Here is a 144,179-nt window from a genome sequence, read left to right on the forward strand (position 1 = left end):
TCATTGAGTTGCAGGCTTCAGTGAAAAATCACTGCTTGTGATGTCAGTGCTGAGTGGGTACGGCACTGCTAGTGACGCAACATGTGATTCCAGTGTCTTTCACCCCACCCCACGTTATTTTGTGAGCAATTAGCATCAGAATCAATCAGCTTGCATGATGCACTTATGAAGGGTAATTTCATGGGTGCCGATAAACATACTGCAGTGCTAATTTACAATGTAGTTTGTGGCTTTGGAGCACACTCATATTCAGTATGCCATGTGAACTGGAGGAGCATTTTCTGCCATAAACATTAGATGAGCGAAGACCCCAAAAAATGTAAGCACTGTTTACGTGCATTTGACAACCTGCATTTTTATTACTGAGAGGCTCTCTTCGTAGCTAGAGGGAAAGGGTGCTGGCAATGTGGCACATGTTCATAGGATGTAGAACCAGAGACACAGAACAAATTTGACAGCATATCATGATCTCAATCATGTCATTGTGTCTGTGTTTCTGTCTCCTGTTCTGCATTTGTTAATCTTTTTGTGTAGTTGCTGGATTTTAGCCCAACAGCAGGGGTCAGCAATTAGAGAACATCCAGAACATGCAAGGCATACATTTCTGCATTCCTCATTCAAGTAATGTTGAAGAAGTTGCTTGGTCCCTGGCCCAATCCAGCCCAGCAACGCTCTGCGCTCAAAGCTCTGTGTTGTCAAACATTAACTTCTTGCATTCAACATCAAGATGCCTATACCTATTCCATGTAAGCGACTCGTCTTTACACGGACACGTGGCACACCATTTTGGCACAAGGATTTGATATCCCTGCTTGTTGGACATATCAAGCAAATACTGTGCCAAAATTGTGTTACCTACATGGCATACTGCATCTGCTGAGATATGTTACGGGAGAAATACTCCTGAAGAGATTAAAGGAAGTGCATGTACGAGTACATATGCTTTGCAAAGTTGTTCCAAAGTTCAAAGTAGTTGTTACAAAGTATGTTCGTGTTGAATTGGCAAAGCATTAGTCATCTCATAAAAGAAACTAGTGAGAAATGCGAAGCCGCAGGCAGTGTTGCATGGCCATGTTCACAATGGGCAATGACGCTTTTCACTTTGCGTACCGCGGACTGACTATGCTCAATGAGTGGTTTGCAGTGTCTATGATTGATGTAGGCCATGGCAACTACCGATGAACTTTGCAGAGTGTGCAATGATATCTTTTGTGAACGAGACGAACCTCAATATATTCCCACGTAATTTTGATCCTACAATTAATTGAGTTGAGGGTTTCAGGTATTTAGGTGTGCACCTCTCTTCTGATATTTAGTGGAAATCACACAGTAGTTACGCATCCTCTAAGGCTCCTAAAAAAAATTGTCTTCTTGAAGTGGACACGAAAACTACCTTTCGCAGACAGTACGCTGCTGGCATACACAACCCTTGTACAAAGTGCCTTGCAAACAGTACAAATGACATCATACTGTTCAACAGAGCCACCAATTTGGTACAGCTGAGCTACGCTCAAAGCTAAGGGGGACGAGTTCGCATCAAAAAGGCACAGTCTTGAGGGGATTACGGTGGTCTCTGAGAGAGCACGCAACTTTCGGTCCTACCTTTCTTTCAAGAGGAGGCAGCGAACAAGTGCCCATTCGTGGATCCCAGCCCTCCCCTTCCGATTTGTTTCGGTATCAGTCTATCTACCAATGTCATGATGACATTTATATTCTGTTGAGTTTCTTACGTGCTGTCCGGGACATGTATGTAAGTAGGTATGCCAAGAATTTTTTTTATTATTAACCTTTTTTGTAGTTTGAATCCCCCGAAAAACCCTTGCACAGCACCAGAACACAAAGGCTACATAATGACCCAGTTTCACAAACCTTTTCAGCATCTGAACTGAGATGAACGGTCATTAAACTATCTGCTTCACTAAAGGAGTTATTACTGAAGTATTCACCACATCACCGATGGAAAAAAAGAAGTGTCTGTTAAGTTCAAGAATTGGCAAGCCTCGATACTGGTTCAGTTAACCAGAGTTGGGGAAACCGGGCCTATGGAAGTCACCGAAACATTGATCACCTCACAAAACAAAGTTTGTAAAAAGAATTGAGTGCTAGCATGAAGTTTTGGCAATTGTGAGGAGCATTTGAACTGCTACCTATGTAGCTGCTGCATAATTACGAGTAGTTCAGAAAAAGTTGTACAAAATTTGAGGGTGCTCTACTCTATCTTCCTCTGCATGGTTCTAAAAACTGTGATGATTCCAAGTGCTCATCCTCTTGGCCCAGATTCTGCAGCAGATTTGTCAGCCATTTGTGTTCCTATTTGTGGTATACTGTGGCAAACTAGCCACTCCACCCACATACCAGCATTCCTAGGTAGCACACATAACTTGTAGTTGAAGTGTATACGAAGAGGGGAGTCAAGTCCTGTAGATCACATAAACAACATACAGAAACCGACACTGAAGATTTTTGTTTAAGTTTAATTTGTACAAGCTTTCGCGTGGAGGTCCACGCTTTCTCAGGTAGGACCTGAGGAAGCGTGGACCTCTAAGCGAAAGCTTCTACAAATTAAACTTAAACAAAAATCTTTAGTGTCGGTTTCTGTATTTTGTTTATGTTACATGTAGTTATAAGAGTGGTTTAAACCACCTCGCAGAACGAGAGGATAGAGAGGTAGCAAGCGAGCTGGTGGTATAGATCTATAACTTAAAGACCCCGAGACTAGGGGACAAAAAAAAACATTGTCTGTGTTTGTCGTTTTTTTTTCGTCCCCTAGTCTCGGGTTTTTAAGTTATGGACCTCGCAGAAGTTGCAGATGTTGTTCATCAACTTTATTATGAGACGGACAAGGAGTTTCATTGCCTGGGGCAATACTCTACCCCATAGCTGCTTGTGGTGTGAGGAAGGAAATAATGTCCCATGGAGTCCAAAATTGCCAAAAGAGCTTTGAGAGCAGGCATTCGTGGGCTCGATTTAGCCATAAGCCAAGCAATTTTATCTGAAAATGGCAGTTTGGAAAGCTTGGTAGTGTGGGCAGTGGCACAAAATATACTCTAGGTCTTCTACAGCACTGCAGTGACAGTATCTGAGCCAGTCAACTTGCCTCAGATGGTAATGACACTTAGCTGTAAATGCCGCATTGAGTCACAGTGCACCATCTTGGCGAGAAGTGTTTTGTGGCATCCAAAAATCAAGCTCTGGGTTAACATTGCTCAGTATGGACGGGAGGAAAATGTCAGTTGTCCATTGACAGGAAGACTATATATACAATCCATTCATGTGTTGGTGAACGAGATCTGCTGTCTACATGACCACTAACAGTCCTTTGCTATCTTTCACTTAATTAAACGCGTCCCTCATGTGACGGTGTTCCCGGCACAGTTTTACCTTGCTGAACCACTTTTCGCGGCTCTTATCAAACATAACATTAGCGGTTCTCCGTAGGCTGAGGCCGAGCAACGCAAGAGACGTTTACATGATGTTTACGTGATTACCGTCGTGACAAATGGTCGACACAGCAGTTTTGCGGTACGTTTTATATGTTGCTCATCCTGGACATTTTTCGCTACCCGATTTCCTGTCCAAAACAGCTACGACTGCATCAATGTCACTTCACCCATGAACTCCTTCATGAGTTGCACGCGCGTGTTAGCACACCAAGTCGTTACACGTCTGAAAAATAAATACCTGACGAAATCGGCAGAAGAAACATATGCTTTATTAGAGCTTGCAGTGATTATCCTTTTTATGCAGCACATCCCGCAACACCACATGGCTCCGTCGTTACTCCATTTTCTCAAATAGCCTCGTCCTCAATGGTAGCCGAACCGCTGAAGCGTTGTTTTCCTAGTATTCATACGCGTAGCTATTTACGCCTGTAACTTAATTAAATTAATGAATAATTGAGAGATACATGCTGAATACGACACAGAATTGCATAAAGACTCGTTATTCTGGAGTGTGACCCTCTTAAACACTGATTTTCTCACGTAAAACCATGCTTAACACTGGACTGCATAGACCCATTGTGATTTATTTTGACAGCTTGGATTTCAAAGGATTGGAATTTGAAGGGTGGATTTCTTAGCGTGGATTTCAAAAGTTTTATTATTAAGAGTGGGTAACAGGGTACACCCTTCGAAAATAAGCTCGCGTCGGACATGATATATCGTTGGAGAGCATACTGTTATCGACGCGGTGCACGTGGTAAAATTTACCACACTTTTCCTCCCAGTACATGGGACCGACGGCTTTTTTCTCCCCAAAACGTTCCCCTTGCTACGACATGGTCGTGTTTCCCTTCGTTGTGACAGCCTCGATGTGCTCTTTCGAACAGCGTTGATCCCGTAGACGCGCGACGTTCCGTTCTCGCGATATCGGCTTAAGAGTATGACGAGGCGACCAGTCTGGCTAGCGCAACTCTGAAACGCTTCCCACTGGTCGGAGTCTCAACTCGCACACCCGACGTCCGATTTAGTCTAAATTTTCTGTGCATGTGCTCTGTTCGCTGCTCTACAACTTTCCCATTCAAACCACCCGTCCATTTCCAGCGGTTAAGGCGTCGTTCTCGAAATTCGTGACACCGACCACCATTTCCTGACTTTGTACCCGTTTCCAGGTTCCAAGCCCGCGGCGGATGCGAATTTCCTTATAATGGATAAACGCACTCGACATAGGCAACGCGTAGAAACTTGCGGCACCTTTCTATTCCTCTCCGTTCTCGAGTTAGGACACCGTGGCAACGGCGGCCCTCTTATACATAGGACCGGGCATTTTTCTCGATATCGGGTTTTTGTTGGCGTAGAAAGGCGATTGAGGTCTCTTTTTGACGGGGAAAGCGTCCTCTTTCCGACAGTATTAGTCCCGTCTTCGCGCGACTTTCTGTTCCCTTGCCATAGTCCGAGGAGCGCCTGAACAGCATGCATCTTCCTTCCCTTCCACCGCTGCCACCAGGCGGGGCTCTGGCGCTCTGGCGTCCATTTCGCTTGCAAAGTTCGTTGAGGTCGAGCGCGTTTGTTCTCGTATCTGGATTTTCGCGTTTCGTTGTGGCTCTGGACTTCTCTGGTGCACCGAACTGCTGTGGATGTGTTATTCTGCTCTACAGGTGATGCCTGGTCGTGCATTCTTGTGTGCGTGTTGGAAGATACGTCCAGAAGCCCTTATATTTGGTGAAGTAAAGGTTAGTTGCGTGCCAGTTGTGTCATGTTTTGTGATTTTTGTTCGGTATCCTTTCCAGCATGTGGGTTCCTCCTACTTTATGCTCGCAGTGTGAATATTACCCTTGTGATTCCTATTACCTTATGTCTATCTGTTAGCTCAGTGTCCCTATTGGTAAACCTGCAACGCTTATCAGGGTGAAGATGTCACATGTGATGATCCAGTGGCCCTGCTACTTACGACGAATTTGTTAATTTCAGATGCTTTTCACGGATCGATTTTCGTGAACAACGCAGATGATCCAGCACACACACGACGTGGGAAAATGAACAGATACGTCACGGAAATGTTGAAAGACATCAAGTAAGTCGCGTCAAAGTACGTTGCAGAGCTCTTCACTGATTTGTGTTTACACTGTTAAAACAGAACTTCACCACATAGCACGCTCATAGCCAACCATCATTCAGAATGATATCATTCTGTGCATTGATTTGTTGAAAATGAGAGGAGGCGCCTACCTGGGGCAGATTATCTTGTCCCAGATAGGCGCCTCCCCGCTGTTTCGAACAAATCATAACACAAAATGATATCATTGGGTATGATGGTTGGTTAGGAGCGTGCTATGTGGTGAAGTTCTGTTTTAACAGTGTACTGTGAAACAGATGAGGCATACGCCTCACCCATGCAACTCCGTCATCTGCTCCATGGCAGTGCAAGCCTTTACAGCTGTGTCCTTGAATGTAAAAAATTGTGAATGGTATTAATAAATAAAGAGAAGTAGATGGTATTTTGTTGTACTCGTCTCTTATTATTTTTGTTCATTGCGTGTATATGCATGTATCGCCACAGCCAAATTTCATACAGTGTCCCCATACACGCAGTGTACAGATCATATAGGAGACGCAGGTCCTACATCTCCTATAATACCTATATTGCTCCTATAAAACCTATAACTCCTGTGGTACCTACACCACTTATAGGTCCTATATCCAATAACATCATATGATGATCTACATATAGGATTTTTCAGTAGGGACCTTTCCCTTGCACAACTGAGATGGTGGCGTTCCCTTATAAATACTCATGCAATGATAGGTAACACAAAAAATTCTTGCGATTGGGTATGGCGGGCGAAGGTACAGCAACAAATTTTTGCATAAAACACTGGCAGGGAGATTCAGAAACAAGCGCAGTCGCATAGTTTTTTATTGGTACTCCCTAGGCTTTGCTGCTTTCTGCAGCAGGAATGGCGGCCCCGGAAGAGGCTCCGCACCACGTGATAGCAAAAGCCCAATGAAAGAGGTGATATGCAGTAGACCGCGTGAGAGAGGAGGAACCCTATTGAAAAATACTTCAGAATATCTTACAAAAGAAACCTCTCAGACTGCTGAAGGAATTTCTATGAGGTTATGAGACTAAATCTTACAAAATTTCTCTCAGAGTTTCTTACAGGGATCCTGTAGGATTCCAGGGAGGATTTCTTACAGGCAGTGGCAATGCAGCTTTCTTACAGGGCTTCTTACAGGGTGGCCTGTGAGGCTTTCTCACAGGATTTCTTACTGGCCCCGAAACCCGCAAGAAAGCCTGTGAGAAAGTGTAATGGGCCACCCTGCAAGAAACATCCTTTGAAAGCTGCACTGCTATGATAATTGAAGGATCCCATACTTACTTGCTGGGAAGTATTGAGAGTAAGTCGCATGTCGTCACTGTAAGGAATGTTGCAGAACATTTATGGCCCAGTCAATAAGTTCAGAAAGGCATGACCCAACGCATTGTACACGTACTTGAAATGTCCAATGCTTCGACCAAGAAATTTCTTCATGTGATTATGACAAGTTTATGTTTCGCACATTGGGAACGCGTTGGCTTTCTTGCGAAAAAGCATCATCCAACTTTCTCGAGACGAGAATGGGTTACGACCACCAACTCGGATCCAATGCGTTATGTTGAATTCCAATGGCAGAGTCGGAGCAAGTGGCAGACTCTGCAATGGAGCGGCTTGATCTGGCCAAGAGCAAGTCATCCGAATCTGCGACTGGAACACTTTCGCCCAACTTGGAGTTTAGCCCTGGCCAATCTCCCTTGGTGGATGACGGCCAGAGACGGAGGAAGAAGAAGGTACTCATGTTCCATTATAACGCCATGTTTTGCAACATCAAGGTCCTTCTAATCTCCTAACGTTGCCATTGAAATGTCTGACTTATCGCTCCGTTCATGAAACAAAATCGCCAACGTACAACGCGAAAGACTAGTCACGGCGAAGACGCATTGCGAAGCGGCCATGTTGGCAAAGCAGAGGCAGGAAATAGGAAACACAAGCGACAAGTGACACGTCACATAGAGTTCCGGTTGAATCTGCTTTCTGAATCTGAACTGAATCTGCGGTTGAAAACTTGCTCCGGAGGCGCTCCGAATCTGCCATTGGAATTCAACATTAATTCCCGCTGGCTGCCGCTTCTTCCGAGTTTAACCTAGAAGAAACAGCATTTTAAAAAGCACGGTTAAAACAACATGTGTGTGCGTGAGAGATAGGCATAGATATATGTAACATACCGTTTGCCCAAAGCACAGTTGCTATAACCATCTCACTGCATTCTACCTTCCGATCCACAGAATACGTGCGAACAGGGATAAAGACGCATAAAGAATGAGAATGCATAGTACGGACGATTATATACCACACACACACACGTGCTATATACCTCAAGAGCGACGAAAATCCTGAATTCCAGGCGATATTTGCTTGAGATGCGTAGCTGCGTCCATGCGCTTCATCTTTTCAAAGCAGACTAACTAACTTGCTGGCAGTTGGAATAAACGCGGTTTCTGAATCACGCTGTTTTCTCATAGAAATCACAAGGCCATACCCTGAATTATCCCACAGGATATTTTCACATTGGTGTGCCTGTGAGGACATGTATACGAATCTGCATCCTTTGTAGGAAATTCTGAGAGACGAAGACGCTTCTGTAAGAAATTCTGAAGGAATGCTATGTTTCTATGAGATTTTCTGAAGTATTTTTCAATAGGGAAAGCGGCGATCCTCAAAGGTATGCGCCACTTGTACGAAGTATAGGGGCATTAGGGCTCGGCCCAGCACCCGTCAAAGGAATATGTGGGTACCTTTACTACTACCTGTACATAGTAAGCATTCATTTGCAATATCGTCCAGAAACTGCGCGGATCCCTTTGCTCGTGCACAAAGAGCATTTCCGTCAGCCTGGCCCAAAACCTGCCCAATTGGCCTGGCATCTGGATACAACCTCTGCCCGACTTCTTACAAGTCATGCATGAATGTGCAGCAGTCTCCCACTACAAGAACCCCCAAAACTTTGCGGACTCCTGCGACCATGAAAAAGACTTCGGTGTCGCCGCCGCTTGCAACTTCTTCGGCACCTCCCACGAGAACGTATCTCTCAGGGGGATAGGCGAAACTGTAAAAAGGCTCGCCGCGATAGCCAGCTTGCAAAGGTCGCACGAAAATGAGATACTGTGTCCGTAGGATCTATTTCCCTGGGCTGAAGAACATCTGCATAACATGCACCAAATATAAGTGCCAAACGAGAAGTTTATTTTTTTCCCTACGAACAAACAAACAGACAAAGGTTTGCAAAAAGAAGAGATACACGGAGAAAGGTTTCGTCAAGCTGTCGTCACATTGCGCAGACAAACCTTACATGGAACATCACGGTCCCTATTACAACTGCCGCAATGTTCAACCGTTGTCGCAGACACACCTGCGGCCATCGTTTACATCAGCGTCCAACAAAGGCGATGTTTTCAGCGTCTTATGGTAATGTGTCAACTGAGTTGTTGTTCACTGTGAAATGCAAACTTCCAGTGGAACCTTCCACCGCTTTGCCAGCAAGCTAGAAATGCAATATTGATACATGCGATCCGCTGGTTGTTGTGCGTGTTGTGTCGACCTCTTAATCTGCATATGTTTACAATTTGATCGTGCACTCCCAGCCGAGGACAGCTGTTTCGCCCTACATAGGGCTCTTCAGCCCGGCGCTCCAAGTAGAGTGAAACCGCTGTGTTCGCTGAAATCGCTGTGCTCTGGGAGTGCACGATCAAATTGTAAACATATGCTGAGTATGCACCCACAGAGCTTCGGCTATTTCCCTTTGTATCTTAAGCTCCATGTTTTCCATGTCTTTAAAGAAGTATCTTGCCACTGGATATTTTGTTTATGCGTTTAACATTAAAGTGTATATAACACTCACCAATTAAGAGCTGTGGGGCGAAAACAGCGACAGACTCCGGAAACTTCACGTGCGGCATGGGTCCTACGCCGCTCTACTTAAAAAAATGTATGTTCCTAACAAGAAAAAAACATCCTCAAGATATTTTATTATTGCAAATTGGAGGCATTCAGCTACATTTTGATACCACGCTTGATGTTCTAGACTGTACGGCGGATAGTTTTTTGTCGTCTCTACTCGGGCATTTTTGTGAAAAAACTGAAATTTCCGATTTTTTATTTATGAAACGGCTGCACCTAGCGGCATGAAATTTCTTAACGTCATGTCCACATTGTGGGGATTAGGCGAAATAAAAATCACTTGGATATGAACGCGGCATTAAAAAAAAACATCAATATTGCAGGTTTTGTGGAACTGACGCAGTCATTCTCCTCTGTTGTCTTATGTTCAATATCGCTGGAAACACGCTCACCAGTAGTCATGCCCTTCTCCAAGCGCATCCCGTTAAGATTTTCGCGGCCCATTGAAGGGTTTTCAAGCAAAGAGCCCCGCATATATTTTAAATGAGGTGATAAAATTTCACAATTCACAATTCAATTCACAAAGGGAGCGAGGTTTCGCGTATTGCGGGAAAGTTTGCAGCCACCGGAGAAGCGGTTATCTTTGGGACCCAAGATGCACCCTACTAAAAGCGCTAAAATGACAACAAGAAGACGAAAACACACAGATAGGGCATCTCTGAGTTTTCGTCTTCTTGCCGTCTTTGTGTGAATAAACATATACCCCCCCCCCCCCGTCATTTTAGCACTTTTAGTGGGATGCAGTACCAAGAGTCCCATTGACATTTTACCAAAACGGGATACTTGTGCTTTTAAAGAGCATACGAAGAAAATCTGTTGTTGAGAGGCTTGAAATGTCGAAAAAGTATCGACACTTTTATGATTATGTAAAACGAATGGAATGCAAAGACACGCACACGTTATGACACTGCAACCGGCAGCACAATGACTTGGTCCATTGCCATTTCAGTACTCCCAATGCAGGATTCTATGCTTTTATATATTTTTATATACTTATCCTAGGACTTTATGTATGGCTACAAAGCATTTGTCAAGAATACTCTCTAAAGTTTTGCCAAAAAAGCAAGACACAGATACTAAACAGTGAAATGCAAAGTCATACAGATTAAATTGGCTATGTACTTGATGAGTACTTGAAGTACTCTCCCTACTACTTTGTACTTTACTTGAAGTACATTTGGAATTGGGTACTGTACTTGAAGTACTAATGATGCCAGGTACTTGGTACTTTACTTTAAGTATCATTTTGAGGTACTTTGCAAATCATTGGACTAAACATTGAATGTATTTTGCGAAATTCCTACTGTTTCGTCGTAATAGAGGGCTTCCCGAAATCATTATCACACCCAGATCGTAAAGGAGGGCAGGGATGCAGGCTAGCTGGTGTTAAGATGGACCAATGTTCACAATACTCACAATACCTGCATACTAATGAAACAAGGGAAACGGTGCAGGCAGACATGTGTGGATCCTGGTGTAGAACTTGGATCAAGTTCGTAAAGTTTATTTTTCCGAATTTGTTTTCTCGCGGACACCACATACGGACTAAACGTAAAAGACAAAAACGAAGAAGATGGAGAAGGGCCATTTCCTTTGTGGCTGAAGAAGAAGAAGAATGTGTTCAGGCTACTCAAGTCGGAGAAGATTTGTTTCCATTGCACTCAAGTAGAAATAATATGGCAGAAAATAAAGACGCCACCGCAGTTACAAGAGGTGAGTTGAGCAGAACAGTCAATTTTCAAAATCGGCATATTGGGGATCCATAGGAGCACTACGACAGAAAAGAAGCAGACACAACAGAGGCTTCAACGGGTGTAGTTCCGTATGGGGACCACTCGTTTTTAAAAATTTGTGAAAGCGTTAGGAAGGTGAATATTGCGTAGGAGTGGAAGAAGGTCATATACTGAGTCTACAAATGTAAGAATTAGAAAAATTCTGTGGACTAGAACTTTTTTATATGTATTTGAACAACCCCATCCGATTCACTTTTTAGCGCACGAGAAACACGAGAATGCTAAGCCTATCGGATTTGAAACGTGCCATCTTGCAAGTGGTAGGGTCGTTGAATTGGGCTAAATCACCTCACTTTATGAGGTTAGTCTATGTTAGGTTATACGGATAGGGGGGTCCGGGCATTCGCCGGAAGCTCCGGTTTACGCAGTGGTCCTGGGAAAATGAAGGGCGACAAACCACGTGATCGCCAGTAGCCGCTTACAGTGGCCCCGAGCAGCAGCGCGGGAAAAAAAGCTGGGACCCAGCGCGCATGCGCAGACCGACCTCCTTTCCCGACATCCTTCCCATTCTCTCCTCGGGTTTTTCGTCTCTCCTTTCGTCCCCCGTAGCCCCCAGCCTCGTCCGTTTGTCTTCGGCGCTTGCTGTAGAGCAACGATCATGCTGTCCCAAAGGAGACAATCAAAAAGCAATGCTGTATGACGAATCAAGTTTATTTGTCCTCGGGAACTGCCTCGAAAAAGCTGCAGTACATATCTTTTTACGTCTTGTAACAGGCTTCACTGGAACTGCTTCGACATGGAAGGGCAGTTCAGAAGCCAATGCTGAGCTATGTGCGTCGTTGTTGCCGAAGGCTGCGTGAGAACTAAATCAGAACAAAAAAATATATTGGTGATCCGTAACACTCCACGAAAATCACTGCTATGATAGGCAATCGATCTTGATTTCGTATTTGAACACCAAAGCGCACTTGTCACGAATGTTCGTAGGTCGCAGTGAATGAACGGCTGTGACGTACATGAGGGGTAACTAGCATAACCACACATAATTTGATTAGCGGCATATCAGAAACGTACAAGTTACGGCAACGCACTGCACAATGAAACACTGCTAACGTATCGAGTGACTCGTAAATGTTATACGTACTATACTTAACGTCATAAACCTGCATTAGTTCCTTCGGTCAGAAAAAGTAGTCAAACTTGTCTTACCGTTCACCTGCGGGCGGGACGTCGGAAAGTGTGCAGACTCCCTCTCTGACGATTTCTGTGTCCTTTGGAGGGGCAGGGAGTCCCTGTCATGTTCGTATTCCTGCTGTGGTGATGATCAGGTGGATGTGCCATTCCGTTCTCACATTAGCAGTTCGCCACAATCTAAATCTAAAGCATTAAAGGGACCGAAAAGTGAATGTAAACCTATCGAAACTTTGTGTTCAGCGAAAAGCTTGAACCTTCAAAAGTTCAAATATCAGAGAACTCCGCTGAAATCGCTGTAGTTTTTCTGTACTCGAATTTTCCATAATTGCACGTTCAGGGACCTAGTAGGAAACCGAACAGTCTGTCAACAATTGCATGACCACGCGCCATCTGTCGAGGACGCATGTAATATGCGCACTTCCGGGCGCTAATGCGGCGAAAACGAAAATGGCAGTGTGCATTTGTGACCACTTTCTACGTCGAGAATGTCGAGCCTCTTGAACATGAGTGCGCTGGAATTCCGCATTCGAGAACTGTCGCTCACACAGAACTGTTGTTCGTGCGTTACCGTGCTGGAAAGTGTGTTCTTCGCAGCAGACGATTCCTCGTGCAGAGATTAATCCGAGTCACATTCGTCCTCAGCAGCAGCTCATCGTACCGTGAACATGGACTGCTTTGTGAAATTTCCATGTATCAGGGAGAAGCACTTGTGTAAGCTGAAAACAAGCGCTGTTTTTTCGTCGTGCAAGTGTTCATGTGTGAAATGCAAACCGACGGATACTACGGAGGGATACTACGGTTTCTGCTCCTGAGGGGTAGGGAATGCGTGTGAAAAGCAGACAGACGATTGCATCAGTACTAACGAATATTTCGAAATACTGTGCCTTGACACCGAAGTACGGCAAGTGTCTTGTACATACGTCCGAGAATCCAAAGACCATGGCAACATACATGACAGCGCCGTGTGATGTTTAGCGCTACTTGAACGGCAAGCTGGACGGAAACCCCTTATTTCTGCAGGAAATTCCGTTTTACCACCTGTCTTCCATTCACAAGAAGGATATAGGGTGCTCCGAGAAAATACAATAGAAATTACTCCACTGGATCTCGATCTGCGTCATTCATGCAATTACGGATGCTTTCCCATCAGTGTGCATACTTTTAGAAATGTTGATGTCAGCATATTTTCATTTCGTGCTTGCTGCAAGTTACATTGCTTTTTCTTTGCTGTCACAGCATATTATAATTACTAGTTTGTTCCTGGAGGGTTAAGTAACCTGTGGGCGTAGATGTATTTGTAGGTTATACTCATGTCTCAATTGTATATGTGAGGAGTAAGATAATTTTAAACGGTGTCATTCAGCTGAACTGTGTTCATGACCTTTTAATATACTTCTTAGTGACCACGTTTCCACATGTCAATTAATATTTGAACCAAGATTGGCACTTAATTAACTCTTTTTTGCTAAACGGAGTACTTGTAACTGATTCAGTATCACCTCACCAACTAACATTTGTAAAGAAGGACTTGAGGGCTCACTTGAATTATTATTAACCCTTGATCTGGGTTCAAAGTTAACCATGCACCATTGGTGTGGATAGTACTCCAAAACGGCTAAATAGTTTATTGCATACGTTCTCTGTTACTGTAATTGAGATGTACTTTTCTAAAGTATTTTGACAGTCCTGCAAATTGAAACTGGCTTCAGTGTACACTACAAATGCATTGTAACATTTGATTGAAATGTAATATAAGGGCAGAAGCAACGTTTTGTAACAACTCAAACTATATCTTTCTTTTTTATTGTCCAGGGATTTAGGAAACAGAGTAGGACTTCCTGCCCTCTGATGTTTTGACGTACTTGATAGAGTTGTAAAACCCGCAACAAAATAAACAAGAGACGTATAAACAGTTTTGTCTTTTGCTTTTGAATTTAACAATCTAGTTATACTTTACCATTTGTTCACTTTTGCATTCTCTGTTGGTGAAAAGATTACAGGAACAATAATGCTGCAGATCGAACAATGACCTGTCATCTTGATGAAAATGAGAACATTTCTTCAGGCATGCTAAGTGAGACAAAAGAAATGTACAATGAAGGTTGTACAAAAACAGCAAATCTACGTCGACTAAAGCTTTAGATATCTGGATGTTACCACATCATGTAGTTTCCATTCAGAAGTAGGACTAGGCAAGGTTGTTTGCTAGTTGTTGGTAGGTTGTTGGCATGCTGATGTGCTATACCGTTATAGCACATCAATATAGATGCGGGGAGAACACAGTAGACAACGTGATGGCTGCAAACTCAAGTCAAGATTTATTCATCAGAACAAGAAACCGAAAGCATGAGTAGAGAAAGGCAGTGCCCATGCCGTGTATGGTGAACCACACTAATCTCTGAGAAGGTAGGATCGGAAGAGCAATAACGAGAAATGACAGTTGCGTCCGAGATAGGGGAACTCTGCAAACTTAGGACCAATATGATGTGGTAACCTTGCATGGCTCACTACAGCTCTGACACACATTGAACAATTCCAGTAGTGGGGCTTCAAAGACAATGAACGTTAGCTGTTTCATTGGGCATTCAAGTGTAGAGAATGTATCTCTAGAAAATTAATTAGCGTTCCTTAGTTATAAAGTCATAACTACACCTCAACAGGAAGTATTCTGTACCCTTCAAACAAGCTAGTAGTACTATCGGTTTCTTCTCCTATTGTTGACATCATACTGATGTTCTGTACCTGTTCAAAGACTCCAAAAAATGTCACAAAGTCTGCAACACGTAACAAATGTAGTGCTTCCATCTGTGGACTTTGCATACCTTCTTTCAGCTATTTCTGTCATGTCAACTTGAGTGCCTGGATCACACACACACGAAGCAGTCTTGCGCCACTTCAACACTGGAAGGCCCCTAAAATTAAAATTGTTGATGTTGACAATGTTGAGTACGGAACAAGTAGAATAACATAAGTTAAATGGAATACGTCATCGCTATATTATAATTTATACATGTGTGACGCCTGTACGTACCTAAGACGTTGTGTTGAACTCGTCACCTCGGTGAACCAAAATCACTGGGTACTGAGCATCAGTGTGTTTCGTTACGCCTTCGCAATTCGCCTTCTACGGCATATTCGTAGTCATCGGCAGCAAAATGAGCTCAGCACACACGACACGACTGCTATATCTAATAACCGAGTGTTTCAAACCACATTTGTTTTCGCGCACTCTCCTGTTGAATCTTTTGGTAGAAAACGTCCGCCGCCGATGGTGAACGAACATGATTTTTGCATCCCCCAACACCAAAACTACACCAGGCATATGTAGGTCTCTCTAATAATTGACACAACAGCCACGAACATGTCATTCACTTATACTTTCTGGTTCGCGCGACCAACGTGACCACCCACGACAGAAAAACAATAAACGCGATAACACAGATGGCCTTGCAGTAGTAGTAGCTGAATGCTTTATTAACGTAAAAGCTATGGAAGTGAGCGTCATTTTTATAATGGCGTTAAGCGGTAAAATAATGTGCGTCAGCTTTGTTCTCTACAAAATTAACTCTCACGTGGTAGGGGTTGACCAATCCCTGGGAGCCCTGGACCTGAAACCCAAGTTGCTCTTTTTCGCCGTTCGCTGGCAGCACCGTCCATGTTCCGGCAATCTTCAAAATATTTATACGTAAAAAATATGCCGAATTGAGAAGTAATGCTTTCTGTGTCTTATGTTGTGCACGACAGTGGGCAAAAATATGGGGGTTATTTTTCACTTTTCGGTCCCTTTAAAGCATCTAAAGCAGACTACGTGCTAGCGTCTACGTGCACAACGGTTGCAGTCCGAGAGAATAGGCGTGGCCGGACAGACGCGATGTCTCCTCTGTCGTTTTTCTTTCTCCTCCGTTCGACCGACCATTCGGATACTCGCGCCTCAATCAAATGACTTTCGTCCAATCAGCGCGAAGGAAACTGAGGAAGTCTCGGAGACCAATGAGCATCCAAATATACAGGGTGTCCCAGCTAACTGTACACTCTAAAAATGGTGACACTTTTGTGACGCGTTGCAAGCGTCACTTTTTTGCAAAAAAGTGACGCTTTGCTTAAGTGTCACTTCCAGACGCTTTTTGTTCCTTTTTTTCTTTTTGAAGCATGTGTCACGAGAGCTCCCACAACAAGTGTCACAAAAAGCGTCGCATACTCTAAAAACAGAGCTTCACCGCATAGCACGCCGAATGCCAACCATGGTACAGAATGATGCATTTATCACTGTTGGTTAGCTGAAAACAGGAGGCGCAAGCCTTTTTGGGACACTTATGCAGTTATGATAAGTGTCCGAAATGGCTTACCCTCGCGTTTTCAACAAACCAACAGTGATGAAGGCATCGATCTGTACAATGGTGGCTGTCGGCGTGCTATGCGATGAGCGGTGTGTTTAGAGTGCAGGTGGTGTCGTGGACAGGACTGTGCTGGTGGTGCTAGCGAAAGGGCTTGCGGTTGTCGGCCTCACAGAGTTGCCGGCTGTGCTGCTTGGGGTATTTCCTGGGTTTTACTCAGACACTTTGAGCCATATGATGTCAGCACAGGACGGACATTCCCCCACGGCGTCAGTCATGACGTTGCCCTCGTGGTCGCAACATCGCCTAGTTGCATAAAAGTTGAGTGTATTGTCTCAATCTCAATCTTGACAATCTTGGTAGTGCATTGAGTGCGCTCCCACGAGCCCACACGGGGAAGGAGTCAACGCGTCCGAGACAGCATGAGACAGAATATGAGACAGCTACTTAACTTTTATGCAGAAGACTCTCAGAATGTGGCTCTATAGACTTAAGAGATGGGTGGAACATGCAGCGGACACTGACACCTGATGTACTCGTATGTGGAAGGCACGCTCACATGCTAGGGGTCACGTGAAAAGAGAAACATTTTATTTCGGAATCGATACACTGCGAGGTGATCGCGCGGCAAGCACGGAGTTCAAGACCCTCCTGGTTGCTTGATTTCGTAGAACCCCGACTAAGATGGCAATCGTTGCTCGAACTGCATCTCAAATTACATGGGTGTCCTGGAAGGAAGCATGGTAACTGAATAATTAGCAAAAGAGCTTCATTTGCGTTTGCTTTGGCGACTCACACGCTGTTCTGAAATTTCCTGATAGGGGTTCTGCAGGTCCTAAACATAAGTGGTCAGTTTAGATCATGACACATTAAAAAAGATAAGTGAAGACAAACGAAATGCAGAACGTAATCGGAAGAAATGGCGCAATGAAGTATGAAGAAAAACAGGCCGCAATGCCTCAATTCTCGGGAGATACTCAAAAACCTTTGAATTTCTCTCCATCGCTGTAACTTGCGATTTCGTATGTCAAAGCAATATGGCGCACAGATGCACTGGTGAAGGACGCTCATAACGCGAATACGCGTCGTGCCCGTGGTGCAGACGCGCGGATGCGATTGTCCGCTTGGTAACAATTTCACATGCATAAAGTCAAGTATTTCCTAATGCTTTAGGGAAAGCAAGGTGGGGTTTCCGAAAGTGTGCCCGCGTTCGACAGGGGGCAGAGACACAGAGACAATGCGACACACTTTGCTCCAATTTATCCTCCAGCCTCCCTGTCTACTAAACTATCTTTGAGGCTATTAACGACAGCAATTATCACGGAACACACCCAAAACATTCACCTTCGCCCATGATCTCCGCCATCGCATCGACGATTTGGCGTTAGCCAAGCCACGGGCGCGGCTAAGCCAGGACGAAGCCGGGATTCGTCAGGGTTTGCCGACCACAGGACCGCCGTGCCAGGGAAATTTAAAAAAATGTTTTCTTTAAAACTACAAACAAATGGGTGAAAATTTTTCACATGTATGCTCACTGTGCGGAAACGAACGCACAGCCCAAGCATGGCTCCATTCTGTCGCAGTCGAAAATCGGCGGAGCTGAGCTTTAAACACTTCAAAAAGGATGTCTTGATTGAGAGTAAGCGACAGCGTCTCAGAAAGGGTGTCGTACCTTCAGTGTTTCCAGAATACCCATCCTACATGCAGCCCCAAACCTACGAAGGAGAGGACTACAGCAAGCGTCAGAAAGAAACCAGCTGCGCAGAACTCTAATGGCAAAGATGAGCCACCAAAGAAACAAATGCGGTGCTTCAAATCAACCGTGAAGACAGAGGGGCTAGCATCAAGAAGTATTGACTGTTGACTCAGGAGCGGTCAGCACAATAGTGGACATGCCATCTTGAAACAAGTCTTATGTGGAAGCAAGTATGTCTCGTGTCGAAGCAGATGTGTATGATAAAGATGTTCACGTAACAAGAGCAGACCAAGGAACACAAGCAGATGTAGGAATCTCAAGCCCGTTAGCAGCAGTGAGGGCAAAATGGAAACGAAAGGAAGGAGGACTTAAGAGGCAGCTGAAAAGTCATCGCGGGACAGTAGATCACTACAAAGTCGGACATAGAAGATGAAAAATGACTCTTATTTCGGAGATCTATCATACGTCAGAGAACAAGCAAATGAAAAGAACCTCTCTGCTGCATTCCTACGGGATCAGATAGTTAATTTCAAACGGAAGTCTTGGCTGGAAGTCGTCGAACGCCATTCTATAGTGCTGCGGCACTTGTCTGGAAAGGGATACGAGCACATGCGGAAAGAAATGCTTTTGAAGCTCCCAAGCACAAATACAGTGCAGAATTTCATCGGTGGCATTAGTGGAGAAACTGAGTTCAACAACCTTGTGCAAGCCCGGTTACTAACAGAGCTTGAAAAACTTGATGCGCCCCAGTCCAGGGGGTCTGTTCTCTTATCGTTGATGATATGCTGATTAAAGGGAAACTGCAATACAACAAACAGCAGGATGGTTTCGTTGGCCATGTGGACCTGGAAGTAGCTAATGAACTCTAAAGCAAGTGGGTCCTGGCAAACTCCTTACTGTGCTTCGTGATAAACGGACTCGCCACGTCCTACCTAATTCCAGTGTCAGACTTGTTTACCAAGGGACTAAATGGCGAACAGCTGTCAAAGTTAATTTACTATGTGATGAACAAAGTTGAGGAAGGTCAATGCAATGAAGGAAACCTGTGTAAGTGCATATAACAAACCCACCATACATAACATAAAAACCCCGAGACTAGGGAACACGAAGGGACAGACACAACACGAAGTCTCAATGTTTGAGACTTCGTGTTGTGTCTGTCCCTTCGTGTTCCCTAGTCTCGGGGGTTTTTACATTTTGCATCATCTTCACCAGCTCGCTTGCTTCCTAGCCATTTTTTCATTGTCAAACCGACCATGTTGTGTAACACATTTTGGTAGAGGCAAACGGGAGCATTTACCACACTATTCTGCTCCCGAACTTTGTCAGATTGGAGGAGACATATTTCATGATATATCGAGCGTTTCTTGCCTATACTGACCTAGACGGTAGCGCCATATGTTGTGAGAAACTTCCTCGATACCGGAAGGCATATAGCCGAGGAAGTCCAGCAAGGAGCATCATTTCGAGATGCCGTACTCGTATATTAAACTCGTGACCAGTTACTTCGGTGATTCACTGGGAAAGGACGAAAATGCAGGGCTGGTAAAAAAAGCTCGTCCCACGGAGAAGCGGGGGAAATCTTACTTCTTTGCCAACATCAAGCGGAGTGATCGAGTACAGTGTTACAGGACGCGGTGGAGGCTTCTTTGATCTTCAGTCGAGCCTTTTGCATCTTCAGTATAACATCATTCAAAATAGTGGAGATCCAGCCATAACTACAACAAGCACTTCAACAACACCTGATGCTTTCATACCTGTCCAAGCGTTTGGTTGATCGCTGTTTCAACACATGCATATCTACCTGAATTCAGCCTTGATTTCGAGTTTCCAACATTATGCTTACCGTTCCTACCTGGACATTATTACGAATGCCAACAATGTAACTCAGACACACACCCTTTCAGCAATCTTATACGAGCCCGACCCTTTCGGTACGAGTGAAGTATATGTTGCCACATCTGATGTAAAAGGAGTCTTCGCTCGTTGTACGCGAACCGAAGGTTCGGCACCATGTGAAATGTACAGCCCAATCTGACAGACATACCATTCAAGATTTGCGAAGAATGACACATAAACGCCGCCTTTTAGCTCATCCTAGCCCTAAACAGGCCTGTGGTCTCGAGTTCAATCGGTGCACGCCAATACAGGCGCGTCCTCTGCTGCCCAAACTGTTCTCGTAAGCCGGAGCTCTAAGGTGCCTGAACGCGTAATTTGAAAAATTTTGGAATTTCAGCAATAAATTGAAATGTATGAATTGCGAGTGTGTGTACCTATGCTTTCGTTTGAATTGAGCCATCCTGGCACAGTACAGTATCGTGGCATTTGTACTGAAAACAACAGATGCTGCGACCTGACAAGTCGCGCCTTCGATACTCCGCATACGCGGAGTCAGCCTGTTTTCCCTAGTCACGTGGAATTCCCAACGCATGACGTCAGGTGGACGAGGCTCGTTAGTAACCTGTCTGAAATGCGTTACGGAGTACTTCAATATCAGATGATATCTGTCCCCCAATTCAGGGCCAACTGCAACTGTTTCGTACTGAACGTCGGTCATCGCCACGTTTCAGTTAGCATAAATCTTCACGATCAAAGAACTGAGAGGAGATGATGCATCTGTGTTCACACAGCCAAACCCTATACATGATGGTATCTTGAAACACTGTGGTTATATTCAGGGTGTCGAAGCGCAAAAAATACGGATTGGGTTCAGGTTTGGGTTCGCGTTGCTTGGATTTCGTTCCGGTTCAGTTCCGGTTCAGCCACGCCAAAAACCGAACCGGTTCACAAACCGGTTCACAGTCCCGAAGGAAATTTCGTAAAGCAGGCTTCATCTCTTGCATGAAGGCATCGGGTGAAGCCCACTTTCGGGATGCGAACCGGTTCGCGAACCCCCGGTTCAACGCTTCCATTTTATATCTCCCATAAAACGGCTTTTATCGGGAAGTGCGTGGCTAATAGCTTACTGCTGTTGTCTGCATTGACGTTTTTAGTGGTCAGGTACTCCCTTTAGCGAAAAAGTAGAGGAATGAATGACCACTTTGAAATAACGTCCACGCTGATGAAGCAGTGTAGCCCTGCTACTTTCTGTTCCCAAAATCACTTTTTTCACACGCACAATGCCAGCGAGATACACTTAAAGGAAGGACAACTCAATGAATGACGATGGAATGACCATACCTTAGTGCATGTGGGTTAACATATGAGTGGGATGACGATGAAAAAGATTAGGCATGCACACACAAATGACACAGCCAAATGAGATATCACACACGCGGGTGCGTCCTAACTGATGGGGACACTAGTTCATCCGGTCGGCCACAGGAGATGTATGAAGTGAAGATCACATCTCCGCATTCATGACAAAAGCTCTTTAGTAAGAGGCGTTCAAGCTGGTTAGTAGACGTCAAGGACAGATAGAATGAGAGCAGACACTGACGGTGCTGCACAGGGTTATAACAAGGACCCAAGATTGCTGCAAGTCTGAGTGGCTTGTTGTTGATGTACGGGGCAGTTGGGACGGAAGCATTGCTCTCTCCGAACTCTACAGAGGGCAGTCGATGAGGACGTGTTGAATGCTTGCCACCATGCCGGAGTTGGAACACGAGCTGGTTGAAGCATACCCTAGCCTGCGTCTGAACTATGGGGTGAAGGCCACATTGGGACGAAGTCGATGCAGAAGAGAGGAGAGACAGCGGGGCAAACGGCCTGGGAGGGAAAACGACAAAGTTGGATCTACGGCGGCAACAAGGACCTGGCTGTAATGTCCCAGCGATATTGTTAAGACACCATTGGTTGGATCATCGCCGACAAGAATGCTCTCCTGTCACCACGGGGCAACATATTCGGGATTAGTTGCTGGCATTGTCTGGCAGCAGCAGCCACTTTGTCAGCCTCTTCATTTCCGCGTAGTCCTCAGTGACCGGGATGCACTGAAAAGTGATTGAGTGACCTACGTTGTCACAGACTCTGAACGCCGTTGAGGAAGTCCGTGACAATTGGAGCTAATGTATCTCGTGCACCCATACTTTCTATGCACTGCAGGACTGTCCTGGTGTCTACCGACATTCGGGGAGCCTGGCGCAAAGCATACCGCCGGGAGGACAAGATGCCGTAAAGCTCCGCGGACGTAGAGGGAGTGCAGTGTCCCAGGCGATACCCGTGAGAAACGTGGGCCGGGGGAATAACGAAGGCGACCGACGAACTTACAGGTGCAGAGGACCCGAAGTTTTAGACGGCGGTGTGCTCAGCGTATACGATTTATTTCCACAGTCTATAGAAATATTTTCTCCATAGACCTCTACCTGTTTGTAAACAAATGACGTCATAATGTCCGACAGCGCCACGAGTTTGGTAGAGTTGAACTACGTTCAAAGCTAGTGGCGAACAAGGTCGCGCCCGAAAGCCACGGTCTCGAGAGGATTACGATGGTCTCTGAAAAGGACGCAACCTTCGGTCCTACTTTTCTTTCAATAGGAGGCAGTGAACAATTGCCCATTCGTGGAACCCAGCTCTCCCCTTCCGATCTGTTTTGGTTTCGGTGTGTCTACCGACGTCATGATGACGTTACTCGGGTAGAGGTTTATTCAATGGACGCAATCTACTCTCTACTGACTGCTACATCCTATCTACTGAGTCTACAATGTTTGTATAGAAATTGTGTCTACATCTGATACTACCGAGGCTAAAACATGTGTATATAATTTTTGTCTACACTTTGTAGAATTTGTATTGTTTCATTCTAGCTATTTCCTAGAGATAAGTTGTATAGATATCCTATAGAAATGCTGTATATATATATATATATAGATAGGGGAGAAAAGACACCAGAGACTGAAGTAGGGAGTAGGGGAAAGTTATTAAGCTGGCATTTAAACTAAGGGTCTGGGGAAGTCTACGTTTCGGCGGAAGCTCCGCCTTCTTCGAGACTGAGAGGAAAATCTATGTACAAGGTCTTTTAAAAGGTTACAAAAGTGTCGTCACGGTTGGTACAATTCCACTGCGAGGCAGTCGTCAGTGAGTCATGTTCTGGAAGATTCCGGAAGGTTCCTGGGTCATCGGCCGGGGAGATTACGTGTCAGAGCCTTGGGTCGCGCTCGTTGAAAACCTGTTGTCCGGGGTGTTCTTAGAGTCATTGTGTCCAGCTGTGAAGAAAAGAATAAAAGAGGCAGCGGGCACTCCGAGGACATACAGAAAAAATGTTATCCGGATATGCTTCTTACAGTTGATAGCACTCCTTTATCCTCATTTATCAGAGATTGGAATTTGTAGATCAAGTACGATTCGCGTTGCTCTCTGCGGCGATCGGATGTGAAATTTGACTCTAGAATAAAAAGTGCGACGTTATTAATGGAATGACCGGGTCGACTAAAATGGCGAGAAACCGGGAGGCTACCTTTTTTCGAAACATCTGATCGGTGGTTATTGAATCGAATCCTAAATGAATTTTTACTTTGACCTACATATTGCGCGGAGCATGTTGTACAATGAATGATATAAATAATGTTACTGGAGTTACAGTCAAAGTCGCCATTGATTTTAAGGGAGAAGTCGGAGTTTGTGCTCTTGACCGCTGCCGTGCTTTGCATTGATTTGCATATTTGGCATCTTTTACCATTGCATGGATGGCGTCCCGCCGTAGGTGTTAATGGTTTGGGAACTTTGGAGTTGAGTAGTCTATCTTGGAGGTTGCGGGCACGTCTGTATAGGTAACTCGTGGCTTCTCGGCAAATATTTGTCGTGTCCGTTCAGATTGCAGAAGGATGCTATGGTGGCAGTGGAGGATACTGTTAATATTACCCGCGCCTGCACCAAAGGTAAGAACAAGGTTTACGCGGTCGCCCTTGGGTTCGTCGTTGCGTTTACCGAATAAGTTCCTCCGGTCTGTTTGTCGTGCTTTGGACAGGGCGTCTCTTACTAGGCTGGGTGGAAAATTACGATTAACGAAGGTCTGCTCTAATTCCGCGAGGTTTCGAAAAAAGGTAGCCTCCCGGTTTCTCGCCATTTTAGTCGACCCGGTCATTCCATTAATAACGTCGTACTTTTTATTTGAGAGTCAAATTTCACATCCGATCGCTGCTGAGAGCAACGCGAATCGTACTTGATCTACAAATTCCAATCTCTAATAAATGAGGATAAAAGAGTGCTATAAACTGTAAGAAGCATATCCGGATAACTTTTTTTCTGTATGTCCTCGGAGTGCCCGCTGCCTCTTTTCTTCTTTTCTTTACAGCTGGACACAATGACTCTAAGAACACCCCGGACAACAGGTTTTCAACAAGCGCGACCCAAGGCTCTGACACGTAATCTCCCCCGCCGATGACCCAGGAACCTTCCGGAATCTTCCAGAACATGACTCACTGACGACTGCCTCGAAGTGGTATTGTACAGTGCTGGACAAAAGTTTACGGAACGCGCGAGCCGCGTATTTTCGCTGGGCAGAGACACCATAGCGGCGAGCGGAAGCGGGCGAGTCCACTCGCTCAGAGGGGATGGAAGAGTGCGCTTGTGGCGACCCTCCGCGGTAGTAGTGGTAACTTGGATTTGAGTGTAACGAACGCCAAAATGGTTTCATTTTCGGCCTACTGCACCGAGCGCGAGTGCCTATCGCGGGGAGGAACTCTCTCCGCTATCGGAGAGATAACAGGGCGCTAAGATGAATTGAGGTGACAACGGGCTGCAGTGCTAGTATTTTTCTTTTTTTTATTAGGCAAAAACAGAAGAAAAGAGCGTGTACCCTTGAACACGCACACAAAGAGGCGGGGGAGGCGATAGTGTCTCAATTGTCGCCCCCCCCCCTTTCGCAGCAATAACTGAGGCCATGCGCACAGGAAGGGAAGCGTATAGTCGACGGACAAGGTCCACGTCTTCACGTACCAAGGACCACTCTGCTTCTATAAATTCGCAGAGTGCGTCCTCGCTCCTTGTAGGTGTCCGTGTCTTGCTCATCCTATTCTTCAGGATGCCCCAGACATTTTTGATTATGTTTAAGTCCGGGCTCTGCGCAGGCCATGTCAGCTGCATTACGCTGAGGTCGTCGAGAAGGCGTTGGACAGTTTTACTACGATGGACAGAGCTGCCATCATGCTGGTAATAGTAGCACCCATCCGGGAACGGCCCGTCCAGAGCATAGGGGAGCAGCGTCCTCTCGACGACCTCAGCGTAATGCAGCTGACATGGCCTGCGCAGAGCCCGGACTTAAACATCATCGAAAACGTCTGGGGCATCCTGAAGAATAGGATGAGCAAGAGACGAACGCCAGGAGCGAGGACGCACTCTGGAAATTTATAGCAGAGTGATCCTTGCTACGTGAAGACGTGGACCTTGTCCGTCGACTATATGCTTCCCTTCCTGTGCGCATGGCCTCAGTTATTGCTGCGAAAGGGGGGCCGACAAAGTATTGAGACAGTATTGTCTCCCCCGCCGCTTTTTTGTGTGTGTGTGTGTGTGTGCGTGTTCAAGGGTACACGCTCTTCTGTTTTTGTATAATAAAAAAATAAAAAAAGCTAGGCACGGCAGCCCGTTGTCACCTCAATTCATCTTAGCACCCTGTTATCTCTCCGATAGCGGAGAGACTTCCTTCCCGCGATAGCCAGTCTTGCTCGGTGCAGTAGACTGAAAACGAAACAATTTTGACGTTCGTTACACTCAAAAGCAAAGTTACCACTGCTAATACGGCGGGTCGCCACAAGCGCATTCTTCCATCCCTTTGAACGAGTGGACTTGCCCGCTTCCGCTCGCCGCTAGGGTGTCTCTGCCCAGAGAAAATACGCCGCTCGCGCGTTCCGTAAACTTTTGTCCAGCACTGTACCAACTGTGACGACACTTTTGTAACCTTTTAAAAGACCTTGTACATAGATTTTCCTCTCAGTCCCGAAGAAGGCGGAGCTTCCGCCGAAACGTAGACTTCCCCAGACCCTTAGTTTAAATGCCAGCGTAATAAATAACTTTCCCCTACTCCCTACTTCAGTCTCTGGTGTCTTTTCTCCCCTATCTATATTCAACATCCTGGTCGTTCGAACCTAAATTTTGTAGCGTATATATATATATCCTTTGCATGGTCATGAATGTATGTTGCCGATCATACAGTGCAGTTTTATTGAAATGGGAGCACGAATTTGATACAGTCCTTGTGGAAGGGCACAAAACAAGATCATCTCAGTGATCGCTTACATCCCCTTCATTTCGAAGTCTCATCTAAACGCAGAGAGATGCTATCCTCACGATTTGCTTGTCAGACAGCTGACAAGATAAAAAAAAAAAAAAGAAACTGCTCGAGATATCGTAAAATTTTTATAGCAAGTACATGACTTGAAAATATACACCTGTTGCTTCGTACTCCTCTTTATGTGGAATGCTTGGGAAAGGTAATAAACATGTAGGAATAACCAAACTACAAACTTTGCCAAAAAGCAACTTGAACAGGACATCATACTTTAGGGGTAACAGCAGGTACCGTAATTTCACGAGTATAAGCTGCACCGCAGATAAGCGGCAGGACGCGTTTTTAGGAACGTTTCGAAAATTTTCTGGAAAATAAGCCACACCCGCAGATAAGCTGCGGTCAATAGGATACGACTCATTTGTGCGACAAAGGAGACCACAGAGAAGGCCATAAACACTGTGGTCCATGCTACAGGATGAACATAGTGTACAACAAAGGTCAGTTCTAGAGTTCTACCAAGATCGGATTGTGCAAGTGTTGGGCGTTTTTCGTGGACTGATGGGTCAGTGGTCTTCCAGAAGGCGTGAATCACTGTCACAACTTTCGTTAAAGCTGCTTGGGGGAATGCACCAGGAAGATTAATCTACTCTAATGTGGACCCATCCCTGTTACGCACTGTTCGTGCATTGACAGGGCAGCGCTGTTCCAGAAACACTGTCGGCCCTTTCGTTAAAACCGGCATATGGGGAAAATACCACGAAAAATAATCATCTGCTAAGCCGGACCGCTGAATAAACCGCAGAGCGCCAGCGAGAAAAAAAAAGTCGCGCATAAGCCACGGCCAATACGCGTGAAATTACGGTACATCATCTTGGTTCAAACACAGGCACATCTAGTGCATTGCACAAATACAAGTGATTTTCAAATCTCAGAGACATACATTTCTTCAAACAAGATGCCTTAACTCTAGCTGTACGCTTTGTGTCACAAACTTCCAAGATGGGGGCAATTCCCAAGCTGTCGTCTACCACATCCATTAAAGTGCTCTTAACTGACAGCATTATCAAGTCAATGACTACTTCATTTTTGCATACGCTGCTCAATTTGGGCAAACACTAAGAATTTTTTCTATACGTCCAAATGTCTTGTTAGCTTGAACGTATATGTCCAATAAAATCTTTCGAATGACTGACGGTGGCACTTGCTTTTTTTTAACGTTGACTCCCGGAATGCCGTGGGAGATCGAGGGCAGTGACAGAGAGCATGGGGGAGACGAAGACACTGTTGGTTTTGCAACAAACCAGGGAATTTTAGGCTTTGATTTTGCAATGATTTTGTAGATGGTTTGCAATGGTTTTGTACATGTAGTGGCGTTGTTTAACTGTCATTCAATGGGCTATATGAGAACAGCAGCAGATGCTGAGAGTATGCCAAAATTAGGTCGTATCCACAAACACACACACAAAAAAAAAAACTAGCTGGACAAAAACGAAAGCCTACGCACCCTGGGCTTATATAACAGAATTATACATTATGGAACATATTTACATTAAAGAGTTTGAGCGAGCAGTGGCTTTCTTCCGCAGCAGTCCATTGCATTTTAACTTTCCGTGACCACTGTATCAAGGTCTGGACAAAAGTTTACGGAATATGCTTCAGTGTACTTTGTCCTTGGTGTGAACCCCATCTTCGAGCGGAAATGATGGTAGAAAAGTTTACTCGTTCAGTGGGGTGAGCTAGCGCGCTGGGAGCGACACACCGCGGTAGTTTCGGTTTCAGTATGGCCTGAATGCGCTTGAGTGGTGGTTTGAATTGGCGTCGCTGCCGGCGCACTCCGCCACACCTCTTAACCAATGCCCGCTTGCGCTTGCCGCTAGGGTGTCACACCGAGGTGAAAATACACAGCTCGCGTGTTCCCTAAACCTTTGTCGGAGCCTGTACCATTAAAATACACACGTACGAAAGCTGGATCCAACTCAAAAACAGTATTCGTGCGCTAGATGCGTGATAAAATGCTTTATGTTGGAGTGGGTGTCCGCTTTTATATTTTCCAATTTCTGATGATTTCAAGCGTCTCTCTTGTTTCTTCTCAACTTGTATTTTTCAGAGGCCTCTATGGAGCAATGGCAGACTGGCCTTAATCTTCTGGCAAAAGTAAAGGAAGTGAAACTGATTATGGAAGACGGTAAGTGGAAGTTGTTAACCCATTACTGTAATTCAAAGACATGTCGAAGCTGGTGAACATTTGATACGATGCAGGTTGTTGACATTAGGGTTTCTAATGGTTGAGTAACTCTTTGTGGAACTGAATGCCATCAACCCGCCATTTTAGAGCCCACTCTCATCATTCGTGAAACCTATGTTATAATTTCAGCGAATGTTTCATAACGTATGTGCAAGTTCTAAACAGTAGTGCATAACTAAGTGGTATAGCAACACCTTTGTCAGCGCACCGTGAGCTGCGGGCTTGAGCGGGTGGTCTTCAAGATGGCGAAAACTTGCAGGAGACGACACAATTTTTACACACGAAAGTAGTATACAGACATGCCATTGAACCTGTGGAGCTATATAACGGGCGACCACAATGTTTGAAGAACAGCAAGATGTTCTTAATGTTAGACCCATGCAAGTGGAAGTGGCTTCGTTTTCTCTCCATTGCTTTAGCTATGGCCACCACAAAACCTGATGCAGATTTGTGGTGGACAACATATTGTGGAGAAGAGCCAGAAATAAACGAGACGTGCTGTGCGATAAATTACATTTCGAGGGTTGCACCTGTTTCTCTCGCTTTGCAAACCGCAGTGTCATTTCATTTCATGTGAACCACAGAATATATGGTACCGTGGTTTAGTCTGGCTGTTACTCAATAACATACACGGCTAGAGCAAACGATGTACATTGAGGACATGCCAGAGTTTACTCTTGGGAAAACCATAATAATAATTCGGGGCTTTACGTTGCGAGACAACTGTGATCATGAGCGACGCCACAGTGGTCAGGTCTGCAGATTATTTTGCCCACCTGAGGGTCCGTTAACATGCGCCAAAACCTCGACAGAAGGCACACCATATTCAACGTCACCAGCTGACAACGGCGCGCATCTGCAACTTGTACCCTTCCACCAAATTGGCACTGTCGTCCGCTGGGTTTGAACTCGACGTCTTGTGATCAGAAGGCGGATACGCTACCGACTGAGCCACCGAGGCCGGCTCTATGGGGGAATGAGATAACGTCACTGCCTAAGAGACAATGAGGATGCTACCTTGACAATAGGAATGCCACGGCCGAGGGGGCGTTTCGTAGAGTTGCGAAGCCTTTCCTCCTGTGACCGTCGTACTTTCAATCTCCGCTGAGGGAACGACGTCACGCCGTCGGAAATACGCGACCACAGAAGTAACGCTAGTCCTTAAAATTCGTTTATTTGATACCTAACCACTTTTCAAACAAAAAGGCTGGGCAAGTTGTCGGCCGATACTGAACATATTGGAAAGTAGTAAGAACTGACCACTAGTTGACCGCAATGTGGCATAAAAACTGAACACACGAAAGACATTTAAATTTGGAATTAATTGGGCCCTCCAGCGAGTGTGATCAGCAACTGGAGGCATTCTGTAGGCAACTGATAGTCATAGAAAAAATGAAGTAGCTAAATACAAACAGGCTAATTAATTTATTAATGTTCATGGTAATTAATATTAGTTATTATTGACTAGCACAGGGCAAATTAATTTATTCTCAAATGAATAGGGTCACTCTGATGAAATCCGGTGCACTGGCCGACAGTGATCATCACCGTTCGTCCAGTCATCACCATGATAGTTGCAGAGATTCTCACCATGTTGCAACCCAGTTGCAAAGCAGCATACCAGGTGGCAACACCGTCATCGTCATGGCTGCTGTCGTGAAAGACAGGAAAAAGATAATAGTGGTGGGCAAGAATTTCAGCAAGACCAGACATTCTAAATTGTGTACATACACGGCTCATTGAAGAGGCCTAACCCGTAATTTTGAGAGCTATCCATTTGACTCTGTGCGTGTCACACGTAAGAAGATTTGCAGCTTTTGCCTGTAGTAATTATGCTATGATGCTGTATGATCCATGTATCATATGCGATCCAGCATTGACGTGATGCTCACCATCTCGAATAGCTGTCTTTTTTACCTTGTGCATGTCCCTCAAAAGACGATTTGTACTTTTTGTTCATATTATATATCCTGTGCTGATGTATACTGATTCTCTCTGTCAGTCGTCTTGGGAGCTGTGAACAGCTCAAGCTGCTTAATTTTTTTTTCTTCACAGCCCCCATTACAGCAATCTGTGTAAACAAATAAATAAAATATACTACATCGAACCTTTGATGTATACATAGTTCTGTACGAAGTTTTTATCTAAAGAAAGCAGAGTAATCTCTTCCTCTGTCAAGACAAATGTGGAAAGCAATATACGTAATTGCCTCATTTCCCCATGCAGAGTTTCCGAAATGGATTTATACTGTGCGAGACCTCGGAAATAGGGTTCTGTTCAGTGTTTACAATGGTACGTAAAGTTTATTACTTGAATATCTTTTTCATTTTAATATACTGACATGATTCTGACAACAGCCATATCAGACAAGTGATCAAGAATATATATTCTTTAATTTACATGAATAATTCACTAGTCCTGTTTTCGGCCACAAAGGTTTACATAATCCAGTAAACACATTGTCTGTTTGCTTTGATTGGCTGTGTAATTAGAAAACCAACGAGGGTGTAAGATACACAGAAAACCGTGCAATCCTTTCTGTCGATGTGAAGCTGCATTGCAGATTTTACAAGACAGGGGGAAATAGTGCGTAAACGAGCAGCACCGCGAATACCAAAATTCAAGAAGCTCTGATGTCATAGCAGTCGTCTCTGCTAGTGACGAACCGTGAATGAGGTCACATGTTTGCTATAACAAATACTAATAGACTGAGTGACTCAAGTTCTGATGTCAGAACTTGACGAGTAGGTGTGTTCATGGTTTATGCCCCCTTGCATTATTTTCTCAATTCCGGGAAAGACTTCATAATTAAAGCCATCATTTTCAGCCAGCTGATTGATGCTAATGATAATCACTAAAGCCTTTACAGGAAATAAAGCACTGACTCTTGTTGAAAAAAATATGTGAAACCTCGAACTGCATTGACTGGAAAACTTGTTACCCCATTTGCGTCATCGGTTATGAGCTTGCAGCCATTGGTTTTGCTTTCAGTGAAAACCGGAACTTGCTGTCCTTACTGGGATATGGGATACTTCAAACAATGTTATATTTGTACTATATACGAGGGGTGTTCAAGTCAAACTGGGACTTTTCATTGTTTGCAAAAGTAAAATGAATTTACAGGCGAGAAATTAGTTTTGTTTTTCAACGTAATCTCCAGCTGCAATAATGCACGTGGCAGCAACTCCCAGCCAAGTTTCTGCAAGGTGCGTGTCGTGAGACGCGCATTATGCGGGCGTACATTGTCGTGTAGGAGCAGGACTCCTTTGGTGACGAGGCCCGGCCGATTTTGCTTCAGCGCCTTACGCACATCCCTGAGAACCTGGGAGTTATATGCACTATTGATGGTGGTACCACTGGGCAGAAAATCAACATGAACCAGGGGCGGATCTAGGATTTTTCCGAGGGGGAGGGTCCGCTCTGGACAAGTGCCAGGTGCATGCTGGGATTGGTCCATTGAACCCTATGTTTGAGTCTGGAATTGAGGAGGGGTTCCGGACCCCTGGACCTCCCCCCCCCCTCAGATCTGCACCTGACATGAACAACGCCAGTCTTGTCCCAAACAAGCGTGGCCATAACCTTACCCATAGATCGGGTGCTTCAGAGCTTCTTGGGAGCTGGCGAGCCCAGATGCTTCCACAGTTTCGCCACGAAAACCACCGCCGCCCTTGACCACGTGATCATCCGTAACGAATCACGACACAGTAGCCACAGCCACGGGGCATGTGCGCCGCGTGCCCCCTCCACACCCTCTCACTCGAATTTTCTCCCCCCCCCCCCTGTTCCGAGCGCTTCGCCGGGCCATCTGCTAATATTATCGAGAAGCAGAAAATGAAGATCCAGAAGACGAAGGAATTCACATGTACAAATTTATTCACACGGTAAACATATAAACAAGAAGCTACATTTGAATGCAAGTAAATCTACACGATTATTACAGAATCCTGCAGAATAAATAAATAATAAATAGTGCCGAGCAACAGAAAGCGTGACTATCATATTATACAATCCTTAAAAGAACCTATTAGGTTTGGACAAAGTAGATATTATTACACACATACATAACACGTGATGAGTCGCAGAAGCCATCCGCTTCATCCCAGCACAACCGCAGGATTTTCAGGTGACAGGGGCCACATGCTCGCGGATCGCGAGGCAACGAACAGCTGTCGGCGTCTGAATGAAAGAAAAAAGAAAAGGAACCTGATAATGATATGGTAAACCCGAGCACAGCCAACGTTAAAGGGACTCTGACCAGAAGTTCAACAAATCTTTCGTTTGCATCTATTACGAAGGTACAATATGCCTCCAAGCTACACGCGAAATATTTTGGCTGTGCGCGGCGGCAAAGTTTGCCAAATGGGGAGCTGAAAACCCGCTTGGCTTTTCCTCCTCAACTCGCGCAATCGGCGCCGAAATCTAGCCTCTTTGTGGTGGATATCCGCCAATTTCCGTGTGCGTGACGAAAACATGAGGTTCATGTTTCATTGGCCGCCCGGACCGGAAGTTCTGCTGTTAGTTTGTGAGAGCGGCGGCATCCGGAAAGCGATCTTCAATATGGACGTCGAAGCAAGGAATGCGGAGTCTTCGAGCCCGGAACTTTTTTCTGACCTTTCTGCGATCGAGAAGGAAATTTTGTGTGCTGAACAGTTCGGAAGCCTCGCTTTCGAAACGTCGCCGATGCCGCAAATGCGAGCCGAAGTCAACGCTCTACGAACATCGGTCACAAATGAAGCAAACAGGATCAGTCGCCTGTCTTCGACAGACAGGTAAGCGATGAGCTTTTTAACGCACACTGTGATCAAACATGTAAACGTGTTCTCTGAAATTTTGTGTCCTCATATTTAATGCGTACTTCCTGTTTAAGGTGCCGGTGCGGCTGGTGTGTCATAATGCCGAAGGAGATCGAATATGCTTATGCTGCAAGGAGCTCGAAAGCGCAGCCGAATGACAGCAATATGAGTGCATTACAACCCACGAAGATTTGTAACTTCTATGCCTCAATACGACTGTCCTGAAGGTGGATACTGAATTCCGTGGGCAGCGCGAACGTATGAGCGACCATATTCACAAGTAAGTCACATTTGGCCCTGTCGAACGATGTTAAAATTTGGGCGCTCGAAATTGGTTTGGTCCTGCATTAAGGTCGCTAAAAACTCCAGTGCAGGGCGCACCACATAAAAGACGACATAATACAGAACTGTGAACTGGAGAAAAGCAGTATTAGGCAACTGTGTAATTGTCAAGGTGATATGTCCTAAATCACCTCTTTGTGTATTGCCCTGTGCTTATGTTTTTAGCGTAGGCTTTTAGCGATGTTGAGTGTTCCTACTTTCGATTCACTGAAGAGTAAAAAAATGTTAGTTTCTAAAAGAATACAGCATGTGTAGTAATATACAGGGCGTGTGCAGATAAATTGCAGTCGCTTTCAAGCAGGGGCAGATCTAGGATTTTTCCTGAAGGGGGGGGGGGGGGTCCGCTATGGACAAGTGCCAGGTGCATGCTGGGATTGCTGGGACCCCCCCCCCCAGATCCGCGCCTGCTTTCAAGTACATGTAGAAATGGCACGACACACACCCTGTACTGTGACCGGTTGCCTATTTGCCTAAACTATATTTTATGTACATCTGCGTATACGATATGGATGTACTGCATATCGCCAGTTCGCAACGTGTTTTTGCCACAAGCTTGGGAATAACAAGAACATCGTCATCCCAGCCTGTGCAGTGAACAGGATCTGGCGAGCCTTCCACACAGAAAGTGCCACAGGCTTCAAGTACCCAACATCCTAACTGGAGGAAGCTCTTCGCACAGCTCGTCTATCGCTTTTAAACTAATTCAGCATCTGTATTTAGGATTACTTATAGCTCTCAGGATGATGCATGGTTCATCAGTTCAGTATGTTGTGTCCTTTTTAATGAGTCTTGCGGAAGGGTAGATGAGCACTCCTTTCGTCGTGACATTGTGTACCGTTGCTACAATTTCTTGAGCAAAACTGATGAACAAATGAAAAGCAGCGTCTGTCTTTCAAATATGTATGTTCCTTGTAACTTCTGTATTTGTTAAGTGACCCATGTTGTCCCCCCTCATGTAATGCCCGCAAGGGCCTTTGAGGTATATTCATGAATAAATAAATACCAAAACCAGAAAAAGGTGTAACATCTATTGTAATACCTATCCTATCTGTGTGTACGATACATAAACATTCTCAGAAGGTTTGTTGTCACACTTTGCCTCATTGTGCCTAAAGCCTAATTCCACCTCTTACATCATCTCCACATCCGCAATCTCCAAAGCTGTACAAGGCTAAATCAGGTACTACATAAAAAAGGGGGAAGGAGGAAATTAAAAGCTGAATCCAAATCCAAAGAAACCTGGTGCTTTCTTGGGGCTACTCATGTCTCTGTCCTGGATGAGATCCACATAGAAAACAGCTTTTCTGAGCCTCAGTGATTGATTCCCTTGATTGCCCTGACTGTTAGGAAATACTCGTCGGCTTGGTGGCAAGTGGGCTTGTGTCTGATAGTGCGATTTGGAATAAAGGCATCAAGCAACATCTCTCTACGGTCTTAAGAAGGATATCAACATTACCTGTCAAGGCATAGCATTTCATATTGCTTTCAGTGAGTACAACACTGCTCGTAGACGTTGCAACCATTCATGTTGGGAAAGCATGCTGGAGTTCCCTCAGGCAGTGCATCCATAACAGGGAGTCAGGTTCATAGAGAGCACCTTATGAGATGAACAGCGACAGTGCCCAGCGAAGACACTCCAGAAATTTTGTGCAGGTTTAGGGGGTCACGCCTTTTAACAGTTTTGATGGAAAGCAGGGTGTGTGTAACACCGAGCTCTGGTGTATGAGTTCTTGTTATCTGCAATCCGGTACCCGTGTTCTAGTAATCTGGAAAAGCCTTAGCTCACTTGCAGGAAATTATTATGAATGTGAGTGTCTTCTGTGGAAACAGGTTGTCATTGTCTTTCTATCCACCCTTCTTAGTTGCCCTAGCAAAAGCAAATATGTAATGCTGCAGAATGTAATGCTGTAATGCTAATTCTAGCGCACTAGTTGCTTTGAGTGTTCTCAGGCTCCGGAAATGGAGCTACCTTGTGCGTACGCTGTGCCATGTTGGCAAGAACATAAATCAGATTGCCTTTGCTTTTGAAATTGGCCCTTCAGTGCTCCACGTGACTGCAAGAATGGTATCCCCTAAACAATAGGCAACAAGAATGATTTCTACAATGTAATGAGCTTTGTAAAACAACAACTTTATTTGAAAATATATTCCAAACGCCGGGTGACGACCTTATAATGTAGCATCCTTTACTGCAAACACCGCTTAACATAACGACTAAAAACGGAGCGTAAACGTTTTGCCGCCTATGTGGGTGGCATCATCAGTACAACAAGGGCCAAAGACAAGCATCTCAGCCTACTTATCTAAGAGCGCATCATACACATCCGAAAGGGGGCCACTGTTTGTATTACAGGCTGATGCATCACGTCCGATAAACCAGGACTCTAAGCACTTTCTAAGGCCACATCGCTAGTCATGTGCAAAGGTTACCGCACCATCAAAATTTAATACATGTTCATCAGGCCAACAATAGTAGACTAATTTGGTCCTGGTTTCAGTAGTATTAGAACCCTTGGGAACATCCCTTGTGTGCTCTTTTAGTCTTTTCCCACGTCTTTTGTCTGTCTTGCCAATGTAGGTTGTGTCACAGTCTGTGCACTTAACTTTATATGCACAGTCTTAATGCCTGACGGGCACAGTTCCCTTCAAATGGCCTATGAAACACCTTGGATGAAAGGAATGCACACCACTGATTTGACTCCGTCGATGTTGTTTGTGACTGTTCTCTGTTGTAGCGATGACGCCACCCGGATAGGCGACGAAACGTTCACTCTCTTTGTTCTCAATTGTTGTGTTAAGTCGATGTTTTCAGTAAAGGATTCTACATTACAAACTTTGTTTGAATGATGATTAGTGGCAAGCTTCATACCCTGGGCCACTACTGTAACAATTGTTTGCGTTAATGTGGTGAAATGGGGTAATCAGCCTTGTAAACAATTTACTTGGCAATATATTTATTTATCTGTCATGGGTTGAAGAACCGTGTGGTGTTAAATAACGGAGGGACGTGTAATTATACAAGACCGATCACCTAAAGGCCTTGCTTCACACTTGGTTAAAATGTGATGCATATGTAACCTCAGGAATGCTGCATGGTGGTGATATGATAGGTTCTCCTCACGAATTGTTGGCATGGTTGCGGTTAGTCAAGAAACTGCATATCCAGTTAAGTAGCAAGATCAAATTTTAATGGGGCTAGTTTGGCCAACAAGCAAGCATAAAACGCAGTGCCAAAAGCCCTCACAAAAAAAAAAAAAATACTGCATCTACGTGAACCCAGAAATCAAGACAGTTTAAAATGCTGTGACCGAATTATGTTACTTTTGTCTAAATACCCTTTTCTAAAGCCATGCTGGAATTTAAAAAAAGAAATTTATAGACTCAACGTGGCTAACAACGTGCTGGTATATGATGTGTTCCATTAGTTTATAGGGAACCCTAAAGTGGGGCAGGTTAGTAGATAGAAAGAGCATAGTTGACACCTCTTATGAGGACAGAAATTAGCTTGTGACCTATGGCCATGACTCAGACACATACAAAGCACCTTTCACACAGATTAACGCATCTTCGTTCCAGCACTTCCACCTTTCATCACTGTTGTTCATCACTGTTGAGTGGTCTGTCATTCTTGTAACACAGATCTTAATTGAAATGCAGGTGCACACTTGGTTAAAATGTGATGCATATGTAACCTGAGGAATGCTGCATGGTGGTGATATGATAGGTTCTCCTCACGAATTGTTGGCATGGTTGCGATTAGTCAAGAAATTGCATATCCAGTTAAGTAGCAAGATCAAATAATTTTAATGGGGCTAGTTTGGCCCCATTAACCAAATGGGGCCAAATTACATTTTGCTTGGAAGTTTGAAATGTAATATTTACATTTCAAACTTCCTTGAAAAAGGCAGTTCAGGCATGTCGGATTTGTTAGACTCGATGCAAAGCCAGTAAGCACAGTGTGGAATGACTAATTCATCTTTCGAAAGCAGAGGAGCAGACCCCACGACCTTTCGCCATCGCAATGCTTCAGAGCGGCATAGCCTAGTCAGGAGCCATCAGATGGGTCACATAAAGTATAACTGGGTTCCTGAAGCGGAGGGTTCTGTGGGATACGTATAAGAAAGCATACGTGTTACAGAACAGCTACGAGAATGATCGAATGCACTTGTATTGTTTTGAGTGCGTGGACTTGTAACTGAAAAATAAATGCGCTAACCTTGTTGAAACTGCTTTTCCGTCAGAACCACACGAGAGCACACTTTGTTTCTTTAGATTGTAGAGGAGGTGGTGTTCCCCTACATGAGTCCTGACCGGCGATGATGGAATGTCCCAGCGGGCAGATGGACGTGGCCTCACACTAGGACGGTGCCGGTAGAACTGCCGTGCCAGCGCCGTAGCGCGTGGCAGCAGAGGCGCGTCGTCGTCGTCTTCCACGGGCCGCCACATCACTCCCCCCCTCAGACGCGGAGCGGTGCCTGCGGTTGAGGTCCGCGTCGATACCATGAAGAGGAGAATGAGGACGACTCGTGGATGGTGGACGATTGGAGATACGGCTTGCGATTGTGGCTGTTGATGCAGCAGCGGGATGGCGGGAACAAGGGCGCTGCGGTCCGGGCGGGTTCCAGAGATGAGTTGTGAGTGCTGAGTGGTTGGGTGCTTGAGTGCGTTGTGTGGCGTTGAGTTGCTGCGTTGCTTGTTGCTGAGGGAGTGCGTTGAGTGATCGTTGTTGAGAGCTGTTTGTTGCTGATTGTGTTGAGTTGCTGAGTGGGCGACAGTACCGCGACCGGTACGACAGCGTGAATGCCGGTTGCCGCCAGAGAAGTGCCGGGGAGGACCATCATGAAGCAGGTGGAGGCCGGAAAGACAGCTTACTGTGGTCTCCCTGCGGGTCCCCGGTGGAACAGTGGTCCTGGTGCGCCTTACCTGCTAGAGGGTGGTTCGCTGCTGGTTTGCCGACGAAAAATTTAGGATGTTGAGTGGCCGAATTACGCCGAACATGGTGTTCGTTGTTCGGGTCACCAAATGTAGAGGAGGTGGTGTTCCCCTACATGAGTCCTGACCGGCGATGATGGAATGTCCCAGCGGGCAGATGGACGTGGCCTCACACTAGGACGGTACCGGTAGAACTGCCGTGCCAGGGCCGTAGCGCGTGGCAGCAGAGGCGCGTCGTCGTCTTCCACGGGCCGCCACAAGATGAAGGTTCAAAGAATTCAACTTCAGCATTTGCAGTACATCATCAGGTCCCGATGCTCCTTTGATATGCAGCAGACAGAATTTCGCTGAGGCGAGTGACTGTCGTGGCAGTTCGTTGCTTTGCAGCAGATCAAGAACAGTACGCCGCAATGATAGGTGAAACGTTCAGGTTATGGCAAACAACTCCAACACCAAATACAATGACCCGAAAAAGGTAGGATGAGCCGGGAATCACACAAGTTCGCAAGCTCGTCATATGGCAGCCATTACAGCTGAGCGGATACGGAACCATATGGAACGCAAGACAACACAACGCAGATTGAAAAAGCAATCGCAAAACCTACTGCATGTGTTAAATGCAAGGTATATTTTTCTTTTTGAGACTCTGTAACAAAACATATTAACATATAAATGACATTTCATAAAGGGAATTGACAGAGTATTGTGTCACCATGTGACGCGTTTGAGCCAATTGTGGGTGTTGCCAGTGGCCCTCATGTTGACGTCATGTTGATGGTGGGCCGTGGTGGATATTCTATATAAACGTATGTTTTCTCGGTTTGACGCTAGGCGTGCTCTAGTCGGATGAAGTCGAATGTTTAAAATTCGAGTTTGGAGAAACTGTGGGGTTTTAATGCGTGGATTTTCGCATGAAGAGTCCGTGTTGGGTGCTCTATCGACTGCAAGTACGAAAGAGCTCCCACAACTTCTGGTCAGAGTCCCTTTAATTGGTTGAATACGCTATGTATGACATGCTATCGTTACGCGCCTAATGTCGACTAATGACGAAATTCGAGGAGCCCGGCGTACACGATGCACGCTGTTTTCCTTTTCATGCACACCAGTGTATGAAACATCAGACACATTCAAATAGCGCAACAAAACCCAACAAGTAACGCCACGCATAATCATCTACCAGATCATGACTGATAACCGGCAGAAAGCGATGTCATACGGGACAAGGCGTACCTCCATGCACACAGTTAGGCGACAGTATTAAACGTCTGATCACTGACATGCATCATAGGTTTGTCTGCTTACCTCTCATTCAGGCGTTCGACCATGGCTCGAACATCTTCGGAATCCACGAAACGAAATCACCGTCTGCGCACATACGTAGACGCCAGCTACACAACGGCCAGACGGGTCGGCGCCTCCGAGAAACGAACGCGGGAGAATCCACCGGTTAAATGAGCCTCAGCCAATCATGATCGAGAAAGGTCACGTGGGAGACCGGAGCCAATGGAAAGTAAATAGCCGGAATTTGACGGGAAATGCCAGCGGCGACACTATTTTCGCGGCGGCGAAACCCGCTTACTGTGCCTCCTCTGCTTCCACTGTTTTCATACGCGTTTAGACTCAAGAGTGAAATGGTGCAGCGACGTTTCATCGCAGGTGGTGATTCGATGAAGTAACGGCTGTTCTTCAGTGTCGAAACAGTACCTTAGCTCTTGGGAGATTTCCAGTCTTCTCTGGTGGTCAAACACAGAGAGCCGACTCGGGACCCAACGGGCACTAACTTTGTGCTGTGATGTGTTGTATGTAGGTTGTAGTACAGCGTCAGAATACCGTAATTAGTGCTGTCATCTATATGTTATGAGTGTCAAGGTATGTACGTACTCTATTTTATTTGTTACATCTGAAATTTGCTTGTTGTATCTCCCCTTCCTGCTATGCATGTCGATTGGCAGCGCATGGAGTATGAATGAACTAAAAAATAAATAATAAAGTTTTCGAAACTGGAGATGTTCACGAATGATAGTCTTCAACGTTCCCACAGAAAGGTCCGTCTTTCGAGCCAGTCCGAGACATGTTATCCGTCGGACCTTGAGTTGGATGTTCTCAGGAACTCTGATACTGGGCTCTGAGCCACACTGGCCGGGGTCGTCCTGCATTTATGTACGGCCGTCTCGGAACCTTTTGCTGCAGCTCAATGTATCCTGGCCATGCTGAGCCTGAAGTCTTCTATGAATTTCTGTTCGATGTGCGCACTCACCTCGTTGTAAGCCATCTTGTCCAACATGTGTCTTTTGTTTTGCACAAACTTTGGACCACCACGTGGTGAACGCGGAGGCCTGTCGCGTGTGAAAATGGCGAAAAAGAAGAAGCGCGAGCCATTGTACAGTCAGGAGACAGAAAGTCCCGGTTTGACTTGAACATCCCTAGTAAAGTTGCGCTCTCAATCGCTTATCCCGGAAAGTGTCAACGAACTCCATCCATGGCATATCCGAATATCCGAAACAGTGCGTAGGCTCATCCGTTTTTGTAGTTTTGTGACGTACCGAATTTCATGCATATTAGCCGCGGCTTATACACGTTTTTTTTTCTCAGGGGCGCTCTGTGGCTTATCAATTGGTGAAGCTTATCTCATGACTATTTTTCCGTGGTATTTTTCCCAAAAGCTGGTTTTAACGAAACGTCACCCGTCGATGCATGACAAACACACAACAAGGGAACATTCCCCTCAACTGCATGTCTATCGCTGTACCAAGCTTACAACGTATAACAAAACTACGGTACATTTTTTGGACGATTACATTTACTGAGGAATTATGGGGTAGGTGATCAAGATAAATTACGTCACAATCTCATGATATGATGCAAACCAATGGAAGTTTTTATCAACGTAACTTGGTTTTGCGCTCTTTTTTTGTTTTTGTCGTGTTTCAGGAGGCATGAAAATTTTAAATATGAAAAACGAACATATGTGCATGATCCTTTCAGTATCACGCACTGTTATATCAGATTATATACAGGGCGTTTGATTTTAAGCGTTGCAGAATTTTTACAAAATGGCTATGAGAGTAGCATAGATGTGCACTCTTAGAAATGAACTTCATCGCATAGAACGCTCCTAGCCAAACGTAATCACGAATAATACCGCTATCTCTCCTGATTTGTTGAAAACGGGAGGCGTACGCCTTTTTTCTGACACTTATGCTGTTCATAATTGTCACAAAAAAGGCGTACGCCTCCCGTTTTCAACAAATCAGAACAGATAACGAGATCACTCGAGATGGTGGTTGGTTAGGAGCATGCTGTGCGGTGAAGTTCATTTTTAAGAGTGTGATTTTTTGCAAGAGTTATACGACGAGATGGCTATCCTCTGAAAGGGAGTATGTAATTACAAGATTTCTAATTGAGTACAATTCATTAGGTAAGTATTTAATTAGGGAATTTTGGGCAAAACCAAGATAGCAGAATGAGAGCAACCATCGTTCAAAGCCGCCCCCCGTATAAAAAATCCTGAAACTCGCGCGTGCGTTAAAATATCACTCCTCCAATTTTGATGTAAATGAGCGGAAACCGAACAAGCGCGTCACCCTCGCGCGCAAACCCTTATTTGTGACGGAAGCGGTTTATATGCCCGGCTGACCGACACCTCCTTAAACATCTCCATCTCTCCGAATTAAGTAGCCCACCGACGCGTCACTGCGGTTTCGCTTTGTATATGAAAATTTTATGAGATTTATATATTTTATGAGATATGATATTTAACGCACCTGCATTTTCAAGATCTTTTTAAACATGAAACGGCTTAATTTCAACGAGGCTGGCCTGCACTCTAAAAACAGAACTTCACCTCATAGCACGTTGTGCGCCAGTCATTGACACTATATGATAGAGTTATCGCTTCTGATTCGAAGAGAGAGGAGGGCGTACGCCTTTTTGTGGCAATTTGGATATATAAAAATTGCCACAAAAAGGCGTACGCGCTCCTCTCTCTTCGAATCAGAAGTGATAACCCTATCATACGCGGCAATGGTTGGCGCACAACGTGCGATGGGGTAACTTCGCCAATAATCCTGGCGGTTACCGTGGTACAGGGAGCTTCCCAATGAAGACTTCTGACCGGATTGAAAAAAACACCAGAATTATTATGTTGTTTCTCGGTGTTCCTGGCGTTAACACTAGACTCTTTTGGTGTTTCTAACGTGCACGTCAATATTGTCTGGTGCGACACCAGGGTGGATCTGGTGCTGTCGGATTCTCCTGATGTCAACACTAGAGTGGCCTACTACGACCCCAGAATGATTCTGGTGCCTTCTAGAATGCTTGGTGTGGGCACTAGACAGACGTGGTGTCTTAATGTGACCGTTAGAGCGGTCTGGTGTGGTTCGCAGACACCAGACCTACAGGCGCCAGAGTACGAGCCCTGCGCGTTGTTACCATGAAAACTGCAATTCCCAATTATCATGAGGTCGTTAGCGCAACTTTTTTTTCGAAATGAACGATAATTCGCTTCGCAAATAATTCCGTTGGGTGTAGAAATTGACCCGCTTTCGCGGCTTTCAGTCCAGTTTGAAAACGAAACTTTACGCTCTCCTTGTCACATAAGACAGCGACAGCGCCATCGGCATTAGTGTCTGTTTTGAACTCGCTGAGCTGGCCGATGTGGTTGAGGTTGGGTGTACCCTGTTACCCACTCTTAATAATCAAACTTTTGAATTCCACGCTAAGAAATCCACCCTTCAAATTCCAATCCTTTGAAATCCAAGCTGTCAAAATAAATCACAATGGGTCTATGCAGTCCAGTGTTTTACGTGAGAAAATCAGTGTTTAAGAGGGTCACACTCCAGAATAAGGAGTCTTTATGCAATTCTGTGTCGTATTCAGCATGCATTTCTCAATTATTCGTTAATTTAATTAAGTTACAGGCGTAAATAACTACGCGTATGAATACTAGGAAAACAACGCTTCAGCGGTTCGGCTACCATTGAGGACGAGGCTATTTGAGAAAATGGAGTAACGACGGAGCCGCATTGTGTTGCGGGATCGGCTGCATAAAAAGAATAATCACCGCAAGCTCTAATAAAGCATATGTTTCTTCTGCCGATTTCGTCAGGTATTTATTTTTCAGACGTGTAACGACTTGGTGTGCTAACACGCGCGTGCAACTCATGAAGGAATTCATGGGTGAAGTGACATTGATGCAGTCGTAGCTGTTTTGGACAGGAAATCGGGTAGCGAAAAATGTCCAGGATGAGCGACATATAAAACGTACCGCAAAACTGCTGTGTCGACCATTTGTCACGACGGTAATCACGTAACCATCATGTAAACGTCTCTTGCGTTCCTCAGCCGCAGCCTACGAAGAACCGGTAATATTACGTGTGATAAGAGCCGCGAAAAGTGGTTCAGCAAGGTAAAACGCGAGGTGTTTAATTAAATCACAGTGAAAGATAGTAAAGGACTGTTACTGGTCATGTAGACAGCAGATCTCGTTCACCAACACATCAATGGATCGTATAAATAGTCTTCCTGTCAATGGACAACTGACATTTTCCTCCGTCTATACTGAGCAGTGTTGACCCAGAGCTTGGTTTTTGGATGCCACAAAACACTTCTCGCCAAGATAGTGCACTGTGACTCATGGACTGTGACTCAATGGGGCATTTACAGCTCAGTGTCATTACCATCTGAGGCAAGTTGACTCTCTCAGATACTGTCACTGCAGTGCTGTAGAAGACCCAGAGTATATTCTGTGTCACTGCCCACACTACCAAGCTTTCCAAATTGCCATTTTCAGATAAAATTGCTTGGCTTATGGCTAATATGGCTAAATCAAGCCCACGAATGCCTACTCTCAAAGCTCTTTTGGCAATTTTGGACTCCATGGGACATTATTTCCGTCCTCACACGACAAGCAGCTATGGGGTAGAGTATCGCCCCAGGCAATGAAACTCCCTGTCCATCTCAAAATAAAGTTGATAAACAACAACTGCAACTTCTGCGAGGTGGTTTAAACCACTCTTATAACTACATGTTATATAAACAAAATACAGAAACCGACACTGAAGATTTTTGTTTAAATTTAATTTGTGGAAGCTTTCGCGTGGACCTCCACGCGAAAGCTTGTACAAATTAAACTTAAACAAAAATCTTCAGTGTCGGTTTCTGTATTTTGTTTATGTGACCTACAGGACTTGACTCCCCTCTTCGTATTCACTTCCTCTACATGTTATGTGTAACCTAAGAATGCTGGTATGTGGGTGGAGTGGCTAGTTTGCCACAGTACCACATATAGGAACACAAATGGCTGATAACTCTGCTGCAGAATCTGGGCCAAGGGGATGAGCACTTGGAATCATCACAGTTTTTAGTACCATGCAGAGGAGTAGACTACCCTCAAATTTTGTGCTACTTTTTCTGAATTACTCGTAAGTATGCTGCAGCTACATAGGTAGCAGTTCAAATACTACTCACAATTGCCAAAACTTCATGCTAGCACTCAATTCTTTTTACAAACTTTGGTTTGTGATGTGATAAATATTTCTGTGACTTCCATAGGCCCGGTTTCACCGACTCTGGTTAACTGAACCAATATCAAGGGTTGCCAATTCCTGAACTTAACAGACACTTCTTTTTTCCATCGGTGATGTGGTGAATACTTCAGTAATAACTCCTTTAGTGAAGCAGAATTTTAAGCAGCAGCTGAAGTTTAATGACTCTTCATCTTAGTTCAGACGCTGAAAAGGTTGGTGAAACTGGGTCATTCTGTAGCCTTTGTGTTCTGGTGATGTGCAATGGTTTTTCGAGGGATTCAAACTACACAAAAGGTTAATAATAAAAAAATGTCTTGGCATACCTACCTACATACATGTCCCGGACAGCACGTAAGAAACTCAACAGAATATAAATGTCATCATGACGTTGGTAGACAGACCAGTGGCGTATCTAGAGCTACCTGCGCCCATGGCAACATGGTTAACATGATGTCCTTGGGGATGCGTTTTCGTGTGGTCCGCACTAGGTTTCACACTACAACCTCCCTAATGGCGGGTGCTTTAGATCATTTATGAATGCGCCAGGCTGAGTGCCCGACCTGGCACATTCACACCCGACCACATAATGGCGCCCCTGTTCACCTGGCGCCCATGGCACCTGTCCACACCTGCCACACCCTAGTTACGCCACTGAGACAGACTGATAGCGAAACAAATCGGAAAGGGATCCACGAATGTGCACTTGTTCGTTGCCTCCTCTTGAAAGAAAAGTAGGACCGAAAGTCGCGTACTCTCTCAGAGACCACCGTAATCCCCTCAAGACCATGCCTTTTTGATGCGAGCTCGTCCCCACTAGCTTGGAGCGTAGCTCAGCTGTACCAAATTGGTGGCTCTATTGAACAGTGCAATGTCATTTGTTTTTATGATGAACAGTATGATGTCATTTGTACCCTTTCTGATGCATTTTGTACAAGGGCTTTGTACGCCAGCAGCGTACTGTCTCCGAAAGGTAGTTTTCGTGTCCACTTCAAGAAGACAATTTTTTTAGGAGCCTTAGAGGATGCGTAACTACTGTGTGATTTCCACTAAATATCGGAAGAGAGGTGCACACCTAAATACCTGAAACCCTCAACTCAATTAATTGTAGGATCAAAATTACGTGGTAATAAATTGAGGTTCGTCTCGTTCACAAAAGATATCATTGCACACTCTGCAAAGTTCATCGGTAGTTGCCATGGCCTACATCAATCATAGACACTGCAAACCACTCATTCAGCATAGTCAGTCCGCGGTACGGAAAGTGAAAAGCGTCATTGCCCATTGTGAACATGGCCATGCAACACTGCTTGCGGCTTCGCATTTCTCACTAGTTTCTTTTATGAGATGACTAATGCTTTGCCAATTCAACACGAACATACTTTGTAACAACTACTTGGAACTTTGGAACAACTTTGCAAAGCATATGTACTCGTATATGCACTTCCTTTAATCGCTTCAGGAGTATTTCTCCCGTAACATATCTCGGCAGATGCAGTATGCCATGTAGGTAACACAATTTTGGCACAGTATTTGCTCTATATGTCCAACAACCAGAGATATCAAATCTTTGTGCCAAAATGGTGTGTCACGTGTCCGTGTAAAGACGAGTCCCTTAGATGGAATAGGTATAGCATCTTGATGGTGAATGCAAGAAGTTAATGTTTGACAACATATATGTCATGGATTAAATAGAGAAGGTTATCATACACATCAGAAGAATGCCAACACTTCAGTGCTTTACCGTTACCTGTTATTCCAATTTTTCTTCTCCCTTCTATTGGCATTATGTATTTCAGAATCATTTTTTGGATTACTGAATTTTAATTTGGCAATCCTTTCACATGTCTTGTGATAGACAGGTTAGCAATGTAAGCAGTGTTTACGTGCCTCTCACAACCTGCATCTTTATGCAAAAATACTCCAAAAGCCGGGAGACGACATAGCTAGACAATGAAGTAGAGAACTCCGACTTAACATATCAGATGACGCACCCCGAAAGTCGCTGGAGAGGCGTGTTAGCTTAGCTCAATTGGTAGAGCCCTGGACCGGTAATCCAGAAGATGTGGGTTCGATCCCTACAGTTGGCTAACCTTTTCAGTGACTTTCATCTTTCATAACAAAATAACAGGGTTTACTCAGAGGTTTCATCCGTCATGCGACGGACATCATCGTGCCAAACTGAATGAGCGATGGCACAACCAGTCATTATTTAAGGAGATGGGAGTATTGTTCGGGGAGGGGCCACGGTTTTTGTTACAAACCAAGGGGTCACTGCGACTCTAGAAGCTTCCTGTGTCCCCATCTTTGTTCTCTCTTGTTATGTTAAGTTGGAGTTCTCTACTTTGTTAGTCTGCATTTTTATATCTGAGGGTGTTTTTGTGACAAGAGGGCAAGGGTGCCGGCAACATGGCACATGTTCACAAAAATGCAGAACCAGAGAGACACACACACAAAAAAAAAAGTATAGCATAGCACAGTCCCAATCATTTTGTCGTGTCCTTTTTAATGTGTCGTCTGTTCTACAGTTGTTGTTGTTGTTTTTTTTCGTGTGTAGTTTCTGGATTTTAAGCCCAGGAGCAGTTGCTGTAGAGAATGCTGAGAACATGTGAAGCATACATTTTCCAATTCTCACATTATGCTGTAAGCAGTGTGAAATACAACCCAAAAGGAATTTAATGAGAGACAACTTGTCACCAAGATCAGTGTGGGAACATTGCAAAGGAAAAATAATTCGAAACCATAATGGATTCCTATCCTATTTAATGGTACAGTATCAGATGAAAGTAATTCAAATTATATTGAAGAAGTAACCGTGCAAATTATCAGTCAAACAGTGAAGCTGACTGCAGTACACTACAATGTATCACATGTAACAATATCAGTGTTTCCAAAACTGACACATAAACCTTAGGGAGGCCGTAATAGTCAAAGCAGGGGTTACACCACTTGGCGAAAAGAAAAAGCAGATGAAGTGAACGCAATATGCGACAAAACCAAGGAAACTATCACGCTATAACTGCAATATATTGAAGTTGTTTTTAAAAAATAGAAGTTAGTTCAGCGCACAGATATCAGCTGTCGAACACACAGCCATCCCGAAAACTATGCCCATCTTCGTTGATGCACCCACGAATCCACAAGAGGACCGCCGAGGCTTTCCCACTCGGATTAAGTATCTGTACCTTGAACTGTGAACAGTTTGATGTGCACTCCAGAAAACGAGAGCAGCTGACTGCCGATTTCATGGGCGCGGCCATGAGAGCCGACAAGGACAGTTCAACAGAGGAGTAATTTGAACGTGAATGTGGCGCTAGTGGAAGGCGCAACAATTTGCACTTCAAACGACGTGAAATGACCAAAAAGTGAGCAGCGAGGATGCTTGCTTGCTCATTTGTCATTATTTGGGCCTGTAATCCACATCACGGTTCAGAAAGGCTGCTAAATGCCGATGACCGACACAAGAAAAACGTGTTTGCAATGTTTTTTGACCCGTTGCGGTTCAAGCGAATATACCTTTTTTGTGCTTCCTTCCTCTCTTTTTCTTTCTTGTTTTTCTTTTTTTATTGTTTTTTACTCTTGTCGGTTCGTTCCGGAGCCCTAGCTTGGAAAGCTGCTCCTGTTTAGTTTCGGTATCAATCGGAATGTAGGGGCAGGGGGAACAGTCCACAGCTCCTCGAGTTTTCACGGTGCTGGCTCTGCCCCCCCCCCCCCCGAATTTTCCCTCGGAGGACCTCTTTGAAAATGCCGTACTTCATAATCTCTAACTCCATGTCCCGCAGTGCTCTCCTTCAGGTTAGGTTAGGTTGGGTTAGGTTAGGGCTCGCTCCCCCTTGCCGACTTCCGAGTTATGAGCGAGGTATCTCCATAATGGAAAATCTGAAACGGTGCACTAAAAACAAATGTCACCTCTGTGGATAATAATTTGAAGCATATAGATGAAGGATTCATCTCATATCTAAACCGATTGCCAGCAATTCTGCTCTTTCTGTTTCTCGAAAAAAGAAAAACAACTTCATGAAAAAAACTTAAATACATCTTAGTGAATTATGGAAATTAGAATGCCAAAATACCTTGCAGATAAGGTTTTCCTCCACTCGCGTACGCGTAAGTGCGAAACTAATGTACACGTAGTCGTAGTTGTTTTATTTTAAAAAAAAATATCTATTAAAAATGGCAACGACCACGAAGTATGCGTTTGTGGCACCCCGTTTATTTTGTGTGTGTGTGTGAGTTTCAGCTTGGACAAAATTTTATAAAAAAGTCACGAGAGCACGTCATTTTCACAGTTGGGTTCTACGGGCGCGTGTCTTTTCCAAGAGAGACTATAATGACTAATAAGGATGACTAATCAATTAAATTCATTAATTAACTGTATAATAAGGACGTCTTGAACAAAAGCCAGATACCGATATGAGAGACTGTCCTAGTTAAAATCCACGTTTAAAATTTTTGAAACACGTACGTCTTATTAAAATATCAATCCCTGAATTTTGACAAGCAAATGGGCCAAAACCGAAACCGTGGCAACCACGTTTGGGGTGGTGGTCTTCACAGTACGGGACTTGTATGTCAATTGCGCTCGCCACTATATTGTCTTGGCTCAGAAACCGTATGTTTCTGGAACATAGAGAGGGAAAAAGGGATCACACAACACGAATATACTTCAGGCACTCTTCTCGAAGCGAGAGATTTATTGACTCTACGTTGCACTAGTGTCAGCGCGCTGAGCGGTTGAGCTGGAATTGGAATTAGAATTGGAAATGAATCAAAAATAATGATAAATAATACTTAAAGAAAAAGAACGAAGAAAGCGTTATCTGAGCTGATCGAGCTCGGTTCACTCTGGAAATTGTTGCACCGACGACTGCCGCCACGTTGGAACTTACCTAAAATTGCTCCTCTGTTGAACTGTCCTTCTCGGCTCGCATGGCCGCGCCCATGAAATCAGCAATCAGCTGTTCTCGTTTTGTGGAGTGTGCACCGAACTGTGTGTAGTTCAAGCTACAGGTACTTAATACGAGTGGGAGAGCTTCGGCAGCCTTCCTGTGGATTCGTGGGTGCATCAACAAAGATGGGCATAGCCTTCGGGATGTCTGTGTGTGTGACAGCCGGCGTCTTTCTCCGTCTGTTACGTCGCGAGACAACTGAGATCACCGTCTGTGCGCGCTCAGGAAGCTTGAAATCTGCCCTGATACATATACAGTAATATATACCTTCAATATGCGCTGATACATATACGGTCAATAAATTGGGTCTTGCTCGACGACAATCTTTCCCGGAGTTCACAAGAGACACTGTTTGTGGATTTATGCCTTACATTTAATCTGTCGCATGTCGTTGCACATCCTACCCGAATAACTCATGCCACGCAGTCAACCCTTGACTTGGTTTTAACCTCCCATCCTGAGCACATCACTTCTTTGCATGTCACTGATGGTCTCAGTGACCACAAGGCCATTTTCTAAGATATCTCTTCAGGTAGTCCAAATGTTCATAAATTCAACCATAAAATCATATACGACTATGCTCGAGCTAACTTCCAAGCCATCAACGAGGGTCTTGAAGCTCGGAATGAAAATTCCTTTCATGGCACCTTGCCTCACTCCATTGAGGATAACTAGTCCCTCTTTCGTGACAACATAAACTACCTTACCGAGTACAATGTTCCAAAGATAAGAGTGAAATCTTATTATCACAATCCTTGGTTCACGAAAAGTCTTAAAATCTTGCTAACCAAGAAAAAGCGTTTATTCAGGAAGGCAAAGCGTCTTGGCGACGACGTATCATGGGCTAAATCTCACTACTCTGAACGAGAATACAGGAGCTCGATCAAGGAAGTGACACATAAGGTCTTTACCATCGACCTCCCGTCTCTTTTGACAAATAAACCAAAACAATTTTGAAAAATTTTATCTCCACCAAAATCCCACGTTATCACTCTAACTGACACCCGCCGAAAACGACCTGCGCCAACGCTTTCGCTTCCTTGTTTTCATCCATTTTCAACACCGATAGCGGGTACACCCAAACTCCATCATCAGTAATCGCCTCCTCACCTATGGTCCCCATTCATATCAGCACACATGGCATTTGTAAAATCATTGTGTCACTTAAGCTGTCATCAAGTGCTTGTCCGGACTGGAAAACACTGAGGCATACTGTATATTGTTACATGTGACATGTTGTAGTGTACTGAAGCCAGCTTCACTGCTGTATTATTTCTTCGCATGGTTACTTCTTCAACGTTACTTGAATGAGGAATGCGGAGAATGAGGAAATGTATGCCTTGCATGTTCTGGATGTGCTCTAATATCTGACCCCTGCTGTTGGGCTAAAATCCAGCAACTACACAAAAAGATTAACAAACAGGAGACAGTAACACGGACACAATGACATGATTGAGACTATGATATGCTGCCAATCTTTTTCTATGTCTCTGGTTCTACATCTTATGAACATGCGCCACATTGCCAGCGCCCTTTTCCTCTAGATACGAAGAGGGCCTCTCAGTAATAAAAATGCAGGTTGTCAAATGCACGTAAACAGTGCTTACATTTTGGGGGGTCTTTGCTCATCTAATGTTAATGGTAGAAAATCCTCCTCTAGTTCACATGGCATACTGAATATGAGTGTGCTCCACAGCCACAAACTACATTGTAAGTCAGCACTGCAGTATGTTTATCGTCACACATGAAATTACCCTTCATAAGTGTATCATGCAAGCTCATTGATTCTGATGCTAATTGCTCACGAAATAACATGGGGTGGGGTGAAAGACACTGGAATCACATGTTGCATCACTAGCTGTGCCGTACTCACTCAGCAGCGACATCACAAGCAGTGATTTTTCACTGAAGCCTGCAACTCAACGATGAAATTCACATCTTGATTGTAGAAAAAGTAAGCACATGTTTGTTATTACTTGGTATGCAGTTGAAACTTGTTAATGTGATGACGGTCATTCTCGTGGATTTTGGCAATGAAACCATTTTAGGATAAAAAAACACCTGTCAAGGTGTAAGCTATGAAAAGTAGTGAATTGAGTGAGGCATTTTAAATTGCCTTTTTTCCTTTATATTTTCAATGCTGACATACATCAGCTTGTGTAACTGTCAATCTGGGCTATTCCAGCCAAAACCAGCCAGAGATGTAGCTTGCCTCTCTTAAATATCACTGGAAAAAATTGTGTGCATTTTTTAGACGATGCATGTATCGAATGTAACTCATCATTTTGTTTTCTTGAACAATGGGGGCGCATTGGACTGTGCCGAAATATGAAGTTGTCCCTTACGAGCTTCCTTCTGACATCTACATATACATCATTTGTGCGCTTTCCTTGCCTGGTGTTAGAGGGGAAGCACGGGTCTGCCATCCCAAAGGGCATGTAGAACGAGAATAAATCTGGTGACGTAGTGAGAACTCGAGAAAGGAGCACATTTGGGGTGAAGTTTACAATAAATTTCTGACAAATTAGCATTCTTGAAGGAGCCCCAGATTATTTATGCTTGTAACTGATTGCTTGTGATTACTTCACATAAAAATATCAAGCTGTTCTATATTCATTGTTTAACTATGTGTTTGAGAATATCAAGCACTTGCAAAAAATTACTTTTTTTTTTCAGATAGTATATTCACATATAGGTCGTCTAAATGAAATCTTCCCTTATTTGTATAACTAGTCCTCTAGTCCATAATAAGATTTTGAGAACCTACAGGTGTATTTGCTCTTACGCAAGAAAAATGTTTCGTCAGCTCATTCATATCCCATCTGTATGACGCTATAGCACACTTTGAACAAATTCTGCATTCAACCGTTCTGCCCAGTTCTACAAATTAATTGCAGTCGCTGCTTCATAACAGCTTTGTCAACATTTACGATTGTTTTCACATACCTGAAGTCATCTGGAAAGTGAACAAATCTCATCATTTCAAGGGCACACCCTCTCCTATAGCATGTTCAGAATCTGCTGGCATGTGTTTTCTGTAGGTCTTATAGCATCAGCTGACCATATTGGCTCAGATCATGTCAGAATGCGACGCAACAGCTTTTGGAAACAATTTATCATGATCCTGTGTGCCCTTCAACCACAACAGAAAAAAAGCCCACAGTCTTTCTTTCAGTGGAAATAGGTGTTTTTGGTGCATTAACAGAAGGTGACTCAAATTAATTGTACCTCCTTGTGGCCTGGGTGGAGCATGCTTCACTGTGCTTTATGTCCAGTAATTTCTTCTCCAACCGTATCTCTTTGGCAGTGAGCCACAACGTATGCAGTCGTCAAGCTTTCTTTCACCCGGAAGAACAGCTTACAGCTCTGCAGGCATCAGAATATCTGCACACAATAGGGGGCTACAATCTAGCCCTATAGGTGCCAACGTTTTAAATAGTACTGCGTCAATGGCACAGTCATAGTACCCTTTATCACGGCACAAAGCAATTGTGTCAAAGTTATGCTTGTGGAGGCAAAGTCACGCTTGCCAAAGCCAAAGAGGCAAAGTGATGCTTATGGAGGATTTTATTATGCCCTGCTGCTCAGTGTATGGCTTCTGTTTTTAGCTGGAACAAACCAATAGAAAAAAAATATCTCAGGAAAGAAATATGCCACCTTCAGTTGTCATCGACCAAGCAAACTAAGTCAATAATGGTGGTTGTTATTCACTCTGCTATGTGATTGTGTTCATGTTAATTCAACTGTTTTGTACTGTGGTACCAGCTAGCTTCCTTGTAGCGTAACATATATGTGACCATAGCTGGTCAAAAAGAAAATGTGGGCCATAGATCACATAAAACACAAATACCAGTATATTTTCAGCAAGCACAGGTTAATTTCTAGTACTACTACCGTATGCTGATTACAGAAAATTAGGGCACCTCTGCTGACTCAAGTTATTCGTCCGAGAGAAATTAGTTTTTTTCTTGCAAACAAACAAACCATTTCTTCACATTCATATGCAGCTTATTTGCAGAGACGCATTTCGAGAGTCTGTCTAGTACCTGTTCCCTGCGTTTATCAGAACGTACACTCTTAAAAATGAACTTCACCACATAGCACGCTCCTAGCCAACTACCATCCCGAATGACAACGTTCTCGCCCCTGATTTATTGAAAACGGGAGGAGGAGCCTATTTTGTGCCGTGCATAATGGGCACAAAATAGGCAAAATAGTCCGATCCCGTGAGGTACTTGGTTCTTCAGCACACTCACGAGGCTCCAAAAGCTGTGCGTAGTTGAGAACGCTCAAAGAAAAAACAAACAGGAGAGCACAAATTCCGTGTTCGTGCTGTGGTGCCACGCTTGTGCTGTCCTGTGTGTTTTTCTTTTCTCTCCGTCTCTGTCTGACGTCTTCAACTATGCACAGCTTTTTAGTGCCTCGTGAGGGTCCTGAGGAACCAAGTCGATCACGGGATTGAATGCATGAGACATCATAATGTTCAACAGTGGAGCATCACAAAAACACCAGGAATCCTGGTGTGCAACACCAACGCACACACATCAGGGATCCTGGTGAGGAACACCAGAGAAGAGGCACTAGGAACACCAGGGAATTCTGACGTTAACATCAGAGAAGAAAACACTAGGAATGTCCCAAATCACAGCCACTAAAAGCGCCAGAATGATTCAGGTGCTTTTTTCAATAGGGAGGGACGCTCACATGTTTTCTGTGGTGGGTAGTCCGGACTACCCAAATTCTAGAGCAAGTGGGTTAGTAGCACGCCCCTCCCTTTCTTGTGCCACCTTCATCTCTCTCCTCCCTCTTTCACCCTCCCCCTTCTCCCTCCCCTGGGTGCCGCCAGTTCAGAGGAAGCTGACCACACCTTCCCCCTACATCACTCCCCCCCCGCACAACGTGCTATGAAGGGAAGTCCTGTTTTTAGAGTGTAACGCCTGTCATTCTGCTATTTCTCGCTTTTGCCAGGAATTCCATAATTAAGCAGTTAATAAAGCAGTTAAGCCAGGTGTGGCTAGTAAATAATGGGACTGGGCATCTGGTAGGAAGTGTACCTCGCGGGACACGCACGCGCAGTTCAGTGACCTTGAACCTTCCATCACGAGCCAGGGCAAGCCGCGTTTTGCTGGCACTCGTTGTGTATCTGCTGCAGTCCGTTGCTGGGAGGAGTACAGAGTCGTGTTGCCGGAATCATGGCAACTGCCAAAGTGAAGCAGCGGCTAAACCTGAAATCTCTAGCGAAACTGAAGAAATTTCAGAGCGAGTGCTTGAGGCTGTTGCAAGAGGTGTATGGTGATAATGCGATGTCACGTACGCGAGTGTTTGAGTGGCATAAACCAAGGGACGGAAGGGTTTGCCAAGGGACGGGAAGACGTTGAAGATGATGAAAGGCCGAGTCGTCCCGTCAGAGCAACAACGGAAGAAAACGCTGAGAAAATTAATGCAATTGTTCGCAACGATCGCCACTGGAGAACACCGATGATAGCAGAAATGGTGAATGTTGACAAACAAACCGTACGACAAATTTTGCACAAACAGTTGAACATTCGCAAGGTCTGCACCAAACTCGTTCCCAGAAACCTCAATGCTCCAGCTCACAACGCTCTGTCGGTGAAGCAGTTTCTTGCCGAATAAAAGATCCCTGTGCTGGGCCGCCTGCTTTACTCGCCGGATTTAGCTACGTGTGACTTTTTCCTGTTTCCGAAGGTGAAATCCTCGTTGAAGGGAACACGTTTCCAAACTGTGGACGACCTGAAGGCTAGAACGGCAACGCTACTGAAGGGGCTAGCACCTGATGACTTCCAGCATTGTTTCCAACAACGGCAAACTCGTGCTGGACGTTGTATAGGTAGGGGAGGGGAGCATGCTGAAGGGGACACCAATTGAGTTCGAATATTTTTGTAATACACTTTTTCGCTCCAGTCCCGTTACTTAATAGCCACACCTCTTATTTTGGCATATTATGTCAACTGCATCCAAGAAAATAGGAACGCGCACATATGCAAAACATATCTTAGGAGACATAGCCAGCATCACAACGGAATTTGTGCTGCTCATACTTGTGTTTTGTTATTTTTATGCAGCAGTGCATGACTGTTGTCGGTGCTGTTGTAACTGCGTCTATGGGCCTGGAAGTGCACCTTTCACGGCATACATGAAGCAAAGCAATAATGTCGATGGTGTTGTCCTGATGAGCTTCGAACGCCCTCTGCGTCTTCAGAGCGGCCTTAAAGGACTTTTCTGCGGTTGCCTGGGACAGGTAAGCGCTTCAAGATTGATATTTCATTATCATCCGACCCGTTCTTCAATCCAACCAATTCATTGCCAATGTACTCAGTGAAGTGTTTAGCCAACTAAACGAGATTTAGAAAATGGAACCAATATTGCTTCCTATCAGCAGAAAAAAAAATGATACAAGTTATCTAAACTGCTAGTTCATCGCAGCTTTGGTTTCGGACCAATTGCATATTAAAATTCGGCGATTGATATTTCGATGCAAAGGCGTGCCTCATAATTTGTTAACAGGGGATGATTTTCAACGGAGATGATGCCCCATTCTGCTCTTTCGCTTTTGCCTTAAATCTCCTAATTGGAGAGGTAATTAACGCATTTTATATAATTAATAATTCTGCATTCACATTAGAGAGCATGTCGGTCGGGCCAAAAACTCATAACGACATCTATTCTGGTCTCATGGCTTTCTTCTATAAAAATCTTGAAGGGTTGAAGCGCCCTCTGTGATATGATGCGATATGCCGTACCCCGGTAAGCCACAGACACATTTCTCAACGTTTGTGGCAAACATTCGATTCTGTTGTGTCGTATTATTAGAGTGAACATTGTTTCATGTGGTTTGTGTGGATTCCTCCGGATTGATGAAATGTTGCTCCATCTGCATACTTCTTGTTGTATTGTTGTTGTGCACTTGTTGTTGCATCTTAGCCGCCCGGTTGTCCTTATAGCTGATACATATAAATGTCAATTTATAGAAGAGGCGATGCACGTAAAACAGTTTCATTAAACTTGCATCAGGGGTTGCGTGAAGAGTGAAGAGGTCAGTGGTTGTGTCCTTGTCCATCCCTTGCGCATCCACTGCATTACTTGACCTATGCATAACTAGATGTAGGTCACCCTGCTGGAAAAAGTAGACCCGATCTCATTAAGCGCCCGCATCAGTTTCAGTGAGTTTCAGTGAGAATTTATGCATCCAATGCATTTAATGTGAATATAGCAGGTATTTCGCATTGAAGTAATGAGAAGTGTTGCGGGAAAGCTGGCTTTACGTTTGAGCGCTCTAACGGATGTTGTAGAGAAGGAGTCTTCCAGGGAACCAGGATCTAATTTGTTTAATGAGAATCAATTACTTTCAATGAGAACTGAGACACGCAATTCATTTAATGTGACTAACGCTGGTACTTCTCACTGAAGTAATGAGAAGTGTTGAGGGAAAGATAACTTCATGTTTTAGAGCTCTAACAGGTGTTCTGGTGAAGAAATTCGTAGGAAATCAAGAACCAAATCAGGTAATTAGCTCACTGGGTGCCAATGAAAAACAGCGATTTCCAATTGGAGCAATCTGAACCGACGTGTTGTGCAATGAAGATCCCCTTCACAGAAGAACGACGAATTGAGCAATTGGTTTAGCATCGAATCATCATGATCACTGTGTCAACTGAATTAATGTTAGCAAACATGTTGTGCGGATAGGACTGCTCTATGTATAGATGAAAGGATGAAGATCCTGAAAGACACATTCGAGGGATAGAGCAAGTTGGTGAGCAACGTGAATACAGAAGTCAATCATTCTAATTTAAAATATCGTCTATTCGAAACGTGTTTGAATTCCTACACACTTCAATTGGCACAAACTACGCAACTGACCAGTTTTAAATTGCTTACATTAAAATCCATATATATATATATATATATTTTTGCACTGCATGAGAGTGAAAGCGAATATTCTTTTCCCCCCGGGAGCATGCATATAGAAATACGCAGGAGTGCCTCAAGTGAAGTATGCTCTCTACCCATGCATAGTTTTGCACATTGTGTTTGCAAGTGGTGAACAGACTTGTGTAAGCAATATATAGCAAAACAGATACAAATAATGTACGCTTGTGTGTGACAACTGTAAGTATACTCCAAACAAGAAAATATCAAAAACACGGTACATGACATCGTGTAAGAAAGATGATGGTTATAGCTTACGTTATCTCAGAAAAAAAAAAAAAAAACTGCTACAAAAGACATAAATGGTTATCTCAAGATTGTCGCACTACTAATACAATTAAAAACTTGAATGATACTTATGCAATGAAATAAATTTTACCAAGAAAGGAAAAACGGTTTTTCGCAACGGTAGTCATCACTTATATTCAATCTTGTTTGGCAACTTGGTCACCACAAACTGCTCATTTAGTGCCGTGCGCATACGTCTACATGCCAACACTACAAGTGAAGGTATTCTTACTCACTGCGAAACATAGCATATTGTTACGTGTGTTCCGAACACTGTTGTATTCCGAAAGTGTCAGTGAACTTACCATTTCCTGACCCTCTTGGCGAAAGCTAATGAGAATAATCTCGGCATATGACCCGCCGTCCAGAGAAACTATCTTGTTGTTTGTCCTCTGACATTTAATATGATCTGTAGTGACATTGTACACGACCCCTTTGGCGATCATTCGCTCGTAAGCGGTGGATAATGAAAGCAATACTGCCGTTGCATTTTTTAATGTGTTAATGGTCTCGAGCCCTACACCTTTCCCATGTGCCCGTGCAGACGAAAAACTTTAAAATCATGTTGCAGCAAATTGGTCTCAAACAGTTGCGCAGCATAATCAAAGCAGCTACTGAAATAGGGCACCGATAGGTCCAAAACTGAAAACGGTTGTTTTTGCAATGTGAGTCAAACAATCAAAACTGAAGGACACTGACTAATTGCAATTGAGAAGCTCTATTTCGCACGCGAACACAAGGATAAGCCTAAAAAAAAAAAAGAAAGAAGAAAAGACTGGCCGGGGCAGTTTCTATGCTGGGTCAGTGCAGGTTGAATTTCCATTCTGAAACCATCCAACTGCCATTCGAAAACCACGAGAGTTCAATGCTGGATTAGAACTGGAAATGGGATATTCCAGCGAGTACGCCAGATAGTGTTAGATTCCTGGCTGTAAAGATAAGCTGGGCTTATATAAAGCGAAAAAATAAGGAAAAAAGAAAAGAACTGTCGAAATTAATTGCACAACGTGTACATATTAAATTATGCTCAAATACAACAAAACATATTGATGAAATAATAAAATAAGCCAGATAAGAATAATAATTCTAATAATAAATAAATAAACAAGATAATAAAATAAATACAGACCGAAACGTGTGCAAAGTTATGCACACAACTCCGCGTTCCTGAGTAGGTTGCAAGAAACTGATTGTGCACTGCGACAGCTTTACTCTGCGACACTTCAGCTTTGCAAGTCTGTCAAAACGAAACCACAGCCATAATGCTCTCGCCGTCGTATGCGACCGAGCGCCATCGGCATCAATTCAGAACATGTTTTGAACTTGGAAACGTCTGTTAGCGTGTAGGATCTGAGATGCAGTCTGGTAAATTAGATGGTGCTTCCTTCGCTTCAGCTCCGCCGACCGTATAAAAATCTAAACGTCTTTACATTTGTGTAGTGAGGTGCTCCGTCACGCATTCTGTTCCTGAACCCGTGCACGAGCTCTGTTACCACAAAGGTAAGCGGTGTGTTTCGGACGCTTCATCCTCAACTCCCAAATGCGAACCAAGAGGTGTTCTAGTGACCCGATATTTATCCATAGTTCTCTGAACTGCCTTCATGATGTGCCATCATCCCGTTTGCACTAGACGGACTTACTTTGTCGGACAAATAAATGAGAAGGTGCTACTGGAGTGTCGTTCGTGATTTCGCATATGCATGTATCAGATTTTGCCTGCTTCAAATTGTCTCACACATTATCTCCTTATAGTGTTGTCACTGTTGCTGTATGTACACTGGATATTTGTAGTATATCTGTTTTCATACCTGTTAGTGTGGATTAACTTTGGATCCGAAATTAATAAAGCAGAGGGGCGTTTTCATTGTTTTAGCTTCCGTTTTCAGGCACTTTTCTTTCTTTTAAAGGAGTTCGCATCATTTGCAGCCAGTCTGTCTCACATTCTTATAATAAATCTTCCAATTTAGTGCTCATTGTCACTTCATAATTTTCTGGCATATTTCAGCCTTTTCAGCTTCCTCGTGCAACATTTTATCTTGAATCAGTTGCTTCAACGCGATCTGATGTAAGTTTTCAGTAAGGATACCCTATATGCATGGGTGAACTTAGAAAAGTAACCAACCTTTCCATTCTGAGGCCTTCCAAGAGCTATATTCTCTGAAGTTCCTTGGTGGTTTCGATGAAGAGCTTCGTTGGGTCATTATTCTTCTACTGGTGATAATTATTGTTCGTTTCTTGCAAACATACAGGGTGTTTGTTTTTATTCGCTACAACATTTTTATTAAAAGCTAGTAGAGCAAAATAGATGCCATTTTTCAGTTGGGTTATATGGCCAGGCGAACATTCGGTCGAAGAAAATCATGCAACTATATGATCATGAATTACCTAAAGTTCATTAGCTTTTTAATTAGGCAAAGGCGAAATAACAGAACGGTATCTATTCAGCGTTGAAAGTAAGTCATATTGAAAAACACACACACACACAAACGCGCACGTGCGTTGAAATATCTGTCGCGCAATTTCGCTATGCAAATGAGCCGGAACATGAACTAACCACGTTTCTGGCGCAGAAAGAGCGACATGCAACCCAAATGAGAGAGCCACGTAATTTGAAGCGATGAAACTGATTGATGTAGGAGACCAGATAGACCGCTCTTCCACCCGGATAAGGTGAAAGTCACATCGTTTCTGCGTTTGCAAACTGCGTATTTCTTGTTACGGCTCATTTGCAGAGCGAAATTTAGCGAAGAACATTTCAACACTGGTACGCTTTTCACACTTATTTCCACATGGAATAGCTTTCAACGAGGAATATATTCCGTCTTCTCGCTTTTATGCGAAATTCCATAATTAAAGAATTAATTAATCATTATTCGGTTATTACTGATCTTGTAGTTACATACTTTCTTCCGGAGAATGTTCACCTGTCCATATTACTCAACTGCAAAAAAACGACGTCTATTTTGCTCTGCTAGTTTCTAAATACAGTTTATGTGACGAATAAAAGTAAACACCCTGCAGAATACTTCGTTGGCTTCACACAGCCACGTACCTGTAGCAGTTCGTACAACGCCCAACAACACCGTGTGCAAATTCAAAATCTGGCATGTTTATTAGTGCAGCTGGTCCTTTAGATCCTTCAGATACTTTAGAAGTTGTCCTTTAATGACTGCTGAATCTCTGTCACTGCTGCTTCACCAGTCGATTCTCTTGGGGTGTTAGTGGTGATAGGGACCATGGCTGAGGCATAGTACTCTCCTTCATGGTAGCACCAACTACATCCACAGTACCCGTGAAACCCGACATTGTTTTGCATGGGGTGCAGAGATACGGAGTCGACACAGCATAGTCCAATAAATCTGCTTTTAACAATGCTTCCATGACTTTCATGACTTCAATGTCACGGCACTGAAAATATCATTTGCATCGTCTGCAGAGACGAGGAAGGTGTTCATGTCCAGCTTTCCTTTACCACAATATGCCTCACAGTTTGCGGCAGCTCATTTATCATCACGTGAATTGACCAAGCTGATTTTTGCTGATTTAACTTGTGCTACTTTTGCCCCATCGGTATTAAATGTATAAGAGAAGTTGTCAATTGATGACAAGACCTGACCGGGCTGGGATAATGCTTCATACTTTGCTCCGTCCAAGATACCTTCAAATTTTTTTGTCTCTTACTTCTGTACAGTGACTGCCGGCAACCTCTTCTCTAGTGTTTGGTTTACACCGCATTGTGGCGCATCATGTGGTGCTCCCCGGAGAAGAAGCAGGAGTGAAGGAGGTTGCGCCTTCAGCTATTGCTAAATATTAATTACATCTTTTAGATTTTCAATTTCTCACTATCTGATGCACGACAGGATTACTAGCCAAACATGGCGCATCTCTGAAGGCACACTGCGACTGAGAATATTACAACCAAGTTGAAATATGTGCGGTGATAGAATACAATATGTAGTGCATTGATCCAGTAAATTATCCAAATCACACTGAGTCTAATTAATTTTTGCGGGAATTCATTTATACTGATTGAAAAGCTCTACACATCTAATGTGACTATACCACAACAAACCTACTGGCGAATTGAAATTGAGAACCATTCCAATGAGAAATATCCTGCTGGGGCTCATTGGTTCAATGAGACATGACGGGGACATTCAATGAATTTGAAGCCACCACTTCTCATTACATCCCATTAACACTTTCTGTGGCTTCTCATTATATCTCATTAATACTTGCTCTGGTTTCGCATTACATCTCATTAACACTTACTGTGATTTCTCATTAAGACTCATTGAACATGGCACCATTTTCTATGTAATATTTGTCCCAAATTATCTATTGGGGATGAGAATTTTCGCAGTCACTGAATGAGATTTGTGTACATGATATCCAATAGCTATAATGAAATTTTCATAGGATTTGAAATGAGACAGCTTCCAGCAGGGCAGTTATGTCTAATGGGTTTCATGGTATCTGCTCACTAGACTTTTTCTGATTACTAGATTACTACGCGCTCCCATATATTTGGATCTGTAAGTACACTCTTAGAAATGAACTTCACCACATAGCACGCTCCTAGCCAACCATCACTCCGAATGACAACGTTCTCGCCTCTGATTTGTTGAAAACGGGAGGGGGAGCCTATTTTGTTCCATTATGCACGGCACAAAATAGGCTCCTCCTCCCGTTTTCAACAAATCTGGGGTGAGAACGTTGTCATTCGGGGTGATGGTTGGCTAGGAGAGTGCTATGTGGTGAAGTTCATTTTTAAGAGTGTATGTATGATCCCTAGAACAATGCGTGCTTCCCAGTATGCAAAAGGTGTCCAGTCCACTGTTAAAACAGAACTTCAGCACATAGCACGCCCCTAGCCAACAATAATTCCGAATGGACTTATGGAATGTAACTTATAGAAGGCATGCCCAGCCGTGCCCGCTGCACAGTGATTTCCGAGAAACACACGCGACAAATGTATTTCAACTTTTAAGGTTGAAAGCAATCCTTTATACGGTGCATTTTTCCATGGCAGGCGTGTACACTGAGCCCAACTGCTCACTGCTGTGATATACTGCGCGCTTGAGTTTTGGACATGCTCATCGTCATGGACAAGAAAGGATAATAAAGTGTGGAATGACGAACGAAGGTGTTGAACGCGTGATTTCAACGATACCACAGGCTAGCTAATTTGGCAACGATTGCAAAACTTCCCTGCATACTGACTTTCTGGTACAATTCTCTGGCACGCTTTTCGTTCTCCGTCTATAATGTCGGGATTACCGCCACCGCCGTTTCTTCTACCAAAGGCCTACGCAAGCCTACGATGACGTGGACATCGTGGAAGAAGGCATTTCAGAATTACTGCCTCATAGTTCTAGCTAGAGAGGACCCATAGGTTGGCAGGTCCACAAGAGCCTAATGGTCACTTCCACAGGTCTCTAGGGTTATAAACTGCCTCGCAACTGTTTATTGTTTGTCTGCACTATAAAGATGCTGAATACGATGATGGAAGCACATGATCAGTATCATCATAGTTGTTTAAGGCATCTTGCTCATTTTCATCACTATCGTCTGACAGATTGCTGAAATCGTCAGTTTTCACTCTCTTGAGTATGTCCCAATACGGAAAATTCCACATTAGATTTACGAGAAACTACGCACCTCGCTTCGCACTTGGCACCCCAATAGAACAAATGATTTCGACATCTATGATCAAGCAAAACCCATAATGTGTATGCAGTGCAGCTCATTTGTGAGAAAAGTTTGTATTCATCACATAATCAAGAAAACATGTGGTAGTGCTTTCCGGTAGAGTTTATGATCGTTTTTGACATAGATAGTATGCGTTTTCAGGTCTCCATCAAAAATGTTTGGAGTATTTATAAATCAGAGCGATGAAGAAAACTCACAGTGCTACGGTGTAGTGAAGCGATTTCATCGCCACCTTCAATGTCCGATGTATAAAAATAAAAGCTCACCCCGAGGTCAGAAGGAAGAAGCCCATGACCGCAAAAACTTTTCCCTGTTCCTTCTGGGACATACTTGGAAGAGCCAGTGCTGGCGAGTTGAGCAATCCGTCAGACGATAGTGACCATGTGCTTTCGTCGTCATGTTGAGCAATCATCATGGTGCGGTTCACTGTAAGAGAAATGACGGCTTTGTAGTTACAATGTGTTGTAAGGCGCTTTTGGAGGGTGGAGTCAGGTATGCCCTGCAGCAGATGTCAAGCAAGGAAATTTATTACACCTGATTGATAATTTTAACGTTTCTTTGATCATCTGCTTAATCAACATGCAATCACTTTTAATCGGGAAGGCGCAATGATCGTCGCAATCGCAGTAGCAATCGCAGTTGCAATCGCAAGTCTCGGATGTCGCAATTTATGGGCAAATTGTCTAGCCTACATGTTGAGAACCAAATTATGAGCTGTCCTGAACCAATGGGCGAGCATCCTATGTGATATACCAGCCTATGAGTGGGCTTCTAGTGGAGTAACCAATGATTGGGATTAACTAATAAGTAGTTAGGGCCTATGAGTGGACTTAGAAGTAAGTGGAATTGGCCAACTACTGTCTACACTGTAGCAGCACACTGTGTGCTAATAAACAGGGGTGCTCTATCAGGAGGCTTAGAAATCTGTAAATGAGTGGCTCAGTGACATAACTAGAACTGTGAGCCAATGGGTAGCGGCAGTCTATTGGACTGTGAGGCAGCTTATGCCTCGTCACACGGGCAGCGCTAACCATGGTTATGGTCCCATTTTCGACGCAGTCACACGGAACCAAACGTAACACGGCCAACCAAACAAAAGTTACTACATTAACTGTGGTTATGGGAAATCAAGCTTGGGTACCTCGGTTTTGAAAGGTAACCGAGACAAATGGCGGCGCCCCAAACATGCGTATCTGCTGAAACAAATTCACAAAAACGTGTCGCTTGGTCCCTCTCAGTGACTGAAGCCCCTATAAGGATATGGGAGGGCAATCTTACAGCATTCAGGTCAAACACACACCATGCTCGCATCAATACACATTAATCCGTCTCTCTGTCAATCTGTGTGACAACAACACTGCTCCGACATCATTCATTTCTAGAACCCTCCAGAAAACGTTTTGCTGACAACAACGTCGGAATGCTCAGGGAAGTCACAATGGCATATTTTGTCTCCCTACATTTTCCTCCGTGTTTGCTCAAAACGTGGAATTGGACCTGTTGGTACTGCATACCGGATTAAAAGCGCTAAAATCAGCCGAGGGCAACACACACGGAAGGCGCACTAACAACGACTTATTTGACATCAGGCGGACGACAAAAGATCACCCCAGATACGCGGTTCCAACAGAGCCGTGCTGTCCGCGTGCGGGCAACGCTTCCATCCTTGCCCAAAACACGGCGGACGCGCGCTGCCACAGCGTAGTTGGCTCGCCTTAAACTAGATGGCGCTGACTTATGAAAACCCCCTATTATAATATTTAAGCCTGATGTTCACATTATGCACTCGCACCACTGACGAAGCACGAAAGTAATCCTCAGCTAGCATTTCAGCTCGGCCGTTCTGTTGCGCACCTCAGGTGGTCGGCGAAGCAAGCCAGGTTTGCTAGGCTTACCTCTCTTAACCCATATAAAGAAAAAGGAAAAAAAAAAAAGAAGGAGCGACGGTAGGACGTCGATATCTCCGCCCTCATTTAGCGTCACAGAAAAACATGTTTCGCAATCTTTTTTTTTTTGTTTAACAGCTTTACGAATCATCACTGCATATCAGCGCTTATCGTACAGTGGAAAGGCAAGTGCTGTGTCAGTACGGAATGACTGATTCGGCAAGCGACTGCCAACACACGAATGAACGAAAGGAAGGAAAAAGATAAACAAAACAAAGGTCGTGGAAAATGCCGCGACAAGGGTTTGCCAACATCGCGTATGACGTTTTTTCTCAGAGTTAAGTAAGGGCGGAGATATCGACGTCACTGTTGCTCTTTCGGCGATCACTTTCTGTTTCCAGCGGATGCCGCGGTGAAATACTTACGCCTATTGCACGCATTGACTTTACTTTAGTGCTTCATCGGTGGTTCAAGCGGATCATGTGGTGATCGGGCTCTAATGTTGCAATTGCAATGCGCTCCGTAAAGTCAGGAGCCCCCTAATTGGGCAAAAAATTCCTAGTAGCAGCCCCATCGAGTAATCAATCCGCCCTAAGGCAACTCCCCTTTTTATGAAAATTTGTTGCACATAAAAGGAAACACCCTGTATATCTAATCTATATCTCTGTACGAGGCGGAAATATTTCTGTCGCCAATGAGCATGTTAGAGTAAAGACATTGCAGTCATAATATCAAGTTGGATGGAACGTCCGCGTTGACCTTCTGCCTTCGCTATACTCATAATCCTCAATCACGCTTTCTTCTATACGGAATCTTGCATTGTCTTTTGTGCGGTCTCCTCAATCCTTCTGTGTTCTTACCGTCAGGAGTTGAAGATCGAAGCCCCTCCTGGAAGAAGAATTGCCTCTATTTTAGAGGATTATAACACCTGGGGTACCTCTCTCACTATCTATGACGCCAAGGGAAAGCCCGCCTTAAAGGTTATTGGCCCCACACTGCCACCGTATTTCATGTGCGCGGAGCGTCCCACTGTCTTCAAGGTAAGTTTTCGCAGTAACAGAAATTCCCAACGAGGTAAGGATATTCCAGACATCTCTTGAAGTTCCCGAGTTCATGCAATCGATTCGACTCCAAACAACATGACCATAAATCAGCTCGGTTTTATATGAGCGTGATTTAAGTGGAAGCCATGAAAGTGTGGTCAAACCGATTGCCTGTCGGTTGGCTTCACTCTGCGATAGGATAAGGGAAAGGTAAGGAAGAATTTTATTGGTGCCGCGGTTCATGTGAAAGTAAGTTATCCCGATCTGTATAGATATTTGCACGTGGAGTGAACATTGTTTATTACGTTGGAAGGGTACTTTCGTTTTCGAAAATCGTTCGACATTTCTTCAGCGCATGCCGGAAAATCTTCTGCGTTAGAGCATATGCGTTTTAGACGTGTGAATTGACAAAAGGGGATGTTCCTGTTCTGAGCATTAGTATGGCAGCTGTCTAATTTGTCAGTGGTCTTCTTGTATAGATTCGTGACCAGCTTACCGGAGCGTATAGAGACAGTCACGTCTAGAAAATTCGCTGATGCATGAGAAAAGTTACACGTGAACTTGATGAATACGGAGTTAAAATGCTCGAAAAACGCAATGCTAAGGATGCTTCATCACCCGACTATACAATGAAAATGTCTTAAATGTACCTACGAAGACTAAAGGTTTCATCATGGAGGATGCTAACGTTTTTTTTTTTTTCCTACACCCGTTTCGACACATTTTAACCTTCCTAGACACGCTCTAGGTACAGACCTCAAAATCGTTATCCTTGAATCGTGTTATAACAATGAGACGAAGCTAAAAATCGCGAATCGTGGTTTGAACATCCACGCCGGCCCACTACAATTATTTAACCCGTAAATATCATTTATCACACAAAATAGAATGAAACAGAATACAATAATGATAAACACACAAAAAATGTAATCTCAATTTCTTTCAATCATCAGTCAGTAATCTCAATTTTCTTTTCATACCTCCTGCTTTTGTTTTTCTTCTGACGCCACTTCCATCTTCACGTTCCCACTGTCCACTGGTCGCCTTTGAACTCCGCAACTGTCTCCTCATTCCGTCGCTATAACCCACTTTTTATCCTTAATTCCTAGAAAGTCACCAACATGCGTTTCGCTTCTTTCGCACCGACGGATAACATGTCTCGAACTGGCTCGAAAGACGGATCTTTCTGTGGGAACGTTTAACACTACCATTCATGAACACCTCCAGTTCCTGAATGTTGGTGCCCGTTGGGTCCCGAGGCAGCTCTCCGTGTTTGACCGGCAGAGAAGACTGAAAATCTCCCAAGAGCTAAGGTACCGTTTCGACAGTGAAGGACAGTCGTTCATTGATCGGATCATCACGTGCGATGAAACATGGGCGTACCATTGCACTCCTGAGTCTAAACGCACTTCAAAACAATGGAAGCATCCGGGCTCGCCAGCTCCCGAGAAGTTCTGAAGCACCCCGTCTGCTGGTAATGTCATGGGCACGGTTTTCTAGGACAAGGCTGGCATCAATAGTGCATATTACTGCCAGGTTCTCAGGGATGTGCATAACGCGCTGAAGCAAAAGCGGCGGGCCTCATCACCAAAGGAGTCCGACTCCTCCTACAAGACAATGCACGCACGCAAACGCCGCATTTCACGACACGCACCTTAGAGGAACTTGGCTGGGAGTTGCTGCCACATCCCCTTTACAGTCCACAGCTCGACACCAGCGATTTCCATCTCTTCGGGCCACTGAAGGCGTTCCTTGGGGCCGCCACTTCAGCTGTGACGAAGAGGTCAAGAATGCGGTCCGATCATGGCTGCCACGCGCTGGTCAGGACTTCTACACTCCTGGCATCCAAGCTCTCGTAAAACGCTGACACAAGTGCATTAGTGCAGCTGGAGATTACGCTGAAAAATAAAACTAATTTATCGCCTGTAAGTTCATTTTACTTTTGCGAAAAACGAAAAGTCCCAGTTTGACTTGAATACCCCTCGTATTTGTATTTTCATTTTTATCTGCATTTCCATCCTTTCCATCACCCTGTTACCCTCTCATGTCAGAACACCCCCGTCAACTGTATATATTGTCACGGATGGAAATAGACGAGCGAGACGGCGAATAATCGTCGAACGCTTTATTCAGCTGCGTAACGCAAGAGCGATTGCTCTCAAACAGAAGTAAGGCAAAGAATGCTCCGGCTGGGAGCTCATAAGCTTTTATACACAGCGGTGAATGTTGTAGAAAACATGCGTCCATGGAGAAGAGGAAATACAGAAGCTTCTTCAAGTCGTCTATCTGTCCTTTCCTTGAGATTGGTTCGAGAGAAGGGACCGATGACTCAGGAGGGATCTCGCTAATCAGCGCGGTGTGTCGATTTCAGCCCGTTCGACGCCTCGTTGCCTGTTGTTGCAGTTCCGCGTGGTCGCTTCAAAGATGATGCGTGGCAGTATCTGCCTGTACCATGTTCATGTTTTTAGTAACCTGAAGAAGTGCAGCCTCGTGCACGAAAATCTTGTTTGCCACGTGTAAATAAATAAGATATCACTCTTGGATTAACTCACCACAGGCCACTTGACATCGCTTTCTTTTCTTTTTTTTTCTTTGTAATTTTAACTTCGTTAATTTTAACTACATTGTGAAGTTTCTTACCTTTGTTTGGTGCTGTATTGCCAAAGTTGTGTTTGCGGCACTAAAAGCTGAATCATCATCACACGGATTGTTCATCGGTGTCTATCGGCAAGAGAGTGGGTGCAAGTACTCTGTTCATGTGTCGATACTGACTCGGGTAGTTCTCTTTTTTTTCACGATGGAAACAAAACATTTTTGCACTTTGTCTTCTACAGCCAACTAATTCTGTACATATTCTATGCGTAGACAAAGTATGAAATAAGTTCAATTTCATATTTTTCCGGCTAATTTCGCATGGTTTATAAAATGCCTGGTGGGGGCATTCTGTAGAATGTCGGATTTAAAGGGGCCGTAAAAGGCCACCAAACATTTCTGAAATAATGATACCCCATGAAAGAACGCAGATCATAATACCCGAATATACATTTCGTTGGGCTCGTGCCAGCTCATTGACCCATATAAATGCTTTCAAAGATGAGTAACCAGCGAGCCTCTCTCCACCACGCATACGTCACATGGCTACGTAGCGTTTTGCCGTCCAATCGGGGGGCCGAGCTGCGCACATGACGTTTCAAATTACCAGCCAATAAACATACTACGTTATCAGCTGTGAGTCAGAGCGCTCAGTTTGTTTGTGAGAAACTACGTTTTGCGCTCCGTGGTTCCGAAATTCAATGTCATGACATCTTCAACATCTCCGGCTGGCGCAAACGTCAACAGTTGAGCTGCTATCACATGACGCGATTCGAACCCGGGTTCATCCCAGTCACGACGCGACATGGCCAGCACGCTATCCACTGGACCACGCGAGCTGGTGACGCGATGCCGCGTGACTCAAATCAGGTACGGCAGCCCAGTTGTCGGAACCATTCGAAGATGACGAACATGTTCCATCACGCACCTACTAACCTACCTAAGTGTCGTTTCACATGATGCATCTTTTGTTGCACGAAACTTGGTTTCACGAAACAGATGCTTCGTGTGGAATGGTCGAACAAAGATGCGCAACTCAGTTGCGCATCTTCGTTTGGGAATCGCTTCTCGTGCAATTCACCGGCATCTCCGACGAGCATCCTGTCAATCATCGACAGACGTCAGCGAAGTTTGTCCAATGACTGTACACGTCGCACCCACGTGACATTGAGGCGGAGACGCGGAGAGAGAAATTTGTCAAGAAAAAGAAAATGGCGGAAGGAGTAGCCGGCGAAGAAAACGCGGTGTCAACACAGGTAAGCGCTTGTCATTTATTCGTTGCAAGGTTGTCCTTATAACTTTATTAGTACTGTACATGCTAGAACACGCTTGCATTTCAAAAGCAGAACCTGCTACAAATCATACGTGCAAAGAAAGTCGTGCATTGTTGACGCTAGTTTAATTGCTTTCAGTTTCGCTGGACAACTGACAACCAGCGAATAATGTTGGAGTTCTACAAACAGCATCAGTTCCTATTCCAGCCGAAACATCCTGACTACAAGAAAAAGAGTCTGCGTAGCGACACATTAGCTGTATTGAGCGAGACGCTTGGCTGTCCGGGTGAGTCTGGTGCGTAGTTGAGACGCGTTTCGTGTCATGATCTTTTTACGCAGTACCGGAAATAAAGTCCAAATTCCACGCGCTAAGAACGTATTTCAATAAGGAGTACGCAAAAGTGAAGGCGTCGAAACCGTCAGGAGCATCTACCGACAACGTGTACACCCCAAAGTGGGAGCTCTATACGGATATGCTGTTTGTGAAAGGCGTTGGCGATCCGGGGCCATCTGTAGACTCACTCGACTGCACTGCACCCAATATGGTAGGCCCCGTGTTAGAAAATACACTGTCATGTATATAATGGAAAAATAGGTAGGGTATGAACAACTAAAATTGTATTATTAGTGCCCTTTTTGAATGCCCCAGACTATTACGTATATGTTTATGTCAGATGTTATCATAAATTGTTGCACTTGCAGGATTTCTATTCACAGGAGGGGGCAGAGGGTGAAAGCTCGCAACAGAGAGACTGTGCAAGTGACAGTGATGTGCAGGGAAACTCACCACCACAACCGCCACGACGTAAAAAAAAGAAGGCAGAGTCACAACCAATGAGGGAGCAAGTATTCCTGAGAGCCTTGCAGATTCTGAAGGATGGTGACGACGTAACTTCGGAAAGTGCGTTTGGTGCTACTGTAGTGGATGCCATGCAAGGCATCGACGAGGTGAGGAAGGACCTGCTAAAGTTGAAAATAATGGAACTGATCTTCCAGTTTAAGTATAATGCACAAGTCATACACAGCACTGACACCATGTAACATTTGTCTTTTGTTTCAAGTTTAATAATACACATGTAGAAAAATGTTAAATAAACTAATCTTGAAAAAAGCAACTGTCAGGCTTCCTTATTGCGTACAGTCAGCGTGTACTGAGGCGGTCGTCCTGCCATTCTGTGGCACCCTCTGCAGAAAAGTAGGCACGGAACTCTTCTTGTACCCTGCTGGCTGCGGCAGATGCGTGATAGCCCCTTTGTCTGAGCTGCATCACGGTACCACGTGCCCTACATTCACTTTCAGCTCTGACATCCCTGTCAGCCCCTCCACGCCTCAAAAAGTTGTGGAGAGCACAGCATGCGAGTACGATTGTTGTAGCATTATTTGGTGTTGCCTGTATTGGCTGGAGCAGGACCCTGAATCGCTGCGCAAGCACACCAAAGAAGCTCTCCACTAACCTGCGAGCACGAGAGTGTCTGCAAAACGTGAAGAAACAGTATGAAGCTTGGGGACTTTAGCAATACCTGATACATGCAATAACCTGAATCATGAATGATGCTATAAGAACTGTGTTTCAGCATCTCTACAGTTAATACCCATAATAGTATGTATTTAAATCGAGCAGCAGTGAGATATGAAATTTATGCACTGTATGCTATGGGCACTATCAGTTAGTACTTAGGTGATTATTATTACCTGTAGTTGTACCTCCTGCTTTCTATTGACATGTCGGAGCCTGGATACGGTCGCATGACATTTTCCTCCAATGAGAAGGCAGCGTCACCAATAAACACATACGGCTGGAGCTGTACCCTACCTATCAGTTCACATGATACACATCCAAAATTAGAAACTGTGTCGTCACAAAGAATTTTTAGTCTGAATACCTGGCAGTGGCTCAGGTGGGGGAAGGTTGAGCTCCCCTGCCTTCAGTTTCTTATAAAATTTTGTTTGTTTGAAAACTGTGGAGTCATGTACACGTCCATTCGTGCCTGCATTTACGTACAAGGCCTAGAAAGGACAACATATTTATGGAACTGTAAGTATTTCACGAATGTATAAGGGTTTAAATAGGCATGCAAGGATGACACCATGATGTATATATATAGGTACATACGTTCAGGTCAGCATCAACCACAGCGAATAGCACAATGCTGTGCTTCCCCTTATAGTTGAAGTATAGTGAGCCGCTGTTTGGTGGGCAGAACAACTCTACATGCTTCCCATCCATGGCTCCCAGGCAGTGTGGATATTGCCAGAGCATATCGAAGCGGTTCGCAACCTCATTCCATTCTTCTGAACAGGCCGGGAGTTTGACATATCTGAAGCACAAGGGTTGTATCTTCTAATTATGTCCATGACAAATAATTTGTGGAGTGGGCCATACCTGGGAGTGAGGCATTCAATAAGTGCAGCACACGTTCTATCCACAATGTTGTGTGCAGTGCTCACTCCAACCCTATATTGGAAGTGGAGGGACGACAGGGATTCACCTACAAGTGAAAAGTTGATTGATTGCCAAGTCATCATGCTCATGGAGATACTACATAAATGAAGGCGCTAACCTGTGGCAAGGCATCGTAATGTTATGTCCAACTGTTCCTCCACAGTAATAGCTTCCCTCATGATGGTATCCTGCCTTTGCAGCTTGGCCGTAACTATTTGTACCAGTTCCGCAAAAACGTCAGGTGTCATGCGCAAGTAGCGTCGGTGGGCGGTGGTGTCCGTGAGGAGGTCATTAAGCAGTGTATGATGCGCACCAGATTTCTTTCGCTTATCAATGTAATCTTTTACCCACACACTACGTTTTTTTGCTGGAGGGACGTCTTCAGCAAGCAACAAAATTATCAGTGCAGCCGCCGCGCGTTTCCTCCGCTGTTGGAACGCCATTCTTCAAGTTTGCCGCCGCTTTCGCGGTTGCTACGGCAACTAGGGACGCCCAAAGACACGGCTGATTGGTTAACTCGCTGTCAGCGCGCCCTCCTTTGTGCATCTTATGAGGCTGCATCCGGGGGCTTTGTGCCCTTCAGTTTCGTAGTGTGAATGCACGAGGTTGCGAGCAACTTGAGTTGCATGAAACCGTTGCATGCAAGAAAGATGCATCGTGTGAAACGACACTAAGATTCCGGAACTGTAGTCCCGGATATTCATTCACGCTCGTGGTGTGCTGCGTGCTACTGCCCAGAAAACTTAGTGCGCGTATGATACCTAAATTAAACGCATTTCTTTCTCAGTTTGAGGCTGTAACTGTTTAGATTTTGAATAGAAGAGGATTCACGTTCATCTAGTCCAATTCCGCATTTGAAATAAAATCATACGTGAAACACTCAATCGTAATTGGTGGGGAAAGCGCTACGTCAAAATGACGTAAAGTTAGAGCGCGGGGCGGCGCTAAAATGCGAAAGAGTGCAGTGAATATTTCATCCGTATGCCAGCGCCTTTTGTTGTTGAGCGTTAGAAATTGCAAGGAGTTTTCACTGACTAAGTTTCAATAATATAACACAAAGAAATGTGCACCTTTTGTACCCGTTTACGGCCCCTTTAACACTTTGCCGGTATCACGAAGAAGTGTCTGCTGTGTGCAACAATCAGTTCAACGCAATGGTTCTATTCCCTAGCACCCCACGTAGGCGCACTTGAAATTTCTTGAATATTGCGTAGTATACATGCCTCCGCTGCTTATGTCTGCTATTGCTACTGCTATTCAACTTTACACGTGTTTTGCCCGAGTGTACGGTTGAGCCTTTACGTTTTCCCATGTTCGTTTTTTTTTGGTTATATTTTTGCTCTCCTCCTACTCTTGCAGACACATGCGGCTGTATCATTCTCAATCTCAGGTTTCTTCGGCAACTTATACTGTGTGTCGTACTATTGAGCACAAAACAGTGAGATATTTCATAGACCGACCAGCGGCATGGCCGAGTGAGGCTAAGGCGCCCTCTCGTTGGTGGTAACCAAGGTCGTGCTGAAGACTGGGAGGTGGTGGGTTCGAATCCTACCACCTTCTGTGCTGTCTGAGGTTTTCCCTGGATTTTCCGAAGGCTTTCCAGACGAATGTCGGCACAGTTCCCCCTGAAGTCGGCCCAGGACGCATACTGACGTTCTATTTTAACAGTGTACCACGACTCTCGTAATTTCAATGTGGTCTCAGTGCACAGCACCGAATTAAAATGGCGATATGAAATTCACCCGTAACAGAACATGTAAACACCTAAACATTTGCCAATGTGGCAAGCGGCTTTATCCACACACATCTCACAAATAACGGCGTAACCGCTTTCTTGCATGTTGACGAGCACACTAAAAATAAAATTGTGCCTGTGCAGCTAAGGATATAGTGTGGGCAAGCTGGTACATCACGCATGGGGGAGAAAGAGCGCGAAAAACTGGACGGAGAAGAAGTCTGCAGTGGAGTTGCTTCATAGTAAAACACATATTTTGGACCGAAAATCAGAAGAAAAAAATGTAGCTGAAGTGACACGTCTCATCACTCAGCACAAAACGCACAAGACATGTGGAACTATTTTTTGCCGCGCTGTCACAAGGTTCATCCCGGTTCGGCCAAGTACTAAGACCAATGAAAGTTGAGAACTATTTTGCATAGCGAGTAACGATACCCCCGTTTGCTGCCATACCACTTCACTATACAGCGATCAATCAAATCGGGTAGATTCTGAACGATTCATGTGTAACGATACATTGTTAATGGTACATTTTTGGGAATTTATTGTTAGAGATGGATAGTTACGCGGTTTATTTTCAATCGTGGATTCTTAAGCGTATATTCCGGGCGTTTTATTCTTGACGGTGGATACTTACGCCATTATTCTTGAGCGTTTTATTTTAACGGTTTCAAGTAGACTCCCTGTGTAGCGAGATGTATTTAGCCTGCATGTACTGTCCTTCCTAGGCTCCGAAGCATATGCTTTCACTAGCTTCACTATTGGCCTGTCTACTGCTCTTTCATTCATTCTCGCATGTCATACTTTGCCACACTGTATGGAGTAACATATCAGTCGCACCTTTCCTACCTCAAGTAGCTCAGAATACCAGCATTCCGATAATGCTCTACATGAAACGAAACGAAAGTGTCCAATACATGTATTCATCCTTGAAAGTGCTATCACTTCGGTAACACATAACTTTCGCTCATGATACACTCACATACAGAATCCTGCAAAGGCAAATAATGATACTGAACAATGAACTTACACAAATGTTCACTGCCTCTCGCACTCGCACAAACTGTAAAGATTTAGTTGTGATTCCAACTTGGAGGACCAACTATGGTGTCCTCCGATTTCTTGACTCTTCCACCGAGACATGAAATGCATGAAAAAATGGCTAGGAAGCAAGCGAGCTGGTGAAGATGATGCATAATGTAAAAACCCCGAGACTAGGGAACACGAAGGGGCAGACACAACACGAAGTCTCAAACACAGCTGAAAATTTGACTTCACAAACAAGAAATATATACAAACAGAAGGGAAGGGAACACCGGTTGAGAACAAAATAGGAGGTCATTTCGGAGGAACGAGCAGTCTGTTCAAGGCCGGACCGAGGATTACAGAAGGTTTGCTGACACAGTTCCCACAAGAAGTTATGAAAAGGGTCTCTCTCAAAAGCCTTCTGTGAGGGTCCACTTCGGATGCCTTTACAATTGTTTCATCCCATCGAGGGAAGCAATCTGAGCATTCTTCCAAATGTTTTGCAATTTCAGAGTTTGAAGCTTTATTTTTTACTTTTAATGAATGCTCTTTCAAACGATCATTTAAAGTGACAGTCGCATCCGTTTTGAGCGACTACGTAACTTTAGTGTCATTTTATTCCTTATGGACTGCTGAACACGCCATCGAAAACCCCACACCACATAGTGGCGTTGTTCGGCTGTTATTCGATGGAATACATGACAAGAGCAGGCGACGGATGTTGTTGTATTCCGCTAATCCCCCTCTCAAAAAATGTGGAAACGTATTTATCTAAGAACCAATCAGGGCGCGGCCTCAAGAATCTCGACCGGGACGCTTTTGATCCGCCGTCGTCTGCAAGCTTTGCAGGGCATTTGGATGTCAACATGTCCGACGCGAGCGAATGTTACCTGTCGTCGCTATCCAGGGATTTCCTCGCGAGGACAGCAGCGATGCAGTAATAGAGGACAATGATCCTTATTCTACGAGTCCTTTGCAACGACACGAGAGATATCGAGACGAAAATGGTCGCTACGATCATACGCCGTCCGTCAGTTCGAGCAGCTTCTCGATTCAGTGCTTGACAGACGCCCACTTCAAAAACAACAGCCCAACAGCTGCCTCTGCGGGTTTTGCAATCAGAGGAGCCGAACGTCTACTGTGTTGCCGTGCAGTGCGGTAGCGACGCTCTGCACTAGCACATTGTTCTAGTGCATTACGGAGCATTCTCTTTTTCCCCGACCTATGCTACCGGCTGCAACTTCCTGCTCGAACAGACAACAGGTACAGTAACATGTTTTTTTTTTTTTTTTTTTCAATTTCTGTGAGGGGCACTGGTTATCACTTTCATACGATAGCTAGATAGCTAGAAATCTCGCAGCCATCGCTACAAAATCCGTATCAAATCTTGCGTCTATCTCTTCTTTTTGTGCTGTATTTCACATGATGCATGTTTCTCCACAACTTGCACCCCACTGTTTATCGCCTGAATTCGGAAGCGCATCTCATTAGAACCAGTCCCACCCTGCTTATTATATTACGTGAAACATCTTGTTGGGCATGTTGGACTACGATGTTAACTGTACAGGACAAACACTAAGAAGGGTCACACACACACACCAAACACACTTTAGTGGCATACTTTGTCTATATGTTGCTTCATGTTTATATCGGTTCCGGGACATTTGATCGAACGCCGTTTGGTCGAAAGCCGTTTGATCGAACGCAAGACATTTGGTCGAAAACCATTTGATCGAACGCCGTTTGATCGAAACGGCAGCGGTCGTTTGATCGATTTTTTTAATTGGTTCACTTGGAGTGTCGAAAATGACAAAAAAAGACAAGGAAAAAAAAAAGCTGCAGTTCTAAATGCAGTTATCCTAAGGATAACTGCATTAAGGACATTTAACTTTGTGTAGTCTGCTTCCCCGTAAACACATTCCTCATGCTAACCCACTTTTTCGTGTCCAAAAAGCAGTGCAAGGGCCAGGGTTGTTCACCCTTAACCCGTTGGACAACCGAATAGATTTTTCCGCTCTGACACATAGTGACTGAACATGCTGTACTTGTTAAACCCCCAACCCTTTGTCAAATAATAATTGATGTCAAGTATTAAACATTTTGGCAAAGAATTAAAAAATAAGTAAATGATATTTTTGATGATTTATCCCCGTCGAATGTGAACAAATTTTAACAGTGTATTATTGCTTGTAATCAACTGACCACTGTATAGGAGAAAGAGCAGTTTCAGTTTATTTACTTTTCACCTATGTGCAAGTGAACCTAAAGTTAGTTCTTGCAAAAGACATGCAACCGAAGAAGTCCTTCGAAACTTAGAGAAGATTATAAGGCAGCAGATCTTTGTAGTTTATCTATTTCTTCGGACAGCGTGCGTGTGTAGTGATTCGAGGCTGCAGATGCATACTCTAAGGTCGAACTAAGCTTTTACATGCTGTTAATTTAATACCTCTCGTTGTACCATGGCGAAATTTCGTTCTTAGCACCCACAGACTTCGAGCGGCTTTGCACATATGACTATCCCGTTTCAGACCGTTCCCTTTAAATATGTCGCCAGCAATAAGAAGGGTGCCCAAAACAAGAATAGACTATCGGCTGCTCTCAACCTGGGGCAGCTTTCTTCGATATGTGTCCTACTGATCTGTAAATGACAAACGCTGCAACTAACCAGTGGTCTCCCCTCTTCGGCTGCGAAAATCAAAAAGAAAAAAAAAGCAGAGGACACTGATTGCCTGCTCCGTATGCTCGAGTCAAAAGTTACATGAAATGTGGTGCGGACAACACAGTGCATGCAGCTTTGAATTCCTTTCGAACAAACTTCTTTCGAACAAACGGCGTCGATCAACCGGCTTTCGATCAAACGGCTTTCGACCAAGCGGCGTTCGATCAAACGCCTTCGATCAAACGGCGTTCGACCAAACGGCGTTCGACCAAATGGGCGGACACCGTTTATATCCTGTGTAGAGTTTAGCTTGGTTGTCTTTGATGGCACAAGGTATATTTCAGTGCTTTTACCCTTTTTAATTGACACAGCAGATTTAAGGATTTTTTTTTCTCACAGGTGTCTATGATTCACCAGCTGGATCTCCGGCTACCTGGATGTGCTGTTGCTCGTCCAGTCGCCATATGAGGGTGCTAACAGATTCAGAAGGATAACATATTTCATTTACATTTTATAACTTACCTTACTATGGATACCAATTTTCTTACAATGCAGTATATTGGTGACACTACTTTTGCTACTTGCCTGTATTCGGAGCAAACTTGCGAAGTGGAGTAGTTTGTACTGAGCGAGCATTCTCCAACAGGAAGAGACAGGGAACACGAACACGCACAGCAAGACAATCTGCTTTACTAGCAACTAAGTAAAAGATTACTAGAAGAAGCTGCCCACAGTTTTTCAAGAAGGGATCCCAGATTTTCCAGGCCTTGCGCCTGTGTTCTTAAATTTTTCTTCAAGTAAAAGTTATGTCTTTGTTGTATTCTGTCACGCAGTTGCTATAGTGAAGTAGATAGTGTTATTGTGCATGTTTGTGTCCCTGTCTCTTGCTGGTTGAAGATGACTGCCTCTATTCGTAGGACATGGAAATTATGTGAGTGTACATGTGTTCGCACACTTATTCCATTTTATGCAGGTTTCTTTCCTATAAATTGCTGCTCTTCGCATCATTTTGCTCCACAGCACTCCCGTGTTGTGAACTAACAAGCTACAAGTAAATCTTTCTGATCAGTCCAGTTGTAACTCATGTCAAGCAGCATAACATTGAGACCTATCTCATTCCTGCTGTCCATGTCTTGTTTCAGCTCTGTAATGTGGTGTATATGTACACTGAACTGCACAATAAAAGGATAACCAAAGCATGACAGAAATTTTGCTTTGTCCTGAAAACTTTACAGTTCAACGATAGAGCATGTCTGTTTGGACTTAACATATTGGAGAATGGACAGGGACAAGGAGAACAAACACAGAGTATGAAAGAACTGATGTTCTGAGGCTGGAACAACATAGAAGGGACAAATACATACAAAGCCTCAATTTGCCTAAGAAATTACGATGAAAGATGGAAGTCTGGCTAACCTTTTCAGTGACTTCCATCCAACATTCCAACAGATTTATTTGGTGTTTGTCCAAATAAACCAGATGCTAGTTGAACGCTGTGTGTGTACTCGTAGCTGTGGGTTCTCCACCATGTTCAACTTCGTAGTGATGTGTTCATGTGGAGGGCCCTGGGTCCCAATTTGCTTGTGGGATGGGTTAACGTACCAAGAGCTAGCAACCTAGCCAGGAGGTCCAAGGTGCGTAGGCATCAGATGTGCGCAGGGGAGGGTGAACTTAACGACCCTCCTGAGGGATCCCTGAAATGCAACGGCAGTACAAGTGAGAGGCAAATGAAACAGCAACTGACTCACACAAAACATGTCCGCAATAACAAGTAGTTTATGAAACACCTTCTCCCTGATGCAGCTTTGGACATCTTTGTCCATAAATGTAAACTGGTAAAAGAATACATCGAATTGGTTGGGAAATGTGAAGGAAAGTGCCTCTGGAGGACAGCTGCCAATATTTTGACTGTTGTTCTTCTGTGCACTGTCCTCATCATTACCACAGTATTTAAACAAATATGATGGGAGAATTAGAATTACGAGCCCTGTGCAGAATATGACAACACCTGAACAAAGGACACGTAATACAGCATCAAAGTTTCACCTCTCAGTGTGCTTAAGTCTTAATTACATGTAGGAAATAGAAACAGTTACGAGCATGAGACTTGTACTGTCCAAAGTTAAACCACATTAATGCACTCATGTCATTCAATAAGAATGCAAACGTATCAGTTTGCAACAGACATAAGTTCTTCTCATGCAATTCATTACGGACTAACTTAACAAGAGAGAGATTACGGTTTACGGGACGGTTGTTCGAACTCAGAGTGTGCGAAATGTGGTGTTTGTTGCAAACTGATAAGTCTGCAAAATTCGCTGTTCTACCTGAAAGTGTTTTTGCATCTAAGAGGTGGGCAGCTGTTGGAAACGTTTTGAAACCGTATAACCATGCTTTGGACAAGATCAAGAAGTCGATTTGTTCTATTCTTCTGGACAATGATCTGACTGCCCTATGCAACTTGTTGGGTTTGGAGATAGTGACTTATCTCGCGGCGGGTGCAGCCGCTTATCGTCCGTTGATATCGTACACGTGTAGTAGTAGGGGGCGCTGAAGACTGTCATCGATACCCTTAAAAAGGCGGGCGTGTTTGCATTGCGGCACTTCCCGGGGGATCCTCGAGCTGGTCACGGATCGTTGGCAGCGCAGGGTATGCAAGTATGGTAATAAATTGTTGTTTCTCTGCTATTTGAATGGCTGTTTCGTACTACCTCCGGCGAGGCGAACGGATGCGGAAGGCCCCGAGAGTGGGAGCCCTGTGCCCAGTTGGGCAGGGGCGGTAGTTTTCCCACAATGGCGCCCAACGTGGGGCCCGAGTCCGTTCGGTGGAGGGTTCCCGCTGCGACTCTGGAGCAAGACTCAGGCACTCGCAGTTCGCCGGCCCTGCTCTAGTAGGACGCCTGACTTGGTCGCAGTAGTACCCGCAGGGCTCGCGCGGCAGTCCGACGTATCGATGGCGTCTCATCCACGACTCCGCATAGGTTAGCGTCCGCAGTGCACGCGCTACCGCTACCTGACGCCGCGTCAGCTGCGCTGGCTGCACGCTCGGAGAGGCCGTTCGCGGGCATCATCCCATGACTCCCAGCACGGTTAATGAACGAATTTCTCCTGCCGGATTACGAACGCCGTTTTCCGAAAGGAGCTGCATAAGCGTACTCAGCTTTGCGACGAGAGCCATGTAGAATTCGTTCGGGCTTCACTTCGGCCGTTCAGTAGGGTTGTTTTCTCTGCGACTGAAGCGCGGAAGGTCGCATCGGCTATCCGTCAGTGCCACTCACGCGTTCGCCCAATTTTCGAGCCCGTCACTTCACCAGCCGGGAAAGATGGCGTAGGAGGTTCGTGCTATACCAGGCGACCTCTTAGCTGAACTCGAATACCATCCCCGCCTACGCCGGATCAGGCGTTAGAACCGCGTTGCACGTGTTCGACGGGGATTAATTTCGGTTGAGCGCCGACATGCAGACGGACTCACGACCGATACAGTACTGCCTACAGTATGCGACCTTACAGGCCGTGTAGGTGGCCACCGAAACGTCGGTCACTAGGACCTAGTGCTCCTGACTCGTCCTGGCATCCAGTTCGCTGTCATTCACACGACCGTGACTTCATAGTGATTAGAGGGTCCAACAACGCCTCTTCGCCAGGAGATTCCTTCTTGTCACTTTCCTGTATTACCTTTCCTTTTTTTTTTAGTCGACCCAGCAAACTCGGAATCCAGCAAGTTCCCGCCGCAGGAGGCCCCTACCTCCACGTTCTTCCACCGCGCCAGGACAGAAGCTGCCCGGGCTTCGAGGTTTCGAGATGCCGATCTGGTATCAGCCCTTGCGATCATCCAAAGACACAGACCGGAAATGTTACGGGACATGGAGCAGCAACCTGCAGAGCCGCCAAGAGGAAATGACGTCCTAATCGAGATTCCCGACGACGACATGGACGGCCTTCTCTGAAAATATGAACTGAATGGGTGTGTGTGATCGCGCCCTGGGACCTCTTTTGTTTTTCAGTGCCGTGACGGCACGTCGAGTTTTTTGGTCGGGGGAGTGTTGGGTTTGGAGATAGTGACTTATCTCGCGGCGGGTGCAGCCGCTTATCGTCCATTGATATCGTACACGTGTAGTAGTAGGGGGCGCTGAAGACTGGCATCGATACCCTTAAAAAGGCGGGCGTGTTTGCATTGCGGCACTTCCCGGGGGATCCTCGAGCTGGTCACGGATCGTTGGCATAGCAGGGATGGATGAACGTATGGTAATAAATTGTTATTTCTCTGCTATTTGAATGGCTGTTTCGTACTACCTCCGGCGAGGCGAACGGATGCGGAAGGCCCCGAGAGTGGGAGCCCTGTGCCCAGTTGGGCAGGGGCGGTAGTTTTCCCACAAACTGTATACGCTCTGTTTCTCGTGGAACTTTCGCTGTAAAGTTCTTGTTCAAGGATCATAAGGTGGACATGCCGCTTAGAATCGTAATCAATGAGAATCAAACCTGGCAAAAAATTGTTTCGATCTTTTTGCAAAATGGATTTTCCTCTATTTTTGTCCCTAGCGGTTTAACTTTGAAAAATTCTGAACAACTTATTTCTGATTTACAATTGTTTCATGGAAAGAAATGCTTTGCTTTTTCCTTAGACATCAACGATCTATACTATTCACTGCAAGAGAATGTGTTGTGGATTAGAGTACGCAGATTTCTTGAAGATAACTTGGTGCGCTTTCAATCGAAAGTTGATACATCTGTGTCTGAATTTTTGCGCTTACTAGAACTTTATCTGAGATCAACTGCCATAAGTATTGACGGGCATCTGTACACCCAAAAAACTGGTATCTGTATTGGCTCGAGCATCGCGCCTGTTCTTTCCGAGATTTACCTGAGTGTAATTGACAACACTGTATTGTTCTTTATATCCTCTCTGTCTTCAAATGATGTCATTGTAAAAAGGTTTGTAGATGATCTTGGTATCATTTCCACTAATGAGAGTGTTATTGATCAGTGTAAAAATGTAGTTGTGTCCGCGGCCCCAGAGCTTGTATTTGTGAGTTCCCCCAGTGAGTTCCCCACTGTTCGCGTGCTTCAGTTTCTTGATATCAGGCTCTTGTTACAACCCGCTCAAGCTAAACCCATTTTGCCCGCTTCAAGTTGTCATTCTAAAACTGTAAAACGGGGTTTGATCACAGGTATCCTATCAAATGCCGTAAAAAAATCTCCTCTCTCAAATCTCCGTTTGAATGATGCTGGTTACCCCCATCACATGTTACTTGGTGCTTTAAATGTTTTGTTAAACACCTTGCTTCCTGGTTCACCTGGAACTAAGCCCTCTGTTTGCAAAGGGGTGGTTTTACCTTTCTTTCACAAAGTGTCTCACAACTTGTTAGCCGTTGCGAAGAAGTTTCAAATCAACATAGTTTTCAAGAACAACTTCCGTCTTGACCGCCTCACGCCTTTCGCCAAACCTGAAGTTTTTTTGCAAGAATCACCGGAATAAATTTGTCCCCTGTTCTTCAAACGTTGTTTACCAGATCCCCTTAGCTTGTGGTTTCTGTTATATAGGCCAGACAAAACGTTGCTTAAGTGATCGTTTGAGAGAGCATTCATTAAAAGTAAAAAATAAAGCTTCCAACTCTGAAATTGCAAAACATTTTGAAGAATGCTCAGATTGCTTCCCTCTATAGGATGAAACAATTGTAAAGGCATCCAAAGTGGACCCTCACAGAAGGCTTTTGAGAGAGACCCTTTTCATAACTTCTTGTGGGAACTGTGTCAGCAAACCTTCCGTAATCCTCGGTCCGGCCTTGAACAGACTGCTCGTTCCCCCGAAATGACCTCCTATTTTGTTCTCAACTGGTGTTCCCTTCCCTTCTGTTTGTATATATTTCTTGTTTGTGAAGTAAAATTTTCAGCTGTGTTTGAGACTTCGTATTGTGTCTATCCCTTCGTGTTCCCTTGTCTCGGGGTTTGTTTACATTATGCATCATGAAATCTATTACCTTTTAATATCTCAAACGTACCCACGCTTACTTGCTTCAAATGTACCTTACTCAATTTTACCCATTCACAACAGTGATAACATGTAAGTAATAAACTCCAGGTTCATGTATGTGTAAAATTGTATATATTTATGTATTTCTCTATAGCTTTGTTTTCTGTTGCCTCTTTCAAAAGTTGAGTCGCTCATTTTTTTGTCAACTTTTTCGGGTCCCTTCTCCAGTCTTTAGGCTACGAGACCTCATCCTGTATATTACCTGCCTACTGTATTCTTCTTGAAACCAAACAAAGAAACACATTACAGGAGAGGTCAAAAGAGTCTAGTTTATTTAGTGGGTAATTTAACACAAAGCTTATAATACACTATGAGACGATTGAAAGAACGGCCGACATTTCGACAGTGGCACAGTCTCCGGCAGGACTAAAGTACTAGGAATGTAGCGCATGGCTTAAGCATGTGTCTTGAAGTAACGTAGAAGTTGGTAGAGTGCGCCACGTGGGAGTCATCAGATTCAGGAATTTCCTTCAAGGAGTGATGTCATCATCCGTGGGTCGTTGTCCGGCTGTCTGGGGAAATCCAGGGCAGGTTTGGTGCTGATCAGGAAGGGGCGACGCCTACGCCACAGGGCTTCATAATGTGGATAGTAGACCCGGATCTTCGTTGATTGTTGACTTTACCTTGTAAAACAGGTAAGACTCGCGTTGTTCCCTGCCCTTCTCTCAACTAAAGACAGAGGGCGATGTCATTTATTGTATCACCAGACTGTTTGAAATAGCGAGAAACAGGATGATTTGGCTTTTTGTTAAAGTCCGATCGGTGGTTGTTGAACCTCATCCGAAAGCTCGTCTTGGTTTGACCCACGTATTGTACTTGACACACGTTGCACTGAACGGGATGGATGGCGTTCGACGAATTATTGTAGAAGTCACCATCAATTTTGACGAAGACACCAGAGGTTGTGCTCTTAAGCACGTGGGCACCTTGCACTAGTTTACATATTTGGCACTTGCAGCCATTGCACGGATGGCCAGGGCCGGTGATAGTGTGTGTGTGTGGGGGGGGGGGAGTGTAAGGCGACCGCCTTAGCGGAGCCCTCAACCAAGAACTATACTTTTTTAAACTATCAAATGTGCACTTAATCATGTGAAAGAGGCCCGGCGATGTGCCTTTGCCTCAGGCCCCGCACACCCCTAGCACCGGCCCTGCGGATGGCAGCCTGTTGTCGGACTCGCAGGTCGGTCTTCCGCATCTGCGGGGAATGTCGCTCGTTCGAATACACGGAAAGAATGGTAAACCGTAGGAAACCCGCCAGATGGTTCGTGTCCAATGTGATACAGTGTTAAAGCCTGCTGTAGTTATGAATGTACTGCGTCGACTTTGGATGTAGTGTCACTTTTTTTTTATTTCCAAAGCGCACACAGCTTCGCTGACGCTGGGACGCTGATTAACTGTGGCTGGTGCTGCCGGGTCTAAACGGCATTCTACGGCTGGAGGAGTGTTTGTATGCTTGTGTGTTGTGCTCGGTCTTACGGTGGCCACAGAAACAGCTCAAACACTGAGAGGAAGAAGAAGTAGTTCAAGGGTAATGTCAGCGCTTTTCCGTTGCTTCGGAATCTGTTCGAAATCTATAAGCTTTAGGCTTATTTGGAGTCACCAGTTCTTGAAACGGGCAATCTAAAGTCTCACGGACTTCCCGCCGCAATCTGGACGGGACGTCCGATGCCTATATGACGCTTCTTCCAGGTCAACAGGTCCCCGCCTGACCACGACAACGGGTGGAGAACCCTTCCTCGGGTGATGCCGACAATCCGCAAGACATTAATGTTCCTGATAACGCCATGCACAATTCGTTATCGGTCGCTCCCCAACAGAGAGATGAGATGAACGATGCCAACACTCGCACATCTCTTCATGACCAGTTCACCGCTGTCACCCACATGAACAACCGAGCCGGTGTGTATTCCCATGCTGTTTCGGCCAGCATCTAGTGCCTACTCCTTCTGGAAAGGTCAATTCTAATGCAGTCGCTAGAGAGATACGCCTGCTAGCCCAACAACAGGTCACACACAACCGTTTCCACCGATATCGTTCTCTCTTCGACTCCGACCCGTCTGAAGCGGCTGCCCGCAACCTTTTGTCAGCTAAGTGCTTAGCTGGAATTCCTGTGTTACCATCAATGCCTCAATCGTAGGCCAGAAATATGGACATAATTTAGGCTGTACCTAAAGAGTACTCGAATGACGATCTGGTGCTCTTCCTGAAAGACGGAGGGGTTATATCTGGATGGCGACAGGTTCGACATTCCATGTTGCTTCCGTTTTGCTCGTAGGACGCGTGTGGCATAGGAGCGTCGCCATTTGTCAGCAGGTGATCATAATAGAAACTCACCGAAGTTTGATGGCGGTAATTTTCACGAAACAAAGAAAAGATGATCGTGGCATCACAAATCACCTACGAAACACAGAAGAGCATGATGGCCATGAATGTTTTTTTTCTTTTCCCTATGACTCTCCATGAATTTGCCCATTGAGGATTTATGTGGTGTGTGTTGATGATGGACAGTATACTTTCAAAACATGAAAGTGCTGAATCGAGTTTCTACTCTTGTTCTTAGCTATGTCTTGCTAGCGATTTTCAACTGCTTGGTGATTATTCGCAGTTACACAAAACATTTGAAATAACTTTCACCTTTATACATGCCGCTTGTGGTATTTCTACATCTGCTGTATTGCTATACTATATGTAAGAATAAATGTTCGCGCAGAAACGGCATCGAGTGTACTTTTTACAGCAAAAAACTTGTTGTAAACTTTCTGCTTGGGAAAATGCTTGCTCAGGCACATTGGGCCAATGGAAAAAGTAGACTGGCCTTCAATGGGTCCCAGGTGGAAAATATCTGCAAGTGGAACCACTTGCAAGTTGCTTATGAAACAAATATCCCTTTGAGTAATCACTTGGAAATTGTCCACTTTAAAGACTACTTGCAAGTTGTTCCCCTTTGGAAAGCACTTAGAAGCTTTTCCACCTTGGGACCCATTTGCAAGTGGTTCCACCTGCAGAACCACTTGCTAGTGAGTCCACTTCAGTTTCCAGCTTACACGCTATGCCCAGTAAGACTTACGTACCGCATGGACATGAAGTAGATAAAAAAAAAGAGAGAAGGACTCATCATTCCATGATTCAAGAGGTACGGCGAACGTGATTAAATGTAAGGTACCGCGCACCGTTTCGTGCATGAGGTACACCTGCGACAGGACGCGCCTTACACGTACGCACGTTCGAACGATATCAGACAAACGTCAAACATTGTCAGTCCTCATTCGCCAGTGCCATTTCAAGCTTCCAGCATGACGTGGACAAGGGAATAGTGCCTCAGTGAAGTTCAAATTGAAAGTGTTTCACACGTTCGGCGATGCACATAAAACACACACACACAATAAGGCATAGAGCAACACACTATTTTATTACGGAAATACATACCTTGAAAGTAGCATCCAGGTAGTCGCAATAAAGCATCTCACGCACACTGTCGGGAAGTGTTTCACAAGTAAGCGTGTTTCAATGTCGCAAGGTATCGCACAATGAACAGACAGTTATGACTGGCTGCAGTCCGCGTTTCAGGCGCGATCAGGCATTTGACAAGAAGACGGTTCTACTTCGAACCACTTTGCTGACCAAGTTCCCACCCAGTTCCCGCAGTGGCTCTTACCAACCCACTGGGACTTCCACTTTGGCAAGATAATGGTTCTATTTTAAACGATTTTGCTAACCAAGTGGTTCCACTTTAAACCACCTTGCTGACCAAGTGGTTCCACTTTGACCCACTTCGTTGTTCAAGTGGTTCCACTTTGACCCACTCCGTTGTTCAAGTGGTTCTACTATATCCCACCTGGAATTTCACTTTATTTTTGTCACCTGGGGTCCCAGTGTGCAAGATACATCCCTGTTACGGACTCAGGATATCGTGATTTGGATGTTAGGATATCCTGAGGACCAAGCGAGAGGCCCGCTTGCATCCAGAGGACATCCAGGTGACCAGGATTTTGGCACTACATACACGTCGCAGGAACGTCTCTGTGACATAACTTTTTTGGTATATGACGAATATGGGAGGTTATTCAACTGCCTTTTAGTCAACGATTAAATGCATTATTAGACCGCACATACAACTGCCACTGACCCATTTCAGCTACATGCACTCCTGGAAAGGCACAAATGACTCACAAAGTAAGCACCGATAGCCGATACATTCTATTTTCAGATTAAACAATTTTAGAATATATGTGAAGCATAAGACGGCAAGAATGCCAGCTTGCTTGACCATATCACATGACAAAAAAACACACACACACAAAAAAAACTGCCCTCACCCTAAAGAGGAAGAGATTGCAGGTGCTCATATGATCATATGATACAATCCCCCTCCCCGGCCCGCAGTCGTTGCGTAGTATAATCATTGGCACTTAGCGTTAGCCGTGTATACCAGCTACTATATGTATTGGCATCCTAGCGGAAGACCAGCCATACAGACTGGCTCCCTCTGACCGCACACCGGATGAACCATATATTGAAATACATTGTTTTGAGGGCGGGGGGGGGGGGACGCTGATTATGCGTAATAGGGTGTAGAGCGCGAAACATCTGCAACAGTGACGAGACTGCTTCTTTGCAATTAACGCCCTGTAGAGGACGATGGTGTTCCTCTACATGAGCCCCGACCGGCGATGATGATATGCCACGGAGAGGCGATGACGGTGGCCTATCTCCATGGCCGCGCCGGTGGAACTCATGTAGAGGAACACCATCGTCCTCTACATTTTGTGACCCGAACTATGAACACCACGTTCGGTGCCATTAGGCCCTTGACCATCCCAAATTTCTGACAACACCATCGACTAGCACTACCACGGCGCGGTCTCCCTGGAAGCCCCCGCCATTACTCGACTCATCACGACGACATCAAGACCGCATCTCGCCTCTCGATCAACACGCCGATCGCTCCCGTCCCGCATCCGTCCACGCTTCCGATCCGCTGCCGACCCGAACGACCGACCCGCAACGACCCACCGACCCGCACCGCTCGACCCGACCGACCACGCAACGACCCGACCGCTCACTGATCATCGCATCCGCCCACCGACCATTGATTCAGGGCTTCCAGGGACCGGTATCCACGGCCCCCGGCACACTCACCACCCTCTTCATTTCTGCATCTCAACTCGCACTCGCTGCCGGCCGCGACACCTGAGCAGCCGACGCCACGGCACGCATCAGCCGGCGTCTCGGCAGTCCTCACGGCCACGCAGCCTCGCTTCATGGGACCCTACGAGCTCTCGCTCCCGTGCCGGTCGCGGCACCCCAGGCCACGACTTCCACGCCAGACCACGACTTCGACGTTCATCTCTGGCCAACCTCATCGCTGCCGCTCCTGCCTCACTCATCGACCTCTGCCTGCAACGTGTGCTGTGCTGCCCGTGGACATGTCCAGCAGTGCGCGTCATCCACGGTCACTCTTGCTCTCTCCCTCCGGTACAGACGTGATTCTTCGATCTTTCTTATTACCGCTCCGCGTCTGAGGGGGGAGCACTGTAGTGGGCCGTGGACAACGACGAAGATGGCCACGCCGCCTGGAGCACCTGCCTCAGTTCCAACGGCGCGGCCATGGAGATAGACTGCCGTCATCGCCGGTCGGGACTCATGTAGAGGAACAGCCCCATTGTGTATATCCATGCAACATCCATGTGACGTACGAGATGTATGTGACGTATGCGGCACATCTGGGATGTCTCAGGGACATGCCGTGTCCACTGGGGTGTGACTAAAAGTTGTTCCTATTTCGGTCCTATTAACATTGAAACCCACTTCTTGTTGTTCCACATAATTCTTGTTGTTTTCAATATGGCATTTGTCTAAAATTGTCGATTCGGAAAAGGGTAAAATCGGTCACTTTCAATGCGATTTGTGAATACGATATCCACTTAAACCGAATGATGTTTCCTAGCTATTTTAAATTGTATTATTTCGAGCAGGGGTCATGGCTAAAGATGTGTGCGGTGCGGTATACCGCGTGTACCTGCGGATATGCGCAAAAGTTATTTAATTGTGGGTACACATTTACATATGATCGCCGGTTGCGGGTATAATGCGGGTGTAACCAAACACTGTCTCCTCGGATTGGCAGGGTACATGCACTACCCGGAGCCACAATTCGAGCGTGTCGGCTTTTGGTGTACGACCCGATTTACCGCGAACATTTTCGAAGACATTCCATATCCAGTCCATCCGTGGTGTGCCAGGTGGTGACAGCTGTGTCAGTTCCTGGCACCACTTTCTATGCATACTCTTTCAGAGAGACAGGGTGAGAGTCCAGCCAATTATGACACAGGAGGAGTGCGCGTCGGGATGGTTGGTAGTGGGGGCAATAAAGCATGGGGCAGAGTATCGGCCATTGCGGTGAAACACCCCGTTCATGATCTCAAAATGAAGTGGTAACTCTGCCGATATGTTTGCCACATAGTGATGATTGTCGCTATCTTCTGGCACGACGACTGGTACGCTTTGCGATAGTAAGCTGGCAACCATGACAGCTGTCGCCGCAGCATCTGACTGTTGGACAAAGTCGCTCGCTAACGGACAGTGTCCCCAGCATCAAAAATCATTTCGTGCTGCGACGACCATGTGGCATAACTGAAACATGCGTACGCATATCGGGTGCACCTGCGCGGGTACGCGGGTACCCGTCGGGATGTGCGGGTGTGGTTGCACCAGTGACATTGCTGCGACCCAAGGGTAAAATAGCGAAAGAAATCGGAAATAATTTGCTGCTTCATCCAGTGTATGCGTGTGTTATTTGTGTCACAAAATGAGTGATGTAACAGCCTTGTAGTTGTTATGAAAAGTAATAAAATATAGGCAGACTATTAACAGTGTGATTTGCTTTCCAGGTGTACACAATGACAGGTACTCTAGTGGGGCAGATTATATTTGAAGAACAATATGGGGAAATTGGAAGCCGTCTCAGCGTCTCATTTCCCGCCAACCTGGACGTCCTCATCAAAGGATCTGTCATCGGTTGCGCACTTTTAGTTGTAAGTAATTTTACTGGGCGTCCTTCTTTCCTGGACACTAATTCCAATGATTCATTTTAAAGAGCGCATAGTTACATTCTTGAAAACTGTGTTTCAGTAATTATTCGAGGAAGGTTAAATTTGATGAAGGACGTAAAGTGTACACTGGTTAACAAACGATGATTATTGAAAATTATTCAATCGAGGTTTCCAAAATTTACCAGGTCAGTCATGGCCGATAGCAATAGGCTACGTATTCGAAAGAATCAGAAATCAGAAGATCTCCCTGGATGTTTGATGACAGTATTTTGCATATACATGCATATATGCATATACATCACTCACAATGTAGAGGTCGATTTTAGCTGTATTTTTACAAATGTCTTCAGTAAAGCATGCATCGATACGTAACGCTCACCAATGTGGGTGAAAATATGACAGTTCACAGTGCACACAAACTATAAACTAAACTCAGTTATTAGAGCACACCGTTTTTGCATCTCCGATACGCTACCCGCTATGGCGTTCGTCTCGTTGCGCATGCGCGATGCTACCAAACCTACGTTAGGGTTAGGGTATCAAACCTACGTTAGGGTATCCTCCTCGAGGAATACGGACACGTGTTGTCGGAGGCGTCACACGGTTGCGGAATCTGCGACGCGCAAAAGACGACTACGCCCAGTACGCGAGAAATAATATGGCGGTGTAGACTCCCATAACGTGTTTAGGCTGCTCAAGGTGATCGCGAGTAGCCGTTCCGTAGATGCAAAAAAAGAAGAAAAAAAAAAGCGTTGTAATAAGGGAATTCCTGAATAGCGTAACATCAAAAGGCTTCGCGACTCGGGGTTCCCGATTTGCCATGCGGGAGAGCTACGACGTCATTAAACATACCTTCTCCTTCCACAGTGTACTAAACTAACACATCAACAGCGTCAGCCTTGCCTGTGGTGATATCATTTTGGATTATCATACCTTGTACAGCGCCCGGACGTTGCAAAGCGGTTTATTAAACCTCACTATTGTCTACAGCAATCAAACCCGCGTGTCAAATGCAAATAACCGAAAAGGAAATTGTACATAATCCATCGTGGATGCATCATTTATCGACAAAGTCGATCCTACAGAATCGGTTTGGAGCACATCACAATCTCCTGTCTTCCCCCACATTCCTTCCAGACAACATGTTGTAACGTTCGCATTATAGAGATGGTAACACGGTACGAGAGAATTGGTTATGATGTACTCGATGAGGATGTTAAACATGAATGGACATAGAACAACCTTTTCTATTTATCATTATAGATTACAGGAGAGAGAGAGAGAGAGAGTTAGCCTTCAGCTGTGGTTCCGTAGCCGGAAAAACAGCCCAAATTTGGACGAAGGCTCGAATATACCCAATGGCTGGGGTCCCTGGACCAGAGTCCACCAGAACTGCAGGTTTTCAGCTGATCGCCGATACGTAAAATGAACGTCTTCGGAGGAGGCTTGAAGGTTAGGGCCAGGGGCAGATCTCCCGTCAGTATCTATTCGTAATCTGCATAAATAGAACGGAGTGTGAGAAACACTTTATTTGAAACACAGACACGCACCGTCTTCACTCACAGAGTGACACTAACGGTCCACCTTCTCCATCTTCCTTTACGAGTCGAAGTCCTTCACAATGTTCTTCGAACGGTAGTGTCCGACAGCTGAGAAACGGGCATAATAATTAGTTTTGCTTTGAAAAAGGAAAGTAATCGGTTACAGGATGACTAAAAAAATGAAAGCAAAAGCGTACCTTTAGACCTAGCTCTTTGAGGGAAGCCACAAAGCATGACCTTGATGTGTTTTCTCCTCTTTCCCCACATTGTTGCCCTACATATCTGAAAAATTCAAATACATTATAGCGCCTCAGTGATCGCCACTGTGGATGTGGGTTGTGATCTGCGACGCAAATAGCCCCTGCACCGTGTGACGCTTACCCTAGCGGTGCCACTGTTCCTGTCGTTATACAGGGTGTTTCAAAAAACATGTGTTTCGGACTTTATAAAAAAATGGGGTGACGGAAAAATATGGGTTAAAAGGCATTTGTGTGGCAACTGAATTAGCCACCTTGCAAAATATTTTCATTTGATTTTAATTAAAAGAAATTGAATTTCTTTAATGAAACTCCAAAATTTCCCAAGTCAACCTCACGTTTTGTTTTCAGAATTAGAGAGCCCGTAGCGAACTTAGTCAAATCCACCAAGAAGTGCGGTCGATATTGCAAATGGAACTGCTCAAAAAAAGTCCCGAAATTGAGGCTTCAGAGTTTCGGGTATTCAACAGCGCACCAAATCAGTCGCAAAGATGCGCAAGGGCAGGACATGCTGGTGCCCACATGAAGCTAGAACGGTTTATCGTTGGACCGGCGTGCAGCACAAGACGCGCCGATAACAAGGCGGGTGACATTCCACCATACGTTGATAAGCGGGAAACAAAAATGATTCCGCCTCTTTTTTCCCGCCCTCTTTTTTTTTCGACCTTCTATCTTTCATGGGTGCAGGAGCATGTGCTGCTCTCTGCGCATCTTTGCGACTGATTCGGTGCGCCGTTGAATACCCGAAACTCTGAAGCCTCGATTTCGGGACTTTTTTCGGGCAGTTCCATTGTAATATCGAGCGGATTTCTTGGTGGATCTGACTAAAATAGCTACGGGCTCTCTAATTCTGTAAAAAAAAAATGTTAGCTTGACTTGGGAAATTTTGAAGTTCAATTAAAGAAATTCAATTTCTTTTAATTAAAATTAAATGAGAATAACTTTACAAGGTGGCAAATTCAGTTGCCACACAAATGCCGTTTACCCCGTATTTTTCCGTCGCCCCGTTTTCTTTATAAAATCTGAATGACACGTTTTTTGAAACACCCTATATGTTATACATACTATTACATAAGGCTTTGCTCACTAAGACAAATCAAACATTGGCATGGTTGGAGCATTCAGTTAGAAGTTCCAAGGCAATCTTTCACTTGAGCGTAGCTACTTACGCTGGCCCAGAAAACATAGGATCAACATGTACAACGACATCGGCCACCATAACAATAGCCAACAGTGAGTCACGACGGGGACGTACAAGCAGGGGCTGAAAATTGATTAAATTGGACACTCAACCCATATTTAATTTAGGATAGGTCCTAGCAAAAGCAGGATCGGTCTGTCAAATATGTGGAAGCTCTCGGTGTTCTGTATTCATCGTTCAGCATGTATGAACAATGATGCAATTTCCTCAGTTTCCATGACTTCCATTTCACTGAATTCATACAGCATTGATCTCGCTTAGCATGTCTTCAATCCTAAAACCCCCCACAGAACCATTAACCGCCCATCAACATCGAGCGAACGTCGGGTTGTGGATGCTGGGTACGTCTCACGAACGTACACATTTGCTCCCGGCTACGTTTTAACTACGCCCGTACTACCGTGCTAATCAAGAGAAAATTATGCGAAATGGACGGTCGTAGGACCGCCGATGCGGATCTTCCAGGGACCTGTGGAGGATCTCTATTCCGGCCTCATAGGTATCGCGTGCCTATGGAAATAATGTAATTTTAATCATGAGATAAGCACAACGACGCAAGTGTGCACCCAAAATACTTTATTTCTATGTAGACTTTATTTACATGTGCATTCGTACAGTAATTGCAGTAATGCATTCGAGCAGTACAAATAATGAAAGAACGTGACAAGGTGCTATATCTAGACCATTTCCGTTCATACAGATCGTGATCACTATATCGCCAAGTTATGTAAACAAGAAAAAAAAAAACATCCATGTTACTTGCCGTATAATTAGTTGAAATCTTGTATGGAATCGACGCAACTGTATCCTCACGCTCCTTCACGCCTTATGAATTGCTACCATGCAGTATCTTTATATTGTTCCTTTCTGTGTCTTCTGGCCTCTAGGATTCACTGGCCAAGTTCTGACGCCGAGGCACACAGATAAAAACGACAGATATAATACAGGCATCATCGGTCTCTGCCTATGGTACATACGCATACCAGTGTTTGACCATACGTCCCGTTTACCTAGCATTCTTACCTGTAACGCATAAGACAGTAAGTAATTTCAAGACTGCTCATAGAGAGAACATCCCACACTCCCTGGGAGACGCTGAAACGCACGCAGAAATGAATGGCCGATGCTGAGCGGTAGAGCCGTTTATGCCTGAAAGAACATCAAGAACACAGTGAGTGGACCACGAAATAAAAGTAGCACACACGTACTAATACGCCTATATTACAAGCTCAGCCAAGGTCGATTGCATTTTTTTTTCACTGGCCAGTGGGCTACAGCGACTTGAAGAATGATGGAGTCTAAAACGCGAGCGCTTACAAACAAAGGCACCACGGGCCGTTTACCTGTATTTCGGTCATAGGTAGTGGCCCCCGATGGAGAATCCGTTGCCTGCAAGGCATATGCACCTAACTCTTCACAAAATTCAAGCTGTACTGATGCTGTTCGCATTGAAAATTAACGTATTACTCCAAGTCATTGCAGACGCCGCCATGTTTCTCCAGCCTCTTGGACCATTCCCGCGAAACTCAGCTTGCATCTTTCCTTCACGATCTCTTTTCTAACGCTGACGTATCTGCACAAACTGACGCCGTATTTGTAGATTTTCGTAAGGCTTTGGAGAAAGTGCCTCCTAATTACCTTTTTACAGAAACTTCGTGCTACTAATATTGACTGTAAAACCTATTATTGGATACAAGGCCTCCCCACGAATCGCTCTTCCTTCGTAATATGCAATGATCATCGTTCCGATTATTTTGCTGTAACATCTGGTATCCCTCAGGGATCGGTGCTTGGTCCTCTTCTCTTTCTTATTTATATTAACGACCTCCCTAATAATATTTATTCCACCACACGGCTATTGGGCGATGACTGTGTTATCTATCGCAAGATTTCTTCCTTTTCTGATCAGGTTGCTCTACAACATGACTTCTCACTAGTTCACTCGTGGTGTTTCACCTGGCAGATGCCTCTTAACCTCAACAAATGTAATGTTCTTACTTTTGTCCGTCGCAATTACGGCCATTTTTCTCCACATCCATACTCATTAAACGACACTGCTCTTACTAAAGTAAGCTCTTACAAGTATCTTCGCCTCTTGGCCAAGACTTGACCGGACTCTTGGTTATATTCGACGTAACATGAAATTCACACCCCAGGAAATTAGGAAACTAGCATACTTATCACTAGTACGTTCAAAACTGGAGTATGCCTCTGCTTTGTGGGACCCTCCTCAACAGTACTTATTCTCCGCTCTTGAAGCCATCCAGAATAGAGCATCCCGTTTCATCGTTGGTGATTACTCATGTCATCCTTCAGTCTCTGTAATTAAACAACAACTTTAACTCCCTAACCTAGAAAGACGTCGATACATTGCAAGGTTTGTGTCTGTTTCACAAGTTCATTCATACTATTCCGCCTAGCATTTCCCCTATCACTCCTTCTTCCACAATCTTTCCCGCTTCGACCATTTGTAACTCGTTTCGTCTGCCACACTGACATCTTTGCTAAATCATTTTTTTGTCAGACTACTATTAACTGGAATGATCTTCCCTTAGTATTGCGGAACCCACTGATCACGCCACGTTTCATAGGAAGATATCATCTACCATTTAACCATTCACAAATAATCAACTGATTCCTTTCTTTTTGCACCCTTATTTGTCAAGCGCATTTAATGTTATACCTAATATCTGTACGACCCCCACTCCCCCATGGAATGCTCACAAGAGCCTTTGGAGTATTGTAAATAAATATGCCAATAAAAAAATGAATAAAGGAGGCTGTAACATCTGGCGATTTACGAATCAATCCGTTAAATGTGCTTGCCAATTTGTAAGTTGACAATGTTGCTGACTGTAAGGCTAATAAGCTTGCTGACTGGCACTTTATTTCCACTGCATCCAAAATGACCCTGGTGGAGGAGTATTTTTCTTTAAAGCCGGTGGACATCTCTTCCTCAACATGCTGCTTAGACATCCAGAAATGCAACTGAGCTAGCTAAGTAAATGCAAAACTCGTCCAGATCATGCAAACCGTGGAGATCGTAGCGGCTGATACACAGAACCTATCCCCAAGGTCTGCCTCAAAGAGTCCTGGTCTCATTCTGACAAGGAAAAGAAAAAACTCGTTGTCAACTGCGATGCTCCTCGGCCTACCAGTCTTAAGCAAGTCTGTCTATGTTCTCGACGAGGCTTTGACTTTCTCCTTAATCAGCGGGATTCAGAAATTTTAAAACACCTTTGAACACTGCATAGGATGGAAGGCTTGTATAGAAATGCACATCTTCATCACTTTACTTGAAACATTCTATACAGAACTGCCTCCCAATCTTCTTCTCTGTTTTCTTTTCCACCTGCTTGGATAAATCGAGCTTCCTGCTCACACACAAAAGAACATCTTCCGCGTGTTTCAGCTCGTGTTGTAGCCCTTTAATTTTCCGAACATCCAGTTCTAATCTCAGGGGCTTTTTTTGGCAGACTTCAGCTCTTCCCTTTTCTCCAGTAGCTCCTTTTGCAGTTCAGATTCATGAGTTATGGCATCCACCAATCCTGGGCTCCCTGTCATGCGTGTTGTGAATTTGGGCTCTACAGAAGAGTTACTAATCACAGCATATCCATCAGTGACTGTGGTTTGAAACATAGTCTGATTATTTTAATGTCAGGGCCTGCAGAACTGGCGACTTCCTGAGCAGCAGCTGGTGTTCGATTCTGTTGTTCTGCTGGCTGCTACATGTACACAGTGGCATTTGGCATGCTACGTTCTTTGTGTGGCCTTCTATGTGGCTTTGCATGATTTGCTAGAAGATTAGATCTACTTAGCATGACGAGGGATCACGTCTCAAGCTGTGATCTTGTTTACGGGCTTTCACTGACATCTCAGTTGTATGCCTGCCTTTAAACTGCATGGAACCGGCGAATATTACAGACGCCCAACTCCATACAATGTTAACAAATGTATAACGTTAATGAACACATGAACAATGTGCTATTTACAACTTTATGTCCTGCACCGAGCACCTGCTCTGAACACTAGTGCATAGTTCTTTAAGCTTTATGAGTACTTGAATCATGTGAATTGTTGCCACCGAACAGTTTCTGCACACGCCTGGTTTTCTGTGGCGTCTCTCATGCTGGCTGCAGAAAGGCACGCAACAACAGACTGCCATTACAAATGCAGATGGATGATCCACTCATGAAAGGAGTTTTGATGAGAAAGCAAAACAAGCCCCAGGTGACGCACCCCAGACACACAATTCAAACAAAGACGTATATTGTCAGCAGAGTGTAGTTGGCTCGCCCTAAGTTAGATGACGCGGCTTCTAAAAACAGTCTACTGCTGATCAACTGTTAATTTTGTGCCCAGACTGCTTGGTTTGTTGTGCACATCCAGCGGTCAGTGACTACTACTAATGCAGGGTATTCGAGTCTGCTCCACAAAATACTCGCTGCTAACATGCAGTGCACAGATTGGCATGTCGTGCATAGTTCTCTACCTTCGTTAGAACTGCCTGTACGTAGAGGGCCGATCTCTGGCAGAATTGAGCATGCCGACAGACACATGTCAGAGGGATTTTTTTTAATTACTCACAAAGCTTACATATTACCATACACCTGTTTCACTTCTTCCAGCAGGGGATGTTTGATGCGCTTACCTTTTCCCATGTGGCTGGCAGAATACCACTCCAGCATTAGTACTGGAACAGTCCAAGTGCTCAATCCACGACCTAATGATCTGTCATCTGAACGACTCGTTCTGAACGTGTTGCAGGCTCGGAACACTAACAAAAGCGGGCACTAAACAGGTTTCCTTCGTGGTTCGGGCACTAAATACGGGGTTCGGTCTTTTTTGTCCCTCACTCTCAGGTTCCAAGTATAAACCTTCTGTGGGCACGTGTAGTTCCATCTACTTGCCCGGCAAGCCAGTTCCCGTGGCGTAGTGGTTAAGGTGATCACCACGCCAAGACTGGGAGGCGACATGGGTTCGAACCCTGTCATCGGCTGTGCTGTCTGCGTTTTCCCTGGGATTTTGGAAGACTTTTCAGGCGAATCTTGGCACAGTTCCTCCTGAATAGGCCATTTGCAAAAGTTCCAGGTAGCAGCGCGCATGCCGGGAAATGCTGTGCAAAACAACAGCGACGGCGCATGCGCCAGTACGACGACGACGACGATCGGAGACGATAGCAAATCGCTGTCGTTTTGCACAGCATTTCCCGGCACGCGCGCTGCTCCCTGGAACTTTTTGAAAAGGCCTATTGGGCCCAGAACGCATAATAAGCACTCCTTCGTGCTGTAGCTCTCTCCATCTGTCTGTCCACGTCTTTTACGAAGCTCATAGCCACAGTTGCTTCGCGGCGCTAACACGGCATTTAAAAAAGAACTTGCCCACTAAGCCAATCCCCTTTGCAACTTTCACATGCAGCTCAGAAACCTGGAGAACAGATGTGCTATTGCAGGACAAGCATACGACCCCCAAAAGAGAAAGGCAGGAAAGGAAAGAAGAATGCATTTTCAAAAATCATTGCCTGTTTATCCCGTTAAAATACAATTTTAGGCAAAAATCCCAAGAGGAAATGAGGCTTTTGGCACTAACACCTTTGGACTACGAGTACTTACACGACAAGAGAATAAATACTGCTGGGTTCACTGAATTCGTGCCCTTGTACTAAAAGGCAGTATGACTACTGCCAACCCAGCAAACCACATATATCCAGAAAACATCTACGGGATATCCCATTTTGGACGTTGGAATATCCTACGGATTTTGCCACAGAGCTCATTTACATCCACAACACCTACTATGAACTAGCACTACTTAGTCATTTGTAGATCCTATGAATATCCCGAGGACGTCTTTTTAGGATATATGGACGTATGTGGGACATCGTGCGAGCATGTCCAAACTTGCGCTTACTTTTAGTTTATACATATCTCAGATGACAGCACCACTCTAATATGTATGTAAAGTACATAAGTATTTGCATATGTATTATGTGCCACTATACTTCTTACAGGTTTGTGATCATGTGTGTGTGTGTGTGCTCAAATAAATGCCTCGAACATCAACAAGAGGGCAAAAATTCAGGAAATGTAGTGCGCCCCCCCCCCAGTGTTCAGCCACACTCTGGCGCACGGTCCATCAATGCTGACCATGATACTGCATGTGCTTTACCCTAATAAGAAGAGCAGGCTCCCTTTTTGTCCCTCCACCACGAACGCGGATCTCAAGGGAGACCAGAGCATTCACAATGGTCTCTGTTGACGAAATGGCCAGAGCGTATACTGAGATACAGGCTGTTGAGCCACGTTGCTTATGTATATTGGGCCATGATACACCTATAAGGGGGGGGGGGGTGCTTGTTTGCAATTAACCCGTGTATCTGAAGAGCCATGGTATAACCGACGACGTTCCTCACATTCCTTCTAGCCAAATGCCGTGTTTTTAATTCAAGCTATTTTCTATAACGTGATTAGCTGCTGAATGGAGCTATAAAAGTGATCGAATTCCACTGTTGTTTGACGGACGTTACGCATAGAGATTATTACTTTCGCGGCTAGTAGACCAGCAAACCACTAATATCCCATGGATGTCCAGAATAGGTCGCGAACGTCACGAATATCGCAATGTTGTCCGCACGTCCAGTGGACATCCGTGATATGATTCCATATACGTCGCAGACCTTCTAAAATTTCAACATCCTGTGAACATCCCTTGGACATCCCTGACTGTTTTAATCATGAATAAGAATTGTTTATTTTGCATTACGTACAGTGAATTTCTTCCTTGATCCTAGTGTTATGCGTGAGTACATGTGCAGCAGTGGTGATAGAATTCTGTGTTGGAACATAGATATTTCTGGACTTGGTCGAGAAAGGGAATGTACAGCACACACTCTTCTGAGAATCGCTGATATATTCCTGATATCTTTTTCACACCAACTCTCTGATCGTTTTGTACACAAAATGACTGAAGATGGCCTCCGTAGTCCATTCTTCGATCGTAAAAGTCCCATATGCACTTAACCGCCAAAACCTTCGGTTCATTCGGGTTTGCTTGTGTACTATGAAGACGTCGATTGTGCCATATGCGTCGATTACGTGATCGCAAAATGTGTTGGTAAGTTTATGACATACGAGTACACATAAAGTTATCAGTTTCCACCGCTTACCTAACACTTTATTAGGCAAGGGGGCGCAAGCTACCGCCACCACAATCCACTCTACCGCTTTGGAGAGGGATGTACGATGTGCATACATTGGTGCTCGTGGTTGTGCTTCTCGAAGAATCCATTTCCGTTTGTGGCAAGCAAGAATGCATCCTGCAGCAAACAATGTAAATGTTCCTCTCCACGGTTGTGTGTGAAACGAACTAAGAATTGTGTGTGAGCTATGCAGATGAATTTTAATCCAAAACTTTAGGCCTAACGAACGTCCCCGCAATCCTACTTCCATATTTTCAAAATGCTTACGTGAAGCATTAGTGTGTTATTAGTTGTGTTATAGTTACGCTTTATTGCAACAAAAGTGGACGGGACCGGGAAGTGAATCGGGAACAGTGCAATATACCTCTACCTGTTTGTAAACAAATGACGACATAATGTTCGACAGCGCCACGAGTTTGGTAGAGTTGAACTACGTTGGATATGAATGGTTTACTGGGACAGTGATACAGGCGGTTGCCAAGGGATACACATGTGAAACAAGGTACACTCGCCAAAATAAGTTCACTTTGAATGCTTCCACAAAAATATCTGCTCTTCTAGGCGCACAACAAGCTTAGTGGCCATTAAACAACATACTCTTTCCACTTGCAGGCATTCATGTTTCACGAGGAGGGTTTTACGTATTACATGTTACAGCTGCTGTATGCTTTTCGCAATTCCTTTCGCAATGGAAGGTCATGAAAGGAAGTCAAGGAGGTCAAGGTCATGGATGTCATCATCGTGGGAATTGGCCACCACTGTATAGGGTTACAGCCTGTATGGTATTGAGAGACAAACATGGACGAAGTTTCTATTCAACTTGTGCAGAGCGAGTGATAAAAGTATCTGTCAATCCAGTGTGTAACAATACCTGTGTTCATCCATTCTAGGGCTGTATTCTGTGCAACATTGAAAAGGAGTAGGGATGGAATTTGTATAGGTGTGCCGAAAGATTTTCTGCAGCAGCAATGTGCTCCAAAACGAGCAGCTCAGGTTTTCCCTTCACATCACAGGTTGTGATTCAGGCGCTGAGTAATATAAAAGACAGCGGTAAACCTCCCAAACTCAAAATATGAAAGAAATCTGCAACATCAACGTTGCATTTGACAATGTAAAACACCAAATCATAAAATATCGGCGCAGACCCTACATAAAATTAATTACTTTAAAAATTTCTTTAAGCAGTTACCTTCTAGGAACTTTTGCCACCATTTAGGAAGGCTTTGGACAATTTTTAATCGATTATATTTTTTTTAAATTGAACTTATATTAATTAAAATTAAATTATTATACAAAAATATGAAGTCCTCTACGGATAACCACGGACCCAACAGAAACTATGCACAACATCGCAACAGAAATAGTCGAAAAAATAAGTGGAAATTACGCGTTAGCCCCGCCTGCTTGATTTTCACAAAGAAGCGCGCACGACATGTGCGTCTAGAGGAAGAAGTGTCCCCGCTTCTTGTTTTACGTTTCTTTCCCTTTCTCTCAATTCAACTCGCCTTCCTAAAGCCTTCCTAAATAGAGGTAAAAGTTCCCAGAAAGTAATTTCCGAAGATCCCTACAGTCAATCCTCCAGTGAGTACATCGACTTTTAGAATTTTTCATCACGTTAGGTGAAACACGCTGTATCGGACAGTGTGGGGCCTACAGGAAAGTAAAATACAGCAGTGTTGTTCTGTAGACGTGACAGTGCAGATAAATGAAGTAAATAAATATATTGTGATTGTCATCGTTTATTTTTGGAATATTGCCTTGCTGGCGCTTGTTCCCAAGTCATTAACTTCCTCAGCCAGCAGCCTGTTAGCTTTTTCAATGCTTCTGACATTTGTCTTTTCATTATTAGGCATTTAAGTTTGATCTCCACCGCAAATGAACAAAGGAAAAGCTATTTTCACTTCGTGCATCCCAGCTTATGGCGAATTCGTTTGGTCATTTCGTAGCAACTTTTTTTTTTTTGCCAGATCTCGAGCAATCATGTTCGCTCGGTCAAAATGAAGCAGTCTCGCATGTTCGTGCCGTTTTCCGAGCGCTCGGAATTTGCCAGCTAGCACTATTTTTACCAGGTCTCAAAACAATCGAGAAGCAGATTCCTCCACTATATCCGGTGTTGTCACATCCGCACTGCAACGGTCTTGCATGACAATGACGTGTGGTTCCCGGGACAAATATTGAGGGGTACAAGAGCAATCAGCATATACTGCATTCGTTGTTGTGTGACTTTCGCAACGTTGGATAAACGTGTAGTTTGACCATGGGGCTAACAAAACATAATCGCAACGTCAGTTCTGGCTCAGTTCCCAAAGCATACATATTTTGCACTGCTAATACCGTAGAGCAGACCTTCACCCGACTACTACACGTACATGCTACACGTACTACTACTACTACTACTACACGTACCCGACTACTACATATGCTATACACGTATGTGTATATGGGTATAGCTACGTACCTGTTTTCTACAGGTGCCGCGCCGGAACTGAGGCCTCCCGCCTCTCATCATAGTAACAACGGTGCCTCCGCAGTTTGCCATCTGGGGATTAAATCCCAACTGGCCGCATATGCCCCACACTGTCGAGGTAGGGGGACGTCGTCCAGTTCGTAAATCAGCGGCTACGTCCTGCGCTGGTGGCCTCTGTAGCAGACCATGCTCCAGACAGAACCCGTCGAGCCTTTCCAGGTTGACGCATATCGCCGTGATTTCGAAAATACTTGCATCTACCCGGGTAGCCATCCCTATAATTAAATATATACATGGGACGGCATTCGCTCGAATAAATTCAGTTGACATGACAACGTGCGAGAAAAGTGGTAACCAGAACAGTGAAACCTCTTCCGACATAATCGAACCGAACTCGAGATCTCTGGTCTGACTGACGGAGACCACATTCGAGGAAGAACGAAACATGTGCGGGGTGAAGTTGCCGGTGAATGTAAACTACCCGATGTCTAAGAGCATTTACATACCTCCCGTGCAGATAGATCACTTTCTTTGATGATCTACAATGGCGTGATTAAAACTCGATCCTGGTTCTGTGTAAGCGTAATAACTAGCGTGAGACAAAAAGAAGCGCGGTTTTCTTTTTGGCGCACTTTTCTGACACACAAAGTAATAATTAAAAAAAAAACAGCCAATGACCTCTCAGATGAACGCGCGATCCGCGCGTGCGAGCTGTCCGTCACCGCACTCTCCTTGTATTTTCACCCTCTCCTGTTCACTGCGCGTCGCGAAAGACAGAGAATAGATGAGGAATTCTACTAGGCGTTTTGCGGGCCAGCGCCTCATTAGGACTGAGCACAAAATAACAAAAGAAATACTTTGTACATACACTTGTACTTTGTAACATACTTTGTACGTATCGCTGGGAGAAGGGACCAATATGAATGAGGTTATTTTGTCCAACCATGCACTTTGGGTGTTTCTGGATCTACCCATAGTAGCCTCTGTAAGTCAGACCAGGGATGTCGAGTTCTGTTTAAATATGTCGGAAGGGGTTTCACTGTTCTGTTTACCGTTTTCCTTCATGTTGTCATGTGAAATGAATTCGCGCAAGCGAATGCCATCCTATGACGCGGGTCTACCCAGGTAGACCCGAGTGTGTTTGAGATATCGGCGGTGTGCGTCAACTCAGAAAGGCTCGACGCGTTTTGCCGGAACCGTGACTTGTTGCCGAGACCACCAGCGCAGGACGTAGCCGCTGAGTTTTGAACAGCACGACGTCCACCTACATCGACAGTGCGTAGCATATGCGGCAAATTGGGTTTTACTACCCAGAAGACCGATGCACCGTCGTCACTGTGATGAGGAACGGGAGGTTCCGGTACGGCACCTGTAGAAAACAGGTATAGTTACACTCATATATGCATAGCATGTAGGAACAGGGAGGGGCAAGATCTCGGACCCGGGCGCCACTGCACAGTACCCCGGGTGACGAAGTTCTACAGCTTACTCTTTCCCAATAACTCCGAGTACAATCAGTGACGTCAGTCATTAGGGCGTTACCGCTTGAGGCAAGTTGACTCTCCCACCTGCTGCCACTGTGGTGCTCTTGAGGATCTGGAGCACATTCTTCTTCATTGCCCTCACTACGAACCTTCCCGAACCACACTCTCCGAGTCTCTTCGTCAGCTGGACTCTCGCCCTTTCTCCCTATCGAAATTGCTTGGTCCCTGGCCCAATCCAGCCCAGCAACGCTCTGCGCTCAAAGCTCTTCTGACACTTCTGGACACCATCGGACTTCGATCGTTATTGTGAAGGGGCTCGTTATTTTATTCCCCCCATTCCATCCAGCAATGGGGTAGAGTATCGCCTGTGGCGATGAAACTCCCCACTCTCCAAGGTCGAAAATAAAGTTGTTGTTTGTCAGTCATTAGAACGCTCCCGCTACTGTCTGTACCTCTTGCAACTTGTTGGTGCCTGAGATGTTGCTATTCACCAAGACTAGTTACTATAACTTTTAGTTATCATTTTTAAAAATGCAGAGTCAAAAAAGAAAGAAAGAAAGGTCTGAGCAGGAGGGGAGGGAGGGGGATCTGAGATACAATAGTACAAGCCGCATAAGACAATGATACGGAAGTTCTCAAAGTTTAATATGCGCTTAATATGTACAAGATGGTGGACAGTGGTGGATAGTTAGGATTGTGGGCAATAATCGGTATCCTTGAGCTTGCCAAAATTCCTCAATGACATGGTCGTGGTTGGTTGGTTGCTGCTGAATCATTGAGGGGATCGACTTTCTATGATTATGAAGCATTTCATATCTGCCCGTCAAGCCCGTGCAGTGTACCAGTGAACATCCGGAGTAAAATTTCCCTAATATATTTTGTGTAGCTCTCACAGCTGTCTCAGCTGCTCTCACAGCTCTCAGCTGCCTTGTCGGCGCATCACCAGGATACATCAAGGTAGTTTTTCTTTTTCTTTCTTCTTTTTTTTTTGTGTGTTAAGTGGACCACAGCCCAAACGTGAAAATGTCCAGAGGCCATTTTCTGGCTATTGTATGCTACGGCCAAACGCATGGCCCTGCAGGGTATGGCAAAGAAATGTCTGCTTTGTGCAGCAGCGGCAGTTCAGCTCCGGGATAACGGAAGGGGGGGGGGCAGGACAGGAAGTAAAAGTAGACTAAACTTTGCTTCGTGGCAGGCGGAAAGCCAATAGTGCAAAGCCAATAGGAAAGGCAGGCGACAGCCTGCCCCGGTCGAGAAACTACGGGGACCGGGATGGACCGTGGCCCATGGGTTGTCGGGTTTGTGTCTTCAAGCACGGGCAAGCTTCGCATAAAAATCTTATAGCAAAGGGACGTAAGGACACTTGGCCCACTCATTCGGCGGAATGTTGCACTGCGAACAAAAGTAGCGACAGACGAATGGCGGGCCTACAGGTGCATACGATACCTCCGCGAGGTAAACGGGGCACACACAAATTTGGAGCACGCAACAGTGAACCACAGCGTGAATCTTGTGTGTCCCGTGACCGGCACCAGCACCCAGCGCATCGAAAGCCTCTGGGCGAAAGTGAAACTGGACGTCATACGGAAAGGAAAAGGGACGACGCGAGCGCTCTTGCAGGGGCACCTGGATTGTATGCGGTGGCAGTCGCTGAACGGCCATCGGTGTTGCTAGGACCCCTTCCTCTGCATGAATAATCTGATGGAGAAACATTATCCACAATAAGCAGCCATCATCGACACGAGACATCCCGGCGTACGCAACAACAGCTTTATTTTTAAGGTGGGGAATGGGGAGTTTCATCTTGCAGTTTCAGTTTCAGTTGCAACAGCGTTCGTGATGCATGCACAGTCTGACAGACTTGCTGGAAAGTAGCTGTCTTGAGGCTGGAACATACAGACGGACAAACAGAACGACCAGGCCCCGCGTGATCGCACCTGACCGGCAATCATGACGTACAGGCGCATGTCGCACTGTTTGCTTTCCTTTTTTATTTTTGCTTCCTGAATTTTTGTTGTTGTTGTTAATCGCTGCGACATTTCACGGATCCGAACCCAGCCCTCACATGCTCCTTCCCTTGAGGACCTTCACAGCGTGGTGTCACCGGTGGACTGTAGCTGGTGGACGTTGACCTCACGGAGACGAGGTCGCGTTCACGAGGTAAATAAATACCTTCTTTGATGACATTGTAAATAGTTAGTTTAATAAATGATTTCTGTAATTATACTTTTTTTTTTCACCATTATGACGCCATATCCTTCTGCTGTATATGTATTTCAACATTCATTCCTGCTTGGGCGTGTGTTAGCCTGCAGTATTTGAAAATAAAATAAGTAAAAATAAATAAACCACACCATATGAGCAAGTTCCACTACATTACATGCTACAAATTCAAGAGAAAAGACAAAAAGAAAGAGAAAGACAAAAACGAAGGTCCAAAACAAAAAAAGAGAAAGAAATCGTGCGAAATAAAAATGCAAATAACGTTACAAAAGATAGGAAGGGGAGAAAACGACACGAAGCAACACAAGCGGCTCCGTAAAATGGGCTTCACCTGATGCCAAATTGCTACATTTCGCCGTTCCCGGCAGAAACTCATGTACAGTCTGGCCACGTGGGTAGTTTTGTAAAGTGGGCTTCACCTAATGTAACCGTGCGCTAGGTGAAGCCGACTTGGGGAATGGTGACGCCTACCAAAACAATGCCGCCGTTGCGTTAAAATCATCCACCGATCCTCCATGGAAGTGCAAACTCCTTGACACTGAAATAACTACCTCCACTCTGTATATATCACGAGGACATACACTGTAGGCTAAAATACGTTGTGCAGCCAAGAAAGGTTTTGCTGAAAAAGGAAATTGACAACAACACGCTTCGCTTACGCCCGCCATAACCGCCCCAAACGAAAAACACAGCGACACGTAGCCCCCTAGGCGAAGTGCATCTTGCAGCGGGTAATTTTAAATATTATTTCCTACCTTTTTTTTTTTTTGGCTTTGCGGAGAGAATTAAGCATCATTTTTCTCAAAATGAATAACAGTGCCCCATAATATTCATCAGACCGCCATATGGTGACTGCCATCGCCATTCTCAGCCGGCAGTTAAGCTGTTTCGGTTTCTGTTTTATTGTTGTATTTTCGTGTTATGAAAACATCGTTCCGGGGAAAGTGGCGCGCCAATTATGTGCGTGTATCTGTTTGTGTAATTATACAGCGCTCACTTGAAGCCGTTGCGAATGACATGAAATTACAACAGGGATAACTCGTGATATCCCCTGAAAATGGCGCGGATGCACTTGTAACATGTCTTTCTTACTTAGCTGTTCTTATGGTGGCTGCAAGTTGCCTTGCAGTAAAGGTTACTGAAGGTGCCAGAATTAAATGAACAAGTTAATTTGCGCAGAATGCTCAGGCCCCAAAACGACAGTGTCCCAAAGTGGGCTTCGCCTCACATATAGTGCATGGCTGTGAAGCCGACTTGCGGGGTGCAGGATTTGTGCTGGGTTCCGCTCCGCAGCGCACGTGATGTCTCGGCGTCGGCGAGGTGAGGCAGCTAAAACATATTGGAGGAAACAAAACGTGTCTATACTTCCGGATGTGTCTGTCTCGGAAGCCGGGCGAGCCCAGCTTACGGGTTGCTCCGGGTGTCACCCGATTTGTATCGACGTATGTCGGAGGGCAAAAGGTTTTATCAGGTCTCACCCAGCATCAGAGGTCCTCATATATAACTGATGTGTCATTACTTAAATTTCACGAAATTGTAATTCAGGAGACATGGTATTACACCCTTTTCACACCGATGTTGAAATATAGGGTGTGGCAGGGGAGTTATGTGCAAGCTACACCCCCCTAACACCCAGCGCAAAAGGTTGTCTTCTCGGTGTTGGTGTAATTAGGGTGTACAAAATACAAGAAGACCCCAGGTACACCCCTGTTGCACCGAAAAGGGAGTTTGAATTTTAAGTGTCCAGAACTGATTACTACGCAAGATGAAAGCTACATGCTATAGTAATGGTAGTGCGCGCAAGTTTAAAGAATTGAGGTTATGCTTGCTATTTGCTATGGCAGCAGGGTGCATGTCTTTCACTTACTGTTAAAATATATGCAGAGTGTCAGATAGTGGTACAGTGAATGCTCTGAACATCATAGTGCAAGCAAGTTTTCCATACCGTGGTAGAAGGAGAACGTCTAATTTACATGTGCACGTTGCCCATTCTCCGCACCAGAGTGCCCATGTTAACCCATCCCAAATATCTGCCATGGGCATTGCAATCCCCTGCCTCAGTGTACCACACAAAATGAAATATAACAAAAAATGTTGCAATAGACATAACATGGATCATTCCGATAGATCCAAGTTCATGTTATTCAGCTGGTTCATGGACTGAACTGTTTAGAAATAACAGGTTTGAACCACTATAGTTGCCTTTTGTAGCCGGACCCTTATGATCAAGTTGGAACATACCTAACACTTTTTTTTTTTGTTGCTCCTACAGATCCCCATGGAATTGAGCAGATGATTAACAGCCATGGAAGTTCCGTCTTCCATGGCTGTTTCCGGGTCTCAAATGAAGTTGTCAGGCAGCTCTCACGACCTATGGCAACCCTTGTCAACGAAATCAGAGTCCAAAGGAGCAAACGTGTCACACCTATCTACAAAAAAAAAGGTTGTAAACAAGGGTTTCAGAACTACAGACCTATAGCTATTCTTCCGGAACTGAGCAAGACTGAGAAAATCCTAATCCTAAAGTGCATTTCCTTGATTATCGCAAGTTATTGACAGCTTTTCAGTTTGGTTTCTGTACAGTAAAATCAACCGAGTCAGCCCTTGTGAATGCAACAGAAGACATAAAACAAAACAATGATCAGAAGCTGCTGGCTATGGAAATATTTATTGACTTAAAAAAATACATTTGATCTATTTGATCTATGATTTGGCATACTAAGGAAGCTTCCCAGGTGTGGTGTATGTGGTGTCCTCTAGGGCTAACTTACCAGCAGATATCGGTATGTGCAGATTGGTGAAGCACAGTCACGTATGTTGCCATTAAACTTTGGCATTCCACAGGGAGCCCACACGATAAACAAGAAAGGATATTCTGTAATCTTATGCTGGGTGCCCAGCCACATTGGCATACAGGGCAATGAATTGGCAGACAAGGCTGCTGTAGCTGCAGCTTCTAGTGATGTTACCCCATTTGAATTACCCTTACAGGACATTGCATCTGCATTAATGAAATCAATTTATACAAACTGGCAAAGCTTCTGGGACACCCAGACGTATAACAAGCTCCATCTCATTAAACCGAACATCCAAAGACACAAAGAAGGTTCAGCAAATCGCCTGCTGAGTGTTGTACTATCAAGGCTACGCATAGGACATACATTCATCACTCATGAGTTTCTACTTCGTGGAGAGGAGCCTCATCAGTGCGAGCACTGTGGTGAACTTCTCTCTGTCATACACATACTCGTTTCATGTCCTCATTATGAGGCCCACGGTCAACATCACTTTAGAGGTTTTTATGCGCATCATTTGCCTCTTCACCCAGCCCTATGGCTAGGTGATCATATTGCTATCAACGTTTTGGCGCATTATGACCTTTGTTGTCGATGCGCCAGAAAAACTGGAATCATCATCATCATCATTCCACAGCGGTAAATTCTCGGCCCATTTCTCTTAATAGATGTAAACGACATAGTGAACTATGCGACATGTATATTATACGGGGATGACACCAATATATTTGTCGAGGGTAATGGTACACGCTGATTGTTTTCCAAAGCTAATGCAGTTCTGAGGTATTCAACGTGGTTACCTGCTGTATCCTCACAAGACAGTGACGTTATTTACATTATCTTTTTATCTAGAACTGCGTCATGGGTTTACTGTACAGTCCCATTCCCTACATATTTTCTTTTGTTTTGTATTGCTAATAAAGAAAGAAAGAAAAAAAAAGAACAACACATGTAAACAGGGAGAAAAAGCAAGAAAATATGTGGACGAGTGAATAGCGGTTAAAAGTAACTTGGAACTTAACGTAAGTTACTTGGGCAAAGGTACCTAAAAAAGAAACGAGTTTCTCTGAAGTTACCACTGTGCAAAAGTAGAGAGTTAAGTTACCAAAAAAAGGAACTTATTTATAGTAGCGAGATACTTGTAGCGAGTTAACTCGAACTCTGGCTTGAAGTACTGAAGCCGGGCAGTTGGTTTTTTAGTGTAACAAATGGAAATGCAGCAAGTGACACATCCACACGAAATGAAGAAGGGACAGAAACACTGCAGATTCTCGGCTGAAAAGTTATTGATAACACACACTCTAAAATACCAGTTTTGTTAAGGTGTCATCAGTAACGCATGGACATGAATTTTCGAGGACAAAAACATCTATTCTTGCTGATCACATGCGAACAAGAGCTCTTCTTTTTTAATCTCTATAGAAGAGATGCTCACACAGTTCTTCCTTTCATGTGTGTCACATGTTGCATTTACATTTGTTGCTATCAGATAGCCTTCCCAGTTTTCTTTCATTATGAAGCACTACCTCCAATGTTGAATAGGTGCTCTACACATGCAAACGAATGCTCTACAGAAATCACTGACTTCACTGTCGCTTTGCTATTCATTGTTGCTTAGTATCCTCATAACCAGTTTTTAGGGAATTTTAATACGGCAACGATACGATAAAAGAAGCTATCAAATTCAAGGTTAGCAATGTGCCGGTGTACTAAAACTCCCTATCAATATTTTACGTGGCCTCTCTTACATCTTATTCGGTACGGACCTTCTGTTCTGCCGTCGAGGTCTTAATGCTTTATTCACACAAGATCCCAAATCCAAGGTGCTGCACATTGCCCCTTGCCAAGAGAGATGTGGAAGTTCCATGATAGTGAAAAATTGATTCAGGAAAAAGTGTCCCGAAAAGAATGGCACCAAAGCAGTGGCATCGGTTGGCATGGGAGGAAAAAGTTGTCCCGTGTAAACTGATGGTGCTTCCAGGCTGCTTTATCGTAGCCTCGTTTTATGATGCCACACTTTAACGAGTTATGTTTTATGAGGAAAAGGCACATTTTAGTAGCTGCGGTTTAAATATAAGGGAGGGCGCCAAGAGCTGGTCTAAGTCGGCAATGTATGCCATTTGAAGTTGGGTCACTTTCTATTATCCGGGAAGATCTGCAAGTATTCTGCATCTCTAACTGCTTTCCTCAGAAACCTGAACCACAGTTTTGTGAGATGTGAAAGGCACGAAAGGGAGTATACTATTTGTCAATGCAAACATAAGTAGACCAAGTACCTCTGATTTAGTTAGAGAGTATGAGCACCAGGGCTTGACATTTATTAGTGGCCCACATTGTATAAAAATATTTAAATACACGTATATGTATCTATTTATGTTCCATACTTTTTAGATACAGCCTAAGCTTCACTTGTTTTTCTTTCTTTTTTGCTCGAATACTTCCCAAGTGCGGCAAAGTACAGAAGGCTGGTTGGGAGGCAGTAGTAGTGCCACCAACACTGTCCTGCATTTTGCCAAGCACCCAATGATCACCTTGACCCACTAGACTGTTGTTTCCGTCTTATCGTTTGTGTAACACGGGCAACTATTTGCTAGTCATCAAAGGTGTACGTAATATCGAAACTTAGAGAAACCTAAGCTTGGGCACTAGGAACAATGACAGACACTCACGTGGGGGAGCTCTTCAGCTCTCAGTATGTGTGTACTGCTCTTACAAGTGCTAAGGTTAGGTTTCTATGAGTATGGAATTTATCCACCAGCTTGCCTGCACTTATGCTGTATTAATATATATATATATATATATATATATATTCTACAACCATTGGTTCCCTTTCCTTGGATGCATGCGCACCATATGCACATTCGCAGAAATTATGAATATCATGAGTGTATAACTCATACTTGTTCACACCAAGAGCCATAACTCATGAACTGATCATGGCTGGGAAAGGCAGTACAGACAACAGATTTTAAAACTGAACGTTTATTTGAAAATGGAAGGAATGCACAAAGGAGGACACACATACACAGCCTCTATGCTGCTCATGTTTCCAGATGAAGAAAAGGTATTACGTGCTTACTCAGTTATTTGATCTTTACTTCCAAAGGGCATGCACCTAGTATGCACCATGCCGGTTGTGAGTCTCATTCCAAGTTTCATGTTTATTTTTGTAAAGTGTCCATGAACAACCCGTACAGGTCTACCTAACGGTGTACAATAATCTAAAACGAAATAATGAACGTTAGAGACATCATACAACAAACAGCTAACCAATAGGTTTTACACCACTACATGAAATAAACTACAGCCAATAAAAATGTCAACACCGTGTTGACGATAAAGGTGACTGAAATTAGTCATTAGGCATGTTAGTGGAGTATACTCACTGTGTTTAGCGGTGTAAAAAATAGGGGAATGATGTAGTACCTTTGATGGCACATTAAAAGAAAAAGAGGATAGAAGATAGGTAAAATCAAGAAGAGAACTAACCCAAGGTAATCAAGGCAAGGGAATTAACTACTCTGTTCAGGGATAAAATATCACGAAAAGCTCAACCATATAACAATGTTGTTGTACCAAATTTTCGTTGTAGGTGATGATAGTTGTAATAAGAAGAAATGCCAATGTGTCCATCATAGAGCAATCTGATGAAACGTTGTTGCACTTGTTGTCTTGCCAAGTCTAAAAGAATTCCATGCGGTACAAGCAAATTCTAGATGCGGTACAACGAAAGTGAGGAACAGACGGAAAAGGCAATAAAGGAAAGGATTAACTTCAAAATATGGGCAATAAGAGCAAGATTTTTCAGCGCTGCAGATGTTATTTCGTTGACATGGTGAACAAAAGATAAGGAATGGTCAAGATGAATGCTGAGTTCGCGTGTAACATCGACACATAGAATTGTTAAAACCGAAAGATAGTATTCTCAGGTAATCCAACTAGTTTTCCTTGCGAATGAAATCATGAATGTCTTACCATCATTAAGTGTGAGTAAGTTATTACAGAACGGCGTAAATGCAGGCTAGCTGGTGGATAAATTCCATGATAGGCAAGCTTGAGCGATGGGCAAGACACGTAAACAAACACAAACACGAAGGCTCAAATCAGCAAAACATTTCGCTGGTTTGAGCCTTCATGTTTGTGTTTGTTCACGTGTCTTGCCAATCGCTCAGGCTTGCCTATCATGGAAGTTATTACAGCACCCCTCAACAATAATAAGTAATATCATCCTGGAGCAATACACAATCTCTAAAGCACGAAATTTCTCTGAACAGCTTCAGGTCGCCTGCTTATTGAAGAATATTTGAATTTTTCACACAAGTTGGCAGGTCATTCACAAAGATGTTAAAAAGTAGGGGGCCAAGGTAAGACCACTGTGGTACACCCAAGGATACATTATAAGAGCATGAGTAAACATTGACATGAACAACATTCAATCTGTCAGAGAGATGAGAGGCAAACCATGAGCAAAGCGGATTACTAATAGCATAGTGCATATAATATCAATGGGTGACAAACCGAACCGAAGCCTTTCGAAAAATCAAAATAACTAGTGTTAACTTGTGAGAGCCTGATACTACTCTATGCCCCATATTATGGAGAGTGACCCGTCTCTACTAATCTACCAGTAGTAAAGTCATGCTGAATATTATCTTTTCGAAGGCCTTCGGAAAACGAGAGAGATATTATGGGCTTAATGGCACAAAGGCAACAACGGCCATAGAGTGCCAAAACTGTGGTGAGTGTGTGAGAAAACGAAAACAGAGATATTGGTTGATAGGTTGTCAAAGAATAGTGCGACCCAGATTTAAGTATCAAAACCACAATACATTTTTTCCATAACGATGGGAACACACATTGTGTAAGAGACAAATTAAATGTGGTTGCTAGTATGGGAGGAAACACTGAAGCACAACCTTTCACAATGAAGTTGGATATCATGTCGAAACCACAACTTGTGTTACCTTTCAGGCCTTTTATAGTAAAATGAACATCTGACCCAGTTATGAATGCAGGATGTACACTTTGCAAAATTGCAAGGTGAAGTTTTTCTTTGTTCAAACCATTTCAGCAAACTGCGTAGTAAATGCATTGGCAACTTCAACGGAGTGAGTCACAGGTACATTGCCTTCTAACGGACACATACAACATTTTGTTTTTAACGTATCTGCAGAACATTTTAGGATTTCTATTAAGCGAACCCTCTACAGAAATTTCATACTTGTGTAAATCCTGCCTATATAACTTTTTCATTTAACGACGAACAACTGAAAATTTACTGTGCCAGTAGGTACTGCCCATAGCGACACATAGAGCCATCTGCGCATGAGGCATCTTGAGAAAACCAGCAAGGGTACTTTCTCAATTTCACATTTTGGAATAGGTTTGCCCATGCCGTCAAGGACTAAGCCGGTAAGATTAGCTGTGGCAATATTAATGTCATCAGTGTTTGTTACTGGAGACCAGTCAGCATTGGCATAAAAACTGCACAGCTGTAAAGTAGTCACCTCTCCTGTACTCATAGCTATTTCTGACCTCTAGATATTGTCGATTAGTGGTAAGGGGAAAAATAGCGTTCAAGACTGGATTATAGTTGTCAGGCTCAACTAATGCGATGGAAGCGGTTATTATGTCCTTCATATGAAACATGGTAATTACCAAATCCAGCATGTTGGAGGAGCAGTTCGGAAATATATTTGGCTGGAGAAGGCCATGGTAATCGAGAAACTAAGGCGATAAGAGGCCTTGAGCCTTAGTTCACCAAATTTGCTGGTACAACTAGAATGAGCAATCGACACTGGGTAACTAAAATCACCAAACACTAAGAAATCAGAATAGCCTGACTGTCAGATATATCATCAAGAAACGAAGAGAAATCCTGAAAATCACATTTCAGCTAAAGTTAACAGCTGCAAATGATACGGTGATTATTATGAAGTGCTATTTTGACCCAAACAGACTTGTGATTACCAGTGCCTGGATTTTGAAGCAAAAAAGAAGTTCTTGATTTACGCGCCTGTAAAAGGCACTAAACATCCCCATTTGCGCACTAAAAATTACATTATAGGCAATATAGGCAAATTTGTGTATCTTTTTTTATCTGTAGCTCTAAAAGTGCAAGCACAAAAGTGAATAAATGAGTCACATCCACAGGAACTATATGATAAATGAGAGTTGACAATGGAAATTGAAGTTCTGAGACTGGAACAGAGAAAGAGTATACACAAAAAATCACAGCAACTTCCTTCTTTCATGAAACTTGGGACAATTTTTCTAACCTTTTTGCTGTACGAAATGCAAAACTGATCCATCCTACCGACGTCACGAGGCTCTTGTCATTGCCACCCATTTCACGACACTTATCAGAAGGGCTCGCAGGCAGCGTCACTATGCGAGATGGATTTGGAGCATCAAAGGCGTCTAACGTGCAAATTTCTTAGTCCTAGAACTTTTGAAGCATCACCTTCTAGATTTAGTTTTCAGCATAAAGACTTGCAATAGCAGGCAAACATAAGGGGTCAAGTCTGCTTACAGTAGACGTGGCGTGGCTTGCGCTCGTGTGAATATGGTGGACTAGATACTCCAATCTCGCCCTGACTGCCCACGAGGAGTGCAGCTTCCTCAGCTTGCCAAACTGGATCATACCATGCCCATGCTATGCCTGCCTTAGTTCGTCACGCCCCCTTGTCAGCATTTTGTCAAATTCGTTGTAAAAAAGAAAAAGCTTTGTGGACTCGTCTAAATATAAACGAACAATAGCTCTGCAACAACACCGTTCAAAACATGCCTATATTTTACAATTACGACATGCAAAACCACAAAAATGCTAGAGAAAGCACCAATGACTGCACCGATTAACCAATTTTCAATTATCAGCTTACATTTCAGCACCTTTGAGATATTCATGTTCGATCGATATAGCTTCAGAAGGACGTGGCCAATATCAATTTCACCTGGCCAACCAAGTTTCACCCCCGTCTTAGGGGTGTTATACGCATTTCCCAATATCTTTTGGTCACCAATGAGAAATGGGCTTCAGCATACCACACCTGTCCTTTTCGTCGGAATCTGCTAACACGTCGAAATGATTGCGTTACTGCTTCATTGATGACCTGCAGCTCAAATTTACAAACTGTACCTTTCTTTGTCATCACAAGATTACTATCGATGGCCAAGGTCATACACACACTGACACACATTTGTGGAGCTCATATCCCCTTTAGGAAGACAGAAATCTAGATTATAAACAGAGTTATGTTTTGCTGTCTCAGACGAAGAAACACACAAATCAGATATGATTTAAATGACTGGCACATGTAATGAGAGATTTGGAAAATCAAAACAAAGAAATTGTAAACGCAGCTAAAAGCTTATTGTTATGAAGGTTGCCGTGACGAATGCCATGGACTGTAGCATATTATCTTCAAGGTATTCGTCCTTAATGAAATGGTATGCAGCCACTCAGCGTATCGGCATTGGTCAAGGATTTTGTGTCTTGAAACTTGTGCACTGAGTCTCGTACAGTATGTTGTACACCGCACCGAGTTATGCACAAACTAAGCTGCTGCCTGTTCAAGTAAATAACATTCATCAACGGCAATATTTCCAGACTATATTCTACCTACCCGACTTGGACCTGCAACTGTCCTCGCAACTACTAAATTCCCCCTTGCTAGCACACATGTTAGCACACGCAACTGCTACAAGCGCATCCCTAGAAGCATTCGTGCAAGTTCAGAATCAGTGCCCCATCATGAATATCATTAATTCCTGTCAGAAATAATTATTATTTACTAACCTGAAAGAATTACATCTCGCTCTCAAATATTTTGTGAATATAATTGAAGTTTACGATCGCATTATATCGGCGGCGTGCCACGCGAAGCATACTTTGCAATTGCATGTATTTGCAGGAATTAAAGCATGCAGATAACCACACCACCTCAATAACTTTGTTGAAGTGGTTTTAAGATCCACAACTTCACAATACAGTTGTCCAACAGAGCTAGCAGCAGCCAAGCAGGTTGTAGTTGTTGAATGCACCTACTAAGCGCGCAAGCTGTCATTGCAGAACGCAGACTACTTCACACCACACATGTATACGCTATGGCTAACTTCGCCGGTTCTGCACGCAAGCATAGAGTTAATATAGGAAGGCAGAAGAAGACGAAGAAAGACACTCAGGCAACGATCAAATTATGGCGGGCTAGAAGGACTGGTGTGCCGAGCGCCTAATCTAATGCATGGGGAGCGCGTGGTCACGGCCGTGGACAAGATGGCGGCGAATTGCACGAGCTGTTGCGCTGTCGCTCGCAGCGCACCACGCGGAAAGGCACATTTTTGTGGGGCTCACAAACGCTCTTCTGTTGCGAGCCGACCACGTGCTGTTCCTGCAGCACAGATTCGCGCGGGCTGAAAAGCTTAAAGGGAGAATCCGCATAAGGTCCCTTCCGAGATTTTCGAATATTCGTCACCTTTAGCCATCAACGGCCATGCCTGTAAAATATCTCCTTCGAAAGCTGAATCAAACTTGATAAAAATGATTTTCTTCTATGACGCGCTCGGTGACAGGGTAGTGCGAGCCACGAGCGCTTTTTCGCAAGCAACACTGAGCGTGATGTAAGTCGCGAGGTATCCCGCGCCGTCCGCCTTGCTTTGCTGTGTGTTTCGGCAGTTTTGACGAAAAAAAATTTCCGTAGCAATTGTGTTCGTTACGTCGCACACTGACCTTACACCCACCAGGATGGCCGGTAAGACATGCTGTATAATCAGTTGTGGCAACAGGTCGGATACAACAACAGACGTAGCATATTCCCAGTTTCCGACGGAAAAACAACGTCGTTTGGAGTGGGAAATGGCGCTGCGCAAAATCAAGTGGAGGAAGACCAGCTCGAGAACGATATGTTCTCATCATTTTGAGCCAGGAATGTTCGACACGAAAAGACGGCTCATGCGGGAACTCAGAGTGGCACCTGCGGGCACCTGCGGGAGGCACCGACCGCACGTGCACCTGCAACATGTTTCATGTTACGCGTGCCCCCCGTGGCACATATACCGGGTGTCCCAGAAAACGTGTCATTGAATTATAATAAAAAAACTACGCCACCTAGAATCATGCGGTCAACAGCATTTGTTCTTATTAGGTTTTTGCCACCTCCTAATGTGAATGTCATGTACTCCAAGTTTAATTATGTAAATATTTGCGAACTGAACTCGGAAATTTGCTAAGTAAAGGTCACTTTTTTACCCCACCAATATGAAGAGCGTGCGGAATTCACTCAAAGTCATGATAATTCACAGTGATATTCACGAGCTATCCCATCGGAAAAAATAGCCGAATATCATGCTTTTCGGAGCACCGGTCTATAGCGCGCGATTACTTTTTGAGCGCAATCGCTCTCAGTGCGACGAAGAGGTTCCGAAGCCAGCCCACACAGTGATAGTAGAAAAAGTAACACTTCCTAAAGTTGGGAGAGGAAAAGCATTATCCCAGCGAAAGTCGAACGTGATAAGCCGTGCCTGTTTTATCTCTTTCTGCGATGTCGGTGAGGGCTGGGTTTCCAACCTCCTTTCGTCGGACTGACAAAGATTGCGCTGAAAAATTCATCGTGCGCTATTCTGTGCGACCTCCGTAGAGCATGATGTTCGGCTATTTTTTTCCGATGGGATAACTCCTGAATGTCCCTGTAAATTATCTTTAATTTGAGTAAATTACACACGCTCTTCACATTGGTGGGGTAAAAAAGTGACCTTTACTTGGCAAATTTCCCACTTAAACTCGCAAAAATTTACATAATTAAACTTACGTTACACGATATTGAGGAGGTGGCAAAGACCCAGTAAGAACAAATGCCATTGACCACATGACTCTAGGTGGTGTAGTTTTCTTATTATAATTCAATGACACGTTTTCTGGGACACCCTGTATATTGATGTCAGCAAATTTTTATTTCTTGCTTGCTGCAAGTTTTTCTCATTGCTTTTTCTTTGCAGTCACAGCATGTTATAATTCTTAGTTTGTTCCTGGAGGGTTAAGCAACGTGGGGGCATATCTGTATTTGTAGATTATACTCATGTCTTGTAGATATATGAGGAGTAAATAAGATAATTTTCATCAGTGTCACTCAGCTGAACTGTGTTGATAACCTTCTAATATACTTCTTTTTGACCAGATTTCCAAATGCCAAATAATATTTGAACCGAGATAGGGATTTAACACTTAATTAACTCTGTTTTGCTAAACGGAGTACTTGTAACTGATTCATTATCATGTCACCAACTAACATTCGTAAAGAAGGACTTCAGGGCTGCCTTCAAGTATTGCAACTCTTAATCCGGGTTCAAAGTTAACCGTGCAGGATTGGTGTGGGCAATAATACTGCAAATGACTAAATAATTTATTGTGTAAGTTCTCTGTTACTGTAATTGAGATGTACTTTTGTAAAGTACTTTTGACAGCCCTGCAAATTGAAAGTTGCTTCAGTGTACACGACAAACGCATCGTAACATTTAATTGAAATATAATGTAAGAGCAGAAGCAACATTTTGTCACAACGCAAACCATAGCCTTCTTTTTTTATTGTCCAGGGATTTAGGAAACAGAGCAGGACTTCCTGCCCTCCGATGTTTTGACATGCTTGATAGAGTTGTAAAACCTGCAACAAAATAAACAAGAGAAGTATAAACAGCTTTGTCTTTCTCTTTTAACAAGAAAGTTATATTTTACAATTTGTGCACTTTTGTATTCTGTGTTGATGAAGAGATTACAGGAACAATAGTGCTGCAGATAGATCCAACAATGACCTGTCATCTTGATGAAGATAACTTTTCTTCACGTGTGCTAAGTGAGAGAAAAGAAATGTACAATGAAAGTTGTACGAAAACAGCAAATCTACGTTGACTAAAATTGTATATATGTGGATGTCACCACATGTAGTTTCCATCCAAAAGTAGGACTAGCCAAGGTTGTTTGGTTGTTGTTGGTAGGTAGTTGGCATGTTGATGTGCTGTACCGTTATAGCACATCAATGTAGATGAGGGGCAAACACAGTAGACAAGCGTGATGGCTGTAAACTCTCAATTGAAGATTTATTCAACACAACAAGAAACTGAAAGCATGAGTAGAAGAAGGCAGTGCCAATGCAATGCATGGAGAACCACATTAATCTCTGAGAAGGTTGGACCGTGTGAGCAATAAAGAGAAGTGACAGTTGTGTTCGAGATAGGGGAACTCTGCAAATTTAGGACTAATATGATGCGGCAACCTTGCAGGGCTCAAAGACAACGAACTTCCGCTGTTTCACTGGGAATTCAAGTGTAGAGGATGCATCTCTAGAAAATAAATTAGTCTACCTCAACAGGTAGTATTCCTCTACCCGTCAAAGAATGTAGTAGTTCTCATCGGTTTCTTCTGTATACTGTTGACGTCATACTAATGTTCTGCACCTGTCCAAAAACTTCCATCTGTGCACTTTGCATACCTGTTTTCAGCTATTTCTGCCATGTCAAGTTGAGTTCCTGGATCACACACACACGAAGCAGTCTTGCGCCACTTCAACACTGGAAGGCCCCTAAAATTAAATTTGTTGATGTTGACAATGTTCAGACGAGACAAGTAGGATAACATAAGTTAAATGGAATACGTCATCGCTATATTATAATTCGTACGTGTGTGAAACCTGTACATACCTAAGACGTTGTGTTGAACTCGTCACCTCGGTTAAGGAAAACCACTGGTTACAGAACGGCAATTTGCTTCCGACGTCTTCGCAATTCGCCTTCTACGGCATCTTCCTAGTCATCGGCAGCAAAATGAGCTCAGTACACTCAACACGACTGCTGTATCTAATAGCCGAGTGCTTCGAACCACATTCGTTTTCGCTCACTGTCCTGAGGAATGTTGTGCTAGAACACGCCCGTCGTCGAGGATGAACGAAGATGATTTTTGCATCCCCGAACACCAAAACTACGCCAGGCATATGTAGGTCTCTCTAATACGTGACACAGCAGCCACAGACATGTCATTCACTTCCATTTTCTGCTTCGCGCGACCAACACGACCACCCACGAAGTAGACAATAAATGCGATAACAAACAGACGGCCTTGTATATGGCGCGGCAGATCGTAGCTCGTAGCGGAGAAGTAGCTGAATGCTTTGTCAATGTAGAAACTATGGAAGTGAGCGTCATTTTTAAAATGGCGTTTTGCTGTAAGATAATGTGCGTCAACTTTGTTCTCTACAAAATTAACTCTCACGTGGGAAGGGTTGACCAATCCCTGGGAGCCGTGAACCCGAAACCCAAGTTGCTCTTTTTCGCCGTTTGTTGGCAGCAAGTAGTACTTGATTAAGTCTACAGCCAGGAAATGACGTCAAACAGGAAATGACGTCATCAAGGACGTATGACGTCACTCCAGGCCGCAGCCGCTCCGCCCTCATATCAATGAGGTCAGTGGATAAGATAGTGTATCCACCGATTAACTATCAGTGACATCACATAGTTAATCTTAGTGATACGATATCAATGATAAGATTAAACAATAATGATGTCATGGTGAAACAAACTAGGAATCGAACTTGGGTCCTTTAGGTTGCCAGACGAGCAGCTCAAGCCACTGGACCATGGGCTCTACATGTTTACTTGCGTCGCTAATCAGGATAGAATTGTGTGGGGTGGAGACGTCGTTTGATTTCTTTTACGCCAGGTGGCGTCATGGGGAGTTGAGTTCGTTCATCTAGAGATGGCAGCACTTCCAGCAAATTTACCGCCGTTCAACAGATGGCGCTACCGATAGATATAGCACTTGGTAACAATGGGCCGCTCAGGTTACATGCGACACGCACACGCACGATAAGATAGCTCAGAAAACAATGGAAATCATGTATCGATAGTGCGAACAATGGGTTCCCAGGTTTCAATAACATGCGCCGCCAGGATAAGGTAACGGTTAACTCAGGTAAACAATGGGAACTCACGTGTCGATAGTGTTTGATAGGCACCTGGATGCACATTTAATGACACTTAATAACACGCAATGACGGTTAATAACAAGCAATGACATGTAATAACATGCAAATGACATGTAATAACACGCAAATGACATTTAATAACACGCAATAACATCCGATGACATTTAATAGCATTTTCCGATCGGGTTGACGTCCCGATCAGTCCGTCACCTAGGTTGGTTGCCGCGTCAGAACGCCAGGTAGGTTTCCGACCATGTGTAGTTTTGGTTTCGGTTTGAAATTCCCACCAAGCGCCCTCTAGTTTTCAAGCTTTGGCCGTCTGTAGTTTCAGTTTCGGTTTGAAAAAAACAAATGGACGTCGGGGCCCGCCACCTAGGTTGGTTGCCGCGCTAGAGCGCCAGCTAGGTTGGTTTCTGACCATGTGTAGTTTTGGTTTCGGTTTGAAATTCCCACCAAGCGCCCCTCTAATTTTCAAGCTTTGGCCGTCTGTAGTTTCGGTTTTAACAAAATGGATGTCGGGACCCGACGTCAAGGCTTGTTTCCCGTATAGTTTATGACCATGTGTAGTTTTGGTTTCGGTTTGGAATTCCTAGGTTTTGAATGGTTGCAGAAGCCACCTTGTTTCAAGCTTTTGACCGTCTGAAGTTTCGGTTTCGGTTTGAAAAATGCATGGCGCGTGACAGCATGATTTTTTTTCCCCCATGCCACTGTGATAAGTACACCCAAATAATGATGTATGTCGGAGACCAGACAACAGTGTATATATTCCTTTTTTATTTTAGCACATTATGTTTCTACTCTTTTATTTAACTACCGAAGGATATGTTACAAATTACCAGATTCTTGCTTGGCATCATCCTTGTACAAAAGCAATCTGGAAAACAAAGGAAAACGAAACATCCTGTGAATGCTTTTCTCAATCAGAAGAAAGTCTGGGACGGCTAAGATCTTGATCGGGTGCCACGCAACAACAACAAGCAGCATTATCAAAGAGTCGGCTAACGTTTCCACTTTCCGATATGTCTCTCATACTGTGTCGTGCATTTGCGTTGGAGTACGGCCTTTGGACATGCCACACGCTAAAGTAAATAACCCGCTGACAATACCCTCAACAATCACTATAAAGTAGAGGTGTTCTATAGACATGCATTTCCAAATTTGTGTTGCTCATTGTGACAACAGCAAACAACGAACCGAGAAACAGCGCATGACCGCGTATTGTGGTTACCAGCTGTGACGGTTTCGAAATAAAAATAACCAAAATGGCATAAGGGCGAGGGTATACTCACATCTTGCATGACGAACTAGCACTGGGAACGGGACAGAGAGAAGAGGGTCGTCCATGGAGGTTCGTTCACAATCACCGGACTCAGTCTTCGACAGCTAGCTTATAAGACCCGTGATTTTTGTTTTATTTCAAGGGAAGGAGGGATCACGTGAATGCATCGTGGACAGCTTCTCCTTTCGCAGGAGCAGCATGTGAAATGCGATACCCTCTTGCCGACACGCTCTTCTTTCTTCTTCTTTTTGTATGATAACACAAGCCGCGAAACACTGTGTCGGAGATACCCGTCTGGCTTTTTCCAAGCGCTCTTTGGGAACGCCAACCACACAAAAACATTATCGTCCTCGCAAGATGTATTTTCGACTGCCGCACAAAGTAAATAGAGTTATATATGTGACAGTTGAATGAAATCCGTGCTTGATAGTGTACGTCAATAAGACGCTGTCGCTTTGTAGCAAGTTGCATGATCTCGAAGCGAGTGGAATACTCAAACGGTTTCACTCATTCTTACGTGACCGTTAGATTAGTAAAACGAAGGATGTACCTTGAAACGAAAGAAAAAAAAGGAATCGACTGTATGGAACGCGGAATACATTTCCTTTGGAGATTCCCAGATGACTTGATTTCGACGATTATTCGCTAATCGCTAGAACTTCAAACAGCACAATATTCGTCTCAACTTGAAATGGTTCCATAAAATGTGTCCTCTTGACTGCTGTTAAACTAATTTTAATAGGTCCTTTCGAGCAAGGTATGCTTTCTGATTAGGCGGAGGTATCCAGTTTGGCTCTCACGTTTAACCATGACTTCTTCATTTTAATATCGAACACTTTTTCCTTGAAGTGCACGTAGCTTCTCGTAAGGAGAGCAGAATGGTATCAGCCGAAAATTGTCTAATGGTTCACGGCGCTTGATATGGTCATCGAGTTCAATGAATGTGGATACATGAGATGCTGAAACTCCCACAAAATGAATTTCTGCTCTTCAATCATCGTTGATCCAAACGATGCAAATCCTACCAGATATGAACACAAGGTGTCAAATAGAACTCTGTTAGCGTCCCGATATGTATGCGGCTGACATATGGGTGATAGTGAGTATAATAGGGAAAAAATGCTTAAACATATAACCAGACCGCGATCTGTAAATATATGATAGTCTACATTTCAGTAGGTTAGGTTTAGTAGGTTCTCTCCTCATCTCTATGTTGTCGATCTATAAGAAAGCATTCAATTATGGTCCAAATTACGATCTTTCAATTGATAGATTCGAAATGATAGCTTTCCAACTCAATGTCGAATAATTATGGATGATATAACATAAGGTATTGGTTGGCGTGCTTTATCCATCCTGGGGTGTGCTAGCTGTTCACTTCATCGATTTCTAATAGCATAGAATAATTGATTCCTTACACATACCTGCTTGCGAATCGTTCACATGTTGCTACATGTTGGTACATATAGCTACATTTGATTATCACGAATATGGAATACTTAATTCTCTTGTGAGTGTCTGTATAGCTTGAAATGGGATAGTATCTATTCTTTACATGTGTTGTCTAGAATGTCTTATAGAAATGGTTTGCCCGCGTGTGGATATTGAGTCTATCCACCATGTCGCCCTGTTAATGTATGATTTCTATCGTTTCTTGCATTAACTATTTACAATTATTGCTAAGATTGGTTGCAGGTGGATCTATCCCTGTCTCTCGAGAAAGGGATGGAGGTTACATATTTGAGTATCAGATGTCCTATAATTAAAAAAATGAATTTGATTTGATTGTCATCGTATGGATTGAAAACATCTTATTGAAGCTAAAAGCCGTGTCCCTGATGTAAAATAATTATCGCTAGCTTTGATTTCATTCTTCAGATAGAAACATAGTGGTGGTGGTTTGTCGTTTTCATAGACTGCTTGAGTCTCACTCCTCTGCCTCTGTCGATTTCTTGGTGACTGCCTAATATGTTGTGATAGACTTGTTCTGGGTGGTCGGTTTCTATCATAAAGAATAGTTATTTCTAGCATTGATTTTTTTTATTTTTTTAGATATTAAGTTGTGGTATAGAAAATTCAGTGATTAATTTGCTGGACCTCTGGGGATTGATTCCTTTGTCGTAGAATAATTACAGTTAGCTCTGATTTTATTCCCTAGATGTGACAAAAAAGTGTGGTGTAGATAACAAAATATTTTTACTCGTGTTTTACTTGTGCTTACCGTCATGTCATACGATGCCAAATAAAGTTTAACTTGATACATTCGAATTGGTAACTGAGTCTTAATAGTTAGCCTGGATGACCTGATACAACATCGAATCGACATTGTAAGGAATGGGAGTATGCAACGTACATAACTCTACGATTTCTATAATATCTAGGGAATATAATCAGAACTAACAACAATTGTTCTATATCAACCCTCCCAGCAATAGGCCATCCATCCAAACGCTCACTTTTCTATGTCACAACTATTTTTAATATCTGAGAAGGAAAATCAATGCTAGCACCAAGTATTCTTTATCATAGTAGCCGACCAGCTACAATCAATCTCTTGTAGCATATTATTTCAGTCATCAAGGAATCGACAGAGGTGAGACTCAAGCGGTCTATCAAACGAAGAACAACCACCACTATGTTGCTATCTGAGGAATAAAATCACAGCAAGGGATAATTGAGTCTCTGTATGCAATACGGGGATAACTCGAGAATCCCAAACCGAGAAAACTGCGAGTGAATATTTGGTAAAGTAGTTGCAGATAAGTTCCCTCGAATAACGCAAATGCAAAATGTGTAACATATATGCGTGTGTCTACTCTACGTGCATGTCCCGTTAGCGTCCTTTCTGAGTGTGTGATTTAGCAGAGATTGAACAAAATCCAGGAGCATGACATATCCCCTTTTTCTATATAACAAAGCACGCACAGGGCTTTCGTGCAGGAAAAAACACTTTTCATGAGTCGGACTTTCATGGTGACGGCAGGATGTCCGAAGTTACCTTTGTGCAGTGGAGCAGCCTAGATCGTGATTATCGTGCTGCTAAACGAGCATAATCTTGAAAATAATGTTCTGTATGACCAGCAAAACATTACTTATTAGTATAGTGAGCACGTTTTCCGATTAAAACGCTCAGTAGCACTGCTGACACTGTTACGTGAGGTAGGAAGAACATGTTTTTCGAGCGGAAGTCCAAGTTGATTTCTGCACCCAAGCAAAATTTAAGCTTTAATATAAAGGGATATTAAGCTTATAATAGGGAAAATTTAACAAAAACACTAAAAGGGGATAATTTGACTTATCCCCTTATTGCACATAGAGGTTCAATCATTTTATGTGAAAAACACAACCTTTAATTCCGAGAAGCGATTCTCAATCAACATGCTGGCAATTAACTATTATAGTATGTTGCTAATATTATCCGAAACGATCGACTGCACAACACAACACAGGATGGATAAACCAGCATAAACAACATGCTGCATAATGTAAAACCCCGAGACTAGGGAACACGAAAGGACAGACACAACACGAAGTCGTTTCGTGTTCCCTAGTCTCGGGGTTTTACATTATGCACCATCTTCACCAGCTCGCTTGTTTCCTAGCCATTTTTTCACTGTCATAAACAACATGTTATATATTTTCATCGCGGTTATGTATGAAGCGCGGAATACATTTCCTTTGGAGTTTCCCAGATGACCTGATTTCGACCATTATTCGCTAAAACTTCAAAGAGCGCAATATTCGTCTCAACTTAAAAATGGTTCCACTCCTGACTGGTGTTCAGCTAATTTTGATAGGTCCTTTCCAGCTTTTCACATCTAGGGAATAAAATCAGAGCTAACTGCAATTATTCTACGACACGATAAATCGATAAATCGATTGAATACAACATTCATCAGTACAGTCAGATGTCTTAGCCGTGTACCATAGCGTTTTAGGAATAAGCATTTGACTGCCACAAACTTGCACAATCTCATGTAGCTTCTCGTAAGGAGAGCACAATGGTATCAATCGAAAACTGTCTAATGGTTCACCGCACTTGATATGGTCATCGAGTTTCAATTAACGTGGATACATGAGATGCTGAAACTCTCACAAATGAATTTCTGCTCTTGAATCATCGTTGATCCAAACGGTGATGTCAACTGCGAGCCGCAAATAATTGCATGGATTTGATAGAGCGGGCACATCATGTGATATGACTTAAAAAATACTTTCCCTATCAATATACAGATGGAATGGCAAGAAAATCTGTAATGATTCATTCGATATACACTGCTTGGATATGGTTATTCGATCTGACCGATTTCTTTATGAAAGGCAATCCATCAGCGAGGATTCCTATCACATCCGAGGCTGAGTATTTCAGTGTTCCCAGCCCCATGTCATGCTTTCGAAATCAATGTTCACTAACCAAATTATAGAAGCGCTATCCTGAAGACGGTTTGCAATTAAAAATTTGTACACATAATTAACGATTGAATAAAGTAACTGAACAAAGCAAACAAAAATGATGAACAAAGTACCTTAATCAAAGTGATACATGTAAAACGTTTGTGCCTCTGTCACCTAGTGAACGATATGAAGTAAGAAAAAAAATATTAGTCATGAAAGAAATGCTAGTGAAAGAAAAGCAAATAAAGATTATGTTTTGCTTGATGAGATAAGTTCTTTGAAGTTTTGATGATCATTTCGCACTTAACAGATGCACACTGCTTACTTATACTCAAATTTGACCGTGGTTTTGTAAACATTATTTACTGTTCTTTTCAGATGTTCTTGCTTTCACTCGATTGACACTGACACTTCCTGACCCTTCAGATTGTCTTCTTTAATTAAACTTGCGTCACCCACTCGTGCCATGCCTTCTAAATAAATGTTATCTGTTTTTTCTCATCGTGATGTGTAGCATAGTAATGCTTATAACATATGATGCGCAGACGACAATTACAACATTTGTCTATTTTGAGGCTGTTGTCATTGAAGTTATTTTCAAATCCTACCAGATACGAACACAAGGTGTCAAATGTTACTCTGTTAGCATCCCGATATGTATGCGGATAACATATGGTGACAGCGAGTATAATTGGGAAAAATGTTTAAACATATAACGAGACCGCGTACTGTAAATCTATGATAGTGTACATTTCAGTAGGTCAGTAGGTTAGGTTAGGTAGGTTCTCCCATCATCTTTATGATGTCGATCTCAAATCCAAATCTTATCCAAAGATCCAAATTACGGTCTTTCAATTGATAGATTCGAAATGATAGCTTTCCAATAGTATCAATATGTAATAATTTTCTTGAATCATATAGTATATGGTGTTGGTTGGTATGCTTTATCCATCCTGGATGTGCTGTTCGCTTCATCGATTTCTAATAGCATATAATAATTAATTCCTTACACATACCTGCTTGCGAATCGTTCACATGTTGCTACATGTTGGTACATATAGCTACATTTGATTATCACGAATATGGAATACTTAATTCTCTTGTGAGTGTCTGTATAGCTTGAAATGGGATAGTATCTATTCTTTACATGTGTTGTCTAGAATGTCTAATACCCCTGTCACACGGGCATTTTCGATCCTGCTCGACCGAACCTGCTTGAACCCAATGCAGATCGGATAGTGCTACACGGCCGCTTCCAAGCAGGATCGAACTTTGATCCTGCTTGACTCAAGACAGTTCCCATAACAGGATTGAGAATTTCAAGACTGCTCGACGGCCGCCATTTGCAAACTGGATACCTCCGCCTAATCAGAAAGCATACCTTGCTCGAAAGGACCTATTAAAATTAGTTTAACAGCAGTCAAGAGGACACATTTTATGGAACCATTTCAAGTTGAGACGAATATTGTGCTGTTTGAAGTTCTAGCGATTAGCGAATAATCGTCCAAATCAAGTCATCTGGGAATCTCCAAAGGAAATGTATTCCGTGCTCCATACAGTCGATTCCTTTTTTTTCTTTCGTTTCTAGGTACATCCTTCGTTTTACTAATCTAACGGTCACGTAAGAATGAGTGAAACCGTTTGAGTATTCCACTCGCTTCGAGATCATGCAACTTGCTACAAAGCGACAGCGTCTTATTGACGTACACTATCAAGCACGGATTTCATTCAACTGTCACATATATAACTCTATTTACTTTGTGCGGCAGTCGAAAATACATCTTGCGAGGACGATAATGTTTTTGTGTGGTTGGCGTTCCCAAAGAGCGCTTGGAAAAAGCCAGACGGGTGTCTCCGACACAGTGTTTCGCGGCTTGTGTTATCATACAAAAAGAAGAAGAAAGAAGAGCGTGTCGGCAAGAGGGGTATCGCATTTCACATGCTGCTCCTGCGAAAGGAGAAGCTGTCCACGATGCATTCACGTGATCCCTCCTTCCCTTGAAATAAAACAAAAATCACGGGTCTTATAAGCTACCGTAAAAAATATTCCGAAGTGAGAAGAAATGCTTTCTGTGTGTTATCAAACAACGGCGTTGTACATGATAGTGGGCAAAAATATGGGGGTTATGGTTCACTTTTCGGTCCTTTTAAGAAGTGCATAAACATCACGTGCAGAACAACACCTTTTTCTCAGGCATTCGCGAGCCCGGCATGTGGTTGAAGCATTCTTCGGCATAATGAGCTCGCGGTTCCGTGTCCTGCTGACGAAGATCAATGGCTTGGCTGAAAACGTGACACGGATGGTCCTTGCATGTTGTGCTCTACACAACTTTGTAAGCCACAAGGGGAACCAGATGCCCACGTCGCAAGCAACAGGGGGACTCGAGGACCTCGAGAGGTGTGGTGGCAGGTCATCAGATGATGCTCGAACGATGAGGGACCGCTTCAGGGAATACTTCGTGAGTGAGCGTGGTGCCCTGCCCTGGCAGGACAAGTGCCTAGATGCACACTGAACGCGAGGATTACTTTTTACTTGCCCTTGTGTAATTTGCACTGTAATTTGCATTGTCCCGTTGTCTGACACCAGCCTGTTGAATATCATTCCTTTGAAAGGTTGCTCAAGACTGGTGTAATATGGGAACATCTCGTCTCTTACAGTATTTGCCACTGGACACTGCTGTGTCCCGGGCCACACACCCGGCGGTTCTCCTGATTGACCTGGCGCAATGCCTCATCATTCTTGCCCTTCCTGGACACTCCATGATCACCAATCAGGACTCGTGTACACCGTCTCCTTTGGTCCCTGTGTATTGGGTAGTCCATCATTACCCTTAAAGAGTACCCTCAGAAGATTATCCTCCAAAATGTGTTGGAACTGTGTAAACTACAAGAGTGGTTCTGCATGGGGAACACCTTTCTGTGTACTATATTCTACCTCACATCTTCCTCTTGTTTAAACGTGTATGCAGCCACATGTGTACACCATTGCCACTACCATTGAGCAAACACCACTTTTACTTTATTTGTGACTAGAGAAAGTGATTGCACAAAAGGCATAGAGGTGCTCATTTCACGCCTTGTGAACTTTAGTGAAACCCTGTTGTGGCCTGCAAGCGAACAAAAATAGGACAATGCTGTGTGCAGGCATCTATAGTAGGAACTAAAAACTATTCACTGCAAATTTTTGTATTTGCAGTTTTCTCTTTTTTATTCTTGGGTGAGGCTCAAAGTGTTACAAATTTTGTACACAAGTGTTGTGATGCTAACCCAGCAAGCAGCATTTTTTTTTTGCAACGATTGGGTAACATTGTCCAAATGAAAAGTCAATAAGTTACAAGTATTTTCTGACCCAAATAACAACCATATGTGTGAACACTTATCCATGCAGAGAAAGCCATGCTTAGAGAGTGCACACTGGAAATACGCACCTTGAGATTGACACATTCTGTTTCGTTTGAAGTATGAGCTCTAGTATTTGTATCTTTAGAATGTCTTTTCGTAAGGGATCCAAGGTGCGGAGCTCTGACGCAACCTGCATGCTGAAGAAGTAGTCAGAGTCCAGGATATCATCTGGCTCGTTCAACACAGATATAGCTTTGCTGAGCATTGCTTGCGGTGTAGGAACTGTCTGTTCTTTTTTTTCATCCTGCACTAGAGCTCGGCAGCTTTTTCTTTTTTGGAGGTGGTTCCACTGGCTCAGGATCTGGCTGCATTAGTACATACTGTAAGCTATTTGGTTGCTTGCTTGCCTCTCTAAAATAATGTGGTATAGGACAATTTACCTCATCTAATAGAATTTCACTTATACTTTCACTTGTTGTGTCATGGCTCGGAGAAACAGCCTCAGTGCATGATGCCTGACATGGGTTTTCTGCAGGGGGCTCGCATCCCAGGCAGCACGCAATATTGGTCCAATATTGGCACTATCATGGTTTCATTGGGCCTAAGGAAGCCCAATCAAGCCAATGAAGAGTCAAGAAATGGCGCTTTATTGGCTCCATTGGTGTTATCTTGGCTCAACCGGAAGTATGCAAAACTGAATATCATGTTAGAAAATGACGAGAATACCATTGTTATTGCAGTTTGAGGCCATGTCGCCCACATAATTACGTTCTGGGGTTATCAGTGAACGATGGCGCTTCATTGGCGTTACATCGGTTTGCCATGAAACCAAAGTGCCAATGTAGCCAGTTTTCAACCAATGTACCTTCATTGGCACTTCATTGGTAATCCCGGGTGGAGCATGGCTGTACTTTAATATTCCCAAAATGTGTTATGTGAGGGGAAAAACCACAATAGAATTTGTAAAATATAACTTGTGGTCCCGCAAAATATTCTGGCAACAAATATTTCTTATTTGTACTGTCGATACGCTGCTAATTTTGAAATTATTCGAGTAACACACTTCAAGCCACACTTCAAAAAAAATATCGGTTTTATGGGCGGCGAAGCAGATAATGGCCAGTGGAAGCGGCAATTTATATAGAAAACACAATTCTTGATAGGGATGAATACTGCCTGTTGTACGTTAGGTGCCTCGAATTAACTAGATTGATTGTAAGTTGCTAAGACGTACGCCTCTCACCGTTGCAGGAGAAGTACGCTCCCTTTTACACCATGTGCGGGTTGTGCGTAGAATTTGCTAACTTTGCCAATGATTCTGGCTGTTACAGCGATTTTCCCAATGAAGGCCTCTGAGGGATGCTCGCATATGTTTTCTATGATGGGTTGTTCTATGGGACTACCCGGATCCCAGACTAAGCGGGAGCATACTATCTCGCCGCCGCCTGTCGCCGATGTCACAGTTGGAGTACCTACACAAAAAATATTACAAAAGAAAGAAAGAATGATTTGTAATACGATGCGTTCCTGTTGTCGTGCTACATGTTGAAACCACCCAAGCAGCACACAATATTGGACCCATATTGGACCCATTGGACACAATATTGGACCCATTGGCTGGTCATTGGCGATACGGGTCCAATATGGGACCCGTTTCACCAAGATTTTCCCCATATCGGCTGAAAATGGGCAATATGGGCCCCATATTGCCCAGTTTCAGCCAATATGGGGAAAATCCTGGCAATATGGGCCCCATATTGCCCACTTTGAGCCAATATTGGGAAAATCTTCGGAATATTGGCCCCATATTGCACGCGTACACCCCATATTGACTGAACAGGGTACGTAGCCGTGTTGCACAAATGCCCAAGCCGCACGGCAAGATTGAACGTTGAAGCGTGTGAAATACCCAATTCACTACATCGTTACATTCAACAACTTCCCGCAGATGATACACATTGTTCGAAACAGTCAACGTACTTGGCATTCCCAACGTAAAGTTCGCTAGAATTCGACACCCCAACATTCCACGTCTTGAAAGTCGCCGCCATCTTCCTTCGCGATGCCAATGCCAGGGGAATGAACGTGTAGTATATTTCTATTGTCGGGAAAAACTCACGTGACCTCAGACGTCGGGCCAATCGTTGGGCCTCGGTAGAGTAGTTTTTTGCTTTGTTTTATTTTGTCTCCATGGGTGACGCGTGACGTAAAGCGACGCTGCCGAGGGGTTATCGTTCCCTTTCCCCTCTGTTCTCTCCCCGCTTTGGCGGTTCTGGATTTTCGTTCGCATCCAGTGAAATAAATAAAACGTGGAAGCGTTCGCTCTTTCTGTTGCACAAGGTGCTTTATTTTTCGGGATTGGTATTTCCAAATCACACATATGCAGTCTTCTGTATCTGCGCCAAACACGAACTTGACATGAACATTGTTTCTGAAGTTCGAGTAATATGCCGAAGCAACTTCACATTCACTGTTAGCTGATGTCTCAAGTGGAAGACTTCACAGTAGATCAGTAAATTCACTGCACAGGCACACACAATCACAAATCCAGCATGACAGGAAACATGTCCATATCCCTTTGCTGCTTGTATAGTGTCACATGTCAAGGCTGGCCCGTCACAAAGGAACCTGTGCAGCTGCTAAGCCAAAAGATGATGTTCCAACCACTCAGGGTGGCATATCCATTCTATTGCGTCCATGCCGATGCTTTTCTGAAGCAGATATGAGTTGAGCAGTACCTAGTTGATACCTGAGCAAGAAAGACCAGAACAGGGATCAGAAAACGTGAAAACTAAAAATTCTACCGGCCGAAATGCTGAGTATATGCCACAGGTGCGGTGCTATGCTATGCTACGCTAAGCGGCAGAATGGAATAGGAACTGACTTACCTGCCATCGAGTGGAAAAACACAGTATTGATCCTTCTTGAATCGTTGTCGTGCCAAGCAAGCGAAGCAGACCTGCGCCTTCCCCTTATCTATCACTGAATTTACTTGCAGAAGTATCCAAGAGGATTCGAGTTTTGCAGAGTCGGTATCGACGGGCACTAAAAGCCATCCAAAGCGGTACCGGCAAAGATGCTTTGCGTGCGTCCCTGCTGCACCATATTTCGAAACTTTACGGCGAACTGCTCCGGCACCCCAGACACGGCGGTGCCCGCTTTCCCACGCCACGAAAAGGTTATAATTTCAAACCGACCAATGAGCGCTCGCATACCAGGGGAGCGGCCGCAGGAGCCAATGGGATGCTCTCGGTAGAGAACTCGCGCTTCGACGTAAAAATTTTGACGTTTCGTGACGTTTGATGACGCGAAAGGCTCGCAGCGCCTCACTTTAGTCCGCAAAGGAACTCGCGAGTTTCATCCCCTTGCCAATGCCAATCGGTCGAGACGACTGAGAGCAAGCGAGTTGCTTGAGCGTAATCACGCGTCCTACAACTAATGCGCATGCGCGACAGCCCGAACGGACGTTTCATAGGTCTAAAATGTCGCTGGGTGCTGTAATGATAACGAAATTGCGGCAGGTCAAGTAAAAAACACAATGTTTGGTAGGAAGGGATGGCTATTCTGTAAAGTTAGGTGATTTCAAGTTGCTGCAAGCAGTGTAAATTGCTCTGGCGTGTGTCCGTCACCGCCACGAAAGTGTTTCGCTGCTTTGTATTCTCGGAGCGGGTTGGGAATTGTCAGTCCACAGAATATTGCGATCCCGATGAAGGCTTCTGAGGGATCTCTGGCATTGGCAGTTCTGTGGGACTGCTTGTGTCCTTCAGCAAGGCGGGCGTAGCACCTGTTCTTCGTTTTTTGTTTTTTTTTTGTTTGTTTGTTTGTTTGTTTGTTTGGGCAATGCCGTGTTTCTTTCCTTTTTCTTTCAGTGATGTGAACGTGGATCAATTAGATCTGCAGAAATAAAAAAGCAAAAATCAGACAAAAGTAATATCAGTGGTGAATATTATACAGCATAATGCTTTATTATTACACGGACTCCCCGTTGGTGTTATCACAGAAATATTGGCAATATTGGCGCAAAATGGGCTTGCCAATATGGGCAGCCCATATTGGTCCAATATGGAGCCTGGTTGCGCTTCCCATATTGGTCCAATATTGGCAGCCCATATTGGACCAATATTGGCAATCTTCGCAGCCCATATGGGACCAATATTGGCGTGCTGCTTGGGCAGTTAAGACTAGACTGGTGTGGCAGTTACCATAGCTACCATTCATATTTTTCATTGGCTCACCACGGGCTTGCAACAATGGACCAATATTGGTAGTTTCATTGGTGCAATATCGGACCGAGTTGCACGGCCAATATTGGACCAATGTAACTTATATTGGCTGCCAATGTTGGACCGATATTGGACCAATGATGGTGTGCTGCTTGGGATATTGCCTCACTGTCGGCATCCTCTGTCGGGGTCCCACTGAGGCCAGTGACGTCCAGAGACGAAACCCCCTTTCTTGGTTTGTAGCAACCAGCTAGGAACAGCATCTCACTGTAAATGTGCCATTTTGGGACATAGACCTAATTTGTCCCAGATCCCGATTTTCCCTCATTTGCTTTTGCGTGCTCCTTGAAGAAATATTGCCTCAGGTTGTTGAACTTTGCGAGTGCAGCCTTGGCTACAAAGAAATATCGCATGCACAATGTACTGTGTTCAACTTTCTCACATGTTAAGGGAAGTAGTAGGAGCAATGTGTGTGTTGTTAGGTGGCTGTTGTGCTATGTTAACAAATGAATAAATGTCTTCTTACTACAGCAATGAGTTCATCTTCATAAGGTTAGTAATGTATCCACTAAACATGGATATCCAGTGCTTCAAAAAAGGGCATTGCATGCAAAGTACATTTTTCCCTATGGGCAGTGAGAAGCGAGAAAACTACAGTAGCATGCATGGGACGTTTTGTTATGCGTCCACGTACCATCGCGCATCAACTCCTTTGCAATTTCTTCTAGCAGCCGTTGCCGCAACGCGCGATTTTTGTACTGCATGTGATTCACATCGTACAGGTTCTCACGCTCACTAAAGAACCCGACGAGCGCTATCAGACGCTCAGTCGTCCATTCAAAGTTCGAGGCCTGCAGATGAATCCTGTCAATTCGTATGATAGTCACGAATTTTACGCAAAACCTACCATATCTGCTGCAAACACCGATGCAAGACACTGGTTCTGGTTTCGACGGCTACGTTGAGCGTTCCGGAGAAGGAGGAGCCAAAAGCCCCGGAAAATTTGAAATGTGACGCCAGAGGTCACGTGCCCGTGCTCGTCTCAGGATTGGCTGGTGCACGAGCAACTTCAGAATCTCCTTGGTTTCACGGTTCCCTTAGAAGTTGGCCCAGGACGCTTTATTCCCCCAGGGCATGAGTCGTGACGTTGCCCACATACGTGAGGCCGACAACGGCAAGCCCTATCACCACCACCACCACCACCACCACCACCTTGGAGGTTTTCGGTCGGCGAGCGATTCGCAGCAACTCTGAGCAACTCGAGGTGCTGGAGGTTGCCGACTGTCAGCAACTCCAAAGTTGCTCATAGTTGCTGGAAAAAGTTGCCCCGTGTGAACGCTGCCTCAGCGTCGTCTGCGAAGAAAACATGGCGGAACTCTACGCATTTTTCGAGGATGTTGGCGTAAGTGAGGACGAAGTAACTGGCATGTTTCGTTCAAACAGCGACGCGTTTGTCGTCCTGCACGGCGATGGCTTCATAAGGCACTTCTTGCTGTCCAAAGAAGCAGCTAAAGAGGTCTGCGACGCTGTAACCGAAGACTTGAAGCGACGTATCTATTGCTTTTTGTTTATTGATGGGGAGGTGCTGCGATAGCGTTGCTTCTACGGGGTCTCTAACTCATTAAATATCGCTGGAGCTGGTAGAGTAATGCCGGAAAACTGTACTGTGGATATGAGATGCCCGTGTATTATATTTGAACTCGCAATCTTAACACTTGCAGCGCAGCAATGGCGATCCACAACGCCCACGGTTGAACAACGGGTGCTCTTGGCACTTGGCGCTTCCACGCGACCGGGGCCCTTCTAGGTAACATAGCTCACGAAGAGTACCTCGCCACGACAAAGGGCCCGGTCTCGGAGTCGATACATGATGTCAGCCTGACTGTCATAAAAAGTCTGGCCCCGAAGTATCTGCGCTTCTCGCAAACACCCGAAGAGAAGCTGGCCGTGAAACGTGGATTCTACGAGATTGCAGGGCTGCCTGGATGTCTTGGTATGTTGTAGAAGTACGCCCAGTTACGTGTTACTGCTACCTGTATGGCCTCAATTCACGCAGGTGCAGTCGACGGCACAACCGTTACAATCATAGCGCCCAGCAACATGGATACACGTTTTACTGATGGCAACTGCATGCTACTGCCACAAAGGATACCATGCACTGAACGTGGAAGGGGTATGTAGTAGCATACTTTTTGAGATGTATTATTGGTAGTAATAAGTTTGCCAAGGGAAAGAAACAGTAACAAACATTACTCTGCATGCACAGATTTGTGATGCCAATCGCAGAATCCTCCACTTAAACGCAAGATACCCGGGGAGCTGTCACGGCGCTGCTGTCTGGGCTATGTGCAGGATACGACAAAGATCTTCGGTGCTGTTTGATGACGGTGAATGGCTGTTAGGTAAGTGTGCGGTTCATAGCCGAAAGAAAATTGCTGCGTAAACAAATATGTGATGTTTATTATGATAACAAGAGGATAGTTGTTGAAAGGTAAAACACTGAAGAAATGCGATTAATTTACGAATATGTGAGTGAGGAGGCTTGAGCATTTCCATTTGTACACAATAAAATGAATGTCACAATTAATGTACAATGAACATCGCAGATGAGAGAGGGTACAAAAGTTGGTTATGGATGGGATAAATATAGTGAACAGTGCACTGACCGAATGAACGAAATGTATGCATATAGTTGAAAGGCTAAAGTGAACGCTTAATAATTTGCACAAAATAAGCAGGGAAAGTATGAAGACGTAAGAGCTTACAAGAAAGCACAAACGGAAACTTATTAAGATTGATGGGGGCGAGGCGCGGCAATTCGGCGGACAGCGCTGCTTTTGACGTGACTATTTGAAATCCAATCGAATGCAGTGCTGTTTGCCGTAACATAGGCCCCTGCCTCTAGCTGCAGTACAACTCACCGTTGTGCTTTCCTGCTTGCCCTTCATCATCTTGACATTTCCTACATGTATATACATATGTAACATATCCTCCTCTTGTATTCTTCACAAGAGATCTTGGCTACCCCCTGGAGCCCTGGTTAAGGACTCCCATCCCAAATCCTGCATGAGACAAAGAAGCAGCATATAACACGGCTCACAGCAGGACTAGAGTGCGAATTGAGCATTGCTTTGGAGTGCTCAAAATGCGGTTCCGGTGCCTACAGAGGTACCGCACACTTCACTTTGCACCGGATAGAGCCTGCAACATTATCACCGCCTATGCTGTCCTAGACAATATGTGCATTGCATACAACTCGACTGAGCCTGCAGACGATCCTGAGCCAGCAGCTACAGAAAATGCCAGTGACAGAAGATGAAACCAGCGAGGAGGAAGGACAGAGCAGTAAAAAAAACTCTCTGACATCGCAGGCGATGCATGTGCGTGAGGCAATTGTCCACAAATATTTCTAACAGCCTGTCAGAAAATGTGTGCTTCGTCGCAACTGCTCGTTTCTATACCATTATCCTTAATATTTGCTTGATGAGCAGCATATCGTATCTGACACTGTATAATTGCTCTTTTAAAGGTCTAATGCATAGTCTTACGTAACAGTGATTGCAAAAACAAATCGCGTGGTGTTTTAGGTCATTCTGGCTGTCCCTTTCAGCATAAACACAACAAGATGTTCACAAGGCAGAAATAGGGAGATGATGTGAAGTGAGCACTCTTTTGAATTTAGTAGTGTGACAACAATTCCTAGTAGACAAATTCCTATAAACGTGGCACCTTAATTTTTACAGAGGAAAAATACATGCAACTACAATGGGCAACCTATTAGACAAATGTAGCTGGAAGTGAACCAGTGGTAATCATGTTTTGCGAGGCTGGCTAACCTAAGAGTCCTGAAGATGAAACTTACCTCATGCTTGCATGCCGCTTTCTCTGTTCAGCAATAACGTGACGTACTCAGTCATTGGGCCAAAGAGGGGCGTAAGCAACTGTGCATAACAAGCCAAAACTAATGAAATGTAATTGTAACAGCAAGGGCTGTCTCAGTAAAGAAATGAGCTGTGGTTGTGCGGGAGCCATTCAATGAAATGTCAAGAGCAGCATGGTGCCAATGATATTTTCACATCTCTTAGCTGCGCCCACCTCATTAGTCAGCCGTTCCCGCACGATGACTATGCGTTCAGCCCACGGTGGTTCAGCCACAGGAAGGAGGACCCTTCTGCGTCTGCGGCGACGTTCTTGACGTGGTCGCTGCACTCCATTCTCCACTGTCGAACATGAGAGAACTGATGTTCTGAGGCTGGAGCAACATAGAAAGATAAATTCATACAAAACCTCAAATGCCTCTTCTTAGGCCCTCTTTGCCCTTCTTAGGAAATTGAGGCTTTGTATGTATTTGTCCTTTCTATGTTGTTCCAGCCTCAGAACATCAGTTCTCTCATGTTCAACAGTTGCCGCTTGCGTCGATCCCGTCGTATGAATGTCTGTATGACTGAGCAAAAATGTAAGAGTGAAAGGAGGTTGAGTGAGAGAGAGTGACTGGTTTGTCCCTTCAGATGACGCACCCTGGAAGTCGCTGAGAAGGCGTGTTAGCTTAGCTCAATTGGTAGAGCCCTGGACCGGTAATCCAGAAGATGTGGTGTGACGGTTTGAGGATTTGCTTCTGGGAGAAGTGAAATGGCTTTCCCGAGGGAGGCAACTGTAACACGATACGACCCGCCTTGCGCGAAGTTGCAGTGCCAAGGGGGCCATGAGGACTCGTCCGGCAAATGTTCGGCCACATGTTTTCTGGTGTTCCCGGTGTCCGGTTTCAACACAGCGTCCACGAAGTGTGTCTAAAAATAAAGAGCAGAAAGAAAAGCCCGCAAAAACGAAGCGAAGCGGCAGTGGGCGGTTGGTTCGGACACGGAAAGGAAGCATAGAAAACGCTGCGACTGATCGCCAGAACCGAGGTTCAGCGGCCAGTAAGTTGCTGTAGTTTCCTCCTGCATCGCCCACCGCCCTATAATTCGAAAGACGTCACAACCTAGGACTGAGAATTCTTGGAGAAGCATCCCATCTTTTGTCGACGCCGGGATCCTCGCTTCAGCCAGTCATCGGCCCCTACGCTTTGGACGGGAATCTCGCACCGAATCAAGGATTCATCGCTGTGTGACGAGAGACGACGCACTGGGTGAGAGCACTGACTTTGTCACCGTGCCGGGGTCCTCTTTAGGTTAGGGAACGGAATAGTAGATCTGTCTGAGCATTTCCATCGTCTACATCGTGTATCGCATTTGCCACATTAAATGTTTGTTGTTTCTTTTGTGCTGAGTCTCTCTGCCTCTGCGGGTGCTCACGTTAGCGTTTCCCATCCCTTTGTGCTCCGTCTGCTCCAAAGCCGGGAGGCGTCACAGTTGGTTCGACTCCTACAGCTGGCTATCATTTTCAGTGACTTCCATCTTCCATCCCCTGCCGAAGTTTGCGGCCTAGTGACATTGGTCGCCACTGGGTTAGGAGGAGAGCTGGAGCTGCTTGGTCCCGCAGTTTCCTGTAACGTATATTTTATCAGTCCCCATTGCTTGTGACATGCCACGTTCTGATTGTCCTGACCCTGGATGTCCTCTGCAGGCTGGGGACAGATCTGCAAAACAGCACACTGTGTTACATAACAAGAGCAGTGTTTATCTACGAGTGTTTTGTAAATAGATAGTGGCCTGTATAGTGTGCGATAAAGAGTGTGCCTCTACAACAATGAAATTCCGCAATTTCTATTCGTATTTTTTGTTCGTATTCGTACTCCTTATTAAATATGTACCACTAGCATTGCATGCTGGCACATGCACCAAGTGTAAGTACACCATAATCCGTTCAGTTCAAGAGAAGATGGACAAACGTTGCCGTGAGCACCCCTGGGTAGCCCTTGGTGCAATTGCAACTTCATCACTCTATACACTATACGTTTTTTTCGTCTTCTCACTATTTTGCCTCGTCTTCTGGCTCTGCCCCGTCGTTGACAGTTATGCCGCCACCTCCGCCGGTACTCAAAATGATGGCGAGGTTCACCCGTGCATTTCGGCGGACTAGGTAGCGCTAATTGCGCCACAACTCCTGCCACCCGGTAGCTCCGCTACAGTTGCGGCATGGCGCAGACCGAGCGCACGACATAAATCCTGGTGTGTAGCTGGGTGAATTCCTAAAGCAAAGTGTTGCTTTCTGTGTTGCCTTTCCCGCGCTTAAAATTAACAAAAGGTGTTTGTCGTATTCTCTTACCATAACTTTGCGAGCGCAACAAGCAAGCTTTCAGTATTAGTTGCACTTGTGGAATGGTCAGCTTGTCATTCAACAGCGATTAATAATTCCAGCAGGCTAATTTAGACTTGCTTTAGAATGTGTTCAAATCTCATCTGCGGTCCCTGGAAAAAAGTCGACGGGGGAGGGGGGGAATATGGCCCTTGGAACTGTGAAGGTTACCGACCCCTGGCCTTAGAGCATTTAGGGACGACGCTATCTCTTCCCATTTCTTGCGTCCGTCCTCCTTTGTTGCACCTCGTTTGAACTCTCGGTTATTGTACAGCTCCGGGAACTCCTCCATGTATGTTTTCTGCGCTTCTGACATTGCCATTCCGCTTGAGCTGGAAGTACGTGCATCACACGTTTTTTTTTTTTTTTTTCGTGTTTCCCGGCCGAAACAACCGCTATGTCACAGTAGTGGTACTTCCAAACATAACTACGCAACTTACCTGGTCCAGATTATAAACTTGCTGCAAATGGTATCTGAAATGCGCGCGAGAACCGCCTCATAGAGATAGCAGACTATTCTTGGAACGTTCTCATTGGCT

General features: G+C 44.3%; 1 protein-coding gene and 1 long non-coding RNA gene across 4 annotated transcripts; one reads left to right on the plus strand and one right to left on the minus strand.

Moving 5' to 3' along the window:
* Positions 1–11,061: 11,061 nt before the first annotated feature.
* On the plus strand, positions 11,062–103,139 carry LOC135369816 (phospholipid scramblase 1-like). Of its 3 annotated transcripts, none has more exons than XM_064603357.1 (7): positions 11,062–11,149; positions 28,665–28,742; positions 31,029–31,094; positions 56,426–56,601; positions 67,045–67,218; positions 91,872–92,015; positions 102,888–103,139. In XM_064603357.1, the coding sequence occupies exons 1-7, from the start codon at positions 11,113–11,115 to the stop codon at positions 102,930–102,932; spliced, it is 720 nt and encodes a 239-aa protein (XP_064459427.1). In that variant the 5' UTR covers positions 11,062–11,112; the 3' UTR covers positions 102,933–103,139. The 3 variants fall into 3 exon arrangements, with proteins under 3 accessions (XP_064459427.1, XP_064459426.1, XP_064459428.1); XM_064603356.1 differs by having other exon boundaries at positions 102,843–103,136; XM_064603358.1 differs by lacking the exon at positions 31,029–31,094 and having other exon boundaries at positions 102,843–103,137.
* A 21,781-nt stretch (positions 103,140–124,920) lies between these two features.
* Positions 124,921–125,597, minus strand: LOC135370197 (uncharacterized). Its single transcript, XR_010415242.1, has 2 exons — positions 125,457–125,597; positions 124,921–125,041 (listed from the first exon to the last, which is right to left on the minus strand). It is a non-coding gene; the product is annotated as an uncharacterized LOC135370197 (long non-coding RNA).
* Between the last annotated feature and the right edge of the window lie 18,582 nt (positions 125,598–144,179).

This window comes from Ornithodoros turicata, chromosome 10 (genome assembly GCF_037126465.1).
Source record: "Ornithodoros turicata isolate Travis chromosome 10, ASM3712646v1, whole genome shotgun sequence".
In the NCBI taxonomy this organism is placed as follows: domain Eukaryota; kingdom Metazoa; phylum Arthropoda; class Arachnida; order Ixodida; family Argasidae; genus Ornithodoros; species Ornithodoros turicata.

What these genes read in the sequence shown, in the direction of transcription:
- LOC135369816 (XM_064603356.1), top strand. Translation starts at nt 11,113, where the DNA reads ATGGCAGAAAATAAAGACGCCACCGCAGTTACAAGAG. An exon ending in CGCCACCGCAGTTACAAGAG is followed by an intron (nt 11,150 to 28,664) that starts GTGAGTTGAGCA and finishes TGTATTTTTCAG; the next exon opens with AGGCCTCTATGGAGCAATGG. An exon ending in TCGGTTGCGCACTTTTAGTT is followed by an intron (nt 92,016 to 102,842) that starts GTAAGTAATTTT and finishes TTCCACTTGCAG; the next exon opens with GCATTCATGTTTCACGAGGA.